This window comes from Phoca vitulina, unplaced genomic scaffold (genome assembly GCF_004348235.1).
Source record: "Phoca vitulina isolate PV1807 unplaced genomic scaffold, GSC_HSeal_1.0 scaffold24, whole genome shotgun sequence".
Taxonomy (NCBI): domain Eukaryota; kingdom Metazoa; phylum Chordata; class Mammalia; order Carnivora; family Phocidae; genus Phoca; species Phoca vitulina.
Window position 1 is genome coordinate 18648352 of NW_022589727.1, and position 143159 is coordinate 18791510.

Below are 143159 nucleotides of genomic sequence, written 5' to 3' on the forward strand. Positions count from 1 at the left end.
CCTCAGTGTTCCTTCTTTTAAAATAATAGTTTTCATTAACTTTTTGTTTGGTGTCTTTTGCAAAAGTAATACAGACTCAATGTGGAATATGGGGAAAATTCAGTAAAGCAACATTTTGGTCCATCCTTTAGAGACAGCGATGGACAGTTTTCTTTAAACGGTAATGGAGTGTCGTGAACTGTTTTGTAAACTGCAATTTTTCCTCGTCTACCATTTTCGACCTTTTTACAGCGACTACTGTCCGCCCTTTCTCCACAGGTGGTCGCAGCCCCTGCAGGGCGATCTAATTGCTCCCCCGACCTTCCCCCGCAGCCGGAAGCCGCTTGCCCGCAGGGCAGCTGCGGAACCAGCGCAGGCCCGGTTCCTTTAAGAGGCAGGCGCGGGGGCGGGGGGGGGGGCGCCTCGCCGATTGGCCGAGCTTGGAGCCACGTGGCTGTCCTGGCAGCAGAGGCGGTGGCCCGGCTCCCGGAGGCTGTCGCGGAGCTCCCCCAGGGTCCCCGGGAAGGGGCGAGGGCTCACCGATGTGCGTGAGGAAGTGCCTGGTGGGCCTCACCTTTTGTACCTGCTACCTGGCTTCTTACCTCACGAACAAGGTGAGGGGGGCGGGCGCGGGGCGGCGATGATTGCACGTGGGAGATCTGGGTCCCCAAATCGTCCGTGGAACAGATGCAGCCTCCAGCTGTTTATCTGATTTTTCCTGATGGTGGTGGAGACGAAGCTGACTGTGTAGGGAACCCTTATTTAGGAATAGGATTCGTGGAATTATTTTTGAAAATAAAATATAAAGTTAATTTTATTTAAAGTAATGTCGTGAAACCCTTTTTGTGAAACGGCAGAAAAGCAATTGTACCATGTTTTTTATTTTGTTGGGAGGGGGAAACTGGCCTTGGATTTGGTACCATGCAGGGAAATGTTGGACCGCTGTGAGCTAGATTGGGGCATCCCCTCCTGTCCTGGACATTGGGCTGGAAACCAAGACAAAGTGGTGATGCCAGGCCCCGGACCACTTTCTCCTACGCTGGGGTCTCCACTGCCCCCCCAAAACACCAAACCCCTCTTGCTCTCTGGAAAAAAAACTATTAACAAATAGCATTTCCCTATACCTTCTCTCTTAATGTGAGTGGCTGTCTTCAGTATGCTCAGAGGATGCGCCAGAACCCTCCTTCTCCCTGTCCAGTTGATTTTTAGTTCTGGTGATGGGCCTTTAAAAATCCATACATAGGACCTTCCTGGTAGGGGTGGGGGGGTAGTCCTTCACAGTGGGACTCTGGTAGGGACTTTGTAACTCTTAAATTATGCCACTGTTTCAACCAGGACAGTTATGCTTCCTTTTGGTCTCCAGACCAGGTTGGCTTGCTTAAAGAGAGACAAAGAAGGGGGATTGGATTTTAGGTAAATTAGTAGATAAGGTGGATACCCTGAGAAAAGAGACTTAAGTCCAGTTTTCAACAGTTGCTGCAGTTCCGGGGTCTGGAAAGAGGCTGAGTGGTTGGACTTCCACAGCATCAGACCCAGCTGCTGTGCATCCCAATTTGCTGATGATCCCAGTTCCATTCCCCGACCGACAGGTGGTCATGCTTCTGACAATACTGGGGAAAAATAGACCCGCTCTTTTTAGTATGACTTGGAAGGTCTTTCTTTTTAAAAATTTTTGCCCAATGTGTGATTTTTGGGGGGAAGGATAAAAGCCTTTTTGAAACTTGAGTGTATTTATGTTTCTTCAGTAGGGATTTCTTTGATTATACAATCAATTCTCGATAATTTGAAAATGTCCACTAATCTGGTATTTGTTTTTTAGTATGTCCTGTCTGTCTTGAAATTTACCTACCCTACGTTATTCCAAGGGTGAGTATCTTTTATGCTCTTTATACACATTTGTCCAACCAGCATCATTAGCTGTTCTTTAAAATATTTTTGGGGTGCCTGGGTGGCTCAGTAGGTTAAGCTTCTGACTCTTGATTTCTGGTCAGGTCATGATCTCAGGATCGTGAGATCGAGCCCCACTTTGGGCTCTGCATTCAGCAGGGAGTCTGCTTGAGATTCTTTCTCTCCCACTCCCTCTTCCCCCCCCCCCCCCCGCTCAAGTGCTTTCTCTCTCTCTCAAATAAATAAATCTTTAAAAAAAATAAAATATTTTTAATGACTACATAGATTTTTTTATGAAATAGACATACGGTAACTCATTTAGCCATTCTATTAATGGGCGTTTAAATTGTGTCCCATTTTGGGGGCATAAAAACAACGATGTTATCAGACATTTGTTATATTCAAATCTGTCAAATTTCTAGCTATTTCTTTGGGATAGATTCCTATGTAAGAAATTTTGGTTAAAGAATATGAACTTCTTTAGTATTCCTCCTGAATATTAAATTCTTTTTCAGAAATGTATTACCAATTTACATTGTGACAAAGTTTCTATAATATTGTACTTAAACCATGACTGTTTTTCTCCTCTCTCTGATGCATGAGCCCCAAATGGTATCACATTGTTTTGTCTTACATTTTTCATGAAGCTGGACCGTTTTCTTATGTGTGTTACCCATTTGTATTGCTTTTATCAGTGAATTGTCTACTTGTGCCTTTTCCCTTTTATTTTTACTGGGGTTTTAGTATCTTTCTTATTAATTTAATGACTTCTTCATATTTTAAGAACGCCAACCACTTGTCCATCATGTTTATTAGAAATTTATTTTTTTGCAGTTTGTCCTTTGCCTTTTCATTTTGTTCATACTTATTTTGATTATTTAAATATATTTTTAAGTGACATCACAGAGAATTTATTGCTAAGATGTAAGACGGAAGCAACAGAAAGAACTACAGATAAATCTAGCATGTGGTCTTATGATTGAAGAATGCCATTCTTAGAAAAAAGAGATGAGGAAAAAGGGGTGTGGAGCTAGGTCATAGTGGAGATGTCGTAGAAGCAGCACAGAGTGCTATGGCACTCACATTTCCCTTCCTCACCTCATCCCCACTCAAGCTTTTTATTTAATTAATTAATTTAGTTAAGATTTATTTATTTTAGAGAGAGAAAGAAAGCGTGAGCGTGGGAGAGAGGAACAGAGGAAGAAGGAGAGAGAAACTCAAGCCGACTCTGTGCTGAGTGCGGAGCCTCACGCAGGGCTCGATTTCACGATCCCAAGATCACGACCTGAGCTGAAACCAAGAGTTGGATGCTTAACTGACTGCACCACCTAGGTGCCTCTCTGCTCAAGCTTTTTAAAAAAAGTCGTTTTAGGGTGCCTGGGTGGCTCGGTCGGTTGGGTGTCTACCTTTGGCTCAGGTCATGAGCTCAGGGTCCTGGGATCCAGCCCTGCATCAGGCCCCCTGCTCAGTGGGGAGCCTGCTTCTCCCTCTCCCTCTGCCCCTCCCCCTGCTTATGCTTGCTCTCTCCCTCTGTCTCTCTCCCATATAAATACATAAAATCTTTAAAAAATTGTTTTATTTTTAGAGTGGACAAATATTGATGATTGTGATTGGTACCATTGCTTTAATGTTTATTCTTCTCCATCACAAGCTCATGTAGATATTTACCTACATTTCATTAAAGCTTTATTCAATTTTTAATCATTGTCCATTTATTTAAATGTGTAATGTGAGGAAATCATCCCTCCCCTAGTTTCATTTATACTAGCCCTATGTTTTTTTAAAAAAGGTTTATTTATTTATTTGAGAGAGAGAGAAAGAGAGCATGAGTGGGAGGAGCAGAGGGTGAGGGAGAGAGAATCTCAAGCAGACTCCATGCTGAGCATGGAGCCCAATGCAGGGCTCGAACTCACAACACCAAGATCAAGAGTTGCATGCTCCACTGACTGAGCCTCATATACTAGCCCTATATTTTCTATTTTATTGTATAATATTTCCTTTTGCCTTTGGGTTGTTAATATCATATATAAAGTTATTTTTCTAGGGTCTATTTTTGAGTATTTGTCAATTTTTATGAAAAGGGGCTACTGCTAAATTGTTTTAATTATTATAGCATTTAAATATGTCATAGAGCAGGACATCCCTCATTCTTTTTTTCTTTTTTTTTTTTAATATTATACAAATGCAAACAAAAGAGCAGGGGTCATGATCTTTGCCAGACAAGGTCCAGGACAAAAAGGACTAAACATATGAAGAAAGATGTGTTATGATGCTAAATAAAGCATGCAGTTCAAAATGAAAAGATACGTTATAAATGTTATGAAAAGACATGTTGGAGTGTGCCGTTCAAAATGAAAATAAAATAGTGATGAATATCTACCAGCCAGACAATGGGGCAGAAATATCAGGAATACATAGAAACATACAATTAATAGGAGACAAATTTGCCACTATTTTTCCATGACATTCAGTGGACAAACAAAAAGCTAGTGTCCATGTATGTGTATGTGTGTATGTATATGTATAAGCTAAATAATACAATTAATAGGTAAATATCAAACCCTGCATCTTTAAAATAGAAACTATACCCTCTTCTCAAATGCCCAGGGAATATTCACTATGAATAAAACAAGCAATAATTTGCCCAAAGTAACAATTATACAATCTTACTGCCCTAAAGCTAGATTTTATTTTATTTTTTTAAATTTTATTTAATTATTTGAGAGAGAGAGTGAGCGAGAGAGAGAGAGTGGTGCGGAGGGGCAGAGGGAGAGGAGGAGGCAGACTCCTCGCTAAGCAGGGAACCCGAGGTAGGACTCAATCCCAGGACCCCTAGGTCATGACCTGAGTCAAAGGTAGATGCTTAACTGACTGAGCCACCCAGGTGCCCCTAAAGCTAGAATTTAATATCAAAACCAAAAATCTCTATTTACAAATAATTCTTCATTCATAAGAAAAATATAATTAAAATCAATATTGAAAAATCCTATTTTGCCTATAAGATGTGCAAAATAAAATTTCAAAATTTGATAACACAACGTTGGTGAAGATGTAGAAAACAGGTGCTCTCCTACATGGATCTGGGATGGCAAATTGGTACAGTATCTGTGAGTGACACTTTGGCAATATGTAACACTATCGCAACAGTTTGAATCCTTCACTTCTGCAATTCCACTTCCAGGGATTTATTTGAGAGGTTTACTTGCACTTTTGTAAATGAAATATGTACGAAGACATACGTGGGAAACATTGCAGCTCTGTGATAGCAAGCATTTTTAAACAACCTGATTTTCATCTCTACAGAACCCATTAAATAAATTATATTATAGCCTTAATGGAATATTATTCAAATGACAAAAAATAATAAGGACACTCTCAGGTATTGAAATGAAAAGGTTTTCAAAGTGCATTTAATGGGGGACAAAAGCAAGTCTGTAACAGGGTGGTACAATACCGTCGTGTAAAAATGTGTGTGTATGTTTTCCATATTTAAAAAAAGGTGAAGGGGCGCCTGGGTGGCTCGGTCGGTTAAGCGTCCACCTTCGGCTCAGGTCATGATCCCAGGGTCCTGGGATCAAGCCCCACATCGGGCTCCCTGCTCAGCGGGGAGCCCGCTTCTCCATCTGCCTGCCGCTCCCCCTGCTTGTGCTCTCTCTCTCTGACAAATAAATAAATAAAATCTTTAAAAAATTAATAAATAAAAATAAAAAAAGGTGAAGAAACTACCAAGAGTGGTTACCCTTAGAAAGGTGGAAGCTGCACAGAGAGTGGACAGGCAAGGGAAGAAGACTTCAAAGCACTTCCTTTTTTATACTTTTGGATTTTTGTTCTTTATAGTATCACCAGTATATTACTTCAGGTAAAATTCAGAATGACCTTGTCAAGTTTCTCCCTAATATTTCATAGCAAAACTTAAAAAAAATATTGTTTATGATTACATATACAGTAGTCCCCCCCTTATCCACAGTTTCGCTCTCTGCGGTTTCGGTCACCCGCGGTCAGTTCTCTCTGGAAATAGATGATTCTCCCCTGACTTGTCAGAGGTGAATGGTAGCCTACGGGCATGTCAGAATGCCTACCTCATTCACCTCACTTCACCTCACCATGTGGGCATTTATCATCTTGCAGCATTGCGAGAAGAAGGGTGAGTACAGAGATTTTGAGAGAGAAACCACATTCATATAACTTTTATCACAGCATATTGTTACAATTGTTCTGTTTTATTATTGGTTATTGTTGTTAATCTCCTACGGGGCCTAATTTATAAATTCAACTTTATCATAGGTATGTACGTGTAGGAAAAAACATAACATATATTTGGTTCGGCACTCTGCAGTTTCAGGCATCCCCAAGGGTCTTAAAATGATCCCCCACAAGTAAGGGGGGAAACCACTGTATTTCCGTCAATAAAGCTGGGATGTTGTTTTCTCTTTTAGTGAATAGGAATCATTTTCTGGTCCTGACTGTCTTGCAGTTCTCTCCAGGTAGAGAGCCTTAGGGAACTTAGGTGGGAAAGGAGGATCTCTACATCTGGATTGCCTTTTTCCCTGTGTATCTGTGGATGGGTCAGACTGAATGTCCCTCCTCCAACAGACTGTAAGGTCTACAAATGGAAGAATTTTTTTTTTTAATCTCTTTTGTCACTGGAGTATCTATCCCCAGTGCTTAGAACAATGCCTGGAACGTAGGAGGTACACAGTTGGGCGGAGTAACTCATTCTACAAATCCTTATTGGATGCATACTGTGTGCCAGGCACTGTTTTAGACATGAGAGGTACATCAGTGGAGAAAGCAAAGATCCCTGCCCTCGTACAGCTTTCTTTTCTCTCCTGCCTGTCCCTTAAATTTACTTGCAGTGAATGGTACCTTCCATCCAGTTGCCCGACTGAAGAACTCCCAGAAACGTGGGAGTTGATTCCCTTGTCTCCTTCATCCCCGACATCTTTTTTTTTTAATGTGTTTTTTTTTTATTTATTTATTCATGAGAGTCAGACAGAGAGAGAGAGAGAGAGGCAGAGGCAGAGGGAGAAGCAGGCTCCCTGCCGAGCAGGGAGCCCGATGCGGGACTCGATCCCAGGACCCCGGGATCACAACCCGAGCCGAAGGCAGATGCTCAACCATCTGAGCCACCCAGGTGCCCCTTCATCCCCGACATCTACTTAACCACCAGGACCTCCTAAACATCCTCAGAATCTGTCCACCTTCTTCATCCAAATTGTCCCTTCACGGGCCACTGTCATCTCTCAAATTACTATTGACATTTTGAGCTGGGTAACCCTTTGTTATGGGGCTGTCCTGCACGTGGTAGGATATTTGGCAGCATCCCTGGCTACGACTCACCAGATGCCAGTTGCCACCCTCCCTTCCCCTACCTCCAGTTATGACAACCAAAAATGTCTCTAGGTACTGCCAAATGTCCCCTGGGGGGGGGACATACGGTTGAGTGCCACTGCTCTAGATTACGCTGTTGGAGGGCATGACCCGTATCTGTCTGCTCTGCTTGGCCGGGTTAGAGAAGGTTTCACAAAGGAGGCGTAAAAACTGGATCTTAAAGGATGAGCAGGTGTTCGCCAACACACAAGGAGATGGGAGAATATGAGGGGTCAAGAGGACAGCACATGGAAACTCTTAAAAGTATGGGATGACCTGGCACATTCCCGAGGCTGTGGGAGGTTCAGTATGGCTGGAATGTCGCTGCCCGTGGCAGATGGACAGGAGCTGGTCTTGGAAAGGGGAGACTGCAAGTCTGGGAAGGCTTGTGTGTCACACGCAAGTGACTTTATCCTGGAGGCCAGCAGTTCTCCATTGTTATGTCACAACCCACGGGTGTGTTGTAATCACTTTCGGGGTGAGGTGTCTCCAGTCATAAAATAAGGTTTTGAAGTCTATGAATGGCTCACCTAAAATAAAGCAATTAGAGTGGAACAAGGGGAAGTCATGCCTGTGGTAGCCTCTCACTCATTTTGAACTTTGCTGTGCTTTGTGCCATGGGAGGGGCCGGGGTGCGTAATTCACAGCCTGGTCCCCCCTGTGCTCTGCATGCTGTGGAAGTGCGTCTCACGTGAGCTATGTGGCCCCCGGTGTGTCATGGCAGAAAAGAGATTGGGAGTTGCTGCTGGCCACCTGGGAAGAATCAACCGTTTTTAAAATGAGCGAGTGGCAAAATTAAGTTTGCATTCTAGAACAAGCCCTGTGGCTGCAAGGTAGAGAATGGATGTTGTGGGACCATCCTGGGGATAGGGACACCAGTTAGGGGACTGATGCTCGGTTCAGGTGTGCCACGAGGGGAGTCTCATTAGGCAGAGGCAGAAGGTATGGGAAAGAGAAGGCATGGCACTTGAGAACTGTTAGGGGATTACGTGCAATAGGATTTTGTGAACAGATGAGGGAGGTGACTGAGGAGGAAGAGCTAGGATGACATCTGGGCTCTGGTTTGGTTGGTTAGGGATGGGGCAGTAGATCAGAATGGGGAAGGGAAGTTCAAGGTAATGTTTTAGGCAAGTTATCATTGGGAGCTTGTAGGGTATCAAGGTGGCAGTATCCAGGTGAGCACAGGGATTTGGGAATCATCAGTGCAGGGTAATGGGAGAAGTGGGGACTGTGGGTGAGATTGTTCGGGGAAAAGTCTAGAATAAGAAGAGAAGAATATCAGTGTGAGCACTGAACAGTACAGCTACACTCGAGAATAGTACAGGTTGAGAAGGAGGGGTCTGGGAACTGGGATACCAGTTAGGAGAGAATGGGAGAAAAGAGATGTAGGAAGGCTTAGGTGTGTATATTTACGTCAGCCAGTGGGTCTGCTGGGGCTGGATGGTGTTGGAGACCATAGCACTCTCTCAAATTCACATTGGCTTGTATTCTTTTCAGGTGGCAGACATTAATTGGTGGACTTTTGCTTCATGTGTCATGGAAACTGGGCTGGGCCGAGATCAACAGCAGTTTAAGGTAAAACAGCCTCTTCTTGCTTGATTCATGATTCATACCCTGCATTCTTTTCACATTATTTAACTTCTGGTGTTACTTTGGGAAATATGGATGTTTATTTGAGTTGCTTCATCTCTTAGTTCCCTTCTAACCTTGAGATTTTAGTGCTTTTATAATCATATAGAACTCAAGGAGTGTTTTCCTGGTTAGTTACTAAAATGATATTAAGATTAATCAAGATACATAATTTATAACACTGTATTAATTGGGCTTTGTTATAGATCATGGGAGCACGGTGAATGAATTTCTAAATCAACTTAAATTTTTTTGGTAAATTTTTAATTTTGAAATTATTTACTACTTTATAGAACAGTTAGAAATAGTACAAAGAACTTCCATACCTTTTACTCATGTTCCTCAATTATTATTTTACCACGCCTCTCCCACCATTTGCTCTTGAGATATATATATATATATATTTTTTTTCCTGAACTATGTGAGAGTAAGTTGCAGATTTGAGAGTAAAATGCCTCTTTTCTTTACTTCTAAATTCTTTAGTTTGTATTTTCTTTTTTTTTTTAAGATTTACTTATTTCCTTGAGAGAGCACGCAAGTACAAAAGAGGGAGTGGCAGAGGGAGAGGGAGAATCTCAAGCAGACTCCGTGCTGAGCACAAAGCCCAATGTGGGGCTCGATCTCATGACCCTGAGATCACGACCTGAACCAAAACCAGGAGTTGATCGCCCAATCAACTGTGCCCCCAGGTGCCCCTTTCATGTGTATTTCCTAAGAGCAAGGACATTTTCTTCTTTTTTTTTTTTTTTTAATATTTTATTTACTTATTTGATACAGATTAAGCACAGGCAGGTGGAATAGCAGGCAGTGGGAGAGGGAGAAGCAGACTCCTGCTGAGCAAGGAGCCCAAAGTGGGGCTCGATCCCAGGACCCCGGGATCATGACCTGAGCTGAAGGCAGTCGCTTAACCAACCGAGCCACCCAGGTGCCCCGCAAGGACATTTTCTTACATGACTACAGCTCAGTAATCAAAATCAGGAAATTAATATCGATGCAATACTCTTATCTCATCTCCAGACTAAATTCATATTTTTCCAGTTTTCTCTATAATATCCTTTATTACGTTCCTCCCTGTCTGATTCTGATCCAGGGTCCATTTCACATCACACATTAAATTAGTTGTTATGAATCTATTAAGACAACTTGTTGAATAGATTTAAAAGAAATCTCAAAGACCGTGACATTTTTCAGCCAAAATTATAACCTGAATTGGCTATCCACTCCTGCCTCACCTAGATAAACTCTCACGATTCTTCCAGAACATCATGCCTCACCTGGCATGATGCACAAAATGACAAGCAAATGAAGTCAGCTTTATATAGACAAGACAAACAGCCCTAGTGAATGATCAAGTCATTGACCTTCACCTGTATAACATCCTCACCTTCATAAAATAAAGATACTTTTGGGATTTTATATGTGATATTAAGCAGAGGGCTTACTTTATACTCCATTGTTTCGGTGGATGGTTCAGTGAGAGCTGGGTCTTCATTTAAACAAATAGTGCCCTGAATCCACAAGGCCTGTGATAGTTCTAATATTTAGTTACATAATGAAGCATCCTGATTCCACACGGTTCAGTTTATTCCTTCACAGAGGCAAGAGACTGGACTAGAATGAAGGAACTATCAGATTGGGGACTGGGGTCCACTCATGCTCATGAACATGGGTCCTCCACTCTGTTTACAGCGTTCCTGATAATTATCTTATAATTTCTGATGTGAATTATTTACTTCATAATAGTCTTTTAAATAATACAAATGTACTGATCCAAAGGGGCACCTGTACCCCATTGTTTATAGCAGCAATGTCCACAATAGCAAAACTATGGAAAGAACCCAGATGTCCATCAACAGATGAATGGATAAAGAAGATGTGGCATATATATTCAATGGAATACTCCTCAGCCATCAAAAAAATGAAATCTTGCCATTTGCAACAACGTGGATGGAACAGAGGGTATTATGTTAAGTGAAATAAGTCAATCAGGGAAAGACAATTATCATATGATTTCACTCATATGTGGAATTTAAGAAACAAAACAGAGGATCATAGGGGAAGGGAGGGAAAAAATAAAACAAAATCACAGAGGGAGACAAACCATAAGAGACTCTTAAATCGTAGGAAACAAACTGAGGGTTGCTGGAAAGGATGGAAGTGGGGGGATAGGGTAACTGGGTGATGGACATTAAGGAGGGCATGTGATGTAATGAGCGCTGGGTATTATATAAGACTGATGAATCACTGAACTCTACCTCTGAAACTAATAATACTCTCTCTAAAAAAAACGAAAAACGAAAAACCCCAAAACATTACTTTAGCCATGTTTCCTTAAAAGCTATGCTATTGGTCATACTTAAAAAAATTTCTGTGGAAAAATATACGTAATATAAAATTTACCATTTCTAAACAATTTTTAAGTGTACAATTCAGTGGCATTAAGTGCATTCCCAATGTTGTGCAACCATCACCACCATCCATTTGCAGAACTTTTCCATCATCCCAAACAGAAATTCCATAACAAACAGTAACTCTCCATCCTGCCTTCCCTCCCTCCAGCCCCCGGTAACCACTGTTCTACTTTTCATCTCTATGAATTTGCCTACTCTAGGTAACTCACTTAAGTGGAAGCATACAGTATTTGCCCTTTTGTGACTTGTTATTTCACTTAACATAACGTCTTCAGAATTGTCGCAAGTGTTAGGATCTCCTTCCTCTTTAAGGCTGAATAATATTCCATTTTATGTTTGTTTATGCATCCATCCATTGACAGAATTATTTTTCTGCCTTTTGGGGGAGGGGAAGGAGGAATGACTCATAGAACTGGGTAAAGTCAAAAATTCTCAGGTTCTTTCCCTGGAAGAAGTGATCCTCCAACGGTAGAAATTTGAGGCCCACTAGACACTGCTGTCCCTTGAACTTGCGTGATGCTAGGTTCTCCCCATTGCAGACCTGTGGTCATGTCCCCTTTCAGTCCCCCTGCTAATTCTCAGAGACCTTCTCACTTTTACCTCCTGGACCTTCTTAGGTGGATTCACAGCCTTACACACAATGTCAGCTCAGTTAAGCTCCTGTCAAAGATCGTAGCATCTTATTTTGTAGTGGATCTTGTGGTTAATAACTGCGGGTACAGCCCAGGATTTCCAGTTGCCACAGGCCCTTGGCAAAGGGGAGTTCCCAGATGGCTAGCAGCAAGGACCCGGCGCTGGTGTTCCTTAGTGTGTGCCTGTGGGCTAGGTTTGTGTTTGCCATGGTTGCTGTTTCCTACTGGGCTTGGCTTTCTGATCGTGTCAGTAGAGAAGCAAAGCCCAGCTTTGCTGTGTGACTGTGCACTTGGGTGGAGCTAGGAGAGGCTGGACTCTACTAAAAATGGAAACAGCAGCAGGCAGACAGCTTGGAGTCCCCGAGGTCATTGTGGAGTGGGGATTGTACCAGTGGGGCTGGTGGGTGGTCTCCAAATTGGTACTTAATAACATATGCCAGGAGAGCTCATTTAGCGCCCTGATAGCCTGGAGCACAGCAGAATCCCAGATTCCCTCTTAAAACAGGTCACAGATGGGGCGCCTGGGTGGCTCAGTCATTAAGCGTCTGCCTTCGGCTCAGGTCATGATCCCAGGGTCCTGGGATCGAGCCCCGCATTGGGCTCCCTGCTCCGCGGGAAGCCTGCTTCTCCCTCTCCCACTCCCCCTGCTTGTGTTCCTGCTCTCGCTATCTCTCTTTCTGTGAAATAAATAAATAAAATCTTTAAAAAACAAAACAAAACAAAAAACCAGGTCACAGATCCCGGCACCACATTTCCTACTCTGCAGAGAGGCCATATCTGCTGTGTTGGTCAGTCATGGCCATGTCATGTATTGACTCCATTGAGTGACCCGATGGGATCAATCTTCTCCAGGAGTTTTACTCAGCAACCAGTTATCACCAAGGGTTGGGCGATGCCCTGAGGCCTTCTGTCTCGGGGAAGAGAGCCCTGGTTTTTAGGCACCGGTTTGTCCTTATATGGCAGCTACTGCCATGGCCAAACCATTGCCGAACGTCGATGTGATTTTTTAGCAGATGTTGAAGTCCTGTGCTATAGGCTCTTTGTTTCCAGAATGTCATCCAGAACACTGTGACCGGACATCTGGCAGAGAGACCACGGCATTCTTTACTAGATTCTTGAACCATTGCTTATAGAATCAGGTGTGATTTCATTGGAGACTTTACACACCATCCTCTGGTTCCTTTATTACCAGACTACATGTTTAAATAAAGACATCTGGAGAGTACTTTTTAATGTACTTACTACTTTTTGTTCACTATACCTAAGACAGCAAATTTTTAACTCCCAAGTTTTCTTTTTTTTTTTTTAAAGATTTTATTTATTTATTTGAGAGAGAGAGAATGAGAGAGAGCACATGAGAGGGGGGAGGGTCAGAGGGAGAAGCAGACTCCCTGCCGAGCAGGGAGCCCGATGCGGGACTCGATCCAGGGACTCCAGGATCATGACCTGAGCCGAAGGCAGTCGCTTAACCAACTGAGCCACCCAGGCGCCCTAACTCCCAAGTTTTCAAGTATGAGAAGTTCTAAGTTAATAATTCTGTGTCATGATACCTTTGTGACTATGGTTTCTTTTTTTTTAAGATTATATTTATTTATTTGAGAGAGAGAGAGAGAGCAAGCATGAATGGGGGGCAGAGGGAGAGGGAGAAGCAGGCTCCCCGCTGAGCAAGGAGCCCAACATGGGCCTCGATCCCAGGACCCTGGGATCATGACCTGAGCCGATGGCAGATGCTTAACCATCTGAACCATCCAGGTGCCCCATGACTAGAGGTTTCTAACAGATGAAGAAGAAAGCCCCACTCCTAAATTTTCCATTGAGAATCTTCGCTGGAGAACCATAAACAATTTCTTTGATAAAACCTCCAAATTAACTCAGCCCTGTCCCTAAAGAACAGTGAGCAAATCAATTAGAATAGTTCTTTTTATGATTGATTATTTGTTTTTAAGTGAGATAGCTCACCTTCATCAAAGCTACTGGTGTTTGGAATTTCTCAAATATGTTTTAATGTGTTGGCATTTCATTTTGAGTGACTCTTATAGTTTGACGAACAGTTACCTTTGCCCACTGAGGAAAGTTAACACTCAAATTCTTGTGTTTTTGATATTTTTCCTGTTTTTTTTTTTTTTTTTTCTCCAGAGGAATGCTTTATGTAGATATGTAGGAATGACTTTTTGGGAGTAATAAAACTAGCTTTCAAAGCATTTTCAGGAAACATGGAGAACCACTGAAGGGACATAATATTGAATAAAATCTGATTGGTGTTGGTGTGGTGATTATGGTAGTTCTCAGGAGAAGAGTCCATGAGGCCAGGGATGATAGAAGGACAGGAATTTTTTTTTCAGCTTTATTGAGGTATAATTATCAAATTAAATTGTAAGAGGTTTAAAGCATACATTATGGTATTTGGCCCGTGGGCTATAGTTTGCTGACTCTTGTTCTAAGTTATGCTTTGTGAAAAACAGTATCATCACGGGGTTCTTGAGTTCAAGTAATACTAGGGCTGAATTTTGTCAAGGGAGTTGACCCTCTGTGAGTCAGAGGAAGAATAAAGAATGAAGGAGGAAAGGTCTAAGAATAGTAGGAAAGAGGGAGAATAGTGAGTAAGATTCTTGGAGGACCATATCTACCAATAATGGACCCCAACAAATGAAATCTAGGCCTCTGCTGTAAGTAGGGAGTTAATATATGTAGAAGTCAAAAGAAGAAGAGGAAGAAGAAGGAGGAGGAGGGGGGAAGAAGAAGGGGAGGAAGAAGAAAGAGAAGAAGAAGGAGGAGGAGGAGGAGAAATGCCCAAGTCCTTGTAAACTATAAAGCAAATTTGACTGTGCAGTTGCGAGGTGTTACTGTTTTAGGCAATTCCAATAGTCTTCATGAACGCCAGAATCTTGGTGGCTTGGTATTTTTATGTTTGGAAACTGTTTTTAGTTCCACTAGGTGTCAGCATAATGCAGAGAATTTTCAAGAACTTGGCTCAAGGAGCCCTTCAGGCACCCATGAACAGATAAACTTCTGACTGTTTTGAGGGAGCAGATGTTCCTTCCATAATGCATGCTCTATTTGAAAAACAAGTGATTTAATTTAATTAGCCTTCATCTTGATAACAACAGTTTTATAATTCATGGCAACAGACTATTGTTAGCTGCTTGTAAAATGCTTTATTCATCAGGGTTCTTAGAGACAGGAGAGCGTGCACAAGCAAAAAAACAAACAAGCCCACGACTCAAACAAGATGCAATACTTGTGCTTACAAATCATGTAAGAAAAACTATGTTATCACCACAGTTTTCAAACCAGACCCCGTGGCAAATAGTCCTTTCCCCCGAGGAGTTGCTGTGAGATCCCTCCCTATGCACACAGATACACACACTCACTGGCTCAGCAGCTCCTCAGAGGTCCTCGTACCACAGAGACCCGAGATTCTTCCAGGACCACCTCAGGATTTAATTCCAGCTTGCCTCCTTTGTTGGCACATAGGACAAGGAAAGAATAAACGAGCATGGGGGGCCCAGATGGTGCCACCTTATAAATTATAGTTGGAGAAAATGTGCCTGGTTTGTTCCTAATGTGCAGGTATTTGGCTATTGTAGAATCTTAGAGTTGCAGTGGAAGGGTATATATATTATATAAAAATAAGTATGTATTTATAAATATATAAATATATATTATATAAATATTATATATTTAATATGTATTATATGTAATATATTTATATAAATAATATTTATTTATATATGAATATATAATATGTATTTATTTATATAATATCTATTTAAGAAATATATATAATAAATATATATCTATTTATATAAGTATATCTATATATTATAAAATTATATGTAATAAATATATAAATAAAATATATAACCTATATGTATAGATTATTTATATATAGATATATAAATTTTATATATATTTAAAAAATATAAAAATATAAATAATCTAAGCTCAGGCTGCTATAACAAAAATACCAGAGATTGGGTGGCTTAAACAGCAAACACTGATTTCTCATGGTTCTGGAGGTTGGGAGGTCCGAGATCAGGGTGCCAGCGTGGTTAGGTTCTGGTGAGGACCTCTTCTTGTCTGTCTTCTTGTATCCTTCACTGTGGAGAGGGAGAGGGAGGGAGGGAGAGAGAGGGAGAGAGGGAGAGAGAGAGGGAGAGAGGGAGAGAGAGAGAGAGAGAAAGCAAGGTCTGTCTCTTTTAAAGGGCGCTAATCCCATCATGAGGGCTCCACCCTCATGACCTTATTACCTCCCAGAGGCCCCACCTCCAAATACATCACGCTGGGGTTTGGATGTCAACGTCTGAATTTTGGGGGAATACAAGCATGTAGCCCATAGCAGAGGGTAGAGTCAGGGTAAGTTCTCTGGAAGGCGATTTCATAACCAGTTCTGCACTTTGATGCATGGATCTTTGAGCAGCAATTCCACTGCAAAAACATGAATATGAAAAGGGCGTGTATTCAAGGATAACTCTTACAGCATTAGAATAGTAAAAAGAGGATTCATTTCTATGTCCAGCAATAGGCTATTACTCAATTAGTGATAAATCGGTGATGATTTTTCGACACAGAAAGATGTTAAGCAGATTATGGAACAACGCGTTCGGTAGGATCCCATTTTCACTGTGTGTTCATATACGTGCATATGGGCACTATTTGGAGGGTAGACTTAGTAAGGTAGTAACAGTGATTATCTTTGGGTAGTGGGATGGTCATTGTAATGTTTTTCTTGATTACCTGTATTTTGAAAATTTTCTAGCATGGATAGGTATGACTTTTTAATAAGAAAACGAGATAAATTATTATAGAAAACAAAATGACTGCCTCCATGCCAAGTTTCTGAGTTCATGTCTTTTGAAGAAAACATGTTTGTTTGTTTTTCACTGCAGTTAGTTTTCCATTGTCCCAGTTAGAGGTTACAACTTGATTATTAGAAATGTTTATTGTTTATTGTTAGAATTCCCATTAGGGCCATTTCAAAGAGGCAAATGGCAGGATGCAGGTATTTTTTACTTTCATCCCTGCCCTTAAAAATCTAGTAGCTCTAAGCACCAGCAATTCTGTTCAGAGCAAAGTCTCTGAAGGGCTTCAGAAAAGCATAGGAAGAAATGTGAATTAGGGTCATGCCTTGAGTTTTCTGGTGTGTTTTGTGGCTGTTGTTTTTCTCCTTGTATCCATCTAGAGAAAGAAGGGAAAATCTTTTTTTTAAGTTACAAAGTAATACATGATGATTGCTTCAGCAAATATTTGAGTGTCTAGCAGATATACCAGACATTGTTCTTGGTGTGTGTGGGGGGGTGCACAGTGAACAAAACAGACAAAAATCCTTGCCCTCATAGAGCATACCTTCTCGTTGAGATAGATGGACAAGAAACAAAGGAAAATGGAAGTATATGATGTGTCAGATGGCAGTAAGTGTAGAGAAAAATGAAGCCAGGTAGGGGAGTAGGCATGTCTGTGTGTGTGCCTGAGTGGGTTCTAGTGGGTGGGGGTCGGGGGGTTGTTCCTTGACTCATGGATAAGATGACTTTTGAGCAGAGGTCTGAATATGTGAGAGAGTGAGCCATGCAGGGGTCTGGAGGGAGAAGGTTCCGGGCGGGGAGGCAATAGTAAACCGTGAGGTGCTTGGCATACCTGATGACCAATGGCAAGGCCAGAATGCAGTTTTATTTTCCTTGCAAATGAAAACGTCATTGTGGATAACTTTAACTACCTTTAACTATTGTATAGAGTATGCGTATTTTGAAAGCTTTTGATAAGTATAGCCAAGTAGTGTGTATGTGTATATATATGTATAACTTTTCATATGTTTATTGGCTATTGTATTTCTTATGCGTGCTGTGTGAGAGAAAGAAACACATACGCACTGACACACACAAATACTTGGTTTTGCCCACTGACTATTTTTCTTTTGTGGAGCTGATTTTTTTTTCTTATTGAATTGTAAACATTCATTATACATTAAGAATATGAAATTCCAGCCTGTTTTATATGTTGCGTGTAGTTTTTCCTAGGTCATTAATCATCTCTTGATTTTTTTTTTTTTAAGATTTTATTTATTTGATAGAGAGAGAGACAGCGAGAGAGGGAACACAAGCAGGGGGAGTGGGAGAGGGAGAAGCAGGCTTCCCGCGGAGCAGGGAGCCCGATGCGGGGCTCGATCCCAGGACCTGGAATCATGACCTAAGCCGAAGGCAGACACTTAACAACTGAGCCACCCAGGCGCCCTAGCTCTTGATTTTCTTTATGGTGTTTTTTGGCCAGTGCATTTTATGTAGGTGGATCTATCAATCTTCCATAGTGCCTTCTGTCTTTGGAGTTATGTGTAGAAAAACCCAGAACATTTATTGAGTGTTGTTGTGCCATGCACTGCTCTGGACTTGTGCATCCTTCCTCTGCCGCCATGCCTAGTGACCTAGGTGACCCCTGGATACCTCCAGCCCTAGATGGAAAGGGCACAGTCCAGGGAAATGTGTGAAGTTTGTCCATCTCTTAGAGCTCTTGGCTAAAGTTAGTCAGCTAACTGCTGGAACATTCCTTGGCAGTGAAGAGAGCTGATTATAATTCCCAAGGATTTGGGTAACCATGTGCGTGTTATAAGGTTATACTCTTCAGTGCCCAAAACCAGGTATGATTTCCATCACTTATTGCTGTATCTCCCTGGAAAATAATCCTCCATTTTAGCAGAATTAACTCGGATTTTAAAATTATAGTTTCATTTTGTCTTGAAGAAATATTTTTTAAAAAAGTATTTTAAGGGGCCCCTGGGTGGCTCAGTCGGTTGAGCGACTGACTCCTTGTTCCAGCTCAGGTCATGATCTCAGGGTCCTGGGATTGAGCCCCACATCAGGCTCCACTGGGAGTCTGCTTGGGATTCTCTCTCCCTCTCCCTCTGCCCTTCCCCCCCCGCTTGTGCTTGTGTGCACGCTCTCTCTCAAATAAATAAATCTTCAAAAAAACAAATATTTCAAGAGATGGCAAAAGCACAAAAAAGCACTACTCTTGTAGTCCCTGTTCCCACCTTGTCTCCATACAACCTGGAGAAGCATGGAAAACTCAGTTGTCATGCATTTTATTTGCCCCAGGTAACCATTGAAAGGTCTGACCTGTCCATGTTAAGATAGCACAGGAACTGATAGTCGAGGAAAACCCTGTAAGCCAGAGAGCCCAAGTCTGATTCCTGAAGCAGCAAGTATAAACAGTTCTTCAAATGCTGTTCACCTGTCATCGGACTAGACTCCTTGGGGCAGGTTCTCTCTGGGAGGGAGACACAGTGTGCTCTCCTGTGACTGCCAGTCTGTTTGCTGGGTTCTCCTGCTGATGTATAAATTAAGTGAGATCAGTGTTGCAAAGACTTTGGGAATGAAGAGATAGGGAAGAACAAACTTGTGACAGAGTCTTACTGAACCTTAAGAGACTTTTATTGCTTTGAGTAATGGACCAAGGAGGGGGGGACTGTTGGGTCCCTTCTGCTTCCCTATCCCACCCCCTGTACCCACTTTAACTTTGAGTTTTATCCCAAATGTCACTTATTAGAGGAAGGTTTCCCTATCCTCACTGACTAGATCAGATGCCCTTAGGGTGCATCTTAGTCCTTTAGTTTCCTTAAAACCTTCATCCGTGTAATATTGACATTTATTTATATGAGCAAAACACGCATGGCTCCCACCTTTGTGAAACTTACAGTTTATTTGAGAAGTGGGAGACACATTAATAATATATATATTATATATTATCTGACTCAGATCATTAATGGGTTAATTGAAAGATAAATCATTTTTGGATGAAACAATCTATTTTGACTTAAGATGTATAAATGTGCATTCATTTGCAAATCTCATGGGAAGGCTTTTTCTTGGCATACGGATTGTCTACTGGGTTCCCTTGAGTGTTTTCTTGCATAAACTACATCTAACGAATACCCTGTGATTTTCAGTGGAATGAGAACTTTGATACTTTGGAACAATATGAATGCAAAATTCTCTTGATTTTTAATTATCCCCACCCCCCCATCCTTTCACACTGATTTTGCCCGTATCTGTTTTGGCAGCACTGTCCCCAGTGATTCATATTTATTCTTCTCAATAGCAGCTACACTTTTTTGTTGGTGTGTGGAGGAGGGAGGCAGCTGTCTCTGAGAAGAGCTCCTGAGGGCCAAGCCAAGACAGGGTTGGGCAACCAGCTGCTCCTGCAGGTGTCGAAATTTCCGCCATCAGTGCATGGTGCTTTGGCTCTGTCCACCTAGGAGGTGGGCCCTGAGTCACATGATTGTGGAGCACACAAGCCCCCGCGCCTGGGTCACAGCGCCATGCTTGGATCCAAATGCTCACACAGCTGCTCTATAACATTTCCCAGCAGTCTCTTTGGTCCAACTAAATCTGTGTTTATTTTTTATAGTGAAAATCATTTCTTTTTTCTTTTTTTAAAAAAGATTTATTTATTTGTGAGAGAGCGAGTGAGAGGGAGAGTACAAGTCGGTGGAGGGGAGCAGCAGAGGGAAAGGGAGAAGCAAGCTGAGCAGGGAGCCCAATGCTTGGAGCTCGATCCCAGGGCCCTGGGATCATGACCTGAGCCGAAGCCAGACGCTTAACCGACTGAGCCACCCAGGCGCCCCAGTTAAAGTCATTTCTTTGTGTTTAGGGTAGAGGGTAAAGATACAAGGTGTCCCCTAGCCATGTTTTCTTTTTCACATCCATGGTCACTCAGATGCCCCGATGTCTCTTGGAGCATACGACTGGGCAGGCGTTTTCTTTGTTTAAGAGGGAACAGAGCACGAATGCCTGGGGCCTCGCTGAGCTCCTGTCCCAGAGTACTGGGCCTGCGGTAGCTGGGCACACTGCTATGTCATGCACTGCCCTCCTTCCCTCCTCCCCTGTGCTCCCTGCGGGTGGGCTCTGGGCTGCCTTCTGGTGTTCAGCGGGCTAGGGGCCTGGATCCTGTCTCCCTTGACCCTTGTGAGCTTAATGTCTAATAGGAAAGCCCTTTCCTAGAAGAATAGCAATTGCTTTAATGTTCTGCTTGACCCATTAGGATGGAGAATGGCATCTTCCTTTCTCTGGTCACTTTTTGGGTGCAAGGGCAGACATCTATGATTGCAGCAGGACCAGGAAGAACAGAGAATATTCCTCAGGTAATTAGCCTCTTGGTCTGCTACCAGAGCAAAATCATGCTGTGTTTGCAGCTTATTTATTTATAGGTCAATGTCTCCCATTACATTCTGAGGTCCTTGAAGGCAAAGTATGAAAGGGTGGCTTAATGCTAGCGCTTTAAAAGTCAGATGACCTGAATTCAAATTCTGCCTTTGCCATTACCAGCTCTTCTGACCACAGGCACGTTATTTAAACTCTTTATGCCTCAGTTTTCTCATTTGCACGATGGGGATAATAATAATATTTTTTTCATAAGGTCATTGTACAGATTTTATTTATTTATTTATTTTAAGCAAGCTCCATGCCCAGTGTGGAGCCCAGCATGGGGCTTGAACTCACGACCCCGAGATCAAGACCTGAGCTGAGATCTAGAGTCACACACTTACCAGCTGAGCCACCCAGGCGCCCCATGTTGTGCAGATTTTTTAAAGACACAGCATAGAAAACATTTAGCATAGTGCCTCGTTTGTAGCAAGTGCTCAATAAATGTTAACTATGATGCTGCTGTTAATAATCATTCTGGTGCTGTCAGCACCTTGCAAATTGCTGTAAATATTTGCTGAATGAATATTCAGGAAGTAGGGTTTGGAAGCCTCACTAGAGACTAGAGACATTTTAACACCAGGTTCACTAGGGAGCTTACAAAAGCAGGTCTGATCACAGATGGAGCGCCTGCCCGTGCTAATAAAGTTAACAAAGAACATTTCTTGAGCAGGCACCATCCCAGGAGAGCAGTTCATTGAGTTAGCTGGGATTATTATGTTAAATTCTGCTGGAATGCTCTCATTTATTTCTATCTATTATTAGAATAACTCTAGGGAACTGACGTTAGTGGACCAAATGCGTTGGTGACGGATGGGGGCAGCAAGTAATTGGTGCTCTATGTAAAAACTGGGATTTTGCTTTTCTTGAAGAGAGCAAGATTCTAAATCGTATTGAGAAAAAGCAGTTTTGGGTGTGGCCACAAATGAATCAAAGAAATGCACCCTTCAGAAGTCCTTAGAGATTCCAGGTTAACGGTGGGAAACGTCAGCACATGGCCACCCAGCTTGACTTCTGGCATTCTTTTTAAAATTCTGTCCTTTGACACTTTCTTCCTTTTGTTGTGGTTCCATGGAGCCATTTGATATATTGCCTAGGTAAATAGTCTTTACATTTTTTATAATTCAGCGTGAGTTCAAAGCCTCTGGCTTCTTAAAATCCAAAGAATAATGTTCACTGCCCCTTAAAAAAAAAAATCAGATCTGTTCTCTCTCCCAAACTGCAGGAAGCCGTCTTCCATCTCCAGCTTGTCTTGCCCTGTTGTGGGCTGGGGAATGGGCGGGGTGGCTGGATGGTTCTGTCAGCCTCCCTCACTCTTAGTGGACACAGACACATCACACTTCACGGGTCGCTCAGAGATGTTCGACAAGCACTGTCGTCGTATTTGGTGCATCCAAAGGGTCATGCCTCCCAACTAGGTCTTTCAGACAGGAAGTGACAGAAATGTGATGGCCTCTTTCCCTCTTCCCAGATCTGATGTTTCAACGTGGCTTCCTGCTTCGGTGCTGTTTGTGGGTATAATCTATGCTGGTTCCAGAGCATTATCCAAACTGGTAAGTGTTAGAGACTTTTTAGAGAGACAGTTTCTCTTTCCTCCTCTCGTTTGCTTTTTAACTTACTGCACCTTGGATCAGTAGGGGACACGACATCAGCTTTCATAATGGTACAGCTAGATTGGAGAACAACGTGGGGCCTTTTACCCCTCTCCCTGAATTGAGGATAACCAGATAACAGGGTCGGGCCAACTTGTTTTACAAGATGAAGAGGCATAGGTGGAGACGCAGGGAGAGAGAGAGGTGATCTTTATGGAGGCTGACCCAGACAGGGCCAGTCCACTCTGCCTGAATGCAGGCTGTCCTCGGGAGCAGCCTACTCCTTGCTTCTGAGGAACTGTAACCCTGCCCATTGGTGATGTGGACCGGGGGGTGCTGGGCTCAGTAGCAATGTACCTGCCTGGCACAGCTTGGTACCCAGTCTGTGGGGACACTAATAAAACAAGTGTCCCCCTGTTCTTCCACTCCAGCTGCCTGTTTGAGCTCCTCAAAGGAGGGAACTGTAAAGAATAAACTTCTTCCAGTTACATTATATGAAAATATAAAAATTTAGTTATTTTTTTCATCAAAAGAGAATCCATTGATACGGCCATTGACCAGAGACTCAGAACAAGGTTTAAAAGTCAGTAATGCCTCTTTCTGTCTTGTCCCCTGACTGCTTGTACTGTCTTTATCTATCATAAAATGATTGTGTTGTGACCTTTGGAAAAGTGCAAAATTTGTGGAACTGTTCAGTCTTTTTATGCAAAGTCTGTTGTTATGTTGGTCCCCTAGGTCTCAGATATGAAAACATTAAAACAAACACAAAATCTGCCTACCCGCACAACAGTATTATTGTTAGGACAACCCTGAAGTTTGCAAAATAGCAGTTGAGAGTTACTAGCGGTGATTAAATCATCATTTTTCTTTCATGATTCATAAGCTTGAGTCATTGGGATGTTGTGTCCAATGGGGGAGAAACGTCCTGGGTGGGCCCAAGAAATGACCCACAGCACATATTGGTGCTCAGCCCAGAACCTGAGACCCGCACTGGCTTCCCGCTGCCCCTTCATGCTGTCGGCTTCCGTGTCTGCTGCCTCGCTTTACACCTGCTGGCCTGCAGAGGGCGCTCCCCGTTGTATAGCAGAATACAGGTGTTGATTAAAACAATGCATTCTTTTAAGTTTTAATTTAAATTCCAGTTAGTTAACATACAGTGTAATATTAGTTTCAGGTGTAGGATGTAGCGATTCAACACTTCATACAACACCCGGTGCTCATCACAACAGGTGCCCTACTTAATGTCCATCACCAATAGAACCCATCCCCCCATCCCCCTTCCCTCTGGTAACCAGCAGTGTGTTCTCTACAGTTAAGAGTCTGTTTCTTGGTTTGCCTCTCTTCTTTTCATCCCCTATGTTCGTTCATTTGAAAAACAATGTATTCTTGTTCAAAGGCTTTGAAAATTTCCTATAGGATCTGGATAGTTATAGACGCCAGAATTTTGAAGTTTGAATAACTATTGTTGTGCTAATAATAACATTTTTTGTTTGTACAGTGCTTTTTTGTATGTTTCCATAGTGATTTCCTCTGTATCTTTTTATGTGATTCTCAGTCACCTGACAGGCGGCGGATGAAGCAGATGTTAATCACCTGACAGAGGAAGGCACTCAGGTGTGGAAAGTCTTGGTAACCTGCCTCTAGCCTCAGCTCGTGGCAGCTCCTCTGACTCCAGACCTTTTGCGTTTTCAGATTTGTCTCTTTAGGGCCAGCGTACGTGGATTTTAGAATAGCTCAGGGTAGAGTAGTCAGGCGTAACTTTAGACTCTTTTAGTTACAAGTTACAGAAAGCTCATAAACTATTCTAAGCAAAAAGGAAATGAACTGGTTCACAGAATTGAAAAGCTGTAGATCAGGCAAGGCTTGATCCAGAGGTTCCAATGACATTCTCAGAACCCAGTTTCTGTCTCTCTGTCTTTAGTTCTGCTCTTGTCTTTGCTCCATTTCACAGCCAGGCTCTCCCCTCCTGGGTGTTGTTGACTCTAGGCTCACATCCTTACAACATGAAGTGTAATGGAAAGAGACTCTTCCTCGTAGCTCCTGCAGGAACCTCAGGATTCACTCTGAATACACCAGTAGGGCCACTGCCCTTCCCAGGTCTGAAAGCTCACCAGGAAGATGGAATTATGCTGATTGGTCGGCCCTGGGTACGGGTGTTCCTGGACCATTCACTGTGGCTGCAGAGACTCAGAGCACTGTTTGGCCAGCCCTGCTCAGACAAGATCCCTGTCTGGATCCCATAGACTGAGAGAGGGGGTGGCAGATCCTTGATATTGGGATGCTTCACCAAAAGAAGGGCTAAGGATACTAGATGGCCTAAAATCCCTCAGAAGTCCATTGTAAAGGTCAGTCCAGTACATTCTCAGGCAGACGGGGAGTTCTGTAACCAAGAACACCGCTTCTCAGAGGGTGATCCACACGTGGTGGTGTCAGTCTGTGAGCTCTGTTAGTTGTCCGTAAGGAGATTGTGCCAGAATGTACATCAACTTTGGCACTAAACACACTGTTTAGTTGAGCTGACATTTTTTTTTTTTTCATAGCAAGACTTTTTGAAGAAGGAAGCAGTGCCCTGATTTACCTTCTGGCTCGAGTTCCTTATTTTGGGGGAGAACTGGTACTATCAGTGGCCCTGGCCTAGGGCACAGCCTTCTTTAAAGGGTAAGAAGAAGCTGCTGCAATTCAAACTCGTTGAGCAAAGGAAAACAACCCAAACCCAAATATACCCAATTAGAGTGGGAGGAGTACAGAAAAGAGACACTCATTATTGTTTCTGAGTGAAATAACAACCCAGCATCTTTTCTTTGTTTTCTGAGTTTTTTGTTTTTACATAGTTGCTTACAAATTTATAGGGTGGGTTAAACACAAGGCACTCATACAGCTTGTGTTAGATAGAAAACAGGCATCAATATGCTGGTGCCAAGCTGTCAGTTTAATGAATCCACAAGGAATTGGGGGAAAGTGCTCTGTTAAAAGCCGTGGGTGTATTGTTATGCAGAACACTTTCCAGGGAGTTCTGCTCCATAAAGCCCTCCTTTATCTGACAAGATTTCGAAGCTCTCTTCTGATGTGCAACTCCTAAGAGGAAGCAGGTTTAACTCTGTAAAGGCGTAGCAGGGAAAATTCTTTACTGATTTTTCCACCTCACAACCAAATGATGTACAGAGTTAAGGGAAGGGGGTTATTCTTGGGGCTATCCATTCAGCAGATATTTATCAGGGATCTACTATGTGCTAGGTGCTTAAAGACAAATAAGAGATGGTTCCTGACCTTGAGGTGTTAGTATGTGCCGGGCACTTTCCATCGCCCCTCTTCATGACATATAAAGTCAGACTTAATTACTCCCACTTACAGATGAGAAAACTGAGATCCAAATATTTGGCCAAGGTCAACAATGCATAAATGTTAACGTGGAGGTGCAAACCCAAGCCTGTCCAACCACAACAGTTCACCTCCAAAAGTTACCCTCTTTCCTCCCTAAATCACATCAACCAGGGGAAATCAGCCCATGAGGACTGGGCTGGAGGGAGTGGAGAGGAACCGTGTATTTGCTGTCCCTTCTACTTGGGCTAATTTGGGTCAGCTTCTCCAGCTATCCTATGCTGAATAAGGTCAGTGATGACGGTTCTGATGGCGTGAGTGTCAGTCTTTGGAGGGTCAGTACAACCTCGACCGGTCATTAATACTCTTGTTGTAATGTCCCAGCCGAAGCCTGGTCAGCTAGACAGGATTGCCTCAAAGCCTGTGCTGGTGAGTGTTTAGAACAGATGTGCAAAGTCAGACATTAGTGAGCTTGCCAGTGAGAGGCCATCCTGGTTTTGGTGATCTGGCCACTCAAACTGCGTCATTTTCTTGCTTCGGGGAAGCCAGGGTCCGTTGTTGCAGGACTCTGCAAATCCAAGTTAAGGCATCTTGACAGGACTGCTCTTGGTTTCTCACCCAGCTCTTTGATCTTGGTCCTTCCCTATCTGCTTGTCAGGGTTTATCTTCCACGGGCACGACATTCACTCCGCACGTTGCGATGGAGATTGGATGGGCTGTTGGTGAGGAAACGCACATGGATAATTAGACCCAGATGGAGCAAATTAGTTAGGCAAACTGGAGCCCATGAGTCCCCTCCCCATTTGTTTGGCTCGAATATTACATAAAGGAACTTGGATCTGCAAAGGAAAAGAATGTCATTGTTGATGTAAAATGGAGACTCTTCCTCTTATGTTCGCTGTTACTGCTCATTTGAGGCAGCTCTCCTCTTTCATGTTGTTTTCTTACCAGAGCTCACCAGAGTCCGTTTGCAAGGATTGCTTTTTAAGGTGTAGGCTCAGTGGCAAAAGAGTAAATCCTCCCTCAGGATTTTAGTTATCTTCTTGCTCCATCTAAAGATGACATTCTCAGGGTGCCTGGGTGGTTTAGTCAGTTAAGCATCTGACTCTTGATTTCGGCTCAGGTCATGATCTCAGGGTCGTGAGACTGAGGCTCTGCACTCAGTGGAGAGTCTGCTTGCGATTCTGTCCCTCAGCACCACCACCCCCACTCTCTCTCTTTCTCTAAAATAATAAGTAAATAAATAAATTTTTAAAGATGACGTTCTCCATAACCCTTATAAAATGACTTACTAAAACAGGGCTCTGAGGGGAAAACTTTACGACATTAGATTTGGCAATGATTTCTTGGATACAACACCAAAGACACAGGCAACAAAAGAGAAAAATAGATAAATTGGACTTCATCAAAATGAAAAACTTTGGTGCATCAAAGGCCACTATCAACAGAGTAAAAAGGCAACCCACTGAATGGGAGAAAGTATTTGCAAATCATTTATCTGATAAGGGATGTGGAAATAAAATTTTAGGCCCAAGATGGAGCTCCTCCTTTCTGGGATGCTACATCAGGAAAGCAAACTTTAGCATTCCTGGAAATGCCCCGCTTGACCAGAAACACAGTACATCCAGACAACCAATCCCAAAACGCCAAGGCAACTCTGGGTTCTGTACTTACTTCCTTGTTCCTTGATCGTCCTAAAGAAGGCCAGCTATGCCATCCCAGCCAATCAAAGCTTTTCCCCATTGCCACTTCTCATGCTTCATAAAACTCAGTCTTGTCCAGCACCCCTTGGGAGGAGGGCTCCACTGCTTCTGGGGTGCCATACTCCCCCAACGCAAGAGTTGTTTTCCCTTGAATAAAGGGCATCAAACTTGTTACTAAATTGTTTTAGTTTTGTCATTCAGTGGGGATTAACATCCAGAATATAGAGATAAGTCCTCAACTCAACAACGAAAACCAACCCAATTCAAAAATGGCCAACAGACTTGAATAGACACTTCTCCAAAGAAGATGTGCAGATGGCTGATAAGCCCAGGAAAAGATGCTCAGCATCATTAATCATTAGGGAAATGCAAATCAAAACCATAAGGAGATACTACTTCACACCCATTAGGATGGCTGTCCTCAAAAAACCAGAAAATAACCAGTGTTGGGAAGGATGTGGAGAAATTGGAACCCTTGGGCACCATAGTTGGGGATCTAAACTGGTGCAGCTGCTCTGGAAAACACTAGGATTGTTCCTCAAAAAATTAAAAATAGACTTACTGTATGATCCAGCAATTTCACTTCTGGGTTTATACCCCCCAAAAATTGAAAGTACGGATATTTGTACCCCTGTGTTCATGGCAGCATTATTTACAATAGCCAAAAGTTGGAAGCAACCCAAGTGTCCATGGATCAGGGACTGGATAAACAAAATGTGGCAAATGCATGCCATGGAATATTATTTAACCTTAAGAAGGAAGGAAATTCTGACACATGTGAGACCGTGGATGAACTCTGAGGACATCATGTTAAGTGAAATGAGCCAGTCACGAAAGGACAAATACTGTCTGATTCCACGTCTGTGAGGTGCTTAGAGTAGTCAAAATCCTAGAGGCAGAAAGCAGAATGGTGCTTGCCAGGGACTGGAGGGAGAAGAGAATGAGGAGTTAGTATTTAATGGGGACAGTGTTTGAATTTTGCAAGATGAAAGAGTTCTGGAGCTAGAAGGTGGTGATGGTTGCACAACACTGTGGAATGTACTTAATACCACTGAACTGTATACCTAAAAGTGGTTAAAATGGTAAATTTTATGTGTATATTTTACCTCAATTTAGAAGTATTTATTAAAAAAACAAACAAACCAACCCTGGACTCTGATAGAGGTTTTCTTGAGGATTATATGAAGAGGAGGGGATGATAACAGGTTCTCATTTGCTTTGCTCAGAATTCTTTTGGGCACCGTAGGATATGCACATTTGGTTTAACTCATTCATTTCTATGCACTTGCATAAAAAGTATGAGAAAAAGAGCAATTCACTGAGAGTAGGCCAGTTTGCCCTCTGTTCTGGCCTGTACATTTATGCCCCAAAGTGAATGAGCTAGAACAAGCTGCCATCCCCTGAACCTTTTCTTATGCCCAGGCATCTCACCAAGGTGGAAGAACTCCTGGTATTTTAAAATGTCACAATAAGGTCCATAAGACACAGGCCAGCTACTTTGGTGATGAACAAATGAACAACAGAGATGGCCTCCAAACTCATTCTGGAGATTACACTGTTAAGAGGGGAGTCTGGTCCTCTGCACTCAAGGGCTTTGCCATATAAAGACAGAATCGTAAGATTAATGTAAATGAACACTTAAATTTAACTCACGCAAGTCAGCTTATGAATGTATTCATGGATATGTACATATACTTATTCAAATACCTCACCATCTTCCACAAAGGATGGGTGGTGGCTTAAAATAATAATTAAAATAAGATAGACATTTTTTTAAGTAGGCTCCACACCCAGCATGGAGCCCAACACGGGGCCTGAACTCACAACCCTGAGATCAAGACCTGACCTGAGATCAAGGGGCAGATGCTTGACTGACTGAGCCACCCAGGTGCCCCAAAACAGACATTTTTTATGAACAGAATTTTAAAAGAAATCTAGGTACAGAATAATAGAAGAACTAGATGAGGCCACGGAGAGACTTAGCACATAGAAATTTATGCTGTAATATCCTACAAAATAATGCAGTTGGGGCCTGAATTCAATTTTCAGCGTTCTGTAGCCAAATAAAAAAGTTACAAGACTCAGGGAGACTCTGCTTCTCCCTCTGTCCCTCCCCCTGTTCATGCGCATTCTCTCTCTCAAATAAATAAATAAAATCTTTTTAAAAATAAGAAAGAAGTTATGGGACTCTCATGCTTGTAAGATGAGAGCAGAGGTCATTTCTACACCTGTTAGGCAGAGTGTAACATATAGCAGTGTTGACTCAGTATGTTGTACACCCCAAACTAATGTAACATTGTGTGTCAGTGATCTTCAGATTTAAAAAGTTGCAAGAGAAACAAGAGTGAGGTCAGAGCTGAAGAAGAGCAAAGCTTCCTTGCTTTCAGGTTCTGAGTCCTCAAAAAAGGTAGGCTGGGCCACTTAGTGAGGCAGGGTCTTTAATAACACCCTTATAACGAACGCCATGACAACCTGGTTTCTAGGGTTCTTAGAGCATTTTTGGATGCATGATGAAATAGAAGAGTTCAGTAGGAGCAGTTGTCTGGGCCTCAAACCTCTACTCTGCGTATCTGGCTCCCTTCACAGGCTGCCCTCAGGCAACCCTCCAGAAATATTGTTTCCCACGTGCATGCTTTTGATAAAAATTGGGTAGCCAACAGGTCAGGCCTGGAGTGCAGTTATTCTCTCTTGTAGATTAAACCCACACCTACATATTTAAAAATCACCCAAAGAGAAGATAGGATTGACATTCTTTTACAAAAATTAAGAAGCTGACCCAGGACTGCTTGGAAAAGGGAGGTGTCCGTGTCTGCAGAAGGCCCCAAGGCCGTGCCTGTGTGCAGGGCCGGGATTTTCCATAGAAAACTGTTCTCACTCAGGCCCAACACATGAACAAATAACAGTCAAAGCCTCAAAATTTCCATTCTGGAAAGCATGGGAATAATGAAAAATTTTAAGTACTAGATACCAATTTCTCTTCACAACCAGAGAAAAATGTCCAGTAGTCCATGGTAAGATGTTGAATTTTAAGCTAATGTAGTCTAAGAAAAATTAGTTGCAAACTGTGCCCCTAAGTAACTAAATGGATTGGCCTGCAGTGTAGTTGAATTTGATTAATTACATTTTGTGTTAAAAATGATGATATGGGCTTTATAGTAGTTGATCTTGACCATTTTTCCTGATGAAAGATGGTAGGACCTCAACCAAGTGGTTGAGGCCATTCCTAGAGTCCTGACAACGTGGAAGAACATACTTATGTTTCTGTTCTCTTTAGCAGCAAGCAAGTATATAGATTTTCTAAAAGTGGTTTTCACATTATCAAGAGGCAGGTTAAAAGAGAGAACCAAAATATATTCCTTCATTTTCTCATCTGCATAATGGGGATGTTAATAGTATCTACTTCATAGAGTTATTATGACAATGAGGTATGCAAAAGCAGTTAGAATAGCAGCTAGCACATAATAAGCATTCAATATATCTTAGTTATTATTATGGCTATTAGAATTTCTCAGAACTTTTGTCTGATTTGACATAAGTCCTGCTGAGCCTCACTCCATAAGATAACAAAGGGCCGGTTTTCTTTCTTTGTTTTCTTTAAAAGGCAGGTTTTCTAAAAGAATCAGTCACTCGAGGGTCTCCTGAATGGATAGCACAGTTCACAGACTGGGACTTGTACAGAGTTAGAGGCCAAGGAAAATCAGTAATTAAAGTTTGCGAACTGCGTTAATAGTTGTTTTTCATAGACCTCTACGGAGGCTGAGATCGTCAATTGTAGAATTACTGTTTCTGCAGCCTACTAGCTTCTCAGTGGAAAAATGGCTTGAGAAATCCAGATTTAAATTTGTTAAAGTAGAAATGGAAACTGTCCTTTAAAACATGTCACAGAGTTTACTCTGAATTCATGTAGTTTAGATCATACCAGTGTTCTTCTTGGAGGAAGCAGACTGGTGGGATTTGGAACACACCAGTCCTACTGGACTTTGTGGACAGTTATAGGGCCAGGAAGGTTACCCTGGGGGACTTGCTGTAATTTGGGGTATCATGGTATTGAGGTTAGGAGCATGGACTCTGCAGTTGGAGAAGCCTGGATGGGAGCCACAGCTCTTGGCCCTGAGCCAGCCGTGAGCACTCAGCAAGTTGCCTCATCTTCTAAGCATTAGGCTCCTTTCTATAAATCAAGGTAATAGCGCCCACTAATTGAGTTGTTGGAAGGAGATTTAAATAAGAGAACGCAATTAAAATAATTAGCACTGTGTCCAACACATTGTTGGTAGCTCTCATTAGTGTACTTGAAAACCAATTCTATGTGTATCGATAGATCCTTTTCCAGAATGTGATCAGAGCAGGGCCTAGGGAGGTTGAAAAACCTAGTCACAGTTTATTAAAATTGAGAAAATTAGCCTCTTTGAGGTCTGGAGTTAGGGTCTAGAGTTGCTAAATCTGGTCTCCTTACTGGCTTTATAGTCAAGGAGGCAAAAGCATTTTTAAAAAGGTCTTAATTTTAAATAAATAACATCCAAGTCACCCTTTTGTATTCATTTTCATGTACACATAATTAACCTGTCCAAGATTTCCTTTGCTATCGTAAGCCAAGAACTGGAAGGCCAGCCCCTAAGGTTGCCAAACATAGGCCTAATGGATAAAGCCAGTGAAAAAAAATCTCTTTAACGATCTTAAAACACATAAAAATTAATTCAAAATATAAAAATTTAAGAGGAATAAAAAGCACAAAAGATAAATGAAAAATTGGGAAATAATAAAAATAAAGTATGATTTTTTTAACTTCACTTTTTTTTTTTTTAATTTTAATTCCAGTGTGGTCAACATACCATGTTGTATTAGTTTCAGGTGGACACTGTAGTGATTCAGCAATCCCATACATCAGCTGGTGCTCATCACAGGTGCACGCCTTAATCTCCATCATCTATTTCCCTCATCCCCCACCCCCACCTCCGCTTTGGTAACCATTAGTTTGTTCTTTGTAGTTAAGAGTCTGTTTCTAGGTTTGTCTCTCTCTTTTTTCCCCCTTTGTTTGTTTTATTTCTTAAATTCCACATGTGAGTGAAATCATGTGGTATTTGTCTCTCTGACTGACTTATCTCCCTTAGCATTATACTCTCTAGCTCCATCCTTGTTGTTGCAAATGACAAGATTTCATTCTTTTTGATGGCTGAATAATATTCCATTGTGTATATATACACACCACCTCTTCTTTATCTAGTCATCTATCGATGGGCACTTAGGCTGCTTCCATAATTTAGCTATTGTAAATAATGCTGCTATAAACATTGGGGTGCATGTGTCTCTTTGAATTAGTGTTTTTGTATTTTTGGGTAAATACCCAGTAGTGTGATGGCTGGATCATAGAGTAATTCTATTTTTAACTTTTTGAGGCACCTCCATACTGTTTTCCAGAGTGGCTGCACCAGTTTGCATTCCCAACAACAGTGCACGAGGTTTCCTTTTTCTCCACATCCTCGCCAACACCTGTTGTTTCTTGTCTTCTTGAGTTTAGCCATTCTGACAGGTGTGAGGTGGTATCTCATTGTAGTTTTGATTTGCATTTCCCTGATGATGAATGATGTTGAGCATCTTTCATGTGTCTGTTGGCCATCTGTAGGTCTTCTTTAGAGAAATGTCTGTTCATGTCTTCTGCCCATTTTTAATTGGATTGTTTAATTGTTAAAGTATGGTTTATTATTTATTTATTTTTATAAAGTATAATTTTAAAAGGAAAAAAAACAGTTTGAGTTGCACTTTTAATGAAAGATAAATTAAGAGTAGAAAACGGTTACAAAGGCAGGAAAATAGAATGCAAGAACTCCAAAAGAAATAAAACAGCGCAAGTTAGAACAAAATACTAAAATAGGGCAGAGCTACAAAGTTATAAGAATTTTAAAAACAAGGTAAAAATATATGCTCCAAAAAGATAAAGAATAGATCCATCTGGAAGTAGGCGAGCGGCATGATCTTAAGTGGGTCCTCCAAACTGGAACAATTTCCCTGCTCGGGGTCCTCTGTCAAGGCTGCTGAGGGCGGGCTACATGTTAAAACTGACCATCTTTCACGCAGAGCTCCCGAACCACTCATCTAGGTCCTTTACCTACGTCTGTCATTCCTCCCAGGTGCTCTGGGTCGTAGGTATTGTTATCCCCATACAGAGGAGCAAACTAAGGTTTGCCTCTGCTCGGTTTCACCTATGCTCGGTCTTTTTCTGTCTTTCAGGAAATATTGCCATCATCATCAACAACAGAAACCATAACAAAATCCCATACCCTTTAATCCTTCCTGCTCATCGGGTCAAGATTAGCCACCAAATTAGGAGAGACAGCCATTCTTAGCGAATAGCCTAGTGATCGTAAATGTACCTTAATAACCCTCTGGAGTATTAGGGGTTTTTAAATATCTTTTTCCCCTCCCCCCCTTTTTTTTTGTTTTGTTTTGTTCCAAAGTTGATCCTGGTTATTCAAATATTTACCTCGGTTCAGTCTCCTAAATATTTCCTTACTGTGGACACTCTCCATTTTCATTGCCACTACCAAGTTCAGGCTGCAGTCTTGCCATTCCTTGTATTAGCTTCCCATGGCCCCTGTACCAAATGACCGCACATCAGGTGGCTTAGAGCAGCAGAAACTTATTCTCTTCAGTTGTGGAGACCAGAAGTCCGAAATCGTGTTATTGTGCCCAAATCAAGTGTGGGAGCAGGGCTACAGTGCACTCCGGGGGCTCGGGGGGAGAATCCAAGTCCTTGGCTCCTGCAGCTTCTGGCAGCTGCTAGCATTTCTTGGCTTGCGGCCGCATCACTGCAGTCCCTGGCTCTGTGGTCACGTCACCTCCCCCTCTGCGTGTGTCAAATCTCTGTCTTTCTCTTACAAATACATGTGTTTGCATTTAGGGCCTACCCAGATAACCCAGGGCAAACTCCCCACCTCAAGTTCTGCGCTTAATCACAATTGCAAAGACCCCTTTTTGCCATGTTGGGTGACATTCACAGGTCCTGGGGATTAGAGTGTGACTGTCCTGCGGGGGCCCATTTTTCAGTCTGCCACACCCCTAGACTTTCCCAACCGTCTCTGCCTTCTGTCCTCTACTGGGAGCCCAAGTTCCTTTAAACATGCAGATCAAATCATGTCACTGCCTTGAAACTCTTCAACGGCTCCTTGGCTCTTGGCACTGTCCTGACTCTGATACGGCCTGATGACCTCCCGGCGTTCCTCTGCCCAGCTTCTCCCTTCACGGTCCGCTGCTCAGCCCCACCCCCATCCCCACCCCCGTTCCCGGAGGAGCGGGTTCACTCTCACCTGGACTGCAGCACCCTCTGCCTCCTCTGGTTTGGCTCACTCCAGTTTGTCATTCCGTTCTCATTTAGCCTCTGGACTTCGCTTCCTCTGCCCACGTGGGGTAGGTGCGCCTTTTTGTGTATCCCACGAGAGCTCTTACCTCGATAGGGACAGTCTCCCTATCACATATCCACCCTGGGCACGGGATGTGTTTCCTGCATCTGGTGCGGTGCCTGACACGCAGTAGGTGCTTAATAAATATGTGTTGAGCCCCTACGTCCACCTTGCCAAGAATAATACTACAACAGAGAGCGCTAATCCATGCAGAAGAGTTTTAGCTGGAGAGGCTTGTAAATGTGGATGCCAAAAGTTCCCACGGATCGTTATTTTTAAGCAAAAATCAAGTATTATGTAATTATGGGATCAAAGAAAACATTTTCATGCTTATTACATTGTGTTTTCTTTCAGGCCATTCCTGTGTTTCTCACTTTGCATAATGTAGCTGAAGTTATCCTCTGTGGGCACCAGAAGTGTTTTCGGAAAGAGGTAAATGGTAATGCAAAATGCTAGTTTCGCTTCCCTTGCTTTAAATTTCAAAGATGCACCTTTTCTTATGGCCCAAATTAGTGTCTACCTTGTCTTGCCATCTGTTTCCTGACAGTGGTCACGACTGCCTGGCAGTCGTCCCTCATTTCAAGGATCATGTTTTCGACATCCCTTCGGTTCATCAGATGTACGTGGGAATGCTCGTGGATCTGTGCGGCGCTCAGCTGCAGCTCAGGGCAGAGCGAGCACCTTGGGATACAAGGAGGAGTTTACTGTGGGCCGAGGAGGGGTGGGGGGGGCAGCCTTCCCGCCCGCAGCTCATCCCAGGGCCGCCGGGAAACCTATGGCAGGGCCTCGCATAGGGTGCTGGGAGCATCAGCCCACCCTGGGCGAGTCCCCCTTGCTTCCCAAGCCCAGCTCCGCGTCACACCAGTTGGAGCAAGAGTCTTCACCTTCTGTGCCTCCCCCTGGGAAAGGGGGATAGTGATGACACCCAGCTCCTACGGTTGTTGGGAGGACAGAGCGAGGCACCCGTGTGAAGTGCGTCCAGCGGTTTCTGGCGCAGAGTAGTTGCTCTGTACATGTTTGCTGTATTTATTAACGCTATTAGTGGTGGTTTTAATTTGGTTCCTCTCTTGGGAGTTCTTCCTTTCTAACGAAATCTGCCCTTTCGAAATGGTTTCGAAATCTGGAACTTTTCAACTAGAGAGGCTAGTTGGTCATTCAGGCAGCTCACTCCTTACAGGCATGCAGGAGAGAGAGGTATGGCCGAGGCCCCTCCGCACACCCATGCACCCTGTCATCCCATGGACCGACTGCCTCTTCTGTCCTGGAGAGCTAACCTCTCTCCCTCTCTGCTGCCTTTCTTCCCTCAGCCCACAGACACTCTCCATGTTCTCAGGCCCCAAAGGATGGAGCAGGCCCTGGGAGACCCGCTCACCCTACCCCAGCTCTGGAAGGCTGTTTCCAAAACCACGCCAGCAGGCTCCCTCGCCTGTGCACCCCTCCACCCCCGCCCCACCGCATCCTTGCCCTCCCCCAGCACAGCACCTGAGGGAGGGTTGGCTTCGGAGCTGTCCCCGGCCTTGTGGCCCTCTCGCCTGCAGCCTGCTCCTGCCCCCACCATTATCCTGAACTTGCTCTGGCTGAAGCCACTGGGGCCTGCATTGATGCGACTCTGTTGGCCTTTTACACCATTCATCACCAGGTTCGCCGCCGCCTTCCCTTGAGTCTCTCGGCCCCCGTGACCTGCTGATTCTCTTCCCCAGTCTCCGGCTCCTCCTCCTTCCTCCATCTGCCCTACAGGGTCTCCCAGGGCTCTGTGTCAGGTGCCCTTTGTTCCCACGCACACACTTTCTGGACAGTCTCATCCATGCCCATGGCAGCATCCCCCTCAGTGCCCCGGGAACTCCTGGGCCCCATGTCCAGCCCAGACCTCCCCCTTGAGCTCAGACCCCTGTGGTTGCTGCCTCTGGCTCTCCCCGAAGCTGTCTCCCGGGCATATGAAATGCAAAGGGATCAAACTGGGACTGCTCTGTTTTCACAACCTGCTTCTTACATGGTGATCCTGATCCTGGTCATCACCACCCAAGTCAGAAACATAGGGGTCCCCTTAGAGTCCTGCTCTGGTCTTCCTTCCCCCCCACACCCTATTTCTGAATCTGTCCCCTCCTCTCTGTTCTCACTCTGCTGCCACCTTGGTTCAGGTCCTCACTCTTTTTTCAGGGCTACCTGGTTAGGGGCCAAATGAGATCTTGTTCCCCTGAACCCTTGGGCAGCCAAGTAGGGCCTGGGGTGAGCAGTCCTGGCTTAGATGGTTATCGTGTTCTGTGCGCGCCATCACCTGCCTTCGCCTGCCCGATGTGCCGTGTGCCTGGCTGGTTTCCCTGCCTCTCCCGACGCTGCCCTTCCTCCACACTGCACCCAAGTGACCTTCTGAAACAGATCTGATCATGTTCCCCCACGGACATGGGGGCTGCCCATGACCTGCATGGAGGCCTGCAAAGGTGCCATACCCCTCTCGGGTTTTAGAAAATCCAGCCACAACCAAACTTCTCTTTTTTCCTAGACCATGTCGTGATGTGTTCTTTTCTCTGATCTGTCAGAGAACCTCTTCAAGCATCCACTCATTCATTCTGAATACTTTCACGTACATGTGTACCCACCCACCATGCCAGGCTCTGTGTCTACAGTAGGGAGGAAGGGGCATGGTCCCGCTGCTCTGGGCTACTCCTACGGAGCATCAGCTGAGCAAATCATGACACCCACCTGCTGGACTGTACGGACAGAGAAGCCACTATGGGGAGGTGACATTTAACCACAGACAAAGGCTGAGCAGGAGTTCACCAGGTGGGGCCAGGAAGGGGAAGCAGCAGATGCAAAGAACCAGATGTAGAAAGGCACTAGGCAGGAGTCACTTTGGGCCAGTGTGGCTGGGTGCTTGATAAGAAAGAGAGGAGGGCTTAGGATGAGGCTGGAGACTTAGGACGAGCCTTTGAGGCTGACCTGGGCGTTTGGCGTGTATGCTGAGTGCAGTGGGAGGCCAGGGTTGGGTGTGAAAGCCCAGACGGACTGATCAGATTTACAGTGTTGACAGTTCATGCAGCTGTCTGTGGAGGAGACAGGACTGCAGGAGGTGAGAGAGGGCGTGGTGGCGACTCTCGAGGTCTCACGAGGGAGGCCCTTGGTATTTGAGGCTGGCCTGCGTGCAGTTGGAACTTGACACCTCTGACACGGCAAGGAGTATGAGACCGCTCCCGGACGTCACTTAGCACACCACCTTGCCATTTCCGGATTTCAATTCTAACACGTGCTGCTTTTTCTCACGTTAAAAAAAAATATTCACTGTCTGCAGTCAGGATGCTTCTATAATCAATGATGTGCCCTGGTCAAACACTTCCTTTCTTAGGAATATATAAAGAATGGGGGATTTTATACTCGGTGGCATCAGAGGTTCAATTAAATGCGGTAGGAGTTTCCCTGGGTCTCTGTCTGCTTCCTCTGAGCCCCCTCTTGGCAGGGACCACGTGGTTATCTTCGTAGCCCCCAAATCCAGTCCCAGAACCACTGCCAAGGTGAATATTCACTAACTAGTCACTGAAGTTCAGCCACTCCCCAAGAGCTGCTCAGCTTCTGGGAGATGGACTCATGCTTCTTATCTACACAGTGGATGCTTTTGTTGTGAATTGAAAATGAAGATTTACCTGGTCTGGGGAAGAGATCCAGGCATCTCTACAGGGTATTGCTTCCTGATGGACCAGTCGGATCACATAGGTGAGGTTGAGTATAGGAAACAGGTTAGAGTGTCTTCGGGGCTATTTCCATCAGGCAGAGACCAGGGGCCAGACTTCCAGGCTGAGAGGACTTGTCCTTGGAAGAAATTGGATAAACACCAAAATATTTTGAATCTTCATCTCCATTTCGTCCCTAACACTAAACAACATCGTTTCCTTTTTTTAATTTTAATTCCAGTACAGTTAACATACAGTGTTATATTAGTTTCAGGTGTACTATATAGTGATTCAGCAATTCTATACATTACTCACTGCTCGTCATGATAAGTGTACTCTTAATCCCCATCACCTATTTCCCCCATCCCCTCACCACCTCCCCTCAGTTTGTTCTCTATAGTTAAAAGTCTGTTTTTTGCTTTATCTTTTTTTCTGTTTGTTTTTTTGTTTCTTAAATTATACATATGGTATTTGTCTTTCTCTGACTTATTTCATTTAGCATTACATTCTCTAGCTCCATCCATGTTGTCACAAACGGCAAGATTTCATTCTTTTCTTTGGCTGAGTAGTAGTCCATTGTATCTATATATACCACTTCTTTATCTGTTCATCTATCGATGGGTATTTGGGCTGCTTTCATAATTTGGCTATTGTAAATAATGCTGCAATAAGCATGGGGGTGCATGTATCTTTTCGAGTTGGTGTTTTCATATTCTTTGGGTAAATACTCAGTAGTAGAATTACTGGATCATAGAGTAATTCTATTTTTAATTTTTTTGAGGAACCTCCATAACGTTTTCCACAGTGGCTGCACCAGTCTGCATTCCTACCAGAGAAGCACGAGGGCTCCTTTTTCTCCACATCCTTGCCAACACTTGTTGTTTCTTGTGTTGTTGATTTTAGCCTTTCTGACAAGTGTGAGGTGATATCTCATTGTGGTTTTGATTTGCATTTCCCTGATGATGAGTGACGTTGAGCATCTTTTCATGTGTCTGTATGGCCATCTATATGTCTTCTTTGAGAAATATCTGTCCATGACTTCTGCCCATTCTTAATCAGATTATTTGTTCTTTTGGGTGTTGAGTTGTATAATATTGTTGAGTTTATATATTTTGGATACTAACCTTTTATCAGATACATCATTTGTAAATATTTTCTCCCAGGCGTAGGTTGTCTTTTAGTTTCATTGATTATTTCTTTTGTAAACAATATCCTTTCTTGTCAGGCAAATTAGGAAACAGTGGCATGAATTACATACTTAGTCATTTTAAAAAACCTTCTTTCCTTTATGAGTGTAATAAACAATAGTAAGTTGTAGAATATGCAGAGGAAGAAAGTCCCAGAAATCAACTGTGATCCTACTTCGCACAGGATATTACTCTATTCTGTCAGGCTTTTTTTCAATGCACATATATAGACATTCTTACACAGATAATATAATATATCCTATTTTCCATTGATCAGTTTGTCAGGAATCTCTATTCCTGTCCTCATTCCACTCCACATGGAATATGATGTGTTGGCCAATCCCTGTTTCTAGACTTATAGGTGGTATCTAGTAGGTTGGCATTAAAATCTTCTCTGTGATAAAGATTAAAGATTGGCTGTGATCTGTTCCTGCATGATTCACTTTCCTGATCATTTCGCCTGGAGCCTCGACAGAGTGACCAGATATTACCAGGAGCACAGCTATATGACACCTCTTAGACTTTACCTGTGACTCACAGTGAGACCTCTTTTGTCCAGTATGTGTCGGTTTCACCAGACTCCACTCTGGAGAGGAAGGTTGACCTCCTCGTGACCTTGTTCCCAGGTTATAAGGGTAAACTCTATCTGGAGCTGTGGTTCATCGTCACCTCCCACGGTACTTTGTGGGTGCATGCGCAAACACACGCACACGTAATTTGACTCTAAGGTAACGTGTGGCTTGTGGAATTAGTCTCGCTACCTTGCAGATAGACTTGTCACAGTTGAACATTAGAATGCTGCTCTTCATTCTTTTGTTTGTTTGTTCAGCATTTCTTAAGGCTACACTGTGTATCAAACATCTGGCTAGGCCTGCAGCCCTGGAGCTAAACTGGACACGCTGATCACCCTCCCAGAGCTCAGCTGAATGGAGGAGCCAACACATAAACTCCGGGATGCCCACAGAGTGTTATATGGGCTGGAACAGGGGTGTGGGTGGACCGGGGGTGACCACTGGTAAGTCTGCTTGGAAGGGCCAAGGGCAAGATTTGAACCCAGTCCTGCGGATAATAGGAATTTTCAAAGTGCAGGGAGAAAGGGCGCTCCGGGCAGGCAGAGGAAGCAGCAGATGAAGGTAGTCATCTGAAAGGGCTGGCGGGGTGTCCTGCAGGGCTGGTGGGGTGTCCTGCAGGGCTGGCGGGCTGGTTGCGGCAGAATAGCACCATAAAAGGTCCGGCTCCAGAGCTAGATCGCCTGAGCCCAGACCCTGGGAGCCGGGGCAACTTAGCTAATGTCTCCGTGCCTTGGTTTCCACATCTGTAGCGTATAACCTGAGACTTAATTAACCCATAATGAAATAAGTCAATACATGTAGAGGGGTTAGAACAACACCGGCACAGAGTAAGTGGTCCTCCGAGTAAGTTAGCTGACCCCCTGTAATGTTAACTATTTATTGTTATTTTTGGAGATATGACTTTTGAGAAGTTATACTGACCCACTCAGAACACTGAGATATCACTAGGACTTATGCCTGGGTGACTTTCGGACTGAGGAGCCTCAAAAGGTGAACGTCTGACATTAACTCCTGAGTTGTTTTTGGAGCCCTGGGAAGCAGAGCTCACTAATGCATTTATTGCTTGTTCTAATCCCCATATCTCAGGTTCTGACTCCTCTAGCCAGAGGCATTTAAAATAAAAAGCAGCCTCTCCTCTGTGGAATGGGTGAACTGTTTCGAGCACTGTGTGGATTTGCTGCCCTGTGACGGGAGCCCCCAGACAGTTGCTGGATGCACCTGTTACTACTCATGGAACAGCTGGGACATACTCTTTATCTCTGCCCTGTCTGTTCCTATTTTTCCGCCAAACTGTTGAGATGTTGATTACCCTGAGCCCAGAATCTTTCAGTGACACATTTTCCCATGATGGGGGCACTTCTCCAGGTGCCCTGAGCCAGGTCACCTTTTGGGGTCATCCTTTCTGTACTGAAGGGATTTGTCCCCACCAGGTGGCAGTGGAGTCAAGGTTGGTGTGGCCAGCTGAGGCAGGTTCCACGGAGATGAGAGGAAAGGCTCTAGAAAACCACTACTTTGCCTGCAAACAGGATCTATTTATTAAAACAATGCAAACTGGATTATTTAGTAATGCATGAAAATTGAAGATAGTCTTCATAACAAACCATGTTACCTTGTCAGTCTTCACATTTTTAAAAAAATTGAGATATGATTGACATATATTCATTTCAGGTGTCCAACATAATGGCTTGATATTTATATATCTTGCAAATGATCACCATAAGTCTAGCTAGCATCCATCACCATATGTAGTTATACAGATTTTTTTCTTGTGATGAGTACTTTCAAGATCTACTCTCTTAGCAACTTTTAAATCTACAGTATGGTATTAGTAACTCTAGTCACCATGCTATGCTGAACATGACATCCCCAAGACTTACTTTTATAACTGGAAGTTTGTACCTTTTGAGTGCTTCATTTTTAAACAATATATTCATACTTCACTTTCAAGAACTAGAGTCAAAAAGCTGTAGTTTGTCCCCAACTAGCAAAGTAATCCTTTTGAAATGTCCAGAATTAATCTGTTATTTCCTCTATCAAATATAGAAACTTCTGTGCTTCTTCCTGCTAGAACTTTATACCTGAGTGCAAAGGACTAACTCCCTTAAAATGACCAATAAAAACAATGGGCCGCCTGAGCGGCTCAGTTGATTGAGCATCCAACTCTTGGTTTTGGCTCAGGTCATGATCTCAGAGTTGTGAGGTGGAGGCCCCTCTGGGCTAGGCACAGAGTCGGCTTGAGATTCTCTCTCTCCCTCTCCCTCTGCCACCCCACCCCCCAGCTCCTGCTCTCACTCTCTAAATAAATTAATAAATAAAATCTTTAAAATAAAAAAAATGACTAATAAAAAGGAGAGGATAAAGGTAGGACCTGCATTAGAATTTCTTCATTTCAGGGAGTTTAGATTTCAGCCAAGTTTAGGTTTCCCCAGTCTGCCCTTTCTCTCTCTCTAGGGGTGGAGTCAACTGTCCCTTCTCCTTTTTCCTGTTTCTTCATTTATACATCATCCCAGAGAACTTACAGCCCTGCTCAGAGTCAGAGCTGGATCAGTGAAAGGCAAACATAAGGAAGCAGACTGGAATAGAAGTTGAATGAGAGCTTGATTTCTCTTCTTCCACAGGTCTCATCAATTCTTCTCTCTCTCCCTTTCTTGGCGTGTAAGATATTTGAAGGCTTGGCCCTGGCATCATTTTGGGGTTTTGTGGGTAAACCAAGTTCCAGGGGTGAGGGTAGTAAAACCGCACACCCAGAGTGCTTTGCCCAAGTGACTCAGCTTTGGACCTCTGAGTCATCCTTCGTGTGGTCCAAGCAGAAAAGGCCTCCAGAAATACCGAGGTGCAGCCAGCTCTTAAGCCCCCAATAAGCTTATTCAACCTTTATTTGCCTCTTGATCTAAATATTTTCTTTTAAGGGGAAAAAGAGGACTTACAAAGACTAACCATAAAAAAAAAAAAAAAAAGACTAACCATAAGTCTTTTTTATTTTCATACAGAAAACTCCTCCTGCAAAGACCTGTAGGTAAGTTTAGGGGCGCCTGGGTGGCTCAGTCATTAAACGTCTGCCTTCGACTCAGGTCATGATCCCGGGGTCCTGGGATCGAGCCCCACATCGGGCTCCCTGCTCAGCGGGAAGCCTGCTTCTCCCTCTCCCACTCACCCTGCTTGTGTTCCCTCTCTTGTGTTCTCTCTGTCAAATAAATAAAATAAAATCTTAAAAAAAAAAACCAGCAACCCACAGCCCTCTAAAATAGAAGATTTAACCTGATTTTAAATGATGATAAGCTGTTGGAGATTCCTATTTGAGAGTTGACAGAATTTATTATAAACAGTTATATACCCCTATTTTGTGTCTTTTTCTAAATTTTACTATCTCTTTCGCTCTCATTTTTTTTTTCCCCTGAAATATTCTGTTCCTAAGGGGAAAATAACCCGTGCTAGATTTCAGTCACTGAAGCCCAAAACTTCACTAAGAGTTGTGCAATACTGATGGGAGAAAGAAAATGGAAAACACGGAAAAGGACTTAAAATGTTTAAAATCGTGTTTGCAGTTGATTGGGTTTTTTTGATTCCCATGGTGGAACAAACACTGGCTGCAAGATGAGGCATCTGAGTCATGGTCTTGGGCCACAGCAAGGTGATGAAGGGCAGGCTTCCTAGCCCTTCCTGCCTCGTTCCCTCGGCTGAAACACGAGCCGGGCTGGACTCTTGGGCCGATCCCTGGGCCCCCCTGTGTGCTAACCTGTAACCCTGTTCTCTGGCTGCTTCTGGCCTCCTCAGCCATAGCTCTGAAGCTCAGTCCTGATGATAGAAAACCAACAGAAATGCTTTGACGCACGGATTTAGGACTTTTTGTTTCAAATATTTCTGGGCTTTCATCCAATCTCTTTTTTTGCCTTGATTACAGGCTGCTACTTGGAAAAAAAAAACAAAACACAACACTGTTAGAACTCATCCTCTTGTTTAAAAGATTAGCAGGTATTAAAGAGAGGCATTAAAACTCACTAATACCTGATATAATCAGGTATTGCTCAAGGCCAAGTTTGGTGGGAAACCAAGCGCTGTCTCCCACCTGGCTGTCCCCCAACTCCTCTCAGCCCCGAGGGGCTCTTTGTTTGAGAGGACCAGTAACATTCATTGCCTGTGGATGGGGAAGCGTCCTATATCCTAGAAAGCCTTCTACTGTAGGTAGACCAAACCTATTAGGGTTCTCCTCTCCTCCCACCTAAAACCTGCCTGAGCCTGTGCAGTCCCAGAAACCCTTCCACGCGCCTACCTCCACTCACCCCACCCTTTGCCTCTGAGTCCCTTGACAATCTGGTGCCTTGGAGTCTTCTTGAGGCCGTTTGTGTATGTGCCTTCAAAGTTGGTGAGGCTGTAGAAGGAGGGCGGGCTGGAGCGGAGGACCTTCCTGTGCCCCAGGATGACCCGTGTCGTGCTGACCATCCCAGGGCTGTGGGGTCCCAGCTCTGAGGATTCCCCCATACTGGTTCCACTGGCCACGCTAGGTGGGTTATGCATATTTGGCAGGAATGCCACGTGAGTGATGTGCCCTTCTTAGTACATCGTATCAGGAGGCATAGGACATACACCTGTCCCCTCATTGGAGATGTTAAGCTTGATCATTTGGTGAAGGTGAAGCGCAGAAGATTTTAACATGCTTTCCATGGTGTTTTCTTTTTCCTAAGTGGTAGAACTGCAGTCTGATTACCCAGTTTTCCACTAGTGTATTTTTGGGGATCTGCAGTTTAAAAAATTTCTTATAACCTGTTTCACGGGCATCCTGTTTTTCTCGAGTGAGCCAGCCATGGTTTTGCAAATGTCCTGCAAGTGCCCATATCTGGGAACAAGGCCAGCCGAGCCCCAGGGAGGGAACTGTCTCGTCCCCGGTGGAGCACCCAGTTGAAAACTGCATAGGTAGTGGGGTTCTTGAGGAGGAACAGGGGCATGGGGCAGGGTCTTGCAGGGTCTTGGCCCCATGCTCGCTCCACTTGATGTGTTTCAACCCCCACACTCTCCGGGCAACCCTTTGATGTTGAAAAGTGAAGCTGCCTGTTTTATCTCTTTGCACAGTGCCCTCTTCCTCCTGGCTGCTGCAGGATGCCTTCCCTTCAACGACCCCCAGGTAAGTTCAAGGGCACTCATTTTGCCTTCCAAGTGTCTTTTACTCTCCGAAGCCTGCGTGTATGAGCAGAACTTCCTAGTCCTTCCTTCAGGAATCAGAAGAACCCTAGCCTGTGCAAAGGCATTTAAAAGCTTCCAGGCGGGGCGCCTGGGTCGCTCAGTTGTTAAGCGTCTGCCTTCAGTTCAGGTCACGATCCCAGGGTCCTGGGATTGAGCCCCACATCGGGCTCCCTGCTCCACGGGAGGCTGCTTCTCCCTCTCCCACTCCCCCTGCTTGTGTTCCCTCTCTCGCTGTGTCTCTCTTTGTCAAATAAATAAAATCTAAAAAAAAAAAAAAAAAGCTTCCAGGCTGGGTGCCTCGTGGCCGGGTCAGCACGTCTTCTGCAGGCTTCGCCTTCTCCCCAGGGCTGCAGCAGCCTGGGCGGGCTCTGGCCTCTGGGCACCGTGGTGGCTGCCGTTGGCCCTCTGTATGCGCTTAGAGGACCCACGAGCCCCAGCCCGAGTTGCTCTAGCCTCGTGCATTGAGGCGACGTAGATTTTCCCTCTCATCCCGAGGGCCTCATCTGCAGAGTGATTTTCACTTGGTTATCCTGAGTTTTTCCTTATTAGGCCCCGAGGACCCACCCCCTTACCCCCCCAGTAGCCGTCTCGTTGTGGGTCTGTTTTCTCTCTCTTCTCCCCTAGCAGTTATTAAATCCCCATCAAGTGCCAGGCACCGAGCCAGGCTCTGGGGACACAAAGAAGAATTGTCCTCATCCAGGCAGAAGTCAGAGTCTAGGCAGAGCAAAGGAGAGGAGGACAGATGAGAAACAGATAATTATAACATGGGGAGGCTGGGGCTCTGTCGTGGGGAGATAGGGGACGCCATGTGGCACCTATGAAGACTCGGGGACCGGGGAAATAGGAAGAGCTAACAATTATAGGGAGCTAGCTATGTGCCAGGCTCTGGGCCAGTGCTTCATGTGCCTTATTTTATGTAAAATCTCACAGTTTCACAAGGAGAGGGACTCTTATTGTCTCCATTGCATAGCTAAAGAATAACGAGGCCCCAAAGGTCACCAGCTAATGAATAAGTGGGGGTTTCAGAATTTACACCAGATCTTTCTGATGCTAGAGCCAGACTCTGCTCTCTGGACCTAAATCTTGGAGGGAGAGGACCAGATGGCCAGGAGAAGAAAGCAGGTGTGGGCACAGTCGTGGAGGTGTCCTGCCTTTCTGGGATTCAGCTTTAGTGAGCACTTACTCACTTTTGCCCCTGTGCAAATTCCTGCCCTCTTGGAATTTACAGGCTAGTGAATGGTGGAGAAAGAGACAGGTGATACATGAAATAGAGTGTGGCAGATGACATAAACTTCCACGGAGAAAAATAAGGAAGGGAAGAAGAGAGGGAGTGCCCCTCGGCCGAGTTGGTGGGGGGAAGCATCCAGGCTTGGGGAAGTGCAAGTTCTTTCTCTGGTGGGGGTGTTGTAGATGGGACTGATGGGCTTGACAGGGGCTTGTCCTAGAGATCGTTGGGTGTCATGAGTTTGGATTTTATCGTGAAAGTCACTGGGGGACTGTTGAATGATTTTAAGCAATAGGTGACACCATCCAATTAGTCTTTTAGAGACACAGTGTGAGGGTAGTGTGGAGAACAGGAAAAGGGGTGCTGGAGGCAGAGAGCCCTATTAGGAAGATGTCATAGGCATCAGGGTGAGAAATGAGGATAGACTGGCCAAAGGTCCCAGAGTCCTGTTGTGGCCCTTGGTTGGCACCGTGCATCGACATTTAGGGTTTCTGATTGCCATGCTGGATCCCATTTGTCTCTACTTATAGCCGTTTTATTATTATTTTTTTCAAATCCTGTGTTACAGTTTGATCCTGGTGGATATTTCTGGGCTGTAATTCACTTACTCTGCGTAGGTAAGTTTTAAAAGAATGCTTACTTAATAATTGAAGCTTATTATTTAGACCTCATTATATATCCACTTTTCAGTGACCCTGAACAATAGGAAGATTACAGCCAAGGTGTCAAGGTTAAACTTAAATGGGCGTTTTCTGATCTGATTTTCCTGTTTTGGAGTTTTCCTCAAATGTTCCCATTTCTGATACAGTCTCCTCTTTTTCTTGACAAACATTAGTTAACTCACCACGGCTCTGGCCCTGCTTGCTTAAGTCTACTTGAGAAACGCTGGTGGATCTTCTCTAAAAATGGTGAGAAGAGATCCAGACGTTTGTGTTTAACAAAACAGTGTCCTTCAGCAGCATACCCAAAGAAATGGACGCAGCGGAAATAAAAGGGCCATCTGACTTCATTTCCAATCATTCGTTCAGTGTTTTCCCGTCTGTAGTCTTAGGGGGAGAGCAGGGCCCTGACTTGGTTACGCACGGTTCAGAAATGCAGCGTGTTCCTTTCTCCCGCACGCTGCAAAGGAAGCCGAAAGCTTCCTGTGCGTTGTATCCTTCTGCTGATCACGAGCCCTCCCGGCCCAGCACTCTCTGTACTGACCGGTCATCGCAGGGGATTCCTGCCCTTGCATCCTGGACTCCCTCCAGAGTGTCGTTGTCGCTCCCTGTCGGCCGGGGGTGCCCCTCGTGGGAGGAGCGGTGCTTGCCTGTGCTGATTCACGCGGAACGTCCTGTGCCAGTAACATACGCGGCTTCGTTTTCAGGGGCTTATAAGATATTACAGAAGGCCCGGAAACCCAACGTGCTAAGGTAAACTTTTCAAGTGGGGTGGGTTGTTGTTTGGTTCAAGCCAAGGGGTGAGACCCACGGTGTCGTGAGTGCGCCTGGGGCCCCCAGAGCCTTCTCTCCTGCTGTTGGGCCCTTGCAGGCAGGATCCACCAGCACCCGATCCTACCCGCCGTCAGCAGTGGGCGAAGGAGCCTCTGCCCTCTTCCTTCGGGGACAGCTTTTTAGAGAACATTTTTATAAAAATGTGACCCGAGGCTTTGGGGCCCCAGTTTATTTCTTGCAGCTCAGAGGCCAACTCTTTTTTCTTGTTTCCTCAGCTCCTTCCTAACTTGACTTTGTTTAGACCCAGAAGTTCCCAGTCACGAGCTCTGTGCTGGGGTAAAATGAGGCCCCTGTTGTGCAGTCAAGGGACCAGCCTTAGCAAATGTCAGTGAAAGAGACAGGAGTCCCGGCATGGGTTGGCCTGCAGCTGGGAGGTCAGAGGCCCTGGACTGGTCCCCTGGCCTCTGGGTTTTGGGGGCCGCCAGAAGGACCCCTGGGAGAAGATTATACACTCGGAGACTGTGACTTTAGGTCCTTTAGAACACCTTTTGTTCTTTTAATGAAGTGTGTCCGCAGCTAGAAGCCAGTGGAGTTGCCAGATAAAATACAGGGTGCCCAGTTAAATTTGAATTTCAGGTAAGTAATGAATCCTTTTTTTAGTGTAACTATGGCCCATGCAATATTTGGAATATACTTGAACATGATTCTTTATCTGAGATTCAGATTTATTTGGGTGTCCTGTATTTTTATCTGTCAAATATGGTGGCCCTAGGATCCAGTCCAATGGCCTGAGAGAGTTGACTCTCCTTTCCTGGTGACAAATGTACACGCAGAGATCATCCGTCACAGGTGAAAATGTGTGTGATACTATTAACTAGGAAGTGTTTTCTTAAAAATGAGCCAGGAACAAGTTTTGAATATAAAGTACCCTTCATACCATTTATTGACAATTTTTAAATGTAGAAACTTAACCATAGATATAATTTATTAGAATATAATGACTCTTTTGTTGATGTAAAACACTTCTAATTATTTCACGTTTTATCTTTTTTTTTTTTTTTTCTCATTCCTTAGCGACATTGACCAGCAGTACTTAAACTATATGTTCAGGTAAAATATAACTTATATTTTCAAAGAACAACTCATATATTTCTAGAGCTAATGGATTTTTATTTCCCAATAATATTTTGATTAGAGAGTTCTGAGCCGATGTGCCTACCAGAAAGGCAAGCTAAATAATTTGTGAGACGACTAGAAGTTGAGAAAACCAAATAGTGGTTCTGTCCGTAGACCAGGCAAAAAGGACCTCTTTCTGGCTCCACACTTCAGAAGGCCATGCCTCTCCCCATGGGTTGTGGAGTCTGTAAGGCTAAGGGGACATTTCTTCCCAGGGCCCACACCCTCCCTTCTAGCCTGGGACCTAGAATTCCCTGCTCAGGTGTTCCTGAGCTCGACTTCCCAACTCATTCCTAGACCCAAGGAGTGTCCAAAGACAGACTGGTAGTGGGGGAGGACTTGCAGGAGAGTGGACCTGCAGGCTGATGTGTCCACATACAAGTGTATGAGGCTTCAGTGTGCAGGATGGAGCCTGGGGTAGAGAGAGAAGGGGGCTCACTGGGAGCCAGGAGCCAGAGGTTGGATCTGTCCATGCCGCCACATTCTGACATGAAGCTCCAGGGACTCCAAGAATTCTAAATTCTAATCTAGACTTCCAGGTTTTTTGAAGGTATATTTACTGAGGTAGGATGAAGTTTGAGACTTGATTTATAACATTTAAATATGGTATATGGACTGCCATTCATACCCTTGCCCCCAGCCAAGCAAAGAATAGGGCTCTGTCTGCTAAATAGAATAGCTGGGAGTGTTCTTGGAGTTCCGTGGTCTCTGATTGTGCACCGCGGGACCTAGCTGAGAGGGAAGAAGGGTGAGATCTGCCGCTGGGAGCCCAAGTTTGCCCTAATGCAGCAATGCTTGCAAAGATGACCGAGGCTGGGGATGTGCCACTCAGCACTTGGCCATGCTGATTTCTGCAGGAAGTTCATCTTAAAACATTCCACATGAGCTGTATTCTCCATCTGCAGATAAAGCTCATAAATATCTTAGTTTATTAAAATGCCTTTTCGAAAGGATCCACCACAGGCATGGCTGTAGGCCTCTTTTGTACTCCGCCGAAAACAATCATTAGTTCCACTCTGCCCGGACACACCAGCTGCCTTTTCAAGAGATGTTTCTGAAAATGCAGAAGGCTCTGGATGTTTAACATGTTCCCGTGACATCAGAACACTGGGGGCAGTTCTTTTTCTCCATAGAACTTAGAGTCCACTCGAGCAGGAAAGGAATAAGGGGATGGAAAAGTGAGCGTCTGTGACTCCCGACTCATCCTCCTGCCAGCCCCGCTCCCCCCGCCCCAGGCTGAGCCCGGTGCTCAAGTCTTCCTGGCTGGGCCTCTACAGACTGGCTAAAGCCATGATCCTGTTCCCGAGTCTTCTTTCAGTCCCTGTGATGAAGATGTGTGAGTCAGAGTGAGGGCCGCTGCTCGATTTCCCAAGGCCCGGGACACTGAGGGGTCCGTTGGATCAGTGCAGCAGCTGCCAGGGCCTAGAACTGGTTTGATCCCGCTTTATTTTGAGGGAAGCCGGTAGTTGAGCGGGTCTCTACTTTGGCACATACTCCTATTTTCTTGAGGGTGTATTTGCTCCCTGACCCTGACTTCCGGTGTTTCTCATATAAACAGAGGTCTAAGGCCCGAGGCAGACCGGAAAGGATGAAGGAAGGAATAAAGGAGGGGTTGGATCTGGAGCTGAAAATAAATGGAATGTCTAACAATGATACGGCCTTTACCAGCATTTTAAAAAATTTAGGTAATTTATAAGGAATGAATATTATGGGATACATGCCCAACACCATTTCTTTTTTTTTTAAAGATTTTTTTTTATTTATTTATTTGACAGAGAGAGACATAGTGAGAGCAGGAACACAAGCAGGGGGAGTGGGAGAGGGAGAAGCAGGCTTCCCGCGGAGCAGGGAGCCCGATGTGGGACTCGATCCCAGGACCCTGGGATCATGACCTGAGCCGAAGGCAGACGCTTAACGACTGAGCCACCCAGGCGCCCAACACCATTTCTTTTTAACACAAGCAGACATTATTAAATATTAAATAGAAAATTATCATCTGTTCCCTGCTGCTACTCCACCCCCCATTTTGCAGGTGAAACACACTGTGTGTGTGTGTGTGTCAAAGGGAAATAGACATGCGATCTGTCTGGGGTATGATTTTGTTGGACTTCAGCCTGTGGAGAACATATTTTTCTCCTATTTCCCCATTATATTTCCTATATAGGAAATAGAGGAAGGTTTTCTGTTTTGTTCATTGCCATATCCCCAAATTAGAACAGTATCCGGCACTGACCAGACATTCAATAAACAGCTGTTGAATGCATTTTAAAAGTCTGCTGTCGATCTGTTATCATATGCCTTTTATAGGAGTATAAGTTCTTCTATAGAGTTTACATATCACATATAGTCTTAGAAATATAGGGGACTTCAAGGTATACTTCTCTTCTGCCCCCCACAAATAGGTATACCTCTTTATACTGCCCACCACAGATACTCCTAGAGGCGATTAATTACAATTTCAAACACACTCGCGCCTGCTGTATGTCTGGCCCTGCTAGACACTTGGGATCCAGAAGGAATAAAATATGGTTCTTGCCCAGTAGGAGGTCACAGCATAGGCATTAGGAGTGGTATGCCGCTGTATTTGTAAAACTCAAACAGGGATTAGAGGATCAACTCTTCCATTTAATTATTTCTTCTTATTTTTATCCCCTAATATTTTATTTCGGGGACACCCTTTGGGATGATGCCAATGATGGGATTTGGGGTACCATGGCAAGCTCTGGGAGATATTTTGGGATGGAAAGAGGCCTCTTCTATCCTGCCATAGGAGTTATAACCAAAAGGGGATCCAGTGAGATAACATAATGGAGTATTGTACAGGGTCTTTGTTTGCCAAAGAAAGAAGAGATGGCAAGCAAAGGACAGAACGTCTCCAGGTTTGTTTGTAGTGTGCGTATTTTTTGTAGCTACCTGTAAGGCCTGTCTTACAAACCTACGACTTCTGAATGACCCAACACGTGGCTCTTCTTCATTGCCTCTCTCCTGACCCTCCTCACCTCCTGCCTCTTTGCATGACACCGCTCCTCTGAGCCATCGGAGAACCAGTACTCGAGGGGCAGAGCAAAGGAAGAGATTGAGAAAAACAGAAATGGTGCAAGGAGTTAACCCCAGAGCAGGGAGGGGTCAGGGCTGTCAAGCTAACAGTGGCTTCCCTGTTCAAACTGTCCCCCACACCGCCTATAATGTCACCGACTAGAGACTTTGGTGGTTCTCCATCCCGGTGCCCTTTAGAGCACCCGGGGGCTGTAACAAAGGAAAACAACTGAAGCCTCGATCTTGCCCTTAGAGATTCTAGCCAGGGTGTTGGCCATTCTGGTGTCCAGCCAGCATTAAGAACCAGAGTAGGCTGTCTAGCATTAAAAATAAAAAAATCCCTTCCTCTCCTTGGATAAAAAGTTGTATTCCTAACCTCTAACCAGATAGCTGCCTGCATGGCGTGGAGTCGTGATGGAAGAGGTGTAGAAGGTGGGCCAGGGCAGTGTGAAGGCGTGGTGGGCGGGTACTGGGAGATGGCAGAAGCTTCCGGAGAGCACGATGGGAGAATACCAAGGACCAATATGGCCAGCATCAGAGGAGCACTCCTCTTCCTCTTCATCCTTTTCGGCTTCTATTGCAAATCAGTCCAGGTAGTTTCCAGGCACGTGGTGGATGGGATGGATCATTTTGTGGGCTGTCTTCTTGGAAATTTAGCTTACCTTCTACAGAGTTAATTTTATGGCAGACAGATTTAGCTCACACTCAACAGCTAGCTTTTCAGTTGCAGCTGATCTGTAATTCCCAGTTGGCTTTGTTTAGCTTACACATACTCTTGGCCGATTAGGTGTGGTGATAATGGCCACAGAGCTGGCCTGGGAGTGGGGCATGGGTCCTTGGCCCATCATGGGATTCGGTCAACCCTCTTGCCAAAACCTGAGGCATCTCAGGAGATCTTACCCTCTCACTGATGAGTGAGACCATTTGGTGCAGCTAATCTGCTCTTAGGCAAATTTCACTGTTTCTGAGCAGAATGGACAGAAATGTATGTTGCTGTTTTCTCAGTGCTGGGAAGGCTTCCTCACTGCTCTGCTGTTTCATTTTCAGTGTGGTGCTCCTGGCACTTGCGTCTCATCCCACAGGTAAGTCATTTTGCTTTTTTTATGTTTCCCATTCAGCCCAGTGCTCTGACCCAGTTGCATCTCTGAGGGACATTTTGTAAGAGAGTGTGATTTGCCTTCCAGGATGGAGGCGCCGGGGTTAGGCATTGCCCATGTACTTGAAACTGGTCTCAATGACCCATTGTGGATTTATCGCCCATGTATTCTTACCCCTTCTTAGATTTTGTCGTCTGTGTTTTCATCTGGTGCAGCCTCAGCTGTCCAGACAGGCTTGTTATCTGCTGGATAAACTAGTGCTCGCCTTCTCCTCTCCTAAAGTTCCTTCTTCAAACATCCAGAATTGCTTCAATCCTAGTGTGAAAGGATTTGGTGAAAAAGTTCAGATTCCCCCTACTGCTGACTGACATCCTTGCACACATTTTTATCATATGTGATCATGCAATATTCATAATTGCAGATTAAGGAAGTAGAGTTTTAAAGCTTACCTTTGCCCTGTTGGCTGCCTTGGTTACTCTAGAGTTGTTTTTCGGATTCAGGAATTGCCCACGATACTCTGTTCCATTGTGTTTTTTTTGCTCTGAAAGGTTTTGAAGTTGATGCCAAATATAACAAAATAGTATCTGCATGCGGTATGGCTGGAAATACACATTTTATTGGTCAGGCTCCTTCAACTCATGTTTGTTGGCCATTTGCTGGGCATAAGGCATTTCCCAAGCCCTCGGAGTCTCAGTTAAAATGAGAAAGGTGAACTGAGTTATTTCTAAAGCCCTTTCTAGCTCCTGTTGTGCCCAAAACAATGACCGCTTTCTGTTGGTGCCTTTAGCTGCTTCGGATTATTTGAACTAGTCTCCTGAGGAAACTGTCGATAGTGACGGAGTGTTTCTGGATTGTGCATGACCCATCCGACCCCGTGTCTCATGAGGATAATTTGAATTACTTTTTTCTCAGAGCATTATTCTACGCTTGCCCACACTGATGCACATCTGCTATTTTCTGCCCATTCCCACAGCCCGGGGTTATCTTCCGACTGTAAGGTTTGCTGCTGAGTGTCCTCTGCACTCTCGTGTTGAAAACCTATCCTTTGTAAAATAAAAATCATATGAAGCCCATGGTGTGAACCCTACCTGTTTCTGCTCACCCGTGCCGCTGCTTGTCTGCCTTTGAGTGTGCCTCTTGTCATTTTTTTCATGCAGTCAGGTGGTTGCCACCCAAGAGATATTCACGAGCCCCCGAAGCACCCTCCCCCTTGCAACTGTGTTTTGTTCAAAGCCTTTGGAAAGGCTTTGATTTGCATGCTCCTTTGCTCCCTGACTGATTAGTGGTGGATTTGGGTGACTAATTCTTACCTAAATAAACCACTCTGCCTTTCAACTAAGAGGTGATGCTTGTTCGTTTGTTACTCATGATTCTCAGAGCTGGAAGGAATCTTAGTGATTATCCAAGTTGCCACCACCTTTTACAAATGAGGAAATTGAAGCCCATAGCAGTTAAGGGATGTGGCCAAGATGGTGTAGGGGAGGTGCGTAGCAGAGACACCAGAGTTTAGGTCCTGACCCTTCTCCCAGGTTTTTCTTTTTAAATGCTTCTTTTTTAGGGATCCTACAGTTTATTATAAAGTCTTCTGAGTGAGTGAATACTTTTATACGATTTTATTAAATTTCTCTTTGGAGCTTCTCTTGGTTTTTGTTTTTACTTTGTTTTGTTTTTGAGAGAGAGAACATGCGTGCATGCACGCATGCAAGGGGGAAGGGGAGGGGCAGAGGGGGAGAGAGAGAGAGAGAATCTTAAGCAGGCTCCATGCTCAGCTCAGAGTGCGATGCGGGGCTTGAGCTCACAATCCTGAGATCATGACCTGAGCCGAGATCAAGAATCAGATGCTTAACTGACTGAGCCATCCAGGCTCCCCTGGAGCTTCTCTTGGTTTGAGGGGCATTTTTCTACCAGTTTCTGAGCACAGGGATGCTGGTAATAGTTTATATAGTTTGGCCAGCATTCCCACATTTCACCCTGACTTATTGCTAAACTTTAAGGCCAATGCAAGAATATCTTGGGCACTTACTTACTCTCTGGGCACACAAAGTGGTCAACAGTCTATGGTTATAGAATGGCCTGGGCAGAAGAGTAATTTAAGATAGGCCCCAGATTCTTTTTGAGGTGATGAAATGTTCTGGAAATTGGTAATGGTGATGGTTGTACAACTCTTAATATGCTAAAAACCACTGAATTTTTAAAAATGTGTAGGGGGTAGGGGGCATCTGGGTGGCTCAGTCGGTTAGGCATCTGCCTCCTGATTTTGGCTCAGGTCATGATCTCAGGGTGGTGAGATCGAGCCTCACATTGGGCTCTGTGCTGAGCATGGAGCCTGCTTAAGATTCTCTTTCCCTCTCTCTCTACCCTTACCCCCACTCTCTCTCTCTCTCAAAAAAATGTATAGGGGATAAAAAAAAAATCATTCTTATTTGAGAACTTGTTTGGAACTCAGTTATACCAGAAAGAGATATTTACAAAGATTAATTTTCCTTCAGGGGCACCTGGGTGGCTCAGTTGGTTAAGCGACTGCCTTCGGCTCAGGTCATGATCCTGGAGTCCCGGGATCGAGTCCCACATCGGGCTCCCTGCTCAGCGGGGGGTCTACTTCTCCCTCTGACCCTCTTCCCTCTCGTGCTCTCTGTCTCTCATTCTCTCTCTCTCAAATAAATAAATAAAATCTTAAAAAAAAAAAGATTAATTTTCCTTCAGATTATATTAAAAAAAAAAAAAGAATGGACATCAGATGCTTAGTCCCATTCCTTCTGCAGGCTTTGATTGCTTGGTATGGTGAACGATTGATATGTCTGTGGTGGGCAGCTCAGGGAGTTGTAAAGCCTGCGGGGTTCATCAGAGAGGGACTGGGTACACTTCCACGGAAGGACTCCTGGATGCAGGTTTGGTGTGTTGCAGTTTTCAGGTAGCTGAGATGATTGTCTTTGAAGAAGCCAGGTAAACAAAGACGGGCTCCTGAGAAGGATTTTGCTGGCCTGTGAGACGGGCTGTGACTCTGGTGGCAATAGCTGAGGTAGCCTTGGCCTCCCTTGTCGTAGGTGGCTGAGGCTCCCAGCTCCCCAAAGCTGTAGGGTTCAGGAGCCCTTCAGGCCTCAGTAGCCATCATAGTAGACTCCAGCAAAGGCCCTGGTGAAGGTGGGTGTGGGGCTGTGTACAAACTGGTGGCAACCTTCCAGAAGAAGCCGAAGATTTTCATCTATACCAGCACCAAGTCCAGCTTCTAACCCACGAGCATCCCAGGGAAACACTGTAAAATCACACCTACTTCTGTGTGTATGAAGGTGTTCTGCATGTGGTCACTGTGATCCTGTTTGTCGCTTTCTTAGAACTTTTACAAATTGTGTGCCAAGGGGCCTTAAAGACGTATATGGGTGTTTTTCTTTTCACCTCTGCTCGGTGAAGTGCCATTGACTTGAAACCTTACTTGTCAATAGGCTGGTCCTTAAGGGCCTGTTTGGGTCAGGAATGTTGAGTAGCAAAACAATCCTGACTAGAATAGGGAAGCTGCTTGTGAAATCCACATGAAAAGAGACTGTCTAGATTTTGATCAACTTTAACTTTTAGAAACTCTCAGGGCTGCCACATTACAGTCGTGATCTAGCTAAACTGTGCTCTACTTCGAAGTTGTGCAACTGTAAGCACTGGCTGAGCAACTGTAAGCACTGGCTTTTTGCTTCAAAGAGCACTCAGGAACAGTAAAGATGAGATTCCTGAGATGATGGAAGCTCAGAATCTACAAGAGTACTGGGGGATCAGTTTTTCTCAGCTTTATAAACCTAAGTCAATTACCCTCAACTCTTTGATGGGTCCTGATGATGTTTTCTCATAGCAGAATACAATTGATTACAAAGTTTAAGCAAATAAAACGCTGGAGGAAAATCTCTCTCCTCCAGAAGTATTTGAGGACCGCTGTGATGGGACACCTCCTTCCAATTTGTTAGCTTTCTCATTGGACCCATGGGTAGTCTAGCCTGTTTTTAAGTTAGAACAATCCTTTATTCTTTCCCACTTGCTTATTACACTTCCATCTAGAATGTCCACGGCAGGGCCTGAGTATCAGGGAGAGCATGTTCCTGATTCCCCACACCTGCACCAGTTAAGACACAGTAAGTCCTCAGGACTCATGGGTGCAGCATTTTTATGAAGGATCTGTTAATAATTGGTAGCATTTTATTTTTTTTAATTTCTTAAAGTTTTATTTAAGTAATCTCTACACCCAATGTGGGATTCAGACTCACAACCCCGAGATCAGGAGTCACATGCTCTACCCGCTGAGCCAGCCAGGTGCCCCACAATTGCTGACATTTTAAAGCAGGGCTTTATTCCTAGCAGTTTCTTTTCACCTCTTCTTTTTTTCACTTGTCTCTTAATTATTTAGTAGTACTTTAATTTTTATTTATTTATTTATTTTACATTATTTATTTATTTATTTATTATGTTATGTTAATCACCATACCTTACATCATTAGTTTTTTATGTAGTATTCCATGATTCATTGTTTGCGTATAACACCCAGTGCTCCATGCAGTACGTGCCCTCTTTAATACCCATCACCAGGCTAACACATCCCCTCACCCCCCTCCCCTCTAGAACCCTCAGTTTGTTTCTCAGAGTCCATAGTCTCTCATGGTTCATCTCCCCCTCCAATTCCCCCCCTTTCATTTTTCCCTTCCTGCTATCTTCTTCTTCTTCTTCTTTTTTTTTTTTTTAACATATAATGTATTATTTGTTTCAGAGGTACAGGTCTGTGATTCAACAGTCTTACACAATTCACAGTGCTCACCATAGCACATACCCTCCCCAATGTCTATCAGCCAGCCACCCCATCCCTCCCACCCCCCACCACTCCAGCAACCCTCAGTTTGTTTCCTGAGATTAAGAATTCCTCATATCAGTGAGGTCATATGATACATGTCTTTCTCTGATTGACTTATTTTGCTCAGCATAATACCCTCCAGTTCCATCCATGTCGTTGCAAATGGCAAGATCTCATTCCTTTTGATGGCTGCATAATATTCCATTGTATATATATACCACATCTTCTTTATCCATTCATCTGTCGATGGACATCTTGGCTCTTTCCACAGTTTGGCTATTGTGGACATTGCTGCTATAAACATCGGGGTGCACGTACCACTTTGGATGCCTACATTTGTATCTTTGGGGTAAATACCCATTAGTGCAATTTGCTGGGTCATAGGGTAGCTCTATTTTCAACTTTTTGAGGAACCTCCACACTGTTTTCCAGAGTGGCTGCACCAGCTTGCATTCCCACGAACCATGTAGGAGGGTTCCCCTTTCTCCACATCCCCGCCAATATCTGTCGTTTCCTGACTTGTTAATTTTAGCCATTTTGACTGGTGTGAGGTGGTATCTCACTGAGGTTTTGATTTGGATTTCCCTGATGCCGAGCGATGTTGAGCACTTTTTCATGTGTCTGTTGGCCATTTGGATGTCTTCTTTGGAAAAATGTCTATTTATGTCTTCTGCCCATTTCTTGATTGGATATTGTTCTTTGGGTGTTGAGTTTAATAAGTTCTTTATAGATTTTGGGTACTAGCCCTTTATCTGATATGTCATTTGCAAATATCTTCTCCCATTCTGTTGGTTGTCTTTTGGTTTTGTTGACTGTTTCTTTTGCTGTGCAAAGCTTTTTATCTTGATGAAGTCCCAATAGTTCATTTTTGCCCTTGTTTCCCTTGCCTTTGGCGATGTTTCTAGGAAAAAGTTGCTGCGGCTGAGGTCGAAGAGGTTGCTGCCTGTATTCTCCTTTTAGGGTTTTGATGGACTCCTGTCTCACATTGAGGTCTTTCACCCATTTTGAGTCTATTTTTCTGTGTGGTGTAAGGAAATGGTCCTGTTTCATTTTTCTGCATGTGGCTGTCCAATTTTCCCAACACCATTTGTTGAAGAGACTGTCTTTTTTCCATTGGACATTCTTTCCTGCTTTGTCGAAGATTAGTTGACCTTAGAGTTAAGGGTCCATTTCTGGGTTTTCTATTCTGTTCCATTGATCTATGTGTCTGTTTTTGTGCCAGTACCATACTATCTTGATGATGACAGCTTTGTAATAGAGCTTGAAGACCGGGAATGTGATGCCACCAGCTTTGCTTTTCTTTTTCAACATTCCTCTGCCTATTCGGGGTCTTTTCTGGTTCCATACAAATTTTAGGATTATTTGTTCCATTTCTTTGAAAAAAGTGGATGGTATTTTGATAGGGATTGTATTGAATGTGTAGATTGCTCTAGGTAGCATTGACATCCTCACAATATTTGTTCTTCCAATCCATGAGCATGGAACGTTTTTCCATTTCTTTGTGTCTTCCTCAGTTTCTTTCATGAGTATTTTATAGTTTTCTGAGTACAGATTCTTTCCCTCTTTGGTTAGATTTATTCCTAGGTATCTTATGGTTTGGGTGCAATTGTAAATGGGATCGACTCCTTAATTTCTCTTTCTTCTGTCTTGTTGTTGTATAGGAATGCCACTGATTTCTGTGCATTGATTTTATATCCTGCCCCTTTACTGAATTCCTGTATGAGTTCTAGCAGTTTTGGGGTGGAGTCTTTTGGGTTTTCCACATAAAGTATCATATCATCTGCAAACAGTGAGAGTTTGACTTCTTCTTTGCCAATTCGGATGCCTTTTATTTATTTTGTTGTCTGATTGCTGTGGCTAGGACTTCTAGTATTATGTTGAATAGCAGTGGTGATAGTGGACATCCCTGCCGTGTTCCTGACCTTAGAGGGAAAGCTCTCAGTTTTTCCCCATTGAGAATGATATTTGCTGTGGGTTTTTCATAGATGGCTTTTATGATATTGAGGTATGTGCCCTCTTTCCCTATACTCTGAAGAGTTTTAATCAAGAAAGGATGCTGTACTTTGTCAAATGCTTTTTCTGCATCTATTGAGAGGATCATATGGTTCTTGTTCTTTCCTTTATTAATGTATTGTATCACATTGATTGATTTGTGGATGTTGAACCAACCTTGCAGCCCAGGAATAAATCCCACTTGGTCATGGTGAATAACCTTTTAATGTACTGTTGGGATACTATTGGCTAGTATTTTGGTGAGAATTTTTGCATCCATGTTCATCAGGGATCTTGGTCTGTAATTCTCCTTTTTGATGGGGTCTTTGTCTGATTTTGGGATCAAGGTAATGCTGGCCTCATAAAACGAGTTTGGAAGTTTTCCTTCCATTTCTATTTTTTGGAGCAGTTTCAGAAGAATAGGTATTAATTCTTCTTTAAATGTTTGGTAGAATTCCCCTGGGAAGCCATCTGCCCCTGGGCTCTTGTTTGTTGGGAGATTTTTGATTACTGCTTCAGTTTCCTTCCTGGTTATGGGTCTATTCAGTTTTGGTAGTTTATACATCTCTAGGAATGCATCTATTTCTTCCAGATTATCTAATTTGCTGGCATATATTTGCTCATAATATGTTCTTATAATTGTTTGTATTTCTTTGGTGTTGGTTGTGATCTCTCCTCTTTCATTCATGATTTTATTTATTTGGGTCATTTCTCTTTCCCTTTTGATAAGTCTGGCCAGGGGTTTATCAATCTTGTTAATTCTTTCAAAGAACCAGCTCTTAGTTTCGTTGATCTGTTCTACTGTTCTTTTGGTTTCTATTTCATTGATTTCTGATCTGATCATTATTATTTCTCTTCTCCTGCTGGGTTTCGGCTTTATTTGCTGTTCTTTCTCCAGCTCCTTTAGGTGTAGGGTTAGGTTGTGTACTTGAGACCTTTCTTGTTTCTTGAGAAAGGCTTGTATTGCTATATACTTTCTTCTTAGGACTGCCTTTGCTGCATCCCAAAGATTCTGAACAGTTGTGTTTTCATTTTCATTTGTTTCCATGAATTTTTTAAATTCTTCTTTAATTTCCTGGTTGACCCATTCATTCTTTAGTAGGATGCTCTTCAGCCTCCATGGATTTGAGTTCTTTCCGACTTTCCTCTTGTGATTGAGTTCTAGTTTCAAAGCACTGTGGTCCGAAAATATGCAGGGAATGATCTCAGTCTTTTGGTACCGGTTGAGAACTGATTTGTGACCTAGGATGTGATCTCTTCTGGAGAATGTTCCATGGGCACTAGAGAAGAATGTGTATTCCGTTGCTTTGGGATGGAATGTTCTGAATATATCTGTGAAGTCCATTTGTTCCCGTGTGTCATTTAAAGTCTTTATTTCCTTGTTGATCTTTTGCTTAGATGATCTGTCCATTTCAGTGAGGGGGGTGTTAAAGTCCCCCACTATTATTGTATTGTTGTCAATGTGTTTCTTTGCTTTTGTTATTAATTGGCGTATATAATTGGCTGCGCCCAGGTTAGGGGCATAGATATTTACAATTGTTAGATCTTCTTGTTGGATAGACCCTTTAAGTAGGATATAGTATCCTTCCTCATCTCTTATTACAGTCTTTGTTTTAAAATCCAATTTGTCTGATATAAGGATTGCCACCCCAGCTTTCTTTTGGTGTAAATGGTTTTCCACCCCCTCACTTTCAATCTGGGGGTTTCTTTGGGTCTAAAATGAGTCTCTTGCAGACAGCATATTGATGGGTCTTGTTTTTTAATCCAATCTGATAGCCTGTGTCTTTTGATTGCGGCATTTAGCCCATTTACATTCAGGGTAACTATTGAAAGATATGAATTTAGTGCCATTGTATTGCCTGTAAGGTGACTGTTACTGTATTGTCTGTGTTCCTTTCTGGTCGATGTTACTTTTAGGCTCTCTCTTTGCTTAAAGGACCCCTTTCAATAGCCCTGTACTTTTAAAACATTAAAAAATTGAGGTATAGGGGCGCCTGGGTGGCTCAGTTGGTTAAGTGTCCAACTCTTTTTTTTTTTTTTTTAAAGATTTTATTTATTTGTGAGAGAGAGAGAGAGAGAGAGGGAGAGAGCACAGCAGGGGGAACGGTAGGCAGATGGAGAAGCAGGCCCCCGCTGAGCAGGGAGCCCGATGCGGGACTTGATCTCAGGACCCTGGGATCATGACCTGAGCCTAAGGCAGATGCTTAACTGACTGAGCCACCCAGGTGCCCCAAGTGTCCAACTCTTGATTTCAGCTCAGGTCATGATCTCAGGGTCGTGAGATCGAGCTCCATGTCAGGCTCCACGCTGAGCATGGAGTCAGCTTAAGATTCTCTTCCTACCTCTTGCTCTGCCCCTTCTCCCCGCCCCCCCCGCTTGCATGTGCACACTCTCTCTCAGAAAAAAATATTGAGGTATAATTTATGTATATGAAATGCACCTATCTTATGTGTACGGCTTGATCAATTTTGACAAAGGTATACACCTGTGTAGCTTACACTCCCTTGAAGATATAGACCATTTCTGTCACTATAGAAAGTTTCCTCATGCCCCTTTCTCATTATTCGCTTCTCATCCACCACCAAAGCCACCACAGATCTGATTTCTGTTACCATAGATAAATTCTGTTTATCCTGGAGCCTCGTATAAATGGAAACACACAGGAAGTGTTCCTTTGTGTCTGGCTCTTCATTCCGTGTAGTGTTCCAAGATTCATCCAGGTTGTTGTCTGTTTCACTAATTGATTCCCTTGTATTACTGAGTAGGGTGCTAGTGTATCAACATACCACCTTTTGTTTATCCGTTCACCTGCTGATGTTCACTTGCACCATTTCCAATTTTTAGCTGTTACGAATAAAGCTTCCATGAACATTCTTTTTTTAATTTCTTTTTAAAGATTTTATTTTTACGTAATCTATAACACCCAACATGGGGCTCGAACCTATAACCCCGAGATCAAGAGTCACACACTTTACCAACTGAGCCAGCCAGGTGCCTCCCCGCCACGAACATTCTTATACAAGAATTTTTTGTGAACTTAGGTTTTCATGTCTCATGGATAAATACCCTAGGAATAGAATTTCTGTGTCTTAGAATAGATGTACATTTAACTTTTAAGAAAGTGCCATTTTTCTAAAGTGTTTATACCATTTTGCATTCCTACTCAGCAATGTCTGAGAGTTCCAGTTCCTCCACATTGTCACTAACATTTGGTGTTCAGTCTTATTTTAGCTAGTCTGCATGGTCTCTTGATAGTGCTCTTGACTGAGCTGCCCTTCTCACTATTCCTGAGTGACTAGAAAGATAAGTGTTTCTGTAGAGGCAGATATGGCCCTTTGGGTCCCAGGCTTGGGAGTGCTTTGGGAGACGGTGGTAGGGATCAGGTAGATAGTTCTCTTTATCTTGAGTGCAAACCCTGCCACTTTTCCCCCTTCGAGCACTGCGTTTGCTCCTTGGTGGTTGGAATCTACCTCCCCCTCTTGTCGTTCAACCTCATGATTCACACAGAGGCTTCAAGAACCTTGGAACCGTGCTTCCCCTTGGACCATTTTAAGCACTAGTAGAGGGCGCCTGGGTGGCTCAGACGGTCAAGCGTCTGCCTTCGGCTCAGGTCATGATCCCAGGGTGCTGGGATCGAGTCCCGCATCGGGCTCCCTGCTAGGCAGGGAGCCTGCTTCTCCCTCTGCCTCTGCCTCTCTCTCTCTCTCTCTGACTTTCATGAATAAATAAATAAAAAAACATTAAAAAAAAAAAATAAGCACTAGTAGAGAAGAGAAATTCTTCCTCTGTTTTCAAGTTTGCATTTCATCTTTGTATCAGGCCCCCTCTGTCGTGTGTTCAAGAGGGAGCATTTCAAGGACCCATCGAGCAGAGAGACCCACAGGAACTGGACCCAGAAATGACCTTGTTACCTGGGGTGTGCTCATGTGTCAGACAAAGCAAGTAGCGCTGATTACTTCTTGGAACTGACCTTCCATTTTCCTGCCGGTTCCCAGGGCTAGAATCTGGTGAGAGGAAGTTTTCTTAATGTTCAGATATCAGTTAGTCTTGAATGTGGTAAGATTGGGCCACACTCTTCACCGTGGCAATTTCATGCTCTGATCTTCAGAGAAATTGGATTCACTCCCTCACTCAGAAAGTCAGCAGAAAGCGTCATGCTGTGACGAGCACCGGGTGATATCTGGAAGTGTCCAATCACCATCCACCCGAAACGAATATGACACTGTATCTTAACTAAGTGGAATTTAAGTAAAAACCGAAGAGAAAAGCGAAGGCCTGACTAGGACTGTTGCAGAAGGCTGCGTGTTGCTGCCACAAAACACGTTCACGACTGTTCGGCTACGTAATTTGTGCTGAAATTGTGCATTCCCCAATAGCTGGTGCAGGAGCGCTGTCTTTTGAGCACCTTTACCACTTTTTCAGGTTCCCGGACTGCGTTCTCAGGGGTTTGGGCCAGCCAGCCACATGCTGCCTCATCATCGGGGCCATCGGCAGCGCCGTCATTAACCTCTGCCGGGTAGAGGTTGGCGTGCACCCTCCTTATTGAAGAACTGGGGGAAGAGAGGAACCAGGCTGCCGGCATCAGAGGGGCAGCATTTGGGGCACATTTGAAATGAAGGACCAGCAGAGCCAGCTGGAAAGGGGAACGTTCTCTGCAGGGGAAGCAAGAGGAGTTAGGTGCTTTCAGGTACTGCTGCTTTAGTAGCGCTTAGCCTATGCCGGGGGTGATCCCAACGCCCTGGATATGAGATGAGTGAGGCAGAGTCCCTCCACGCAGGGACTTGGTGGTTACACAAGGAGAGACAGGCATGGCGTCAACTAAGTACTGTGTGGGAAATGTGTAGGCTTAGAAATGGCTCAAAGATAAAGAGTGAGCCGTTCTCTCTGTCAGGAATTTATAGGCTCCGTTTTCAAGGTTTCAGTGAAGGTTATCACGTAACCAGTAAATTCCCTAGGACCGTGATGTTTTTCCTTTGTCTTCCTGCCTCCCAGCCCGCCTCGGACCACCCCACGGCTCATCAGAGCCCCCCACCGCAGCCCACGCTGGGCTGGGAAGGCTGCCAGTGCCCCGCGAACCCCGTTCTGATGAGAGCCTGGGTGCAGAGAGGAGCAGCGCCCGAGGAATCTCGAGGTCCTGCACTTAGCTCATCTCCTCTCTGTCCTTCCTCCTCACCACACGGACCGCACGGCCGGTGCCCTCGCACTGAGAGGGACACTGGAAGGGGGCCAAGAACCACCGCGGCCAGAGAGAGCGAAACCCTGCATGGACTGTCACTTCACCTGCCTGCACAGGGCAGGGGGGGGGTTGCTCTGGCCGCCCTCTGGGGCTGGGGTGCCCCCTGGTTACCTCGCTGTCACTTCTGTGTGGAAAGGGCCCCCTGCAGAAATCGTGCTCTTCTTGCACTGAGCCTGATGTTGTTTGCAAAACCCCTCCACCAGCGCCGGCCCGCGTAGATGGTAGAAGTGGTCAGGGGAGTCGTGGCAGGAAGAAAGCGAGAGCTCTGAACCTCTGGTTGGGCTGCACGAAAACCAGATCCCAAGAGACCCTCTCCCTTTGTAGTTAAGAGCACGCACATATGCACAAACAAAACAAAACAATAGTCGTGATAAAAAAAAAAAACCCTCTAAGGAGATGGAATTCAGGCCTTTCCTTCCCAAGAGGTGGTTGAATTAATTGAAATCGGTTCGGTCACTGAGGAAGGGTAGCAGCCCGTTGTGTCTTGTTCTGACACTCTTGATTATAAGTGCAGCGATGAAGGAATTACCGACTGTATGTTGCACGCGCAGCTAGCACACTGAGTCCCTAACTTAGGGAGATCAGCCGTTCTTGCTCCGGTCCATCCGGATCTGGGAAACAGACTGGGGCCCGGGGTCTGGAAGGTCTGGCTCCTCCCGAGTCTCAGAAACTCCAGATTTGGGAGGATTAGGCTATCTGCTGGGGAAATGCTTAATTCCTTTTCTCTGGACATTTTTGGAAGGCTTTCTGCTTTTTTAATCTCCTGACTTCTTGTTTGTGACCAAGTTCAAATTCCAGAGAGGGAAGCGGCCAATATGTGTGATTATTTCCTCTTGCACCAAGTGGAACTAAAAGAATGAACTTACTTCACTAGAAATAAATGTGCCCTTTGGACCTTAAACCCAAATGAGTAAGCTCGGTCGGTCTGGCCCCTGTGCTGTTCGTGCAGTAATTAAACACCAAATGAAAAAAAGATGGCACGCATTCACAATCTTTTTTTAGACATAAGGCAGAAAAGAATAGAATAATGTTAAAAAAAAAACAGATTCTTTTTGTCCTACACTCCGCCTTGGGCAGGGATGGCTGCCGGGTGATGAGGAAAGATTGTAGGGTTTGGAGTGACTCGGGGGTGTACATTCCGGCTTCCCAGTTCAAGAGGTGTGCAATCCTAGACACATCCCTTAACTTCTCTGAGCACCAGTTAAATGGGGATACTGGAACACCAGAGAGTTATTACAAGGACTGAAAGATGTCGTACATAGAGCTTTTAGCGTAGGGCCCTGTGCAGGGCAGACTCTCGCTAACTGGGCATTATGGATCATCACACTATTATTTTAAGACGATGCCGCTAAGACAGAAACCCTGGGGATGGCAGAGGGAATTCAGTGCCGGGCAGCTCAGTGCTCAGATGGCTGTGCTGAAGACCCTCGCCTGTGTTTCCCGGGGCCGCTGGGGACGGGGCCTGTGGGGACCCATTGTCTCACCGTTGCTGTGCCTCTCAGGTGATCTCGTCAGCGTCCCGGACTTTCCATTCCTGTATTTCTACAGATTCCATGGCAGCTGCTGTGCCAGGTAAGCTTAACCCATAAACCCCTGGCCCTATTAATTTGTCTTCATCAAGTCCAGGGTCACTGCCTGTTGGTTATCCAGATGAGGGCAGAAGAGAGTGGTGGCCGGGCCAGGAAGCTGCTCCCTTGGCCATCCGCGGGTTGTCATCCACATCCTTAGGTGCTCAGGGCTGGCCTGGGGCCTGGGGGACCTGTGTCCTACAGAAGTTTCTTGGCCCGGGCAGAAGAGCCAAGAACGTTGCACTGTTTTTCTCTCCACAAGCCATTCCTAAACAGAACTTCATTGTATAAAATGATGCATTGGATTCAGTTCAAGGGAAGATTTGGGTCCAGAATTGCACCCGTTCAGCTTCCTCCTTGGCCCCTGCTTTGTCCCTAAAGGGCGCCCTCCCAAAAACCTTGACTGAATCCTAAGACCCTGAGAAACAGGTTTTGGAAACCAGTGACTAGGCGACATCTAGACAACAAAGTGACCTTTACTACGCGGCCTTGGGAGGTACTAAGACCAATGAGATGGGTACATATAGATGAAGTTCAGACCCACCCTCTACCCCTTCCTAGCCATGATTCCCACGTTGCTTGACTTTCTCGTGCTGAGAAATGGAAAGGCTTCTGTAGATAGTCTTGAGGTGTGTGTTCTGATAGGGTGGGAAGCCCAGTCTTGGGTGAATGCCGGCCTTGCTGCTTGCTAATGTGTTTGTTCTTTGGGCAAGTTGTCCTAGTTCTCCCAAGCTTTAGTCGAGTTTTCTCATCTGTAAAGTGAAAAGATAATACCACTCCTGGGTGATCGTGTATGCTAAATAAGGTGTGTAAGCTCTAAGCATTTCGCCTGGCCTAGTAAATGATGGCCATTACTATTATCTGCTCAGCTTGATTATAATTAACTAAAATGTCCACAGACCATGAGCAATTGCTAAGCCAGACCACTTCTTCCCGCACATAAAAGGTTGTACCTTGTGGGGCAGTGATTCTTTACAGAGTCAAAAAGCTGGTGTGTGGCTACATACTGTTTCTGATAGGGGTGTGTTAGGACAAAAAACAAATCAATATTGTACAGTTTGCTTTTGCATTTGAGCCTCAGAATTGCACTTATCATCCTCAGCTAACTCTCAGGAGGATACTGTCAGAATTCAGCTTCCCAGTTCCTGTCAGTTTGGTCAGGCCTTGTGGGCTGCCCGTTAGCTAGGCTCGGGTGGCAGGAGCGTTACTGCCCCTCTGGTGTCCATGGACTTGTTTCCCTCTGGGTCAGGTGTTTTGGCAGCACCAGCACAGTGCGGAGGGGAGTGCAGTCGTTGTTCAGTTCTTTGGAACAGAGAACACGGTTCGTAGCCCGTTGATGATGGTTTGGTGGGGCGGTAGTCTAGCTCCATTTCTGCCCCTTTTAATCTGCAAATTTCTTACAACCCAGCATGAAAAATCAGGGCTTTATACTTTAAAGATTTGGAAATCGTTGCTTGAATTGCTAGGAATCTATTACGTTCTACCCACCGCCAACCCCCGGCTGCAGTATGAAGCTTAAACTCTTTTAAGAATGTATCCATTTTCCCCACGTCATCTCATGATTCCTCCACGGCCATAGCTCAGACTAAGCGTTGTCACCTTCAGAGGCCCTGGAGGAACTCAGAAGGAGTCATGGAGGCCTGAGAGGATGGTGGTAGCCATGACCCAGACACACATTAACGGGGAACCCAGGCTCTTTTACTTCTGCGATCCTCCCATTGCTTTTAAGGTCTGCCTCCATGGTGAGGGGTAGAAGAGCTGAATGTGGAAGGAGAAAGAGAGGGACCCGTGAGTAATTTGGAAATGATTCAAAGACATACCAGTCAAGGGATGGGAAGGAGTCATGGATGCTTTCCCAAGCGTGTTGGGCACAGACTGGGAGTGGCTCTGTTCTAGCAGAGTCTGTGCTGAGGGGAAAGGGGACATGGAATTATGCCCTTCCTCTGGCTGGAGGTGGGGGAGGGGGTATCAGAGGGGAGGGGCTATGGGAGGCAGCACAGGCCCCTGCGAAGTTGTTACCTCCCTGGAGGCAGGGGTGGAGGCCACCAGCAGGAGCCCTGGAGCGCCGGCCGCCTTACTTTCCACTCCCAACCTCGCAGTGGCCGCGGGCACCTGCAGCATCACACTCTGTCTTTGTTGGGTCAACAAGGTATCTTCACTGTGGAGAACCTTTGAAAGAACCAGGACACCTGGATTCTGATTGTGCCTCCTCCTCAGTTTGCTTGTTAATAAAGTGAGATTTGGGGCTAGGGAGGCTTTCTGTTCTGAAAGTCTCTAATTTCCATAAGATAGGATGAGAACCACTATGCATATTCCTGCTTTAACAACACAGAACCTGAGGCAAGAAAAAAAGGGACAAAGGGGGATGAGTCAAGGTCATGAGGGTCAGTGGGCACAACCCAAGTCACTCAATTTCCAGCCTGCTGCTTACCCCCTGGACCTCCTTGCCTTTCGGGTGTGAATGACTGACTGTCTTCATCCATAGCCGCCCAGCCTCCCATGACTACAGATGTAAATCTGAACAAACTTTGCAGGTCATCAGGGTCCAACAGGCTGAAATATACGCAAGGGAACCCTCATCCCTGTCCTTGGTCCTGCCCCAAGAATGTGGCTATGAACTAACCTAATCTAATGAAGTGAAGGCACACATTTCTGTGAAATTTGGCCTTACAGCTGTTTAACTCAATCCAACCTGCTTCTAAGTAAACTTGTCAAACATTTATGTCATACCTACCGTGACCAAGGCACCATGTTTGGCTCCGTGGGGGAAAACACAGAGAAGCCAAGATTGGGCCCTGCCCTCTCAGAGCGCATGATCTGAGTTGGGGCCCCACAGCAGTGCCTGTAATAAAGGTGAGATGACAGGGTGGCACTTGAGACCCTGGAGGTACAAATGAGCTACAGCTCACAGGACCTGCCTCTGTGGTTTGGGGTACAACTGCAGTCATATCTCCTGCTTTTCAATTTCTCTTAAGTCACACTCAAGCCCCCGCTTGACAAGAAGTCAACTTCTATCATGGATTCTCTCTGCTACACTCTCTTCCCCAATTGCCCAGCCTCCAAATGCAAGGAGGAGTGACCATTCTGTTGGAGTGCCCTTCGCTTTGTCCTTGACCACACAGTGATGCTTTCAGAAATGGTTGCAGCATAGAGCACTACTTCCCCGTCCACCGCTATGTCAGTGCGTTGCTGCTCCAGATCTCTAGAACTCCCCATGGGGCGTGGTCTCTCAGGTCACACACGTGGGCTTAGGCGTCATTCCCAAAGCATAATATATGTGTAGCTGAGCCTGGTTTGGGGGACATCTGCTACTGGAGCCAGCCCTCCCCTTCAGATTCTTACCTTGAACCCAGGAGTCAGTCCAGACCCTCTGTCCCCATATGGTGAGTTTTGCTTTGGAAGTCTTTTTCTGGCAGTTTGTTCTGCTTGAAAAAAGTTGAAGTTCTACCTTGGCAAGCACCAAGCTCCAGAAATAATATGGGAGGGAGCAGGAGGTATTGTCCTCCACACTTTTTTCTTTCATGATTTAGCCAGAGACTTCCCAAGTTCCTATACTCCCTCCCCCATGGCCCGCTACCCAGTGGAACTCTCTTATCATAGCTCCTTAGAAAATTAGAGCTTCCTGGGTTTTTAAATCCAGAGATCCCTAGAAAACCCAGATGAGATACAGGTTCTGTAATAATTAGAAACTGACTGGTAAAATCTAAGAGAAAATAGCTATTGCTTAAAAGGAAGACAAGCCTCACTAACAAAAGAATATTTTCTCCTTCCAGTGGATTGTTAGGATTCTTCCTCATGCTCAGCACAGTGAAGCTGAAAAGTCTTATGGCCCCAGGGCAGTGTGCAGCCTGGATTTTCTTTGCTAAGGTAAGAAAGAGGGAAGGAGCGGGGAAAAATCAATCTCAGGAGCCTTCATGTCCAGTGTTTTTGGAGCATGTCAGGTCTGATCTTCATGAAATCATTTCCAGTCATCGGCCCTGAGCCTGATCCTTCAGTGATGACAATTTCTGAGGTCCTCTGCCTATTTTATCAGCATGACATAATCTTTATCACACTCCTGGAAGGGATAATCCCCTTAACTTGCCTGGAGCCTTAATTTCCCCATCTGAACAGGAGAGGTTTGGCCTCCAGAAAATCTCTAAGTCTTCTCCAGTTCCATGACACTGGATTCCTGGATATGTGGGGCAGGTCTTCTCTTCCTTCCTCGGGGCTGTGAGGGTGCCCAGAGCCCAAGTGACTTGCCCGACAGGTCTCGGTCTGTCAGGGGTGGTGGAGAAAGGAGAATAGACAAATGGCCAGGTAGGAGGACTTTGATGAAGCCTTCAGACAACAGACTATTATAAGGATGCCTGTTGCATATCTGATGATCATGGTTGAGGCATAAGATAGAGAGGTGGGAAAATAAGGAGCAGAAAAAGCAGCTGTGGGATGCTCAATCGTGACTGAAATGCTTTGGGACTAACTTTTTCTAGCGGAGCCTTTCATTTCTCTCGTGCCTGTGAAACAGTTGAGTTGCAAGGCCCTACGTGCTGCTTCTGAGAAATGAGATTTCTTCTTCTTCTTCTTCTTTTTTTTTTAAGATTTTATTTATTTATTTGTCAGAAAGAGAGAGAGAGCACCAAGCAGGGGGAGCGGCAGGCAGAGGGAGAGAGAGAAGCAGGTTCCCTGCTGGGACTCGACCCCAGGACCCTGGGATCATGACCTGAGCTGAAGGCAGATGCTTAACTGACTGAGCCACCCAGGCGTCCCAAGAAATGAGTTTCTTAATTTAACCTAATGAAATAATCATTTAAGATCGTACCTTGAGTCATCTCTGTGTTTGTTGGTTGATTTTTTTTCCCAGAAAACAAAACCAAACATTTTTCTTCGAAAACAACATTTCACAGTAATATTTTCACCTCCATAGGTCTGCTTTTTAACAGCATTATTAATTCTAATTACAGTAAAATGTAAAGAGTGGCTGAGATACTGACTTCCAGCATGATGGAATGAGGAGGTTGACAAATCCTCCTCCCAGAAAGTAACTGGAAAGCTGGAAAAAGATTGTCAAAAATATCCATTTCAGCTCTCTAAAAATTGACCAAAGGCATACAACAAACTGAGAAAGCAAGCACTTGTTCATGAAAACTGCAGAACTCTGGGTAGGAGCAACGCGAGACTGTGGCGGTCTTCCCTAAGGTCGCTCTCATTCCCTCCTCTTCGGCTCTGTCGTTGTGATATCTCAACCAGAGCAGGGCAGGCTGTGAAACCCAGCAGCCTTGCTGCCACTTCCAGAATACTCTATTTGGAGTATTTTTAGTTAAAACGGCCATGTCAGTGGTAAATCGGTAAGAAGAGCCAATAACTCCACTATCTTGAGTTTCCAGTCCTCTTTGGGGCAAGCAATGGACCAGTGGTCTAGCTGAGCACTTAATAGGTAGTTCGGGGAGGTGAGACAGCAAGCAGGGGCTTGATAGCTCTCCATGTGTCCCAGATTGACCGTAGTCTGTGTGCACGAGCGGCAGAGATGGCGTGTGCCCAAAACACCCACATGTCCCTGGCCAGCAGAGCCTGCATGCACACACAGGAGATGGGAGAGAGCCAGCAAAAGCTGGGGCAGGCATGAAAAACTTCAGCCTGAAGTTTGAGTGTGCTCCCCAGCCCACACACAGAAGCAGAGAGAAGAAGCCTTTCTGGCTGAAGGTGTTTGAACAAAACCTCTGACTAGGCTTTGCTAGAACACCAAGCTATGCAGAGATGGGGATGACTTCTAGAGAGCCAGAAAAAGCTTAAAAATAAAAAGTAGAAAAAAAAACCTGAGTAAAGGACATCAGCAACTGTACCTTATATGGGAGACTAATTTCATAGACTTAGTCCAGGCAAATTACTAAACAAGCAAAACAGCAATACCAACAACAGTGCTCTGGGAAAAGTCAGAATCCAAAGTTGCTATGCTATATTATCTAAAATGTCCAATATTCAACAACAAAAAAGGTAGGGGCATCCAAAGAATCCAGAAAGCATGATCCATACACAGGAAAAAAGCAGTTAATAGGAGCTATGTCTGAGTGTCCTCCAATGTAGGACTTAGTGGAAGAAGACTGCAAAGCAGCTATTTAAATACGCTTAGAGATCTAAAGGAAACCAGGTTTAAAGAATTAAAAACTCAATGAATACAGAATCTCAATAAAGAGATAGAGATGATTAAAAAAAAAGAGACCCAAGTGGAAATTCTGTAATTGGAAAATACAATGACCGAAATGAAATGAAATGAAAAATTCCCTAGAAGTACTCAACAACAGATTTAAATGGCAGAAGGAAAAATAAGTGAACTGGAAGGTGGAACAAAAGCAAGTATTCAATCTAAAGAGCAAAGATTTTTTAATAACTGAAGAATTATGAACAGAGGCTGAGACCTGTGAGACAACATCAGGCATATCAACATATGTGTTATGAGAGTTCCAGAGGAAGAGGAAAGTGGTGTAGAAAAAAAAAACAATCAATGGATGACTTATCAAAAACAATGGAAACCAGAAGGCAATAGGATAACATATCCAACATGCTGAAAGAAAAATCTGTCAACCAGGAAGTCTACATACAGCAAAACTGTCTTTCAAATGTGAAGGAGAAATAAAGACATTCCCAGATAAAGACTAAGAGATTTATTGCAAGCCTCTATATCAATCATTATATTACATGTGAATAGACTAAATATCCCACTCAAAAAGCAAAGATTGTCAGACTGGATAAAAAAGCAAGATGCACCTATATGCTGTCTACAAAGGACACACCTTAGATACAAAGACATAAATAGGATGAACGTAAAAGGATGGAAAAATGTCACCATGCAAACAGTAGCTTATTAGCAAGCTAGCTAGAGTGACTATATTAAAATCAGACAGGGGCGCCTGGATGGCTCAGACAGTTAAGTGTCTGCCTTCAGCTCAGGTCATGATCCCAGGGTCCTGGGATCAAGCCCCACTTTGGGCTCCCTGCTGAGCAGGGAGCCTGCTTCTCCCTCTCCCTCTGCCTGCCACTCCCCCTGCTTGTACTCTCTCTCTCTCTCTCCCTCTCTGTCAAATAAATAAAATCTTAAAAAAATAAAATCAGACAAAATAGACTTTATGACAGGAAATATTACTAGGGAAAAACAAAGACATTTGTTAATGATAAAAGGATTGATACACTAGAAAGATATGACAGTTATAAATGTATATGCACCTAACAACAGTACCCCAAAATGTATGAAGCAAAAAGTGACAGAATAGAAAGGAGAAATAAATTATTCAACAATAATAGAGATGCCAATCCTACACTCTCAAAGTTGATAGAACAACTAGGTGGAAAAACAAGGATATAAAAGGTATAGATGACTTGAACAATACTATCAACCAACTTATCATAACGGACATATGATACTCCACCCACTGACTGCAGAAAACACATTCTTCTCAAATACACATGAAACATTCTTCAGGATAGATGTTGTGCTGGGTCACAAAACAAGTCTCAGTAAATTTAAAAAGATTGAAATCATGTAAACTATGTTCTTTGGTCACAGAATTATATTAGAAATCTACAACAGAAAAAAAGTCTAGAAAAAAAACCCATTTATTTGGAAATTAAATAACATACCTCTAAATAGTGCATGGGGCAAAGAAGACATCACAAGGGAAAATAAAAGTATTTTGAACCAAATGAAAACAAAACCACACAATATGTCTGAATTTATGGGATGCAGTTAAAGTAGTGCTCAGAGGGAAATTTATAGCTATAAACACCCATATCAGAAAAAAGAAAGGTCTCAAATCATAATCTGAGCTTCTACCTTAAACTAGAGAAAGAGCAAATTAAATCCATAGTAAGCAGAAGGAAGGATATGATAAACTTTAAAGTGGAAATTAATGAAATTCAAAACAAAAATAATAAGGAAAATCATTGTTGGTTCCCTGAAAACACCAACAAAATTGACAAACCTCTAGCCAGAATGACTAAGAAAATAAGAAAGAAGACACAGCTTATCAAAATTAGAAATGAAATGAAGGACATCACTATTGATTCTATAGAAACTAAGAGGATTATATATTATGAATAACTTTCTTCATTTATATTATGCCAGCAAATTAGACAATTTAGAGGAAGTGGACAAAGTCCCAGAAAGGTACAAATTAGGAAAATTGAAGAATAAATAGAAAATCTGAATAAACTTCTCTAACAAGTAAATAAATATAAGTAGTAATTAAAAATCTTTTCACAAAGAAAAACTCAGGCTCAATGGGCTTTACTGATGAATTCTGTCAAATACTTTTATTTTTATTTTATTTTATTTTTTAATTTTTATCTGTTTTTTTTTTTTTTTTTAATATTTTATTTATTTGTTTGCCAGAGAGAGAGGGAGAGCAAGAGAGAGCACAAGTGGGGGAATGACAGGCAGAGGGAGAAGCAGACTCCCTGTTGATCAGGGAGACCCATGTGGGACTCAGTCCCTGGACCCTGGGATCGTGACCTGAGCCGAAGGCAGACACTTAACCAACTGAGCCACCCAGGAGTCCCTCTATCAAATATTTTTAAATGAAATATTTTTTCTTTACAAATCTTTTAGAAAGCAGAGGAAAGGGAATAACACCCAATTTATTCTATAAGGTGAGTTACCTGGATACTAAAGCCAGACAAAAGAAAATCATAAGAAACCTACAGATCAATATTTTTCATGAACACAGATCTTTAGCAAAATAGTAGCAAACCAAATATGGCAGCATATAAAAAGAATTTTATAGCATGATCAAGTGATATTTATCAGGAATACAAAGTTGGTTTAACAAATGAAAATTAATATAATACATTATATTTATAGAATAAAGAGCAAAAAATGCAGCCATGTCAATAGGTGCAGAAAAATCATTTGATTAAATCCAATGTCCATTCATGATAAAAATTCTCAACACACTAGTAATAGAAGGGAATCTTCTTAACCTGATACAAGGCATATGTGAAAAACCTATAGTTAACATTATGCCAAATGGTGAAAGACTTTCCCTCTAAGATTGGGAACAACATAAGAATGTTTGTGCTCACCACTTCTATTGGGCGGTGTAGTATGGCCAAAAAAAAAAAAAAAAAAGCATCCAGATCAGAAAGAAAGAAATTAAATTGTCTGGGTGCCTGGGTGGCTCAGTTGGTTAAGCAACTGCCTTCGGCTCAGGTCATGAACCCGGAGTCCTGGGATCGAGTCCCACATCGGGCTCCCGGCTCAGTGGGGAGCCTGCTTCTCCCTCTGACCCTCTCCCCTCTCATGCTGTTTCTCTGTCTCTCTCTTTCTCTCAAATAAATAAATAAATAAAATCTTTATTAAAAAAAGAAATTAAATTGTCTGTATTCACAGATGACATTCTCCTATATGTAGAAAATCCTAAGAAATCTATAAAAACATTAATTGAACTAATAAACAATTTATCAAGGTCTCACGATACAAAATCAATGTACAAAAATCAATTGTAGTTTTATGTATTAGTAACAGTCATGTTCATAAAAATGAAATTAGGAAAACCAGTCCATTCATAATAGCATTACAAAAAATACGTAGGAACTTAACAAAGAGGTTCAGACTGAAAACTGTAAAATCTCTCTAAGAGAAATTTAAGAAGATCTCAATAAATGGAGAGACTCAATGTTGTTAAGATGGAAATTCTTCCTAAGTCGATCCATAGGTTCAACATAATCCCTGTCAGAATCCCAGCAAACGCTTTTGTACGAATTCACAAACTGATCCGAAAGTGTATTTGGAAATTCAATAGCCAAAACAGTTTTGAAAAAGAAGTTGGGGTTGAAAACTCACTATAAAGCTAGAATCATCCAGACATTATGGTGTTGGCATAAGGAGAGGCATTTATGGTCTGTTGACTTTCAAGATAGGTGCCAAGGCAATTGAACAGGGAAAGGATTTTCTTTACAACACATGGTGCTGGAACAATCAAATATCTATAAGCCAAAAAAAAAAGGCTTAGCCCCTCATCTCACATCACCAACTCAATATGGATTGTGAACCTAAATGTAGGCACTAAAACTAGAAGACTCTTAGAAGAAAACATGAGAAGAAATCTGACTGACCTTGGTTTAAGCAAAGAGTTCTTAGATATGACACCAAAAGCATAAGCCATAAAGTAATTGATAAATTAGACTTCATTTAAATTAAAATATTTTGCAATTCAAATTAATGGTCAAAAGACACTGTTAAGAAAGTGAAAAGCCACAGCCTAGGAGAAAAGATTTGCAGATTATATATCTGATTAAGGACTTGTTTCTAAAATGTCTTAAGAATTCTTACACTTTAATGAGACTACATACAACCCAATTAAAAAATGGTCAGGGACACCTGGGTGGCGCATTTGGTTAGGCATCCGACTCTTGGTTTCAGCTCAGGTTGTGATCTCAGGGTCATGAGATCAAGCCCCTCATCAGACGCCCTGCTCATCTTGGAGTCTGCTTAAGACTCTGTCCCCCTGCACATACCCTACCTTCCTGGCATCTGGCCCAATAAACATTAGTGGCTAAAAAAAACCCAAAAACTCTGTCCCCCTCTCCCTCTGCCCCTCTTCCCTGCACTCTCTCTCTCTCTCAAATAAATAAATAAATCTTTTTTAAAAAATAAAAAACAAAAAATGGTCAGAAGATGTGTATACATATATATGTATATAATGGAATATTACTCAGCCATAGAAAAGAATGATGCCACTTGCAACAACGTGGATGGAGCTAGAGAGTATAATAAAAAGAGGAAGACAGAGACAATATGATTTCACACATATATGAAATGTAAGAAAGAAAACAAATGAGGAAAGGGGAAAATAGAGAGGCAAACCAAGAAACAGACTCTTAACTATAGAGAACAAACTGATGGTTACTAGGGGTGAGCTGAGAGGGGGATGTGTGAACTAGGTGATGGGGATTAAGGAGGGCACTTGTGATGAGCACCAGATGATTTATGCAAGTGTTGAATCATTATATTGTACACCTGAAACTAATATTACACTGTACGGTAGGTAACTAATTGGAATCTAAATAAAAGCTTAAATTTTAAAAAAGGAAAAAAGATGTGAATAGACATTTTCACCAAAGGAGATATATGAATGGTTCATAAAGTCCATTAAAAGGAACTCAATGTCATTAGTCATTAGGAAAATGCAGATTAAAACCATGATGAGATACCACTACACACTCACTAGGATGGCTATAATAAAAAAATACAGATGATATCAAGTGCTGATGAGGATGTGGGGAAACTGGGACCCTCACAAATTACTGGTAGGAATGTAAAATGGTTTAGCCACTTTAGAAAACTGTCTTGATAGTTTCTTACAATGTTAAACATAAACTGACTATACAACCCAGCAATTCTGTTCCTAGAAATCTACCCAAGAGAAATGAAAACAAAAAGACTTTAACATGAACACTCAGAGTAGCATTCTTCATAGTGGCCCCAAACTGCACACAATCTAAATGTCTATCAGCTGGTGAACGTGTAAATGAGATGTGCCGTGCCCATACAATGGGATACTATTTGGTAATAAAGAGGGATGGGCTACTAATACATTGCTATGCCACGGATGAATCTCAAAAACATCATGCTTGGTGAAATAAGCCGGTTGCAAAATAATACATATAGTATGATGCCATTTCTGTGAAATTTCCAAAAAAGGCAAATTTAGAGAGACAGAAAGCGTAGTGATGGTTTCTTGGAGCAGAGACTGATTAAAATAGGCTCAAGGAAGTTTTTTTTAGGTAATGGAAATGTTCTAAAACTGGGTCGTAGTGATGGTTGCCCCATCATTTAAATTAATTTCTTAAATGTGTTCATTAAAAATCATTGAATTTTACATTTACAGTGGGTGAATTTTATGGCATGTGAACCATCCCTCAAAGCTACAAAGTGCTCAAAGAATAGTGTTTAAATCTTGTCTTTCAGGACTAGGGAGGATATTTTTCCTATGTGTATGGCTTTGCCTGTTTGGCCACTACTTTCATGAGCCTCCTTTTTATTTATTTTATTTTTTCTTTTCCTCTTAAACTCGGAGGGAGGTTTATAATTTCCTTCTCTGTAGTTGATTCAAAAGTGGAAGGATTTTTAATTGGCTGCTGTGGTTTAATGCTAATCCTCCTTAAATGTGGAAGATTGGATTAGATGAGCCACTAAGGTCTTTTCCAGCCTCAATACATGAAATAGTCTTTCTCTTTTTCTCCCTCCCCTCTTCTCCTTTTTCTTTTCTGTTTGAAAATAAGCTCTGTTATCCTCAGTGGCAGAACATTTACCCATTCTTTGGGCCACCTACACATCAAAATGTGCTGACATTTGAAATACAACATAATTGTACTTAGCAATACAACATTTCCCCATGACGTCATTGTGACTCTACTGAGTGCCAGCATATTCGGAAAATGACTCAGAAGGATGTTCCATTGGCCCCAGAGGAGAATTGGATTCTGTGGAAAAACTCAAAGATACTCAGAAAGGGACGTCATTCAGAAGGGGCTAAGGGTACCTTCTTCCTTGCTCCAGATGGATCCATTCTCTGGTATTTTCCTGGGAGTTGTCACATGAACTTCATCACTTCCAAGGCATCCATGCTTCTCTCCAGTCCTTATCTTAGTATCTTCTTTAGGTCTGAGAAAGCTCAGCGTGGGAAAAAAGTGCCTCTGAGTCACTTTATATTGTTACCACTGTTGTTATTGTTTTTTTTTTTTTAATCTGTGAATTTAAGAAACATTCTAAAAAGCTAAAAATAACAGAATATTTAGCAACTTTTTATATTCCTCCCTTCAGTTTGATAAATTCGGGTGTGTGAAATCTAACTTCATCTTCATAAAATCTTGGAATCCCTTCCCACTTGTGAAGCATTGGTACAAGAAAAAGTGAATGAATTTAAGAGGAAAGCATTGAAATGTGTACACATATAAGGAAGATGTGGTATGCTAATGGGTTTTTCTAGCAGATTTAAGTTCTCGTGTGAGAATTTTTTCTTGATCAAATAGTGCCTTGTCTCATCCTTGTTAACTTCAAACTGACTGGTGTTGTCAGCATCCATCGGGAAGAAGCAGTTGAGGCCAGTGTGAGTTTATGTTGAGGATGAGCCAGGAGAGGACAGGCATTCCCAGACAGCAGCTCTGGCCCTCTAGGGTCCTTAGAATCAGTGTTTGCTCCCCATTTCAAAGCTGCCTCCATAAGAATGCTTATTTTCCTTTAAGCTAATGCCATAGTTGCTGCCGCCATCTTGTCCTGAGTCAGTGGTAGACCAGCAAGCCAAGTCTTACTTAGTCTGTTCTCCTTATGGCCCTGGGAAAGATTTTTCTATAGCTTACCTAGGATGTGTCTCTTGATTTGGTTTAGTTTTTTTTTTTTTTTTTTAAAGATTTTATTTATTTATTTGAGACAGAGAGAATGAGAGAGAGAGAGAGAGAGCACATGAGAGGGGTGAGGGTCATAGGGAGAAGCAGGCTCCCTGCCGAGCAGGGAGCCCGATGCGGGACTCGATCCAGGGACTCCAGGATCATGACCTGAGCCGAAGGCAGTCGCTTAACCAACTGAGCCACCCAGGCGCCCGATTTGGTTTAGTTTTTTGATTGATAGAGTCTCAGCTTTCATGTGCATGGGCTGGGATGAGGGCAGCCCTCACTCTGAGGGCCATGCAGAGTGGGGTCAGCACCAGAGAATAACATGCGCCTCCTTACCTGTTGCATCCTAGGTGCCTTGCTTGCCTCCCCCGGTCCCGTTCCCTGACACTGTCATGATTTACTGCCTGCCTGAAACAGCTATTAATTCCATGGGATTTTAAGTTACACTAGATTCTTAGAGTTTGGGTGGTATTGTTTTTTAAGATTTTATTTTTAAGCAGTCTCTACACCTAACATGGGGCTCGAACCCACAACCCTGAGATTAAGAGTCACATGCTCCACCAACGGAGCCAGCCAGGTGCTCCTAAATGGAAAACTTTTTTTTTTTTTTTTTTAAAGTAATCTCCACACCCAACGTCAGACTCGAACTCAGAGAACCCTGAGATCAGATCAAGAATTGCATTCTCTACTGACTGAGCCAGCCACGTGCCCCCCTGGGCGGTATGAAGAGTGCCTTATATCAAAGTGCATGGTCTCTCTTTGAATGGCCTTCTCAGAAATGTCAGTCAGTCAACATTGATTAGGGAAACTTTTGGAGTCTGGGGTGGTAGAAGTGCATTAGTGTATGTGTAGTGCTTGCCAAAGGCATCTTATAATCCAGAGGAGGAGGTAAGAGTGACAAGGGTGAGACTATTAGAGGACATTGCTGAGCAGGGTGGTATGACTTCAGGAGCTGGGAAAAGGGAACCTGTGAGTGGGCTGATGCAGTGGAGAGACCGAACTGGCCCCTGCAAGCCCGTCTTGCCTGGGAGAAGGGAAGATGGAAGGATGGCCTTCCAGGTTAAGTGGCAGGGGCTCTGAGGTGGGATGTGCAGTTGGGGAACCGTGAGGAAATAAATTTGACCAGAGGAGGAGAAGAGTGTGAAGGTGTGAGGGGGAAATTCTGGGCCCAGAAGAGACAGATGAGGAAGCCCTAAAAGCCATGCCCCCAGAGACCACTGTGAACTTCTGAATGAGACCGGCTAATGGCAAATCGCGTTGGAAATGAGTTCCAAGCATTTAGAAGGGAGGCGAATCAAGGTAGTGAATGATGGCAGTAAGGGTGAAAGGTCAACTTGACTGATCGTCTGAAGCAAAATAAATTGTAATTATTTAATCTATCATATAAGTGTTGTGTGATGTGTAATTAGTTAGATAACAAAGGAATTAGATACCAAATTAGATAACAAAGACTCAGATCTGTTAAAGCATTAAGGTATGTGTGACAATTGTCTGGGTCTAGGGAAGATCACAAATGGCTCCAAGGTTTGTGGCTCGGGACATGAGAAATCCATGGCATCACAGACAGAAATGGGGGGGCGGGTTATGAAAGAACAATGTTGGGGAGGAAAGCTGGTGAAATATGTTTTAGATGTGTACGGTGAGAAAATATCTAAATGGAGCTGTTTCGTGTTGGAAACATGGGGTGAAACGCAGGGGAGAACTCAGGGCTTCACGTGTCTGTTTGGGCTTCACTTAGAGCAGTGGAGTTGGCATCAAGAGCATAAAGAAGTAGATGAGCTCACTGAGGGAGTGAGAGGGTTTGGGCGGAGCAGAGCGAAGGGCTAGGGCTTCACTTGGGAGACACTTAGATGCCAGAGATCAATAATGTGCAGGAGAGAGAAGTGATAGCTGAGGGGAGCCCCAAAAGCTCCGTGTGGGGAAGTCTAAGGAAGAGTTGAAAGGAGTAAAACAAAATGCTACCAAGAGGTCAGAAAGATCCAGATTGAGAAAAGACTAGAGCAAGGACTTCGCTAGCCTTGGGGGAAACAGCTTTAGTAGAAGGGCAAGGTGGGAGGGGGTGGAAGATGGATCATAAATATCCAAGAATACACAAGACACAGGAAGGAGATTGTGACTGGTGGTGGGCAGGGGGATAGCCAGATCTAGTGAAAATAACTTCTTTTCTGGGGAAAGAAGGAATTGGGCATGCTTGAAACTAGAAAAGAAGACACCATATACAGAGATTCGGAGATGCTGAAAAATGAGGGAAGTTGGGAGAACAGGCTTTAGTGGGAGATGGAAGGGGTATGGAGGCTAGCTTTAGAGAAAACAGCCTTTTTCCTGAGCCTCAGTAGAAGGGGGGGTGATAGATGGGAATGATGTTTTCCCAGGAGACGTGTGTAGGGGACTGGGATTTCAGGGGAACAAGGAAAGAGCACTCACTGTTTGGCTTTGATCAGATAGCTCAGAAATATTATGACTCAAGTGAGTTCTGACAGTGTTGATGTATCTAATATTTAAAACTAAATGCTGATGACATGTACACTCAACTGTAGGATTATATATAATGATGATGTGCTAGGAGCCAGATCATTGATTATCAGTGCCTACTTAATTAAGCATTTACCGGATTTTAAAAGTCCTTAATAGAACCCATTCAAAATAAAGTAGGAAACCACTCAGCAATCGGATCTTCCATCCCTATCACCAAAGTCTGCCTTCTCTCATGGAAGATTATGTGTAAATGCTACTGGTGGTTAATTGGAATGTTTGTCCCTGTTTTTATTTAGAGTTTGGATAGTCAAAATCCATGCTTATACAATGGGGTTTCCTTTCCCATTGCTGCTTAGGAAGATGCTTCTCTCACAGTCCGGGTAGAGGATGGGGAAACCTTCCTAGACATGGTCCTATGTGAGTCTTCAAACCTGGAGTGTGTGGTGGGCGCAGAAGTGGGGCAGGCAGACAAAAGATCAAGGAAGAATAGATTGCAAAATTAGAAAATTCTAAAACTGGACTCAGTGTTTCAAGATAAAAGCAGAATATATGAGATAATGTATGTGAAGGTAGCTGGAGGGTGACAATGTGCTAGGCAAACACAGAGCATTATTACGTAGAGTTATATCAACCTGGACCAAGACTTCATTTTGACCTAGCTTTGAGTCCCAGGTCTGCCACTTTCTAGATGTGTGCTTCATTTTCTCATCTGTAAACAAATATAATAATAATGTATGCTATACTGAGAGGAGCGAATAATATTGACACAGCCCTAGAAGAGTGAAGGCCGGCCGTGGGCAGGTCCTCCCTGGCCCTGTCAACTACTAGTTTAATTCTCTCACCAAATTAACCAGGGATTTCTGGAGTCTGAAGTTGTCGTTCATATTCTGTAGTTCTAGGTAAGTGAATTTAGCTGTGGGCAGCCTACTCTAGACACTACTGGACATTCAGCATGCATGAGAACAAGGCCTCTCACACATATTAAATCAGATATTGTCTAACAAGAGAAGCAGTTGATGCACCATTCACAATGTTTTTAAACCTATATAAAGAGTCATTGATTCAGAACAATTGCTAGGCCTGTGAAAATGTGTGTTTGTTGGTTTCCATGGAGCCCACCCTGCTGGCTGTTGGGTGATGGTGCCTTAATTACACGCTGGGATTGCCAGGGAGCCTTCACAGTTCTCTCTATGACAACACCTCCTTGTGTAGTAACTCGACCACCATCCTCAACTGTGTTTCCCACGTAGGAGTCACTCTTAAAAGAGGGGAGAAGATTCTGCTGGTAAGTTTCAGCCTCCCATTGATTTATCCTTATGAAGATCTCTTAAGTGGATAAGAAGTTTTCTGAGTTTTGACTGCCTATCTTTCGGGCTGTTTTGCCAGATCTTGGGAGTGTGGCCTAATGTCTTTCTTTTTTCAATGACATGTTGACATTTCTCTTGATTAAGATAAAGGAGTCTTGGCTATGTCAGTTTACTAGGTAAAATTAAGCCTGTTTTACGGTGAACTTGTAAACTTGTAAAAAGCATTGTCAACAGATGCTGTTAGGGTTCGATGTTCGCAATTTTACTTATTTATTTGTCTATTTATTTTTTAAAGATTTTATTTATTTATTTGACAGAGACACAGAGAAAGAAAGAACACAAGCAGGGGGAGTGGGAGAGGGAGAAGAAGGCTTCCCGCAGAGCAGGGAGCCCAATGCGGGGCTCGATGAGGGGCTCGATGTGGGGCTCAATCCCCTGGGATCATGACATGAGCTGAAGGCAGAGGCTTAACGACTGAGTCACTCAGGTGCCCCTGATGTTCGGAATTTTAAAATGTCTCCAAGACCATTGATAAACCTCTTGCTGTTTCTGGTAGAATTTTTTTTTTTTTTTTTTTTTTAAAAGAAGGAAGAGCTTAGTGTCTTTTAAAATGAAATCATACAAATTTTATGTCTTCTAAATAACATAATTTTTTACTCTTCACTTAAATTTTTTAGATGTATTTGTACAGAAGTTTCAAGGCTTGCTTCGAATCATATCTTGAACTTCTGAGGAGGTGACAAGTAAATACATCTTTCAGGTTCAGGAATCAGACTTCTTAGGTTCAGTGTCTGGCATGCACATGTGTACACACACACACACACACACACACACACAGAACAGACTATGGGAAAATCCTGGGAGTAGAGTTACGATGTCCATCACGTTTTGCTCTCACTAGGTCGCCTGTGCTGAACAGAGTGTTAATTCTCTTCCTCCTTCTCCATCCTACCCTGTTGCTACTATTACTCCTCCCCCACTCCAGTTTTATTGAGATATAATTGACATATAACATTGTATTAGCTTAAGGTGCACCACAAAATGATTTGATATTTGTATATATTGTGAAACGATCACTGTAATAAGTTCAGTTAACATCCATCACCTCGAATAGTTACAGCAAAGTAGGGAGGCCTTCATGAATTTGCATGTCATCCTTGGGGGGGCATGCTAATTGTCTCAGTATTGTTCTAATTTTAGTATATATGCTGCCAAAGTGGGCACAATTACTTCCTTGTCTTTATTATCCTCATCATTCTTGTCATCCTCACTGTCTGTTGGGCGTGGAGAGCCCATCACTGTCTTCCCACACTTCCTGCATGGGGAAAGGGAATCAGGAAAGAGGAGCCTCCCCCATGCCCCCTCGGTTCACCATTTGAATTTCTTCCCTCTTCTCAGCCTAAGACTCCACTCCCTCTTCCCATAACCTTGGAAAGTTCACTGGGAGGGATCACTTTCTGTGTAGCTGTTAGTATTCCTTGTGTCCTCCTTCGGTGGTTATTCAGCACCGTAACACATCAGGAATGGTCTGATGAAAATAAATGATTAAACCCAATGGAGCTCTGCTGTAAAGTGACTTTTATGTTGAAAGAGTGTGCTCAAAAATCTAATTACAGCTATGACCTAATTAAATCCTTTTTCTTTTTCACAGTTTAAGCAGCTATGGCAATGAGAATAACTTTTCATGGAAAATTAAAACCTAAAGGCAGTGCCTGATTTCCTTTACAGTGTCTAGCTGGGCAACAAAAACAGCTTGTGGATGTCTTTCCAGGACATCACTGTCGAAGCAACAGGAACTTGAAGTGGCACGTTCGGGAGCTGCCTTGTTATTGTTGAGCTGTATGGAAACAGTCAGCAAAGAAGTTAGTTATCTGGGAATTCTTCGTTTATGAATAAGGTTTTCCCAGAGGGCACATGGGAGGGGAAATACAGTTGTGGATTAAAGAAAAAAAAATTAAATTCCATTTCCCATTGTCAAAACAATTCATAGGGAAGGGAGTGATGCTAGAGGACATTTTGCTATTTTGGATAAGTTTGTTGTTTTCTTGTTTCCAATTATGCACTCCTAATTCTTTTCTGGGCTATTTTTAGTGCCATTGACCATCACAATGTTCTCTGCTGCAAAAGTATGATAACAATTCTGGCTTTCACAACTTCTGCCTGAATGAATTTGCAGCAGTTCATTTACTAAGGAAATACCCCGAATTTCTATAAATTTCCTGGCTCCAAGGCTTATATGTCATTTAAAATAACTAAAAGTGATTTTTGCAACACAAAGGCCAGTTAACTAGGGACGGTTACAAGGCGCCTGTCCAGGATACACTGATGTGTACTTAGTTTGCTCTGGGATAGTACTGCATAAATGAGTGCTGAGCGAATGCTGATCTTGTACACAGCTTTGCAGGTTTGTGCACTCACATCAGATATAGAGAAAGGTGGAATTCTGCAGGTATCTCCTGAGGTACCTCCCACTGCCCCCAATAACGCTCTTGTGATGCATGTACGTCTTTATTGTTTCCTTCTAGAGACCCTCTCTCTGCATCGCTAAAACTAGGTTTCCTAAGGGGTGGCCGAGCCCAGAGTCATCCGCAAAGAGCTTTTCAGACCCTGTCCGTGCCCAAAGCAGAGGGCAGGCTGGGGGCAGAAGTGAGTTGCCTGTGCCACGAGACAATGAGCGGCCATAGTCAGAGCTAATGAAATGAAACCGTTCTTGGGAAGTCCAAAGGAGCGGACGTTCGTTATGGGAAAGCTGAGTTTTGACGCGTGATAGAAAGGAATGACCTGTGGATGTGAAAGACTTTTAGTGATGTTGCTTTTGTTTATATGTGTTTGTCCCACTGTAAGGCCAGGCAGTTAAGTACAAGCAGGTTGTGCCTGTTTGTATGACTCCAGAATAGCCCCCAGCCAGTGAAATATGCAGCAAGGAAGGTTTTTTTTCAGTCAACAACGAATTGCCTGGTACCATATAAACACGACTAGTGTTAGACTGTGTGTGTTAATTGTATTGTTTCTGTGCACTCCTGGGGGGTGTTGGTGGAGGGAGGTTGTGAGGGGAACAGGATCTCCCTGGCGACACCTCCACATCTGTCCTCCTGTCGTGTGACTTCTGGGGGCTGGGGGGCATGCTCCCTGTGCAGCCCCCGAGCCACATCTGTCTCCAAGGAAAGTTCTATCTTGTTTCTTTCCTGCCTCACCTCACGCCGTTCATTATTCCCTAGTTGGGGCTTTGTGTGTTTCCTGCACAATTTTGCAGGTGCACCCCATGTTTGGCCCAGAATGTGGTAGGTGATTAGTCAAGAGTTGATAAATAAAATACCCACCACTTTGCCTCACGTCCATGTCAGGAGAAGAAAAATAAGGGCAAGGATCAGGCTAATTAGAAAAATCATAATAATCCGGTCACTCCGCCCCAGCCAGCCACCTGGGTGTTTAGCGCAGGTGAGCACAAGGGAGGCAGGGCGTATCCTACTCAAGGTTATATCCCCAACACCTGCTGGAGTGCCCTGCTCTCCATAAATATGCCTAAATAATGCGTAAAGGGTCGGTGTGTTCCCAGATGCAAAATTTGAACTGCAAAGAATTTGGTGACTGTGTAAGTGCCTCTTACCTTTTTTAGTGAAAATGGAATTAGGGGCCACTGTTTTCAAGTCTCTGGTTTGTCTTGTACAGTGACTACCCCACCCCCCCAAAAAAGAAACAAGATTTTACTTTTTTTTCACACTGCATTCAATTTATCTTCTTGGAATTAGAACACTTTGGTTTCAAGGATCCAGTCCCCTGTTATTATCTCTGCACTGCCCTCTCTCCCCCCAAAAGGATTTTCACCTGGGAAAACAAAAATTTTTTTTTTTTCAGGTGAGAGTAAGAGGCATTCTCATGACTTTGGGCCCTGCATCTTTACAAATCCTTACCTTACTAATTGTACTGTGAGCATCGTCGACACTACTATCCCAAATTGCTAAATGTTTGTGACGTTTGGCTATGCTGTTCAGAGTTCTTCCCTCTGTGTGCCCTTAAAATGTTAGGATTTGGGAGTTCAGCACGTTGGCAAGAAGGGGTTTGGCGGTTATTTGGTGTCACCTTTCATTGGAGTATACTTTATCAGTTTTGTCTTTTTTTTAAAGATTTTATTTCTTAGAGAGCACGAGCACAGGGGAGGGGGAGGGGCAGAGGGAGAGGGAGAAGCCGACTCCCCACTGAGCAGGGAACCAGACCCAGGGCTCGATCCCAGGACCCTGAGATCATGACCTGAGCTGAAGGCAGACGCTTAACTGACTGAGCCACCCAGGCGCCCCTCAGTTTTGTCTTTCATGGATGGCTAGAACTCTCAAGAAATTAGAAAAGGAGTTCACTCCTTTCTGAGGGAGTGTGTGTCGTCTCGTATCCCCCACAGCTGAGGCCATAGTCCGTGATCAGGAGATACTTCTTCATGAAAGTATTCCCCACCCATCCTGGTATTGGAGTTGAGCTACAGCTTCATGAACCACTCAGATCTCATTAAGTCCTGATGTATCTTCTGTGAAGTCAGTAATGGTTATTCCTCTTTTCCTCAACTTATACTCAGGCTGTTGACTGTTTACAGATTATGTAAGGCCTACCTGGGTTTCCGTACTCACGCTTCTTATGAGGTTTCTCTTTTCCCTGAAAATTTTTTTTCAAGTTGTTCTGTTGGAACATGTTACATTCAGCAAATTTATTCAGCAGAGATTTATAGAGTGATGAGACAGTAGAGAGGAGTGACAGATAGCCCCGCTCTTGGGAGACAGAAAGGCCTGGATCAGAATTGCACTCTAGCGATGTAACCTTGGAAAGATTACATAGCCTCCGTATGTATCAGTTTTCTCATCTGTAAAATGGGCATCATTGTATGACGTCATGGAAATGTTGCAGGGATTGTGTCCAATAATGTGTGTTGAGCATTTTACATCAGCTAGTAGAGTATTGCTTGAAAAGAATGAGCCTTTCTTTCACAGATGGAGAAACGTTTGAAGTGCTGTTTGCATTTTGGGTTCAGCTGCAATTTCAGAGCTGCCGATCTGGGTTGATAGCCTTCGCTTCTGCTTTGCCCCATTTTGCCATTCTAGTATCAAGAGAAATCTAAAATGACCAGATCCAAGTGACACCATAGGTTTCAAAGTGCTTTTTTCAATTTTTCAAAGAACTCAGAGAACCTGAGTTATCATTTTGGAAGTTCTACACAGGTGTTTATTTAAAAAAACGAAGAAGAAAGAAAGAAGTATTGGCCCTAAGGATTGTTGGCTGGGTGTTCAGGAGGGAAATGGCGGCTTTCCGCCTGGACCAGGTTAGCTGCAAGAGAATGGGGCATCGGGACAGAAGTGGCCTCAAATCTGATGTGGAACCCCACGCCCACCAGAACGGCCAAAACTGTAGAGACTGACAACACCGAGTGTGGGCGAGGACGCAGAATAGCATTTCCGGCTTAGAAAACGCTGCAGCTAGACGAGGTGCCGTGCGGGACGGAGCGGTCCCACCGCGGCATGTACGCCAGAGACACGGAGGCCCACGCACACGGGGACGCTTCCTCTCTCTCAGCCACTTGTAATCCATGTATTTTGTCTGTAACCACTGTCTTTTTAAGCTTCTTGAAAATTCTCACTGGAACAAGTCAGGGAATGAATAAGATCCCCCACCCCCTTTACAAAATTTAAGTGAGAGCCTAGAATTTAATCCCCGAGAAATACTTTATAGATGATGTCTTCGTTTCTCATGGAGGGGAGCGCTCAGATGCAGAGAGGGGACCTGGCCTGCCTGAGGTCCCTCGGTGAGTCCGTGACGCCCAGGACTCCCAGGACACCGCTGGCCCGGCCGCCCCACAGACGCGGGCACGAAAGCAGACGCTCACGAGCGCGGCGCGGGCTCGTGCCAAGTCCCAGCAGGCTTACCTCCGGCGTGCTGGGCACACGACGCGCCCGGTCGTCCTTAAGGGATAGGGTTCCCCATGGGATGTTTTTCGGGACCGTGCTAGGAAAAAGGGGTTGCCAGCTATTGTTTTGTTTTTCTCTCGGCTTTCACGGTGGTCACGCCTCACCTCACACTTCGTGCTCCGGTGGCTTTGGGCTCCACCCAGTGGCTTCGAGTTGGCTGACTTGTTGCTACTGTTCCTTCTATGTGGAAAGCCCTTCCCCAGCGTCCTCACTGGCTAATTCTTATCATCTCCATGTGGGGCTTGTTCCCACAATATCCAGAGTATAGCCGTAATCTCGGCACTTAACACGTCCCACTGAAACGATCTGCTTCGTGGCCTCCAGAAGCAGCGAGGCCGCGCCGGGTGCTGGCCGGTCGGGCCGAGGGAGGGGCTCGGGGCGCGCCATTCGGCCTCTGCTTCATTCCGGCAGGAACTCAAAGCCCTTTTTCCTTTTTCACTTCTAATTCGGTAAAAGCTTCTTCTGAAACAGTTAGTCATTGTTTTTTTAACTTTCACATTTTTAAACCCTCCAAAAGAGCAAGGAATAATGTCTTAGCTCGTGCTGCCATTACCAAATACCACAGACTGGGCGGCTGGAGCCACAGATATTTATTCCTCGCGGTTCTGGAGGCTGCACGTCCGGGAGGAAGGTGCCGGCAGGGCTGGTGTCTGGAGGGAGCTCTCCCCTTGGGTTGCAGATGGCTGCCTTCTAGCTGTGTCTTCACATGACAAAGAGAGAGAGAGTAAGCTCTCTGGTCTCTTCTTACAGGGTCACCAAGCCCATCGTGAGGAACCCTTCCCCCCACCATGAGCCCATCTAACCCCAGTTGCCTTCCAAAGGTCCCATCTCCATATACCATCACATTGGACATTAGGGCTTCAACATATGAGTTGGGGGGTGGGGGTGGGGCACAGTTCAGGCCATAGCAGAAGAGCTCACTGACATTTTGCAGAGTGCGCCAAGCTGTAGAGCAAGAGCTGAAAGCCTTCGTGGTTTGTGTAAATCCCTCAAGTGGAGTTGAGCTGTTGGGGTGAATCTTGCACAAGCTTTGTACATTCCTCAGAAGTTCTCACGCTCAGATCTTGCAAAACTGTCGGTGACCAGACCTGGAGAAGGCACAGCCCGTGACGTCATGGCCTCACTTCTCCCAACTGATATTCCTCCAGGAATTGTTGGGATTAAGGAAGGAGGCAGGTGGGGCACCTGGGTGGCTCAGTTGGTTGGGCGACTGCCTTCGGCTCAGGTCATGATCCTGGATCGAGCCCTGCATGTGGCTCAGCAGGGAGTCTGCTTCTCCCTCTGACCCTCCCCCATCTCATGCTCTCTCTCTCTCATTCTCTCAAATAAATAAATAAAATATTAAAAAAAAAAAAAGGAGGCAGGTTTAAAGCAGCAAAAAGGTTTTCATCAAATGGGCACTACATTTCCTTAAACACTGCAAGGAGGTCTGGATGTGTATCTTTTGGCAAATCTATTCCTCCATTATTACTCAGGATAACAATGGCATGAATTGAACTTATATCAAAAGGAGATGAAAAAAATCCTCAGGCCTTGGAGTAAATATAATTATGGTGCTTTTATTTAAAGCTCCTTTGAGCTGCAATTTATTTCATTTCTAAAAATAAACTGCAGAGATTAGATCTCTCCTTTGAGTGAATCAAAACAACTAGAAAATTAAACACCTTAGCCACATGCCCTTCCTTCCCAGAAGCACAGAGCATTGTTTAGCTTGGGAGACTGATAAAACTTTTCAATCAGCAGGACAAAATTTTAAAAATCACTTTGACAGAAACCAATCATTTTAAAAGTAAGTCTGTCAGTAGATGAGTACATTTACTGAATAAAATGAAACAGAAAGTTGAGAAAAAGTACCAGAATAAAGAATCTATTGACTCCCCACCAGGCTGTCTCTGAATTGAGTTTGAAAGTTAGGGTCATCTCAGATTCTCTGTTTGTCTAACAATTGGATGTTCTAAGTATGACAACATTATTTTGCTCTTTATACAGCTTGGCAAAGAAGCAGTCCTTGGCATATTTATAGACTCTTTACTTAAAAAAACATAGTATATGATAGAAAATCAGACAAGTCAGGTATTTTAGGATGAGCTGAAGTGGAATGCCCACAGAGAGAGAGAAAAGGAAGAAGCCCTCCAGAGGTACCAGGAAATACCACATCAGTGTCCATATAATATGGCCACTTGAGAAATGTGAGTCCTGAAGAGAAAAGTCTGCCACCCAGCCTGGGAAAGAGCTGACACCTCTGCACAACTGTGCCAGGAAGCTACAAATCCAAGGGAAAAAATGTCCAAAGGGCCACAGATTTTTGAAGTTACAGCAAAGGACCAGTGTTAGATGGAATGACCAGACACACAGGTCTTTTCAGTACATAGCCTGTGTTGGAAAGTTCACAGTTTTGATACTTAAACTCTACTACCCACTCCTCTTCCCTTCTTGCGTGTAGACAAAGAGAATACATGCACAAGGAATAGTAGGCAAGTAGGTAGTCAAACAAAGTTGAGCTGAAAATGTCAAGAGAGTTGAAATGTTGTTTAGAGACTTAAGGCTTTCTGCTCCCTCTAGGAGGCATGGCTTCCTCCCCATCCTCCATTCCCCTCCCCAACAGATGGAGACAGAGACTCCAGGGAATTTTACTGCCTGGATTCAAGAGAAGAGAGAAACCATTTAGAGTCTGGATTTTGTGTGTAAAGCACTAGAATCCCCCTAACTCGTGTAATGAGCTTCAGTGAACGTACAAGATGAGTAAGTCTTCCCATCTGAGTGAACTTGGATGAGAGTGAAAGGCCAGGAGGCAGAAGAGTTTCCTCCCCCATGGGCAGAGAGAATCATGAGGAAGGACCTAAATGTTGCTTTCACCACCAGCTGCCTTATTAATCCCCATCAGTTGCATCATACTTGAAACTGTCTGAGAGAAAGAGAAAGAGAGTGTGCCTTTGAGAAAGTCCTGTTGCCCCAGGCTGGTGTGTATGTGTGTGTGTGTATATATATATATATATATATATATATATATATATATATATATAATCCTAGACTATGGATCCATATATGATATATATGATCCTAGACTATGATAAAAGAACAAAGGTAATTAAAATTGTAATGATGAGTTAATAAGATTGTCACTAATCAGGAAGATGTTCAGAACAAATCAAATAAAGCCTCCCCACCTCGACTTACCATGACATCCAAGGAGGCTCTAGAAAAACAGTGGTTAGCCAAGCCTGGTTTGAAAACCAGTAGCTTACCATTTCTCTGGGTCTCAGTTTTCTTATCTATATAATAAATGGAAACCTTTTACTTCAGAGTAGAGTGTTGTACATTGTGACAGACCAACATTCAACTGAAACAACTAGGGAGAAAAGCAAATAAATTGCAAAAATAAAATTTTTAAAGAAATCAGAGAGGCACCTGGGTGGCTCAGTCAGTTAAGTGTCTGACTCTTGATCTCAGCTCAGGTCTTGATCTCAGGGTCATGAGTTCAAGCCCTTCATTGGGCTCCACACCAGGTGTGGAGCCTACTTAAAAAAAAGAAAAACAGAGCGGCCGCGGCGACCACAGCGGTAGAAGCAGCAAATTATCTGCGTGCAGCTCCAAACTGGGAAGAAGATGCTAATTAAAGTGAAGACCCTGACCGGAAAGGAGATTGAGATTGACATTGAACCCACAGACAAGGTGGAGCGAATCAAGGAGCGTGTGGAGGAGAAAGAGGGCATCCCCCCACAGCAGCAGCGGCTCATCTACAGTGGAAAACAGATGAATGATGAGAAGACAGCAGCTGATTACAAGATCCTAGGTGGTTCAGTCCTCCACCTCGTGTTGGCTCTGAGAGGAGGAGGTGGTCTTAGGCAGTGATGGATCCTCCCTCCATTTTACCTCCTTACCCTGTCGCTCGTAATGAGGCATCATATATCCTCTCACTCTGTGGGACACCAGAGCCACTGCCCCTTCTCCTGGATGCCAAGTCTTGTTTGGTGGGAGACCGTGAGGATGCCAGGATGCAGGGTTCCTGGCCCAAAGGGCCCTTGCTGCCTGTTGGGTTTTAGTTTGCAGTCCTGTGTGCTTCCCTCTCTTATGGCCACGTCCCTAGTTGTCAATAAAATATTTCCTGACCTCCTGGAAAAAAAAAAAAAAAAAGAAAAACAAATCAGAGACCAGTGAAAGCAATGAGAACAACATAAATAAATTTCCAGAGAAGGAAGGACCCTTCCTAGGTATACTGAGTAACACAAGGTCTTTTCTTCAAGGCGGTTGAGGGGGAGGGGAAGAACTTGCTGATTTTGGGTGGGGACTAAGGATCTGGCTTGGTCCAAGAAGAGCAGACTGGACACAGTTTGCAGGATTAGTGAGACATAAAGGGGAAAAAAGAATGGAGAGAACAGAAGAAAGTGTGAGAGACACAGGGGAAATTGTAAAAAAAATCCAATGTATGTGTAACTGCAGTTCTAAAAGAGAGAGATTGGGCAGACACAGTATTTGAAGGGATAATGCCTGAAAAGTTTCCATAACTGCCGAAAGATATCAATTGCAGCTCAAAGAAGCTCACCAAACCCCAAACAAAAAATACAAAGAAAACCATACTTAGGCATATCCTAGTCAAACTGTTGAAAACCAGAGATGAAGGGAAAATCTTATAATAACCAGAGAAAAAAGACATTACCTTAAAATAAGCAAGTAACTGACATTTCCCCTGTTACTAGGAATGCCAACAGACAATGGAATAACATCTTTGAAGTGCTGAAATTTAGGGGAGAGACGAGGGAATCTCAACAGTCTTATTCCTCTATTCCTGTTAAAGAACTGATCACCAACCTGTTCAAAATTACTATGAGTATATTTGGGGATTTACTGTGTGGAGTTTTTTAGACCCTTACTAAATGTATGTGCTTATTTGATCTCCAGATCTTTCCTAAAATCGCATGTATGTATGTATTTTTAAGTAATGTCTATGCCCAGCGTGGGGCTGCACTCACAACCCTGAGATCAAGAGCCACATGCTTGGGGTGCCTGGGTGACTCAGTTAAGCGTCTGCCTTCTGCTCAGGTCGTGATCTCAGGGTCCTGGGATTGAGCCCCGAGTCATGGTCTCTGCTTAGCAGGGAGTCTGCTTCTCCCTCCCCCCAAATAAATAAATAAATAAATCAATAAAATCTTTAAAAAAAAAAAGTTGCGTGCTTTACCAACTGAGCCAGCCAGGCGCCCCATAAAATCACATTTAAAACTCACTGTAAATCAAGGAAAGTAGTACATAATTTGGATAGATAGACCATGTTCTAAAGTAAAATATAAATATTTGAAGGTAGAATAAATAAAAGATTCTATAAAAAGGAAACCACAATAAAATGGTCTGATACATGTTTAGTGTCAGTTAAGGTGCTGGAAGGAATAGCGATTTAGAATTCCCTGCTACTTGAAATGTGGCCTTGACACCAAAAGCACAAGCCACAAAAGAAAAAACTGATAAACGGGACTTCATCAGAATTACAAACTTTGTTGCAAAGTACGCCATCAAGAAAATGAAAAGACAACCCACAGCAAATTATATATCTGATAAGGGACTTGTATCTAGAATATAGAAAGAACTCTTATCAGTCAATAGTAAAGAGAGATAACTCAATTTAAAAGGGGACAAAGGATCCGAATAGACAGTTCTTTAGAGAAGACACACAAATGGCCAATAGCCCCATGAAAAGATACCCAAGATCAGTAGCCACCAGGGAAATGCAAACCAAAATCACAATGAGATACCACTTCACACCCACTAGGATGGCTGTAAAAAAAAGACAAGGTCAAGCATGTGAAGAAATTGGAATCCCCACACTCTGCTGGTGGTAATGTAAAATGGTGCAATAAATGATAGTTACAGAGATGATGGTGATAATGGTGATGGGGATGATGATGTCTTACCAGGTTCTGGCCTATTCATCGATGTTACAAAGTGGTTCTATGAATTTTGGCAGTTTTGTGGACACTTTTACTCAACCTAATGATACGTCAATAACCAGGGATTCAACGATACCTTCCTATGAAAATTACTAGGGAATTCTTTTTTTTTTTTTTAAGATTTTATTATTTGAGAGAGAGAAAGAGAGAGGATGAGCGGTGGGGGGTGGGAGGGGCGAGGGGCAGAGGGAGAAGCAGGCTCCCCGCTGAACAGTTAGCCCAGACGGATGGACGTGGGGCTTGATCCCAGAACCCCCAGACCATCACCTGAGCCGAAGGCAGACGCTTAACCGACTGAGCCACCAGGCGCCCAATGTGACTGATATTGGACAGGACTTTAGTTTTTGTCTTTTGGGTGTTTTGAGAGGAGACTGATGTGCGGCCAGGGTTGAGAGCAGCTGAGTCAGGTCGACGTGCCCAGGGTTCAGCAGGACTACCGCTGAGGGCTAGCTACCCCTGAGGTGGAACGGGAGGATCGGCACAGGAGTCAGACCTGGGTAGTTAGTCCCAGCTCGTCCCTCGTGGTGACTCTGTGCTTTGAGCAACCTCACCTCTAGGAGCTTCAGTTTCTTCACCTGTAAAATGGGGCTAAGCACCCTCCTGTGCAGGGATGTTGGGAGGAGCACATGAGCTCATACATGTAACACTACAGAGCGGACGTCTGGCACATTTTTGGTCCTCTTTAAATTGTGGTCACGTTCTTCCCTTACCTTCTCTGAACGAGATAGTCATGTCATGTCTTTCCTAACTCAGCTCTTCTTCTATAAAATGTAGGAGTTTGTTAACAGTCACCCAGGGGTTTTCTAGGTTTAAAATTTATCCTTCCTTCCCATACCCTTCATCTCCTTTTATCCCTCATCTATGTTCTTGATCCCATTGTGCTTATGGGAAACATTGTTCTTCTGATACCTGACAGAGTGAAGACTCATTGTACACTTGAATGAGGTGATACCAAACCATGAATAGCCACGCCCAGTTTAGCTTGAGTTGTCTATCATTAATAATTACACTGATCATTATAATAAATCAGAGGATTGATAATAAGGGTTAAATTGAATGTTTTTAAATTGCCAAATAGAGTTCTCAGCCTTAGCTGTGGTTGGTGTCTGGTGGATTTGGAATAGTTCCTTGGGTCTTGGGTGAAAAAGAGATAATCTGCTCTTGGTTTATAAATTTTTATGGTTTTACTCTTTACCCTAAAAAGGCCTATTAGTAACATTCATAGGTGAGTCTACAACACAGATGGACTCCAGGACAATCTGACATATACCTCCTGCTCCGTGGCCTGGAAAGGAGTTACAGCCTCCCCTTCCTTGGAAATGTGGCCACGCCAAGCCGTCCATACCAGCTGGACAGAGTAGTTCTTGAGACGGTGCTGGAGTTGGAAGGTGTAGAGCAGAACTCCTCACGTTTGAATATGAAAGCGCATCACCTGGCTGTCTGTTCAAACGTAGATGTTGTTCAGTAGGTCTGGGGTGGGGCCTGATACTCTGCATTTCCTACAGGCTCCCACGTGGTGTTAATGGCAAGGACATGCAAGACATCTCTTCTTCTGTCTGTGCAGCACTTTCCCTCCTTCCTCCAGGGAAATGTGCCTTCCTTCATTCCAACCATGAAGTTCAAGGTTGAACTTCCACATTTTTATATTACTCTACCCCCCCACCCCCCCACCCCCCCACCCCCACCCCGGGCATGGTCAGTTGGTCCAGGAGACAATCAGAATCTTTCCTGACATGTTTGGACTTGAATCCAGAGTGAGCCAGTCGCGAATCCTCCCTGCGGAGCTCTTTCTAGCCTCCTGGAGGTAATTGGGGAAAGAAGCAGAGATAAGCAGAGTGTTTCTGTTGTTCTCCAGTCTGGCTTCCAACTGCCCCTCATGTATGAAAAGGGATTTAAAAATAAACAAGACTGTGACTTGCCAACTCCAATGAAGTGCATCGGCCACTTACTGTGTGTGGGTCTCTGTTGAACATACAGAGAGGAACATAACACGCCCTGGTGGGGGAGACCACACATTTCCATAGTTTGGCGCGTGCAGGGCCAAGGGGTATGGAAGCCACTGGAAGAGGTGCCTGATCCACCCAGATGTGTGGATGGGGTGGGGGGGATCAGGTTCATAAAAGTTTTTTAGGGGCACCTGGGTGGCTCAGTGGTTAAGCATCTAACTCTTGGTTTTGGCTAAGGTCATGATCTCAGGGTCCTGGAATCGAGCCCCTTGTCAGCTCTGTGCTCAGCGGGTAGTCTGCTTGAGGATTCTCTCTCCCTCTCTCTCCCCCCCCCCATGCTCTTGTGCTCTCTCCCTCTCTCTAAAATAAATAAATCTTTTATTTTTTTTTAAAGCTGTAAAAGTTTTCTAGGACTGGATTTTCAAAAAGTGAGCAGGAATTGTGTGGGGAGGCCAATTATGTGAAGTTGTTCCAGGCAGAGGGTCTTTGCTGAGCAAACATGAAGGTATGAAACCGTGTTAGAAACACTACAGTGAGTTTAAGTGGGAGGTACGGGCGGTCCCTGAGGCAGTGACAGTGCAAGGCCTTTTCTCTGTGCTACATTCGGTCCCTTTCTTCTTAAGTCGCATGTGTTTAAACACTAACAAAGCAATCACAAACAACAAGCCGGACTCTCTGATCCCCGCTAAATGCATGATTGTCTGGCAGGTTCCCACCAACCACCACTCCCCTTTCTCTTTGGACAAACAGAAAATTTGTCTTAGGATCGGAATGCATGTTTAAAAAACAAGCCTGATCTGCTTTAAATACCAAAATCTGCTTCAATAACAGAGGTTGTGACATCCGCTGACAAAGCCAGGAAGTTCAAAGGCCCATTGGCCGGCACGATGTATTGAGCTCTGCTGTTGTTGGCATCCCTCAGCCCGCGGCTGGTCCTGGTGTTTGTTGCTCAGATCTGTGTGTGCGACCGAGACATTCCTCAGACCACAGGACTCTTTCTTCTGGGGGGGAAAATTTGTATTTTTAAACATGCTTTCTGAAAGCAAGAACAACAGTTGCTAGTAAGGGCTGCTACTGAAGTCTCTTGAATGGCAAGTTCTAGGAGTAACTCAAAGTCTATTTCTTGAGCACATTTTAGCCATTTTAAAGGCTTGAAAAAAAAAGTTTACACGTTTACTAACATTCATCACCAGAACTTTTTCATCATCCAAAGCTGAAACTCTGTCCCCATTCACACTAACTCCCCACGCCCAATTCCCCCCAAGCCCTGGTAACTTCCATTCTACTTTCTGTCTCTACAAATGTGATGACTCTAGGTACCTAATATAAGTGGAATCCTACAACACTTGTCTTTCTGTATCTGGCTTATTTCACCTAGTATCATGTCTTTCAGGTTCATCCATGCTGTAGCATGGGTCTGAATTGCCTTCCTCTTAAAGGCTGAATAATTATGTATGTACCACATTTTGCTGATCCATTCATCCACTGATGCATACTTGGGTTGCTTCCAAATCTGGGCTATTGTAAATAATACTGCTACGAACACGGGTGTGCAAATATCTGTTTGAGTCCCTGCTTTCAGTGGATTCTTTTTTTCCAAAAAAGCCATATGGAGGGGCACCTGGCTGGCTCAGTCGGTAGAGCATGCGACTCTTGGTCTCAGGGTTGTGAGTTCGAGCCCCATGTTGGGTGTAGAGATTACTTAAAAAATAAAATCTTAAAAAAAAAAAAAGCTCGGGCGCCTGGGTGGCTCAGTTGGTTAAGCGACTGCCTTCGGCTCAGGTCATGATCCTGGAGTCCCAGGATCAAGTCCCGCATCGGGCTCCCTGCTCGGCAGGGAGTCTGCTTCTCCCTCTGACCCTCCTCCCTCTCATGCTCTCTGTCTCTCATTCTCTCTCTCTCTCAAATAAATAAATAAAATCTTTAAAAAAAAAAAAAAAAAAAGCTGTATGGAGCTGGTGTGGGCCCTTTCTTGAGTTTCTGGCTGTGAGAGGAGGCTGACCTGTTGTGAGGGTCCCAGGCCCCTGGAGCCTCCATCTCTCGCTCACAGTTCCCCCACCTGTGATCTCGGGGAGCCCCTTCCCCCCTCTCAGGTCCTGCCCTAGGTGACCACTCGTAGGACACTCTGCACCCAGCCATGCACCCTCAGCTACTCCTGGCTTCTGTGTATTCCTCAGTGGAACTGTAAGTGGACTGGACCCTTAGCATGAGCAGGTGTATCATTCCCACTTTTGAGTGTTCTTGAGCAGCCCATGGTGTATAGAAATTTTCCACTTCGCTGAGGGATGAATTTGAACCTCACACATGGTGAGGTTGATGTGTGGGTGCAAGTCACTTAGTGGGCAAGTCAGGCTGGCCGACTGCCCAGGGTCTGCCTCTTAGTGAGGCGTCGTTGGCCGCTCCTCTTCCCATCTTCAGCAGTGACTTTTGTGAAGTGTTAGAACTTTGATGAGTGTGTGTGTGTGTGTGAGAGAGAGAAAATGCCTCCAGTGCTGACTGCTAGGGCTGGCAATGGAAGCAAAAGGAAGTAGAGAAGCCTCAGAAACTCATGGTTCTTACTGAAGAGATCACGGGGTGGTCTGTTGAGCTTCACAGTGGTTCCGCAGTGTAGACAGCCTCACCATACATTCATTACAGAAATAAGACACACCTCTTTGTGACATTTTAGTGAGTGTCTCAGCCAGCCAAAAAGGTGCTCATTGAGAGATAAACCTTTAGAGAAGTCTGAAAAAGTGCCCTGGGAGAAAGGCAGGAGACTGTACAAACATTTCCAGGAAGCAGCACATGGCCGAGGCTCCAGTGTGGCTACTCAACCAATGTGAGTTTAAGTAAGGGCTGGTTTGGAAGTTTTAAGATGTGTTTTTCTTGGCAAAAGTTGCGGTTAATAGGAATAAACAGGCTGGTTGTCTGTCTCACGGCAGATGGGACTCCTCCTGAGCTAGAGAGGTGCTCGGAGGAAGGGAGGCACGCGTCCCAGGCTGTGAGGACTGCAGGCCATGTGGGAGGTGGCAGCCTCCCATGCTAGATGGAAAGCCGTGTGAGAGACGCAATCAGAGAATAAGGGACGAAGCCCATCAGAGAAGGCCGTGAAGAGCTGGTGGAAAGGGGCAGAGGGCCTGAAGACAATGGTGAAGAATGAGGAAAGGCCACTTGGGCCCTTCATAAATGTAGGGAGATGTTCTGTTAATGCCAAGCTGCCAACATCACGGCCATCCATCAGTACAACAGAGCCTGTTTCAGCGGTTCTAAGAAATCCCCATTGGCTCCATCCCAGGAAATACCCAAGAAGTGGCAAAAATAAAGAGAGATTAACAAGCTAAGTTTTGGTTAAGACTAAGGAAGGAAAAAAAAAAAGAAAGAGAAAATGACAGTAAAAGTAAGAATAAAAGGGAAGGTAATAAAAGTGGGCACAAATGAGAAAAAAACAGTATTTTTTTTTCCAAATAGCAAAATGTTAATGAGTTGGAAAACCTAGACGAAACACATTTTTGGAAAAAGGGAAAATGACAAACTTGAATCGGGGAGAAAGAGAAGATTTGATTAGGACGGTGGCCGTTAAAGGCCAGTCCCAACTAGAAGGCCAAGGACCAAAGACGTTCAAGTCAGAGTTAACGTCCTCAGTAAAGATCACCTTCATCCTTTATAGGAAGGTAAGCAGGGAAGCCGAAGCACTAACTTATGTGGTCAGTATAACCTTGTTTCCAAAACCAGACCGTTGCGTGGCAAGCTAATAAAATTTTGGGCCCCCTCCAGTTATGACCATAGACGCAAAGTCCTAAGTATAATGTTAAGTGAAACAAGGGGAGGGTAGGAGATCCGCTGCCATTCGTCCTGCCCCCCTCCCCCAGCACTGACAAACCTCTCTCCCCTTGGTCTTCGGGTTCTGCTTTACAGCTGTCTCGCTGACCTGGTTGCCACCTCATTTTTGTTTCTGAAGACAACACAGTTCTGTTTTGTTGTCAGGGTTTTTGCTGGAAATCCATAAAAGAAGCAGAGAGGGACCTCAAGTGGGTAAATTACACAGGTTCTGAAACCTCGCAGAGTTTCTGTACTGAACGTTCCTGGTTTATATTTCCAAACTTCTTTTTGAGATGGTAAGTGAATGAGGATGAGATTCATGTAACCATTCTCCTTCCTTCTGGCCACCTGCTTGCTGCCTGGTTCCCAGTTTGGAGACCTGAAGAGGCCTCCAGGACGGCATGATGGCTTTTCACATTTCCCAGGGTGTCCAGACTGAGCGACCCATCCCACGACAGCCTGCTTCTGCTTCCCATTGCAAGAAAGCAAGTCCGTAGGCTCACCTTCCCAATGGAAGCTGTCTTGGATTTTAGAATACAGAATTCTGGGAAAAAACATCTTTTCCTGAGCAGGCATTCCAACTGGTAACAAAGTTGGGTCTTTGGTTCACCCACACTCTCTGTGCTCCCTCTTTAGTGATCCTGTAGGAGTGTGAGTCCCATTACTGCCATTCCTAAGAGACTTTTCTGTCATTTCTAGCTTTGAGAGATGTGGGGTTAACCTCTTCCCTCTCTTTTGGCCTCTAGGTATTTGCAAATATTTTTTTTAAGTTTATTTTTTTAGTAATCTCTGCACCCAACATGGGGCTCCAACTCTACCCTGAGATCAAGAGTCACACCCCCCGCCAACTGAGCCAGCCAGATGCCCCTGCAAATAATTAATGATTTAATTGTTCCCTCCCCCAGGAAACACCTGGTTTCTTAAAACTTGTATCATGGGCCAGAAAGACGGGGCATTAGGACAGGGCGAGAGATGGTGCTGTGGGCAAAGGCAGGGTGACATCCTCTTATCTGGAGGCTGTGGGAACAGATAAATGAGCACAACTGGCCTTGGGGATTATTTCTGCACATTGAGACAAGATGGAAATGCATATTCTCACTAGCTCCCTGCCCTGGAGAGAGTTGGGTGAGATGTTGGCTATGTGCCTCCTCTTCTGGAGAGTTGGGAAGTTAAATGTTTCTTTGAAGATTCTCACCTCCCAAATAGACTAGGACTTAGCATTTTTTCCACCAAACACTTACCTCAGAGGGAGCACTAAATACAGTGGCCTAGCAAGTGTGTGAGGGAAAGGACGTAAAATAGAAACGGGTGATGTCTGGGATCTGAACTAACATGAACTCAGCTTGTAAACAAGGACTCTGGAGAAGGTTACCCAAGTCCTGCTGGTCTGATGGCCTTTTGTTGAAATTATTTCTGTAGGTCATCACGGCTGGCTCGTCAGTATTGCTGTTTGATATGACCCTGACCAGTGCAACGGTGGGATGGTAAGTCTTTTGCACAGAGAGAGGAAAAACAAATTCATTGTTTGGGTTTCATCAGGATACTAATTTTTTTCTCTCAAATGTTGAAGAAAGGGTGTTTGGGGTCTATATTTTATTGACCTGTAAATATACATTCCGAGGAGTACATATATCATGAATATGCAATTTTATGAATTTTCACGAACTGATTATCCCGAACCTACTATAGCCAGCACTCAGATCAAGACACAGAACATCACCCGCCACCTGTCAGCCGCTCGTCCACAGAAGCGTAAGCACTACTGGTGAACCACTAGTTTTATATAGTTATTTTTCCAAGATTTTATAGCTACTATGTTTGGACGAGGATTCAAAAGCAGACCTGTGTGTGTCTAAAGTCCCATAACCTTCATGTACCTCCTTAGGACTGACTAGGCAAGCACCAAGGATTTACCAGCAGTGGAGGTATAAGAGAAATTGGCCTATATGTTCCTCTTCTCACCAGTATGACCATCTATAAAGAACTTCTAGATAATTCGACAGCAACACAGAAGGAGCGTTACCCAGGACAAGACAGCTCTATTTCTTGTTCAAGGGCTGACATGGCGAACTAAGAATGTTCAGTGAAATGATGATAGGAAAAAGATCTCATTGTCTTAGGTTTTTTAATACTATATAATTCTATCAGTTAGCTAAAAATATTTATTGAGTGACTACTGCATGCAAAATAAGACATCATTCAGCCCTCAAGGAGGGGAAGAGGCAGGGAAATCATAAAGATAATTTATGGGATAAGATAGCCATGGTCTGAATGCACAGCGAATGTGAGGGCCGAAGGAAGGAGAGAGGACGGGCCATCAGGAGGGCTATCGAACTGGCTTGACCCGGACCTTACGCAGAACAGAGAGGCTTAGTGAGGCTGTGGGTGGAAGAGGATTTGGGCCCTCTGGCCCCGGGAAGACAGGGAAGGCTGGAGAGGCAGGAGGTGCCCATGGTGAGAGTCAGTGATTTGGAACCAGAGCTGGGGCTGTGGGGCAGGGAGCTAATCCTATGCTCCCTCCTTCTTCCCCTGCACCTGTCCTTCCAGGAAGGCCTGACACCCACAGCGGGCAGGTGATGTCCAGACAGCCAACTGCCAAGATATCCTGCTACATTCTTGACACTCTTCCCCAAATGTCTGTATCCTCACCTTCATGGTGGTAGTCTAGATTCTTGATGGTGGTTTTCTTTCTCACAGATGAACCTCCAACAACTCTGTTTTGTACAGAATTTCAGAATGAACTTTAAGAACCCAGGTGTGAAAGTGAGTGTGAGAACTAGCGGAGTCAGATGGCTCTCCGGCAGGGGGGAAATGCTAAGCCCGAGTATCTCAGCAGCAGTCTGTAAGAGGCCAAGCCTCCAGGCTCTTTCACATCCTGTGAGCTTTATGGTATGCCCTGCACAAAATGGAAAGAAAGGCTGTGTGTACTCAAATCAAGGAAACAGCATGTGTGATTATTGCAAAAGGAACCTTGACTTTGGAATTTCCTGATTTTTGAGAACTCTTGAGTTTAAGGATGGTGTGTTTTCAGCCTCAAAGAATTTTCCAACCACAGAGTGAGCCACCAGAAGAGGAGTGTCAGACCGTATTTCAGATTTCCTGTCTTTTGCACAGAGCTAGTCTGCACTGGCCATGTAGTGGTGTGCTCAGGCCGAGACTGGGTGACCAGCTCCCGGAGCCGGGGCCCGGGCAGGGCTGCCCGCTGGCTTGTGGGAGCTTAGACTGATCAGAAGTCACAAAGGGCAGGCACCGCAGAACTGTTTTGTTGGGACCTACCATGTTTGCCTGTATCATCGTTTCTTGTTTTTTGGGTCGCAAATTTTAAATTAGTTAACTGTGAGAAATCAGGTGATTTCCCCATAAGGGTCCAGATTTCCAGATTCTTTTGAAAATGGGGACCAACAGCTACATTGGGCCTGTACTTCCCCATGGCACCGGTTGCTGGAATAGGTAGAGGTGGCCCCCTTATGTGGGCATGGACTATCGAAGTCAGCACGGCCTCCCCCACGCCAGGCTGGCTGAGACTGGAGGACCCTGTATCAGCTACATCCCAACCTCCATTTGCTCGTATTTCATTTCACAAAAAAGTGTTGGGTGGGCTGCGAGGCTACCGACGCGGTCTGTGGCCCCAGCGAGGTCACCATCCAGGAAATGAGTGCACGATGCGTCGTTACCTACCTTCTGTGGGGCAGGGCAGCAGCAACTTTAGCTGCACAAAACAGCTCATCATCTAAAGTAGGGTTTTTCGGGGTGCCTGGGTGGCTCAATTGGTTAATCCTCTGCCTTCAGCTCAGGTCATGATTCCAGGGGCCTGGGATGGGGCCCCGCATCGGGCTCCCTGCCCATACGGCAGCCTGCTTCTCCCTCTGCTCCTCACCCTGCTCATGTTCAATCTCTCTCTCTCTCTCTCAAATAAATAAAAATCTTTAAAATAAAATAAAATAAAGTAGGGTTTTTCACCTCAGCACTGTTGACATTTGGGACCAGATAATTCATTGTAGGGAGTTGTCCTATGCTTTGTAGGGTTTTAGCTGCAAACTTGAGCCCCACCCCACTGGATGCCAATAGCACCTCCTTAGATGTCTCCAGATATTCCCAGTGTCCCCTTGGGAGCAAAATTGACCCAGTTGGGAATCATGGATCTAAAGGTTTGTGGTGGTTAGTGGACAAAATGCCATTCAGAATTTCAGCAAGATCTTAGAAACCTGCTTATCTCCTACATTGGAGGTTTGGTCAGCTTGCTCACGTGTCAGGTCCTCGGCAGCCCCTCCCACCCTCTCTGCGCACAGCCCCATCAGCTCGCACCACGCTGAGTGACAGGTGGGTGTGCACACCCCATCTACCCGCTGCTGTGAGCTCCTCCAGGAGGGGAACCATAGTCCTGCCCCTGTGCGTCTTTCCACCTAGCCCTAAGGGCTGAATAAATGCGTGGCCAGCCTTCTAACTCCTGTATGCAAGAAAAATTATAAACCTAAGTATGGATGTTCGTCAACTTTTAAAGTCTTTTTTTTTTTAAGATTTTATTTATTTATTTTGACAGAGAGAGAGAGAGAGAGAGGGAACACAAGCAGGGGGAGTGGGAGAGGGAGAAGCAGGCTTCCCGCTGAGCAGGGAGCCCGATGTGGGGCTCAATCCCAGGACGCTGGGATGAAGACCTGAGCTGAAGGCAGACACTTAACGACTGAGCCACCCAGGCGCCCCTTAAAGTCTTTTCTTAAAAGCAACTGCTCTTGTCCAGCAAATTATCTTGTTTTTAATTACAAAAACAATCTACTGCAAGCCCCAAATTTAAATATCCAGATTAATATTTAATTATTCCCTTTTAATTAACAGAGTTTTATGGTATATATCGATATGAATTCCCTCTAAACCAAAATTTCAACAAAGGGGATCCAACACATACAAAAGAAAAAATTCTGAACTGTGAGCAGTGTCCCTGTTGAGTAGAATTAGTTGTGGGTGCCCCTTCTTTGAATCCTTTTTAGACCAGGAGAGACTCTCTTCTCTTTGCAATAGTTTAGGTACAAGAAGAGAAAACAAATAACCAAAACACAACCTCTTTGTTCTGAGGATTCTGTGATCACTTATCGCCTTTGCCAATCATTCACGGAGCCTGCCATTGATCATGGGTTACCATCATGCTCGATCTTAGCACAAACCTCACTAACACCAGCAGTCTTTAGAAAGTGGTCTCATACCATCTTTGAGTAACGATGTCTTATGCCTTTAAGTTTAGGACACTGCGTGGAGACTGCCCAAACCCCTTTATCGGAAGAGTGAATTTAGGGGTGAAGGAAGTACTCCCCCCAGGTGCACCCCAGAGTGCAGCTAGGATCACAGTGACTGAAATTTTCAGTTTTCCACTTGAGTTAAAAACTCTAAAATGCCAAGAAGGGCTTTCGAAATAACTATCACTCATTACCTCTCAACACAGAGTAATTTATCAGAATATGAACTGTCCCTCAGCAAGTCTCCAAGGGAATGGTACATTAGGCAGATATCTTTTGGTGAGGAAAAGAGAAAAAGCCAAAATCGTTTGGAATATAGATGGGAGGAGGGGGAGCAAGGATAAGAATTTGTCGTCATTCATTGAGAAAATATGTATTGGGTGCTACGTGAAGTACTGGGCCTCCAGCCGGAAAAGGGTACAGTGTCTGCCCCCCATCTCATGGTGTCAGTAGGTGCTTGAATAAGCATGGTAGTGAATGTAAAATTGAGTTGGGGCCTCTTCCGATGGGAGGACAGAGAAGGATTGGAGGGGTGCTGAGAATAACCTCCCCCTCCCCGGAAGTGAAGCTAGTGCTGAATCTTTCTGGCTGGGTGTGCTCTCCACCCTGGTGTGTATGCCTTAGTTGCTTGAAGTGTGTTCACTTCAGGAATGATGGGGATTACAAGATTTGCAAACAGTTCAGTGAGGCTCTGACTTAAATAGTTGTAATGCTATTAAGATTCCTGCACCCTGTGTCAGCTTCTCCTGCTGTTTAGAAAACAACATCAAAGCTCACCTCCCTGGCTCTCTTACCAGTAAACTGAACCAAGGTTTGTTTCCTTTCTGAGCCTTCACTAAGCTGCTTTGGTGTTTCATGCAATAGCTAAGCCCAACGGATGAGATGCAAGGTTATTACACTTGGGCATTGTTCTAAGGCTGTCGGGGGAGAAGGGGCAACGAGCCAGCCCATGGCCTGTTCTTCTCCCTGGTGACTAAGGAGGATTACTGGAAGCTGTAGAAATGACTGAGCCCCCGGTTATGTTGCAGAAATAAGCCCCTCCCCAGCCCAAGGGCCTGTGCAGCCTTTGCGCCAGGTCACCATGACTCCGCACTTGCCCCGGGGGGTTTAAGAAGATGGGTGTGTGTGTGGGTGTGTGTGTGTGTGTTCCTTAAGGGATGTTGAAAGGAACAGTAGATCTGCATAAAAGGAGAAGACGCGCTGAGCCTCTGTACCGGAAGAATGGCTTCCCCTTCACAGTGACTTCTTCATCCAAAGAGAAGAGGTGATAGGGCCCTCCCACGTCCCGGAACTAGACCAGGGCCCAGCACAAATGGGTCGTGTTTCCAAATATGGTCTTTTGGAACTTGGACCCCAGTTTCTCACGGAAACAATCCTGTAAACGATGATAATAGATCTAGGAAGGTCCTCAGACATTTGCTTCGCTTATAACGTAGATACTAACTTCAGTTACATTATTATGAGTTAAATGTGCGTTCAAGATAATTTATCGGCTTCTTGTCACTATTTCTAATATTTCTGTACAAAGAAGAAAGTACATTCCAACTTGGAGCTTCAGATATCAGGCACACATCCCCCTCACGCCCCTCGCCTTTCCATCCCAGCTATTCCCCTGGGGGGTGGGACACCCTCCTGGTCCCCGCCCCCCCCCAGTGACTGGCTGCTTGGCGAGTGCCTCTGCTCTCCCCCGGAGCCTTCCGTCACAGGGACAGGAGAGGATGGGAGTTTGGGGCTTTTCACCGCTCTCTAGGGTTGACGGGGGTAAGGGCGTAGATCTGGTCTCTGGCGCTCTAGAAAGCAGAACTTGGACTGACAGGTGAGGTTGTAAGAAGCAGCTGCTGGGTCAGTCTGAGGAAGGACTTCCCCCTGGAGGGAGAAACCATTTGCCCAGGGTCTTCCATGAGTAAGACGCCCATCGAGGCTGGCTTGAACCCCGTGGCTGGCGGCTCAACAGCGGGCCGTGCCCCTCATGTGAAGTCTTCGAGCAGAGTCGGGAGGCCAGCTCTCAGGGTGGGCGGCGGTCAGCTAGTCAACAGGATAGTATTTTATCGCTTGTCCACTATAGGCCAAGTGCGGGGGCTGGTGGCTTCATGTATATCCCTTCAGCCTCACAGAGACTGCTGGATGTGACCACCTCCCGTGGCCCGACGAGGCGAGAGCTGAAAAGCATGCACGGGATCACGTGGCTCCTCAGTGCCTGCGCCACAGTGTGAACCCAGCGTGTTGTTTCAGTTCATTCCTGCGCCCAACAGGGCAGACGGTACAAGCTAGCTTTATGTCGGAGTCACCACATAGGTGACATTTCTCACCGGGAATGTAGTGTGCACAGCCCCCGTGAGTTTCACAGAGTCGGTACCCCGGGCGTACGTCAGAAACGTAAGGACGCCCTGGGCTAAATGTGAGTGTGCGGCCTGTGGGTACGTGGGGGAGGTGGGGGAAGACGGGTCACACACGTAGAACTGACAGGCTGTTGGCACCTCTGACCGAGGGCATTCCATCCCCTCCATGACCTCCTGTCGTAATCCTGCAGGGATGGCCCAGCCCAGTGCCCAGAAGGCTTTGTGGGGAGAAGCTGGGGATTCAGACAGATAGCAGATTGTCTACGGAGAAGTTTAAAACAGAAAATGTACAGACCTTTGGATGTACTCAATTTGAGGCATGTTAAAATATTCTACTCCTCCTTCTCCCCATCTGCAGTTTTCCCACTACCTTTTCATGTTCGAATCGCTGACCATATTTCTTTCTGCTCTGATGGGAAATTCATGATTCACCTTTAGTATTTTCATCTCTAAATGTTCTGTTAGTCTCAGTGAAGTAACAGGGTTCGGAGACTGTCACCTCAATAATGATAAGGTTATGGAAACCTGCGTGGTGTCCTGTCATCAACCCTGACCAGCAGAAAGCCCCCGGTGGCTACATGGGGTGCCCTCTCCCCTCTCTGTCTGCGGCAGAACATTTGCTGGAGCACAGTCACCTCCACTGGGTCAGGATGAGCGAGACACACCACCTTCTGCCCAGGGGGAAAGGATCAAACCCTACCTTGCAGCCCACTCCCCATCCTGGCTCACCGCTGACGTTTACTTGGGACGACCGGGCAGATGCAGGGCCAGACCCAGCAGCAGGGCAGGCGCAGGGGATGGTGGGGGGGGGGGGTGGAGAGAGAGTCCCCGCCACAGAATGAGGGGTCCCTTGCCCTGCTGCAGGTGGGCGCCGGGCAGCTCGGTGGGTCCACAGCCTCCAGGCTCAAGGGACGGGAAAGCTGACCTCTTGCTGTTTTTTGCAGCCTCCTGCTCGGTGGACTTGGAGAGGCCTTGCTGGTTTTCTCAGAGCAGAAGGGCTCCTAAGGGCAGGAAGAGTCGACTCACAGGTGCCAGCTGGGGTGCACAGCCCCTGGACGTCGGACCTCCCTGTCGAGTGTGTTAGAGGGAAGAAAGCAGGGACGGTGAGGCCACCGCTTCTCACGGCATCAAGGAGAACTCCCTCCGTGGGTCTCTGGGCTGCTGCAGAGAATGGGCTGTGCTGTGTCTTCCTGCTCCGAGAGGCTCCCTCAGGTCCTGCGGACCGCGCCGTGCCCAGTGGTGCAGACCCAGCTACGGGAGTCCCCCCCGTACAGGGATGGCTCTGCTCACCTGGATTGATACGCAGGCCTCCTTGTTAAGCACCTGTCACCAAACACTGCTTTGACTACTTGATGGTGGTGGGCTAAAGGCATTTCGTGGCACTTTGTTTTGTTTTGTGTTTTTACATCTTTAGAGACTCTTCTGGGGACGTCCTTCCCTTGCTCTCATGGGCTTGCCTGGAGCCTACCCTCACCGGCTTACGAGCACAGACAGAATTCCCCAGGAGGGCTTCCACTGGGGGACAGGGGCAGAGGTGAGGGTTGAGCCAGAGTTCTGAGCCAAGTAAGACACCAGCAAGGACATTGTTACTCCGGATTGAGTGCTGAAGCCTTTTGGTGACCGTGTGTTGTGTTGAATTCTGTACACACTTTCTTTGCCCACTATTAGGTTCCCTTGCTCCTCAGTGATCACCAAAGGGAATAGGGATTATAATTCTTGATGCTCCCTGGACAGTGAAACAAACATAGAACATATGTATACACATAAGCACACACATTTATTTTCATATTCCTTAAAGCTTTTAATCCATTTAATTCCCTGATGGCTCAGAGGAGATTTCAAATCATTGAACACTGCGGGCGCCTGGGTGGCTCAGTTGGTTAAGCGACTGCCTTCGGCTCAGGTCATGATCCTGGAGTCCCTGGATCGAGTCCCGCATCAGGCTCCCTGCTCGGCGGAGAGCCTGCTCCTCCCTCTGACCCTCCCCCCTCTCATGTGCTCTCTCTCTCTCTCATTCTCTCTGTCTCAAATAAATAAATAAAATCTTTAAAAAAAAAAAAATCATTGAACACTGAAGTATATATTTCAGGCTGGATTAAAAATTGGATTAAAACTCTAAACCTTGCTTCTGGGGGAGTCAAAATGAATGAATATGCATGAAATGGTAACTTGATTCTGAACCCACAATGAAGGTTTAAGAGAATAGTGTCTAACTCCCAGTATTTCTGCTCATGACAGGTTCTGAATACCCTAACTATTCTGCTGGATGTTGGTTTTGGTCATTTGGAGATGTAGAAGGTAGTGAAGTCATGGTGAGTCTTCCCCAGGCAGGAAGCCAGGCTTGCGGTGTTGGACATGCGCGTCATCGATGGAGAACCATCTTTAGCCTCTGGGAAATGAGCCTCTCCATTCTCGGCTCTGTGAAGAATAAGGTTAGCTCAGGCAGGGGGCATTCTTCCTGCATGTTCTCTCCAGCTTGTTGAAAAAACAAACAGAAAATGACACAGATGGGAATGGATTCGTATATTTGGAACTTTGGGTACCTTAAACCCATTTCCTTGTCTTTTCGTGGTCTCTGCGTGTCATTTAAGGTAAAGATGTTCAGAGTGACCTGGACACAGATGCTGTTTCAGTTTGCTTTTTGTTCTTCATCTGGGGTGTTAAACTGTATAGAGGCCGAGGATCAAGTAGAAAACTGAGTTTAGAATTGCCCTTGTTCTTTTGCCCCCACAAAAGTCTCTCTGTACAACTGAGTTCTTCTTTTATGGAAAGTGGCATCTGACCAAATGTCATCATAAGCCTGTCTTTCCAAGTGCCATTAGGGCAAGTGGAGATTCCTAAGTCTGGAAAGAATCATGCACAGTTAATGGGCCCATCTCTGGTTTCCAGGAGACCTGTTCTTTTTTTTTTTTTTTAAGATTTTATTTATTTATTTGAGAGAGAAAGTGAGAGAGCATGAGAGGGGGAAGCGGCAGAGGGAGAAGCAGACTCCCGCTGAGCAGGGAGCCCAACTCAGGACTTGATCCCAGGATCCTGGGATCATGACCTGAGCTGAAGGCAGACACTTAACCCATTGAGCCACCCAGGTGCCCCAAGGAGACCTCTTCTTCAAAGAATCTCTACTGAGGATTTTTTAATTTTTGTTCATTTGATTTTTTTTAATTGGCATTCCAGAGTCCCATTGTTTTTATTTTTTTATTTTAATTTTTTAATTTGAGTAGAGTTGACACACACGCTATATTGATTTCAGGTGTACAACTTAGTGATTTGACAAGTTTATACATTATGCTGTGCTCACCACAAGTGTACCATCTGTCCCCATACATCGTTATTATAATATTGACTGTATTCCTTTTGCTGTGCTTTTTATTCCTGTGCCTTACTCATTCCATAACTCATTCCCTCCCCCCCTTCACCTGTTTTGCCCAACCTTGTACCCCCAACCTCTCTGGCAATTATCAGTTTGTTCTCTGTACTTATAGTTTTGATTCTGCTTTTTGTTTATTCATTTTTTTTAGATTCTGTTTATAAGTGGAGTCATAGAGTATTTGTCTCTCTCTGACTGACATTTCACTTAGCATAATACCCTCTAGGTCTGTCTACGTTATCTCACATGGCATGATCTCATCTCTTTTTTATGGCTGTTTAATATTCCAGTCAGTGTGTGTGTGTGTGTGTGTGTGTGTGTGTGTGTGTGTGTGTGTACACATTTTCTTTACCCATAAGGCTATTGTAAATAATGCTGCAATAAACATACGGGTGCATATGTCTTTTCAAGTTAGTGTTTTCATTTTCTCTGGGTAAATACCCAATGGTGGAATTACTGGATCATAGGGTAGCTCTATGTTTAACTTTTTGAGGAACCTCCACTGTTCTCCACAGTGGCTGCAGCAGTTTGCATTCCCACCAACAGTGCACGAGGGTTCCTCTTTCCCCACATCCTCACCAACACTTGTTGTTTCTTGTCTTGAGTTTAGCCATTCTGACAGGTGTGAGGTGGTATCTCTTAGTGGTTTTGACTTGCATTTCCCTGAGGATGAGTGATGTTGAGCACCGTCTGTTGGCCATCTGTAGGTCTTCTTTGGAGAAATGTCTGTTCAGGTCCTCTGCCCATTGTTTAATCAGATCGTTTGCTTTTTTTGGTGTTGAGTTGTATAAATTCTTTATAAATTTTGGACACTAACCCCTATTGAATATATCATTTGCAAATATCTTCTCCCATTCAGTAGGTTGTCTTTTTGTTTTGTTGATGGTTGCTGTGCAGGGCTTTTTATTTTGATGTAGTCCCACTAGTTTATTTCTGTGTTTTGTTCCCTTGCCTCAGGAGACAGAACTAGAACAATGTTGCTACAGCTAATGTCAGGATGATGACCGCCTGTGCTGTCTTCTAGGATCTGTATGGTTTCAGGTCTCACATTTAGGTCTTTAATCTGTGTTGAGTTTATTTTTGTGTATGGTGTAAGAAAGTGGTCCAGTTTCATTGTTTTAAAAACTCAGGTCTTTTCTTACTTTGGCACTAGCAGGAGGCAGAGGATAAGGTGTTTCTTCAATAGACCGTTCTGTTTCCTTCAGCTTCCATCTTTTCTAGGGCTTTTTTTTCTCCCCAAGCCTTAACTTCTATGTTTTATGCCCAAGTTCACATGCTCAGCTCTGAATGCAGGTGAGCCCAGAGCTCTGTAGATCTGGGGCCTGGCCCAGATTACTGCAGCCTCCTTAGCTCTCATTATCTGTGGCTCTCTGGGCCCCTCTGTGGGTGGGAATCCCCAGGTAACACCAGCACTCCCTTCTGTCGAAAATGATCCGTTTCGCCACGTCCTGTCTGGGTCCTGATGATCCCTGACCTTGCTGGCCCGAAGTCAAAGCCAAAGTGCTTGGTTTTTTCATTTGTACGAATAAAGAGTATGCTTTCCATCCAGAGAGGCAAGGTTCTGTGTGATTGTGTATTGTTACTAATTTGCTATGGATAGAAAAAAAAAAAGTTTGTTTTCATGGTAATTTGCCTTTCTCTTCAAACTCGGCTGGAGAGTATTGCAAAAACAGTTGTTATCCTTGGGAGTGAGGGTTGGGGGCAGAGTTCTTGCATCTTAAACACAGGCCCAGACTTCTACCAACATCCAGGCTACTTAGCTCTGAACAGGGAGGGTGACCCTGCTCCTTCTACTGGGCCGCTGCTGTCCAGCAGGGTGACTTGACATAGCCATGTGTGACCATTGAGCACCGAAATGGTAAGCATCCAAATTCAGACGTGCCGTAAATAATGTAAGTATACGCTGATTTGAAAGATTTAGTATAAAAAAAGGATGTAAAATATTTTGTAATAATTTTTGTACTGGTTATGGATTGAAATGATATGTTGATATGTTAGATTAAATAAAACATTATCAAAAAGAATGTCTCATTTCTTTTTACCTTTTTTAATGGGCCTGCTAGAAAACTGCCATCTATAGATTTGGCTCGCATGATGTGTCTGTTGGTCAGTGCTCATCTGGAGCGGTTCGTCTACGCTGAGCCAGGGAAGTGGGGAAGGAGACGGGTGTTAGCAGCAGCTGCTGGAGATCCCGACCCCATAACCGTATCTAAGACACCGAGTTATGAATGCTTATCAAAGGCCGCCGTGTTCTGGGCACTTCCTACGTGTCACATCATTTCGTTTTACCAGTGGTGGGGCAGGCAGCATTCTCCCCTGTTTTACCAGGGAGATTCAGAGAGGTTCAGTAAGTTTTCCAGGGTCACCCGGCGAGAGCTCGAAGCCAGGTCTCTCTGATGAAGCCTGCCCACCTGCAGCTGAGAGAGTTCCGTGGTGAAGGAGAAAGGAAGCGGCTCCCATCTCACAGGGAGTTGTCCATCCTGCACTTAAGTGCTTCCATATGGATGCCTGACGTCGGTGCGGTCCCTCGTGGCTTTCTCCCTGGAGGCCACGGCTTTGCCAAAGGGTGGGGTCTACGGTCCGCGGCCCAGCTGCCTGCCCTGTGTTCTCGTTGCTCCCACCAGCCTCCTCCCTTGGGTTGTGTCTGAGATCCTCCCTGCATGGGGTTGGAGTGACCAGCAGCCCTTTGGGAATCATGCTGCCCCCACCTGAACTATAGCTCTTACTGTTTCCAGAACGAGCAGCCACCGCTGAATGCTCAGGCTCGGTTTCTCAGGGACGGGCATGTTCTGGTGGCTGCGGAGTCTGAAGGTTGAAGGAGCCTGGGTGGCAGTGCACTTGGCCTGCAGGCCCACCAAAGGGGGTACAGTTACAGGTCTGGCTGAAAACGTAAGCACATACGAAGGCAGTGGCTGGTTAGGCACGCTTAGAACATGGTATCTTTCTTGAGTGGCTGGCTTGGGCAAAGTACTGAAATAGAATATGGAATCATTTGGAAGCTCAAGGGGTTGGGACTCTTTGGGAGTCTGTGGTCCTTTGATTCTTGTTCCGGGGAAGGCCAGTAAGGAGTGAGGCTCTTGAGCTTCTGGCCCTGCCCTGGCTTCAGGTTCTGTAGCCTCTGCCCCACCCAGAGGGAGGCTGTGCTGGCCTGTTCCCAAGATGCCCACACCCCCACTCTGAGGGTATTCACTCCCCTGTGTGGTTTCTGGCCCTTTCTCTTGAACCTTGGCTAGCTCTGTGACTTGCTTCCGCCAGTAGGACATGGTGGAAGTGATGCTACATGACTTCCAAGGCCAAGTCAAGAGCAGCTTTGCAGCATCTGCCTTAATCTTCTAGAACAAGCTCTGGGAGCCCTGGGCTGACGTGCGGAAGTCTGGCCACACTGAGGGTTCTGTGCTGCAGAGAGCAGGTGCGGGTTCTCCAGTAGACAGGTCCTGCTGAGCACCCCTTCTAGACACCGCACCAGCCACCAGACTGTGAGGGAAGCTGTCCTGGACACCCTGGACCAGCCCATCCTCCAGCTGACTGCCATCAGGTGACCTCAGTGGATGCCACGTGGAGCAGAAGAGTCACCCAGCCCCACCGCACCTGCATGAATTCCTGACCACAAAATTATGAGAAATTGTTTCAAGCCACTAGGTTTCAGGGAAAGTCTGTCACACAGCAACAGATAATAGAGCGGAGGTCCTGGAACGCTGGTCCTCCTACGTGGCTCTGATCTGAGCTCTCTGAGCTCCTCCCCAGAAGAGACTGTTGCTCCAGGAGAAGGAGTCGCTGCTCCAGCTGACCTCTCGCCCCGGGCAGCAGGGCCCCAGCTGACGGTCCCAGGCTTGCCCAGAGCCCATTACAGGGCAGATCTGTACTCTGGGCTAAAGTACCTCCTTCACTCATTCGTTCATTCAGAACGTATCGAGAGTCCACTACGTGTCAGGCTGTTGGGCCTTCCTGAAGCTTGCTTTCTGGTAGTGATGGAGACAGACGGCAAACGAGTAAATAATGGAATTTCAGAGATTTAAGGGCCTTTAAGAAAATAAAGCCGAGAAGGGAAACTCAGACTCTTCCGAGCGCCTCCTGAAAAGTACGGGATTTCTCGTCCACGATGTGCGGGATCTCAGGCACCCTGGAGCGCGCGGCTGGCGGGCTGGCGGGCTGCGCGGCCCCGCGCTGAGGCCGACCCTGCGCGGAGCGGAGCTGCTCAAAGTGCTCCGCTCGTGAGGCATCTCCGTGTGTCCTCACCAGGAGCCTCTGGTGGAGGGCTTGCGGTGGCTTCGTTTTGCAGAGGAGAAGGTAACTCCCCTGAGGCCCTGGGGCTAGTTAGAGCGGGTGTGAGGACTTGAAGGAGGCCGCCTGAGCTCGTGGCCCCGCTTGCGGGCCCTCCCCATGCAGGGGACGGGGGGCCCGACCTGCGAGAGCAGACGGAGCAGAGGCGGAGGCGGGCAAGTCCGACCATGTGCAGGGAGTGGCGGCTGAGGGCCAAGGCCAAAGCCTGAGGGAGGCCGGGGAGGGAGGTTGGGTGCTGGGCTGGGAGAGCTTAGGCTTCGGAGTGCCCAGGACGCTCCTTACAGGGTGCAGGTGCTCCAGATACGTTCATCACCGACTGTTTACAGCCCTGAAGGGCCGACCTCTAATGAGGCCTCAGAGGCTCTGACAGGACAGGAAACCTCCCCAAGCTCCCTGCTCCTCAGCCCAGACTCCAGAATGTTTTCACTACCGTCTCCCTGGCCCCTCCCCATGCTCTGGCTTGTCCATGGGCATTGCCCACCCCCTGAGCCCCCTCCCCAGATGGCTGGGTTCTGAGCAAACCAGAGGAGCGAGCCCCGCGCTGGCGGCCCTCCCGCAGGCTGGGTGCTGCTCACCGCCCGGCCCCCCGCGCCGGCCACCTGCCGGGCAGCCCCTGGGTCCTCTGAACAGGGGCGGCGAACGGCCTGGGAGGCCGAGCCCATTCCGGAGCCTGCACAAGGCTCCCTCTGTTCTGGAAGCTTTCAGAAGGCAGCAGACACCCCGAGCTCCTGGTGAAATGAGGAGTTCTTTGCTCCTGCAGGGAGCTGATTTTCGGTGGCCTGCCCTTCGTAAAACAAACAGTGGTGTATAAAGCTTTGTGTGGCTCCATCCAGGATCTGCTGGGGAGGGGTCTGAAGGAGCCGCGCCCCCGTCACCCCCTCAGCTCCCCGCCCTTGGCAGCTGAGAGTGGAATCCCATTTCAACACGTGCCTGAGCCAAAAGGAACATTTGGGTCATTTATTTCCGGCCTGCGGTGTGAAAGGGCCCGCGGGGCTGGCGAGGCCGGGCCTTCGCACCCATTTGTCTTCACACCGTCATTCCGAGTGAGCCTCAGGGCGAGCAGGGGAGCCTTGGGAGGCCGGGGATTAATCCAGGCCCTGGTTCCCAGCACCAGGGGGTGTGCTGGGGCCCTGGGAAGTTACGGGGAGCTGGGGGAAGAGGGCGCTAAGTCAGAGGTAGAATCCCAGGGCCTGTCCAGGCTCTCTCTGTGCCCTGGCAAGTGATGTCCATCGTTCCTTCATTTTCTCCTCGCTCCTTCATTCTTTTTTTTTTTTTTTAAAGATTTTATTTATTTATTTGAGAGAGAGAGAGAGAGAGAGCACATGAGAGGGGGGAGGGTCAGAGGGAGAAGCAGATTCCCTGCTGAGCAGGGAGCCCGATGCGGGACTTGATCCGGGGACTCCAGGATCATGACCTGAGCCGAAGGCAGTCACTCAGCCAACTGAGCCACCCAGGCGCCCCCTCGCTCCTTCATTCTTCACACACGCGCTGAATGCCCGGGGGCTGGTCTTGGTTGCAGGTGCTTCCGTGCACTCCATTGCTGAAGGTGGGCCTGGTTCCTCACGTAGGTGAGGCCGTGGGCATATCCTGCCGCCCACGGGGACGCTCGAGGTTGTCCCCGAGGCCCAATCTCCCTCATTCTGGCAGGAGCAGCTGTGAGGGACTTTCTATGTGATTGGAGACGGAAAGCAAATACAGTTGACCCTGGTACAATGCAGGGGAGAAGGGTGCTGACCCCCCACACAGTCGAAAATCCATATAGAACCTCTAACTCCCCAAAAACTTAATTAGTAATAGCCTACTCTTGACCAGAAGCCTTACTGATAACATCAACAGTTGACGACATGTGTTTTGTATGTTATATGTATTCTATACTATATTCTTATAATAATTTAAGCTAGAGAAAAGAAAATGCTATTAAGATTGTAAGGAAGAGAAAATGCATGGATAGTACTTTAGGTATATTTTTTGGAAAAAAATCCATGTATAAGTGGACCTGATCAGTTCAAACCCATGTCATTCAAGGGTCACTGTATCCATTCCCTGTCCTCACAGAGGCCCTGAGCCTTTAAGAAGAGCGGCAGACAGAGCTGTGCTTAAAAAATGCAGCTTTACCGCGATGTAATTCACATGCCCTACAATGTATCCCTTTAAAGTGTACGATTGGGTGGGTTTTAGTATGTTCACATGATTCTGCAACCATCACCACTATCTAATTTGAGAACATTTTCATCACCCCAGAAAGAAACCCTGCACTCATGGTCATTCCTCCCTCCCCTGCTCCTGCTGACTGGGCAAATCGCTTTCTACATCTACAGGTTTGTCTGTTCTGGAGATTTCGTGTGAATGGGGATCATGAAATACGGGGCCTTTTGTGTTAGACTTAGGTTTTTAAGTAGTTCATATACTTCTCTCCAAGGCTGCTTTCCATAGCAGCCACATCTCTGCCCGGGGTGGGAGAACACGGGCCGTGGAAAAACTGAGGGGTGGGGTTAGGAATAAGGGACCCCCAGCACCTGGAGGCAGGTGAGGGAGCTCAGGAGAGAGGCAGCAGGAGGGGGCGTGGGCAACACTCTTCCAGAGCCCTGGGGGCTCCGGTCTCAGTTTATTTTTCAGCGATGCCCCATTTGATCCTCAGGCCTTTGGTCAAGTCTTATTGCAAGACATGCTGGTGTTGGATGCACTTTGGGGAACAAAGGGTCTGGGTCTCCTGCGTGTGGTGAAGTTGGACAGGGGAGAGGAGGACTGGTCACCACTCTCAGGTCGGATGGCAGCACTTGAAGCTTTCAGCTCCCAGCTGCTGTTCCCCCTGAGGGTCTTGAAGGTACAACTGAGTCAAACGTGTGCTTTCTGTTTGTGTTTTTATCTACTGCTTATCATGTCTCCTCTAAGTCAAGCACTCTGTCCTGGGCAAAAGGGAAAAACAAACATGGCCGTTGGGGGAGCTTGCACTCCGACATAACCGATTCATGGGCACATGACATGAGGACATGGATCAGGAGGCAGAGAATGGAGAGCATCATGGGGAGCTGCCCTCTCAAGTTTCCCGGCCACAGCCTTGGTGGAGGCCCAGTAGAGGCCTGTTTGTAACCTCAGCGTGGGTGAGGGGAACAGACCTGATGGACAGAGGGGCTGTCGGCCTGGGCTGGGGATGGTTCCCTCCTCTGCGGCCCCCACGTCCCCATCCCTGTCTGTCACCCCTGCTCAGGGTCCCCACGGTCTGCCTCCCTCAGTGGAGTGTTGGAGCTCTGAGGCACAGCTCCGGGATGCTGGTGTGGAACGGGCTAATTGCTTACCCAGTGTACATCTCTTCTTCTTCCTTAGCGTATTTGTTTGCTAGGCCTGCAGTAACGAACGAAGTACCGCAGACCGAGGGGCTTAAACTACCACGTATTGCCTCACAGTGCTGGACGCTGGAAGTCAGAGACGGGGTTTTGGCGGGCTTGGTTCTGAGGGCTGAGAGGGAGCGGTCCGTTCCAGGCCTCTTGTCCCTGTGTCTCTTCGCATGGTCTCCCCTCTATGCATGTCTTTGTGTCCAAATTCCCTCTTTTTATAAGAACACCAGACATTCTGGTTTAGGACCCAGCCTAACGACCTCATTGTAACTTGATTACCTCTGTAGAGACCTCATTTCCAAATAAGATCACATTCTGAGGTACTGGGGGTGAGGACTCCAACATACCTTTATGTGGGGGCCACAATTCAACCCGTGACACTTGGTAATAGCAGTCATAGCAATCAGTTTTAGTTGAGAGGCTGTGTACACAGCTAATAGATGCACCCCCCCCCCACACACACGCACACCTCCTGTGTAGCCCATGCAGCTTATTTGACTGGGTTCAGGCCAAGGAGATGTAAGCAGAATTTGGTGGGTGACACTTGGGGACAGTTCCTTCAGAGAGCTCAGATAGGTAGACCTCCTGCCTTCTTCCAGCTTCTTTCTTAGGTTGAGGTCATGATAGCTGGAGTTCTAGCATATATCTTGGGCCCTTCCAACCTTCAAGTTGGAAACTGTGTTCTAAGGACAGTGGGGCAGAAGCTGGAAGGAGCCTGGGCTTCTGACAAGACAGTGGAGCCACCTCCAACCGTTTTAAGTGGGAGAAAATAATTGAGTTCTCCTTTCTTACTTCCAGTCTCTGTTACTAGCTGCCAAAGGCAACCCTAATGTAAAGAGCCTCCAAGGAGCTGTACGGTGCAGTGGGAAAGGCAGGTAGGAAAACGGGGGCGCAAGACATACCTGAGGGAATGCCTCTCCTCTGATCTCTCTATACACACAGTTGCCTCACAACATAAAAATGACTTCCCAGCTATCTGCCCTGCCCCTGACGTTGTAAGCTCCTTGAAGACCGGTCCACGTCTGTTCATCACTGGTTCTTCCTCGGTGCCTTACACAGAGTCTGCCCACAGGTGTTCTGGGTGTGTTGGCCTGAATGCACTTTAAATCCTCTACACTTGGGGCGCCTGGGTGGCTCAGTCGTTAAGCGTCTGCCTTCGGCTCAGGTCATGATCCCAGGGTTCTGGGATCGAGCCCCGCATCGGACTCCCTGCTCCGAGGGAAGCCAGCTTCTCCCTCTCCCACTCCCCCTGCTTGTGTTCCCTCTTTCGCTGTGTCTCTCTCTGTCAAATAAATAAATAAATAATCTTAAAAAAATAAAAATAAATAAATCCTCTACACTTGCCAATTCTGTGGTCTTGGACTCTGAGTCTTAATTTGTGTAATGATAAAAATGGAGGGTATAATACCAGGGCTGTTTTAAAAACGAAGCACAATTAAATGTATAGCATTTCGCACAATGCCTAGCACACGTTGGATACCCAAGGAAGGGTGGCCATTATTAATATTACGATTTTCTATAAAAGAAATCTTGTTCTAGTCCCCATGTGAGGCTCCACTTACCTTCTGACAACCAGAGTTTACTTTTCCCTAAGACCAAGTCTCTGATTTACACACATTGTGTTCATGAGGTTCCCATCTTATTCTCTTGGCCCTCTTTTGATCTTGAGAACCTCATTAGTACATGAGTCCCTGGGTTGCCTCGGTTCCAATTCTGGCACCTTCCAGTCTGTCCCCTCCAGTGCAGGTAAGCCTTCCATGCTCAGCCAGCTTACCAGGCAAGTCAGAATATAGGAAGCATTGGGGGCTATACATTCTGCCCAAAGGTCTTGGTGAGTGAAGAGGGTCTTCCCGTGAAAAGAGTAAGGAATCCGCTGCAAAGATGGCGCCAGTGTTCACCCTTCCTCGTGCCCCTGCCGTTTGCAACTCGATGGAGCCATTTCACCACTGCTTGCATTTGAGCCAGCCTTGGGACTTGTTTGGCTTATAAAGGCAGTGGAAGTGACAGTACCAGTTTTGAACTAAGGCCTTAAGAAGCCTTGTACTCTTCCACTTGCTCTCTCGGACTCTTCTCAGAGCCCTCCTCCCCACCAGGCCTTTTCCTTGGCTGCCGAGTTCAGCTCAGCAAGATTCCTGCCCAGCCAGTTTAGCAAACATCCCTCCCCTCTCCCCCATACCTAACCGAGTTCCTGGTATTTTTCCATCCACTGACTCTCCCACCCTGCCCACTGGCTATATGTCCCCAGCTCTCTGTTGGATTCGGAGTTGAGTGCAGTCTCTCTCTGCCCCTGTTACAATGGTCTTGACCTCTCTTGCAAGAGTCTTGAGTAGATTTCCTTGCCTGTTTAACTCTGTCCAGGGTGTGTTTCTTTGACAGCTTCCACCATGAGAACAAGCCCGGACTTGCCTGCTGGAAGCTAAGAGACCACGTGGAGCAGGGCTAAGTCCTCCCTGCCAAGGCCATCCCAGACCAGCCTGCCCTTAGCCGGCTGTGGACGCCTAAATGAGCCCGGCGGAGACCAGCTGAGCTCGGCTTCGGTAAGCAGAACTGTCCAACCGACCCCGGGCGGCACGAGAAATCAGGAATGTTTGTTAGCTTACCCTGCTGCCACTGGGGGTGGCCTGATTTGTGGCAATATTGTAGTCAATATAAGTGACGACGGGTACAGCGGAGAAGGAAAAGGTAAGAGAGGCAGAGCAGAAGGACGTTTGGAAAGAACCGCTGCCCTGAGCTCCTTGGGGCCTGCAGAGCTCATATCGTGTGGTTCCCCCGGCATTAGCGAGGGACAGCTCTATCTCTTCGGCTACTGCACCCCGGAAGGAGGAGGCAGGGATGGGGCTGCAGCTGAATGTGTGCATCCTGCAGTCACAGGGCAACAACCTGAGGCCGAGGAAGACGGAGCCTCGGGGCAGGGAGGGGCTGGCGGGCGCTGGGGTGGCCTCCGCGGTCTATGCCGGCTGGGGAACGATGGAGAACAACTGAGTCCTATGTTCCACATCACTTCGAGTGAACGCAGGGGGACCGAGCTATGAGTAGCAGGCTGAAGAACTCTGAAATATCAGCACTGAACACACTGCACGCTGGAGTCCCCTTCTGGAATATTCTCCTGCCCGGTCTGGGCCCCACCCTGCTCTGGGCCTGTTCTGCTCCCACACAGCGTCTCTTGCCTCCTCAGCCATTTCTTTATTTTTGTATCTTTAAAAATTGTGGTAAAATACGTCTAACATAAAATGTACTACTTTGACCATTTTCAGTGTCTGTTTCCGTGGCATTAAGTACATTCACAGTGTTGTACCACTATCACCGCCATTTCTGGAACTTTTCATCACCCCAGATGGAAATTCAGTACCCAATAGACAGTAACTCCCGATCCCTTCTTTCCCCCAGCCCCTGGGAACCTCGAGTCTACTTCCTGTGTGCCTGAATTTGCCGAAGCTAGGTACCTCATGGAAGTGGAGTCATAAATTTGTTCTTTTGCAGCTCTCAGCTCTTTATTCTCAAAACCACAAGTTCTGTTTTTAGACATCTGAAAAGCAGCCCACCAGGGATCAACACTTTCCTTAATACCCATCCCCCCTCCTGTGGCCCCTGCAAGAGCTGGGCTGCATGACCATGACCTTGGGGTGGGCGTGTCCCTGTCCTCATCAAATCTCCCCACAAAACAAAACAAGTCATACCTCCTGACCAAGCTCCTGACAGGGGCCATGAGGACACCCCGCCCTGCATTTTCCTTTCCGCTTTGTGAGTCCAGCCGGTCTCCCTCTGCACTCTGAGCCACCAGCTTGTCCCCGCTCCAGTGCGACAGGGAAGCCGTGGTCTGCTGAGGGCACTAAAGGCCTCAGGTTTATCTCACCAACCCCCAGAGGGCAAGGTCCATATTCCTGGAGTGGCCCCAAGGTGCCCCACCCAGTTTGAGGCCAAAAGCTTAACAAATAAGTATCGCTTTAACAGCAGAGGCCCTTGGCTTAAGGTAAATTGGAATCAGGCCAGTCCTATGGGGCCGGAGCAATCTGGTGGAGCCTGAAGTCTGCAGGCAGCCTGTGTGCACAAGTGGGTGAGGTAAAGAGGATGATGAGGGAAATGCGGAATATTGCTACGTTTCCACCCACTGTTGCCCCACCCCCACCGTACACATGCTCACACACACACACACACACACACACACACACACACACACACCTGCCTCAAGGACTCATGTTTTTCAGGCCTGAGATGGGAAGGCTGCTCCAGACATAAGTCCAAGGAAGTATTTCCAGAAGACCCTGGGGGCCATGAGCAGTGGGGTCAAAGGTGAAACTGAGAGGGAGGGGGGTCTTTTTCTCTCCCTTTTTTGAGAACTTAGCACTGCCCTGGCCCTTTGGCAAGTTAAGGACAGCATGGAACATTACTGGGGGCCAGTAGGCGGGACAGTGGTGGCGCTTGAGGTGGGGAAGCTGCCTTGGGAGACTGTGGGCACCCAAGGGGGCAGAGGAAGTGGGGAGGGAGAAGGGGAAGGATGGTCAGCTTGTTACCATGTGTGATTCCCCCTGTGGGCTCTCAGGTTGCCTTTGATCAACTTTGCCCACAGAGGGGGCACCAGACAGAAAATTCCACCCTGTCCTAGGCATGGAATTTATTTTTATCCTGTGGCAAAGCAGATTCTCCATTATCAAGAATCCCCTCCCTCCCTCCCCAGGTCCCTTGGTCAGGCAGGTCTACTGCTGCCTGTATCGAGGTCTGCAGAGCCTGGGGACATGGTCCTGGGCAGGAGGTGAGGAACACCCCCTCCCCGCCCCCGAGCCCCTGTCCTCCTGTCTTTAACATGGACAAGAACCCCTTCATAGGTTTGTTGAAATAAATGGGAAAAAGGTACATATATATATGTAAATGATATGTGTGCGTATATATTCACCGTATATTTATGTACATACATCTGGGTACATACACCAGATATATGTATGTACGTACACATGGTGCTTAGCACGGTACGGAGCACATGATAAGCAGTAAATGTTACTATCAATAACTTTATCCTCATCCATGATGGCTTTCCACAGTAGTTGTTGGCTTTAGGTGGCAGGAGACTTGGAATAAATGGAATGTGGCAATAAAGTAAAGTGACTTTTACATCTATTAGCACTTACATATCCAGGTGAGCGTGGAACATGCAGGCGCCCCAGAAGTCCCCATTAGGGGTCACAGAACAGGGCACATTACATTCTCCAGACGCCCATAAACACCAGTCTCAAATGGCACTCTGTACTCAAGCAACCGGTCCTTTCTCAGGCTGGTTCACTTTCCCAGATCTCCGTGACCGTTCCCAACGCTTTCACTCTCTCCAAGCCCCATTCCCCTTGTTTGCCCTCCCCTCTCCCGGGTAGCTGGGCCTCAGCTCCTCCTGAAGGGAAAATAGAAGCTGCCAGATGAGAACTTCACCTCCCCATCACATCCACACAAACCAGCTCGCATCGGCACCCCTCTCCCTTCCTTTTACGGCTGAGGGGTGCCTCCTCTCCAGCTTAGCACCAATCCCTCCTTCTCTGCTCATTTGGATTCTAGCTCCTCCTGCCACCTCGGGAACCTGACCACATCTCCCTCTTGGTTATTTGACCCCTCTTTTTCAACTGGTTTTAAACACCCTCAAGTCTTTCTTAACAACAACTAAACAGAAACCAAAAAAAACCCAAAACCGCCAAACTTGACTTCTTTCTTCATCCCGTTGTCAGAAGCCAGCTCCCCACGTACCAACATGGCCGCTGATAAGACGGAGCCACTGGTCTTGCTGCGGCAGGCAGGCCGTCGGGAAGCGAGCGCAGCGTGGTTTTCAGAGCGGGGAACACAAGCTCAGGATGCGTCAAGAATTGGAAGTTTGCTTTGAGGTGAGTGTTCCAATGTGGGGATCTAGGACTGGGTCACAAGCACCACACCACAGCCGAGGGTTGGTGGGGACAGCAGGGGAAGGACTCAAAGCATCTTCAGGCTCAAGAGTTGAAGGGTCTTTGGGGACGTTTCTGTAGTAAACGATCGCACTATTTGCTTGGAGGACAGTCCCCAAAGAGTAAAGAAATGCTAATGAAGACAGTAGAATGGCCACCTCGGCTAACTGGGCGTCAGGGGTGGTTTCACTTTTCTGTGTCCAGGCTTAGTGTGGGCTAGACGGTTTTGGTTCTCAGCTTTGAGCTTCAGCCCTAGCTCCTTCCTCCCACTACTCAACTCATCAAGAATTTTCTCCGCTTGCTGATGCCATCTTCTCACCTCCTTCTCACTCCTCCGCCCTCCAGCCTGACCTCAAGCCCCTTCTACAACAGTGCTCATCCTCAGCGACCATCCGTCTTTCAATCCGGTTGATACTTTGCAAGCCTCGTCACACACGGCCTCTCAGGGCCTGGGTCTCCTGCTCCCTGGTGCCCGTGAGCCTACGCGCCCCGGGAGTCCTGCTACCTCTCTCCCACCATTCTTTCTCTGCAGACTCATTCTAGTCTATCCAGGTTTTAAACATGATCGTCCCCCCAGGCCTGGGCCTGGGGCTTCCCTCCTCCCTGTAGGCTTGCTCCCGTGGCAATGCCATGTCTTCGTGTAGCCCCAGCTACCATCTATGCACACATTGAGAAACGTCCGTCTCCAGCCCGACCTGCCTTTGGAGCTCGATGTCTCCATGACATCTCCTCTGACTGTCTCCAAGCCTTTGCAGGCCAAAATCTCTGTAGAAGTGAAGTTAGCACCGTGATAGACCAACCCCCGAATTTCAGGGGCTTAGCATAGTAAAAGCTTACGCCTCTCCAGTACACCAGCCCAGAGCGGAGTTCCTGCTCCGCTGGTTGCTTCTCTCACACAGTGCATCAAAGGTCCCGGTTCCTCCCACCGGCTGGCTCCGCCACCTGCTCTATCCTGAGTCCTCTGCATTTATCCAGCGGGTAGTGAGGGAGGAACGAAATGCTTTCCCTCTGCCCTCCTACATTTAATAGCTGGGTCTATGAAACAAACTGACAACAGGCAGATTAATAGGAGAAAACTATACAAATGCATTCGTTTTTACTATTACATGCCTGTGGGCATCACAGGAAAAAACAAAGTGAATACTGCCCCCCCCCAACAAAGTGGTGAGAATTGAGAGCTTATATGCTGTCTTATAGAGGAAGGCGGGGGAGGTAAAGACAATCCAGGAAAGAGGAAATGATTTTTAGGAAGGACGAGGGGGGACAGTGTGTGACAAAGCTTGTCTGGCTGTGGCGCTGGCTTCCAGTCTCCCCTCCTGCAGTGAGAGTCAGTCTTCCCCGTTGATGAAACTCCCCAGGAGGGGAATCTATGACAAACCGAGCTCCTTTCGGAAGATCCGACTTTAGGCAGGTAGGGAGAGTGCATTTGTTGTTTTTCTAGTGCCTTCAGCTCAAAGTAACCAGTATGCCAAAGGGGCACATATTGGGGTGACATGTCCTGAACTCCTTCGGGAGGGAAAAGGGGAGTGTAAAAGCCACACCTGAGATTTAAAAGCTTTGGCCTGGGAAATGATATTGCTTCGACTCATGTTCCACTGACAGACAAAATCAGTCATGTGATATTATGGGTTGGATTGTTGCCTACCATCCCCCCAAAAAGATATGTTCAAATCCTAAGGACAAGTACCTATGCATGTGACCTTATTTGGAAATAGAGTCTTTGTAGATATAATCCAGTTACGATGAGATCACATTGACTTAGGGTGGGTCCTAATCACGTGACTGGTGCCCTTACAAGATGTTAGAAAGTTGAGCATGCAGATATTCATGGAGAGCAGGTGACCATGTGAAGATGCTGAGACACAGGAGAGAATGCTTTGTGAAGACAGGGGCAGAGATTGGAGTGATCCCTCTGCAAACCAAGGGACACCAAGAATTGCCAGCCACCATCAGAAGCTGAGAGAGAACTATGGAACGGATTTTCTCTCAGAACCTCTAGAAAGAACTGACCCAGGCACCACCTCCATTTTGGACTTCCAGGCTCCAGAACTATGAGAGAATAAATGTATGTCAAGTCATTCAGTTTGTGGTACTTTGTTACTGCAGCCAAAGAAAACCAATACACTTGGCCACACCTGGATACGAGAGGAAACGTAGTCCCACATTTCGGTGAAAACTCCATCCTACTGAAGGGCTTCTGTCACAAGATGGAAGACTGAACTCACCCTCTTCCCTCCCACTCCTGGACCTCTTTGGGTGCTTCTTACCTTAGTGTGGGCACCGCCCTCCTTGTAGTTGTCCAGGCTAGAAACTTGGGTTCAACCATGACCTCTCCTTCTTCCTCTCCTCCCATATCCATTACCAAGTCCTAAATATCTCTGGGGTCTATCACCACCCACTCCCCAAGCTGACACCCCATGTCCTGATCACTAAAGAAGACTCCTGACTGGTTGGCCTTTGGCCGTGCTTATTTCTTGCTGAGCTTCCCCTGAGACTCCTGCCTGAATTTAGTTTCCAAATCTCAAATCTGCTTATGTCATGATCCTATTTAAATGCGTTAAAGTTGTTATATTGTCCAGAGGATAAAGATAAATTCCTCATGGTCAATAAGGCCCTTCATAGTCCAATTGTGACGGTTCATTTGATGTGTCCACTTGACTGGGCCATAAAGTGCCCAGACATTTGGCCAAACATTATTCTAGGTGTGTCTGTGAGGGTGTTTCTGGATGAGATCAATATTTGAATTGGTAGACTAAGGCAGGTTGCCCTTTCTAATATTGCTGGGTCTCATCCAATCAATTGAAGACCTGAATAGAACAAAAAGGCTGAGTAAGAGGGAAATCCTCCTGCCCGATAGTCTGAGCTGGGACACTGATCTTTCTGCCTTCAGACTCAAATGGAAAGATCCACTCTTCTTGGGTCTTGAGCCTGGTAGCTTTCAGACTAGAGCTTACACCTTTGGCTCTCCTGGTGTCCAGCTTTCTGACTGCATATCTGGGGACTTCTCAGCCTCCACAGGCATATAAGCCAGCCTATCTATCTATCTATCTATCTATCTATGTATCTATCTACCTATCTACCTATCTATCTACCTACCCCCCTCTCCATCCTTCCTCTTGGTTCTGTTCCTCTGGAGAACCCTGACTAATCCATTGAACCTATCTATCTCTCCAGTCTGGTCCAGAACCACACCCCACACTGCCTCCTGATGCTGGGGCTTTGCACGTGCTCTCCCTCCTAGAAAATCTCTTCCTTCTTGTCTTGTCCATTTTACTGCTATTCGTTTTTCCTATCTTGGGTCAAGAATCACTTCTTCCCTAATTTCCTTGACCAGGTCAGAGCTCTCAACTAGATGCTCATTAACACACCATGAGCCCCTCCACTGTAGGACTTGTCAAAGTTATGCAGCCATTTGACCGTCTGTCTTTCCTATAGCCTGTAAGCTTCAGCAAGAGAGTCACCGTGTCTGTAGTAACTACCCCTCACTACCGTGCCCCAGCACCTAGCACAGTGCCTGGCCAGAAGAAAGTGTGGATTGAGTTTTGCCACCATTTTGGGGGAATATCTACTTGGAACACATGCCAGGCATGATCCAGAGCCGTGATAGACAGTTATCCCTGTCCTGGGTTGGGAAAGGGGGAAGAGACAGGTGAAGAATAGAGGGCTTCCATGCAGGGGTTTCTCTATGGGGACCTGTCACCTCCACCACAAGGGCAGCCAGTCAGAATGGAGGCAGAAGGGAAGCTGGGGGCAAGTCAAGACAGATGCCACACAATTGCTCCCAGGACACTGGCATCCCTCAGAGCATCACTGGAACAAATCTTCTGGAATTAACCATTTTCTCTGAGGCTTGTTATGGACTGGATTGTTGTGTCCCCGCAAAGTTCATATATTGAAACCCAAACCCCAGTGCAATGGTATTTAGAGATGGAGCCTTTGAGGGTAATTGGGTCATGAAGGTGGAGCCCCCATGAGGGGACTTATAAGAAGAAACAAAAGAGAGGCGCCTGGGTGGCTCAGTCAGTTAAGCCTCCAACTCTTGATTTCAGCTCAGGGTCGTGAGCTGGGGCCGTACGTCGGGCTCCGTGCTGAACGCTGAGGGTGGAGCCTGCTTGAGATTCTCCCTCTCCCTTTGCCCCTCCCCACCTTCCCCTCACCTGCACACTCTCTCTTTCAAAAAAACAAAAACAAACAAACAACCCCACAAGAGAACTTGCGCCTCTCTTTGGTCTCTGCCACGTGAAGATACAATAAGAAGATGAGGGCCTCACCAGCCGCCACCTCGGCAGGTGCCTTGATCTTGGACTTCCCCGCCCCCAGACCTGAGAAAGAAACGTTTGTGGTTCAAGCCGCCCAGGCTGTGGCATTTTTGTTATAGCAGACAAAGCAGACTAAGACAAAGCTGGATTTTATTTCTTGAAAATGCCAGAAGTCGTTTGGTGCCCAAAGTGACTGGAATAGGTGATGGCTCAGTAAATGATAGTATTTCAGGTCAAAATGGAGGGGAAGGGGTGTCTTACGGAGACTGATTTCTTTCTTTTTTTTTTTTTTTTAACATTTTATGTATTTATTTGACAGAGAGAGACAGTGAGAGAGGGAACACAAGCAGGGGGAGTGGGAGAGGGAGGAGCAGGCTTCCCACAGAGCAGGGAGCCCGATGCGGGACTGGATCCCAGGAGACCTGGACCACGACCCGAGCCGAGGCAGACGCTTACGATTGAGCCACCCAGGCGTCCAAAGAGACTGATTTCTTATCCCACTTACAAACTGGGCCCCAAGGCCAGACCTGGACGAGGCATCCCCCACGTGCTTTCTCCCAGGACCTACTGCTACGAGGCGAGGCGTGAGAGCAGCTGTGTCAGGGGCCACCTATATACTTCATATTCATTATCTGCTGTGCCCCTCACCACTTCCTGAGAGAAAAAGCCGGAGTCAACCCCATTTTACAGCTAAAGTCCGAAGCTCGGGAAGGTTCCCGCCCTGGCCCGGCTCACTCGCTGGTGACCGGCCAAGAGCACCTGTTACGAGAACTTGACCCTCTGACATCAGAGCCTTTCTTTGAACCACTCTTGTGCACTGCGAACCAAGTGACTGCTTGAGAGGGCAGTGGTTTGTTTAAATAAGGTTTAGAATCATTATTAAAACAATAGCCTCATTATATTTCACTAGGGGAGATAAAGCACGTGAAAGTGCTATGCTGTTAATTACTGTAATATATACACGCGCGTGCACACACAGAGACAATGCAAGGGAAACATGCTTTCCAGATCCGTGCTACTAAAAATACTAAAAATGTGACTTGCGGCCCAGCAACACTGTCCCTAGAATCTCGAGTGCCCTCCTCGACCTAACGACTCGGCATTTGCTTTTTATTTATTTTTTTAAGATTTTATTTATTTGAGAGAGAGAGAGCACAAGAAGGGGGAGCGGGAGAAGCAGACTCCCTGTTGAGCAGGGAGCCGGATGCGGGACTCGATCCAGGGACTCCAGAATCATGACCTGAGCCGAAGGCAGTCGCTTAACCAACTGAGCCACCCAGGCGCCCTCAGCATTTGCTTTTTAACAAGCTCACATGCGTATTGAAGCTTGAGAAGCCCTGCCAGGGTCAGCCTGGCCTTCCATCTGTTACTTGCGGCGACCCCTCACACTAACAGCTATGACTCTCAAACTTCTGAATGTAGAAGAACCACTGGGGAACTTGCTGCAAATACGGATTCCGGCATCTCGCTCCCAGAGATTCTAGAATTCCCAGGCTTTTTCATTTCTAAAAGGCATGCCAGGTGATTCTGATGCATCTGGTCATACTAGGACACCATCCTTTGACAAGCACTCATCAGATCTTTAGTTTCCCAGCAGAAAATGTGTCCTTAATAGTAACTGGGCTCTGGAAACTTCTTTTGGCAACAACAGAAGCCCAGATCTTAATTGGAATTGAGAGAACTGTTTCAGTTTGGGAAAGTCTGGATAATAAATACCTAATTCTCCTCCTCCTCTGCCTCTCCATTCATGTCTGATTCCTATTCAGTTCTCAGCAGTTGGGACTCATGCTTTGATTTAGAACTGGGGTAGAGACTTTTTGAGAGTCATTTTAATCATTCTGCAAAAATAAAAAGCTTGCACTGGCTCTTTCAGGATGGTTGAGTTGGCACACCTTTTTAGATCACTTGGGGAGACCAAGTTGCTGTGGCACGTGAGCTCTGGGAATCCTGCAGAGCAAATAAGCTTTCTCAAAAGTGAGACCTCGGGGACTCCAATGACCAGACAGCTCCAGAAAATCCCCATCGCCAAAAGGTGATTGGGAATTAAAGGGACTTCCCAAACTTGGGATGGCCAGAGGTTTCGGCGAAATTGACACTGTGGGACATTCGGTGTGCTTAGAGAGGTTATCTGTGTTCAGTGGCTGTGAGGTGGGGGTGTGTACTAAGATGCTGAGGAAGCCTGGAGAGGGAGAGGGGGGCTGTGTGACAGGTCTGGAAGCAGGAGGCCCCTTGCTGGGCCAGAAGGACAGATGGCAGCCAAGGATCAGAGGGAGCTTTGAGGCTCGGGTGGGGCAGGAGATCCCAGATGTGAAGCAGAGGTGCAGCTAGACAGGAAGGAGGAAAAGCAGGCTATGGGTTGACTGCAGGGTGTGGGAGAGTCTGGAGAGCTTGTGACAAAGGCAACTGGGGGATGAGCCAGTGAGGAAAGTGACTGCATTGCAAAGACTGGGAAGCAAAGGAGTGTCCTGGTAGGGAAGAGGAAAGCAACTCACTCCTTCCTTCCTTCCATCTTTCCTTCCTCCCTCCCTCCTCCTTTCCTTCCCTCCCCTCGCCTTCCCTTCTTTTAGTATATGTGCTGCCTGGAAAGCAAACCCTTTCTGAGAGCAGAAGACTAGGGGCTGGAAGTGGGCTGGGGTAGAAAGAACACAGAACAATCTAGGACCTCAGGAGACCCACCTGGGAGCTGACAGCAGGGCTGGGTGAAGGGCAGGAAGCATCCCATCCAAAGAGCCTGTTTGCACTTTGGAGCTGACACGTGTAGAAGCTGAGTGGACGTGTGAATGGCCTTGGCTTGGTGGCATGTCATGTCCACTCTGAGCGTTCTGGGCTGGACTGTGTGCCCCCTAAAGTCCTGTGTGGAAGCCCTAACCCCCAGAGGTCAGAAGGTCACCCTGTTTGGTAGACGGGGCCTTTAAAGAAGCAGGGAAGGGTCAATGAGGCCCATCCGGGAGAGAGCTCATCCAGTCTGCTGTCCTTATAAGAAGAGGGAATCCACACCTCCAAAGAGAAGCCAGGGATGCGCAGGTGCAAAGAAAAGGAAGACGAGGCAGCAGGAGAGACCCCAGAGGAAGCCAGCCCTGCCGACACCTCCCTCTTGGGCTTCCAGCCTCCAGAACGGTGAGCAACCGGCTGTCTGTTGTTGCGGGGCTGGGGGGCTGGGGCTGCATGGAATGCACCTGCGACATTCCGTGTGTCCTGGGGCGGTCTGCTGGGCAGCGGGAGGGCGGAGAGGGAGGAGTGGGGGACGGCAGTGAAGGCTGAGAAGGCAGCCCCTCTTCCCGCGGGGGGTGTTGTGATGAGCACTGGCTGCGGAGCCGTTCACTAGGGGGGGCCCGGGGTCTTCAGGTGAGCGTTGGCACCTGGGCTCTGTGCAGACGCAGCTGCGGGGCTGAGGGGCAGGAGGTCCCCATGCTCTAGGCCGTTTGTCACAACGCCCTTCCCCAGACTGGGGGGTGGGGGGTGCCCAGACTAGCTGCTCGAAGCTTCCTGGTCCTGCACATGGGAAGCCTCTGGAAGGGAGCGGACGAGGGGGAGAGAAGCCACCAGGCAGCCCCACCTGGCAGGGGGACCCCTACAAGGACAGCGGTGCAGGTGAGTTCGGCCGGAGCCGTGGAACTCCCACTTTGTGGTGGGGGCTGCAGCGGGGGAAGCAGACAGGCGGGCCCCCTGGTCTCCCCGGGATCCTGCAATCAGGACTTGGGGGTCCTTTGGGCTAAAGGCAGCGGCAAGGGCCCGCAGGTGTGGGAGCTGCCTCCTCGCCGTCCGCCGGCTCTCGGGTCCCTGACGGGCGGCCGGGACCTCTGCGCACCCAGCCGCGGGGACAGGACAGAGGGGCGCCTCCAGGGGTGCGAGTCACGGGCGGGGGGTACGTGAGTGAAATACCACAGCCTCCGCCTGGAAAGGTGGAATTCTCAGGGCCAGCTCGGGCTGACAGCAGGTGACCGGGGCCGGGCAGACAGGATCGCAGAGTCGGTGCCCCCCTGCCCTGTCCCCCACTGCGCTGGCACCTGCCTCACGTGACCGTGTGCCAGTGGATGGTTTCTGGGTCCTGAGAAAATGACGGCAAATGCTGTGTGTGTGTGTGTGTGTGTGTGTGTGTAAGCACGTCTGTGTGTCTGAGTGTAAGCACGTCTGTGTGTCTGAGTGCGTAGAGGCAGGAGGGGCCTCTGGTCCCGGTGGGGGCCCGTCTGGCCTGGCCGACAGGAGGAGTGGGCTCAGCTGCTGGCCTCGGGTGGGCGAGCAGGTGTCCAGGCCGCCCCTGCAGGGCCGTGCTCTGTGTGTCTCCTCCGGAGTGAGATGGCGGAGGTGCCCACTCGGCCAGGAGAGCAGTGTGGGGGGCTCTGCCTCATCGACAACCATGCAGCTCCCCGCTGCTCCTCACCCCAGCTGTCCTAGGGCTCGGGGCCATAGGCTGCTCACCAACAGTTATTTCTGTTCTCTTTATACCTTTACACAACGGCCTGGCCCCTTGGGCCTCCTGGAGTTGGACTCTTAAAAACCTAGGATGTCCTGTCTGGGCTGGAATCCCTCGTGGCCCGAGCAGCATCAGTGTCCCATCAGGCCCGAGGGGTACATTTGGGAACACCGACGCAGTGCCCCCCCACCTCACCCCACTGCACCCCAACAGGACTAGGGCTGGGCTGGTGGGTGGCGTCTGGAACGCAGGGTTTTTACAAAAATGATTTGAAGTGAGTGCTTCTGACAGAAGATGCCATCAGCCTCCCCACTGGACCCCCCTGGATTTTTTTCTCTTTTTGGTCAACTTTTAGGATTGATCAAAGCCCCTCAGAGGGCAACGACCAAGAACTTTAGGGTTCCAAAGGAATGTCCATTTGGTGGGGAGGGGGCCTGGATACCACCAGCACCTTGAGGAAGGCTGTTTTTATGGTCGGATTCACTGTAGCCAAACTGCCTTTTTTTTTTTTTTTTTTTTTTTTTAACAGCCTGTGATCTTCTTGACTGTTCTCACTCCTTCTTGATGGTTTTGTGGGACAATTTCCACTGTTTGTTTCCAGAATGATTTGGAAATCTAGAATGCTTGTTTTTCCGATTGCTCATGCTGATGAAACACTGTGTTCTGGTCCGCCAGCTGGGTGTGCCAGGTGGGGTGGGCCCTTGCAAAGCAGGGTGGCGATTAAAGTGAGTTCAGTGAAGAAGCGACTTATGGAGGTGTGGACAGGTTAGGGGACCAAGGAGGCCGAGAGACCTCAGGACTAGCAGGGTCCCTTGGGTGGGTTGGGGTTGGGCTGTGGGACCACAGAGCTGGACCTCCTCCTCCTGCCGAAGCGGCAGCTGGAGGGCAAGGGAGCTTGGGTGGCGTGGTCCGTGGGGTCCGAGCTGAGCAAGACCAGAGCAGAAACCTGATTGATCATTCACCCGACGGGGTGATTGTTTTGCGATGATGGCTCATTAGACTTGACTAACATTTATTTGGTGAGTTCTGTGCACCACGCATGGTGCTGAGTGCTTGCGGATATGGTGGTGGATACAGTTCCTGTCCTCCTGAGCTCTGTGGTCGAGAGTAACAGTTAATGACCGTGGAAGTGTCTCTCTGCCCATCTGACGAGGCCTGTGTTCTGCAAGGGACATTTGGGGGCTGAGGCGTGACGTCTCAAGCAGCTCATAATCCCTAAGCCGTTCTCTGGACTCCACTGTGCTATGGCCTTTCCTGCCAACGGACTGCCTGCCGGATGTGTACTTGGCCGCGTCGCAGAGAAGAACGAGTGTGCATTTGCTGGTCACGTACTGATGGAGGACTAGCAGCCAGGAAACGTGCAGTCATGGAGCAAAGGGAGTTTGTGATCTCTAGAACACAGTGGAAAACCCATACGTCGATGATGAGAACCTGATGGGACGAATGTTGGCGGCCACCAACACTGGCGTGTTTCACGTGTGATCTTCCACTTCGTTCCAAAAGCCCCTTAGCTCACTTGCGGCAGAAGCATGTTTTCCAAAAAGCCCATGTTCTCCCAGGGCCCAGAAGTGTGTCCCACATCTGTTGTGAAGGCTGCTCGTATCCCAGAGGTCGAAGCTGTGGACTTCGCAGCTCCAGATCCCTTCCTCCTCCTGCACAGAAAGGGCCGGTGGCTGCATGTGGGTGGAGACAGGGCCCCAGCTAACCCGAGGGGCCATCTGCACAGCAGGTCAAGGGGGACAGCTGAGGTCAGCCTGGCTCCGGCCTTCCACAGTCTTAGCTTCTCTGGGGTGACCCACAACTTGAGGCAGGAGGGCTGGTTGGGCTTTGGAATCAGACCTGGATTTGAATCCTACCTTTCCTACTTTATAACTGTGAGCTCTTAGGAAAGTGTTTTTCAGAGCCTGTGTCTTTGGCTGTCAGGTGGGAGCGGGATCCGTAACTTTCCGGTTTCGGAGATACGTAAGAACCTGTGCGCGGAGGGCCTGTAGTCTGGGATCTGCTCGGTGAGGATGCCGTCCTCCCCGCTCTGCCGGCGATGTCCAAGGGCTTCTCTGCCTATCACAGTTCGTGTTTCTGGCTTCTCACAGAGCCGTCCGGGTGCCTTGGTAAGGCGTCCTGATTTCAACCTGCCAATCTCTTCGGTATTTACTCCCAGGGCCGAACGATGGCTCTAACTTGGCCTGCCTCGCCATCGCGTGCCAGGCTGACTCCTGAATAGCAGTTACCAGCCTGCCGCCTTGGACACCTCCACTCCAGGCCCATCTGGAGAATCTGGCCTGCCCTGCGCTTCCCTTTCGAGGTTCTGCATTCAGAGTTCCCTCTGGAGATTAGTTATCATGGCACCTGGGAAAGATGCCTTCTACCCCAGCCCCCCAGTGGTCCCTCCTCAACATCTGGAAGCCCTTCAGGGACAGGCCCTTGGGGTTCCTGTTGTCACCCACAGAACCTAACGTAAGACCTATTTAAAAATGGTAGGTGGACCCCAACGAAAAAGCAAAATGGGAGGGCTGCTCATTCGTGAGGTCTCCAACATCATGAGTGTGCAGCCCTCAGCAGCCCTGGTCCCCCACCGACTACAACTCTCCACCCTGGGCCCGACACCTGGGACACAGGCCGCATCTGAACAGCGACCCCAGTCAACCCCGGATGAGGCCGTCTGCTGGGCACCAGCTCGGATTTGCAATACGTGAGCTGTAGCTCAGTCCAGTTTAAACCTTTCTGGCCAGGTGCATCCAGCTAGTGTTAGAGGCGGGGCTGTATAATCTGACGTCAGAATACCTCAGTGAGAGACTGGTGCGATTTTTTTTTTTTTTTTTTAAACCATTTAGTGTTTCTGCATTTCTATTTTAGACAACTTTTTTTTTTCACAACTTTATTTCTTGTGCTTATTCAGAGGAACAGTGCCTCTAAGATTTTAATGTATCCAAGTCTTCATGAAATCTTAAGATGCAGAATGTGCATTGGTAACAAGCCCCCAGGTGCCACACTCGGAGTGGCGCGACGGCGGCAGGTGACGGCAGAGGCCAGCGCCATACTCGCCAGGCGTGTTTTCAGGCCGTGCCCAGCCATGTTTGCAGACTTCCTGGAATATCTGTTTAGAAGTCTGAATGGTCCTGTATGAGTGGGGGCCCTGAGCTAGCCCCCTCCCATGCTGCAGTGAGTGCCTTTGGCAGTAAGACCACCCCTCTCATGGGTTATTTTCTTTTATAGCTTTTCCCTCAGTCGTGCCGCGCAGCTGCCCTCCTGGAAGACGCCTTTTAAGTTGGTGTTAACGGCATGTGACTCGGGATTTATAGTCGTCACGTTGCCTCCTTTCCCAGGCCGCCAGCGCTCCTACCTGGCCATGCTGTGACCTGGCCAGCGCCGTCCTTAACCAGAGGGTCCTCAGAGCCCCCCTCCCCGGAAGAGGAACTCAGGCTACCCCCCTCACAAGCCCTCTTTCTCTGAAGAACTTTCCCCAGCAATGGACCGATACTTGATTAACAGGTAACAGGACTACCCGGCTCAAATGTTCTCCAGCAGCCGGCAAGGGGGGCAAGGCGGCCTCAGGCTCTGATGAGTTATGGAGGCAGCCGGAGGGAGAGGCCCAAGGGAGAGGCCGGCCGTTCAGGCCTGAACAGGAAATGTCAGAAACAATTCGGCAGCATGGGCTGTAAAGCTTTATTTTTTGCTGTTGGGGGAATGAAGGGGACAGGACAGAGTAACGAGGAGGAGGGAAGGCTCTCCAGTGTCGCCTGCTCCCACATCAGGGCAGGGCCTGTGGAACGGAGTGGGTCATGTGCACTAGGGGACCACCCCAAAATGGGCCAGCTGGGTGAAGACCACAGAAATTGTAGCAGGGGAGTTTTTAAGTTAAAAACAAGGGGGGAAAAACACAAAGAAAACAAATAGCTTTGCATTTGGTGTGTTTCCTGTGTCCACTGAGGTTTGCCCGGGGGAAACGGACGGCAAATAATGACCTCTGCTGTCACTGGGCTGGCCCAGGCTCAGGCCCCTGGGGCAGCTACTCCAGGGGCAGGGGGAACAGACACCTCCCAGGCGGGGCCCCTGCTCAGGGACAGAGCAGCTGCGAGAGGCTGTCGGCTCGGCTGGTGTCCATCTCTGATGAAGAGGCAAGGCTGACTAGAGAGAAGCCCAGGCTGGGGCACCGAGCCAGGCCGAGCAACTAGTGCAGCCCTGTGGGGCCCGCGGCTGGGCGGGGCTCCCCCAGACCTGTGTACGCGGGGAGAGCTGGAGAGGCTTCACGGCAGCTCTGCGGACTTGGGGCTGGCAAAGCTGCCCCTTGTGGTGGAGGGTGAAAGGGCAGGGCCTCAAGGTCTTCTAGAACAGTCCGCCAAGTGGTCGCCGCCTCTCCATATAGGCACAGCCTCCCTGACTCCTTGTCAAAGGCCCAGGCTGGAGCAGTGTCTGGGACGTACGTCGCTGGGGCGGCTCTGGCGGTGGGTGACCTTCGTCCCCTACCCTCAGTCTCCTCCTCCTCTACCTTTAGAAAGCTCATGTCAAGGACAAGCAAAAGACGCCTCTTGACAAAAATCTTTCATTCTTAGACCCCTCCCCACTCCACAGGCCAAAATAGTTTAAAATGAAGTCTTTAAAAAAAAAAAAAGGACCAACTTCCTAAATTCATCTTGTAAATGCTGAAAACCAAACAGCCCCAAATTCAAGAACACTAGCCTGATTTTAAGACCCAGGAAAGACCCTGGTGTCATGTGTCACCCATCGGCCGTCCCCCTGAACGTGGCAGGACATCCGAGGCAGATGGACGGTGGGGAGCTCTGTGGGCAGTTTCTAGATGCCAGTGGCCTTGCTCCTCAGAAAGGCTTTCCTCTGCCAGGGACTCACCAGGGAGCCGAGCAGGCTGCGAAGCTGGGGCGGCTCATCAGAGAGCGGCAGATGACAGACACCAGGAGGGGAAAAGGGCATGTTCAGTTCAGGCGCTGGAGACGCTCTGAACACCTCGTGCTTCATTCCCCATTTGCCTCATCCGCAGGAGGTAGGGACCCCTTAACGGTTAGTTGATTTAGAGATTGCGTTCATCGTAGCCCCTGACAAAATCATGGTCTTACAACTGAATCCAGCCAAGGAAATTGGTTAGCACAGTATTCAGTACTAAATTCAGTTAAATCTAGGACTCGGGAGAAAGGGGAGTGTTCTGCTCTCTCCCCAGCTGTTTCACAAATTCCTCCATCCTGTGCGACTGTCAGATTCTTTCTAGCTCTGCTAAGTAAAGCTGTGCTCGGCCTCCCCGGCACCCCTTCCCTGGGGGGATGTGAGCAGCTCCACATTCGTGTGCAAGTGGGGACGGTGGCAGATGGCTCAGTAATGCAGGGAAGGGACAACCGGAGCCACACGGGTGTCTACACATACGCACACATGTATACAGAAACAAAGTATTTTAATTCTCTTTACACGGCCCCAGGCCGCCTCCTGTCAGGAGCACTCCGGCAGGCCCCCCCCTGTAGCTGCGAGGGGCTGGCTGTGGCGACGGCCCTGAGCACGGGTCGTCCGGGCCAGCTGACCTGCACGGCCCGCTGTACGGGCCGCTGAGCAGCCCCTGCCTCCGCAGCTGACCGAACCCCGCTCCACATGCGGTGTCCCAGCTGGCAGAAGCCTCCAACCAGCACTCATGCAGCTTACACCTACTCCGGGTTTTTAGAAAATATTTACACAGAGTGAGCACAATCAATGTGCTTATTATGCACTCTAACGTAGAGCACAGGAATCCACACCACGGAGCACAGCCCCCGCCGGCTCCAGAGCGGGCAAAGTGCGGAGGTCCGGCGGCGGGAAGATACGGAGCGCCGCCGGCCACGCCTTTCCACATGACCTGTCCCACACCGAGAACTCGTCCTCTTTGTCCCGTTGGTGGTAGGAGCAGTAACCGAAACTACGGCATTTTCTAAGGGCAGAGGATGTCAGACCATCTGTTACGGAGAGAGTGAGGATGACGGGACCCAGAGATTATCTAGAACTAATTGCCGAAGGTCAGGCTGGCTCAGGACCCCCAGGCAGAGGTCTGCTCTCTGGTGGCTGGGATTGGCTTTGGGGGCCGAGGACGGCTGACACGGAATCTCTCACACACACACATTCTCCCCCTCATATGCCCCGGGTTGGGGGGGGGTGCGTGGGAGTGCACTTCCAAGAGCGGACACAAAAATAGATTGGCACACTCTCTCGACACAGTGAGGGTATCTTTTAAAAGCTCCTCCCCAGCTGCTGCAAATTCTCTTCCCCACTCTGCTCTAGAACTTTGCACTCCTAAGCTGGATCAGGTCTGGAGGGGAGGCCCCGGACCACGCTTGCGAGGTCTGTATGTACCCAGGAAGAACACCAGCGTGGGCACAGCTGGGAAGTCTTGCCAGGGGAAAGCCAAAAGGCCTTCTGCCACCTTCCACACAGGTCTCCCCTTCCCCTGCTGCGTAATAAACCGCTCACGGCTCATGCCGGCTCACCAGACCAGGACTCCCTGAAAAGTTTCCGGTACTGCTTCTACTCAAAAACATGTTGAGAGGAAAAAAGGTTGGTATGTCAAGTTCTGTTTTTGCATTTCCAGTAGTAAGTGCTATTCCACAAGCTCCGAGGAAGTGGTCCGTAGCCCTCCTTCGGGCCTGTGCTAGGAGCTCTGGATTAGGCGTCTGTAATGGGGCATGACTTCATGCTCCGGCAGATGAAGAGCAAACTCCAAGGCCACTAACACTGGGAATTCAAAGGCAATCAGTTCTCGTCTATTTAGCCGGAACTTCTCTTCCAGTTTCTGCAACAGAATGAAAGGAATTAAGAGCATTTTAGCTTTGAAATCAAAATCTGAGGCTTTCTCCATGTGTACGCTCTCTATCCACCTGGCAATGACTGTTTACGGAGAAACCCCTTGGGGACAAGACTGCGGAGGAAGAAAGGGGGGCATCCTAGTGGAGAAGGAACTGAACCACCCCAAGGACGCACGGTCTGCCAGGAGCCTGACATACAGCCCATGACTTCATTTAATCTCTCAATAATCATGCAAGGTCAATGCTATATTTATGTCCACTTTACAAAGGCGAGAAAACAGGGTCAAGAGGGTAAGAAGTTTGTCTAAGGGGACACGCACAGTAAACTGCAACGCTGAACTCCAAACTCAACCGGGATTCAAACTCCACCTGTTACCGTAGATGATTCAGGTGTGGAGGGAAGACGAAAAAGATCACAAATCCTCTACAACAGCAGTAACTACGTGGTAGGTTCAGGATTGGGGCAGCTGACGATGCAGCCTGGGCCTTTCATCTCACGCGCGAGGACCCAGACCTGCTGCAATCACCCGCCTTTCAGGCCGTCGTGCAGCTGGGGCCTATGGGTGCGAAGGGCCTGAGCATGCAGCCGTGCTCAGCTCGCACCCAGGCCCTCCCCTCCCACCCAGTGGTGGGGGCTGCGGGAGCAGAAAGGAAGGGGAACGGGGGCGGGTAGGGACGGCCTTATTTTTGCCAGGGTGCATTCTGCTTTGGCTTAATAAAAACAACAAGGACCACAAAACTCACCGGCAGAGCCGTCAGTGGCCACGTTCCGATTACAACCGGAGGGGACCTTGCGTCAGCCTCACGGCTCCTGCCAATGTCAGACCACGGCCTGCAGGCTCCGCGTGGCCACTATAGACTTTCGCCGGATGGTCCATTACTCGACACCAATAAATGTGCGTAACACCACACTTGTAAACATTAGTTCAGTGAATATCTATGTAAATCTGTTGATTCTCAGCTCTGATTTGGTAACCAAAGATCCCTTCCATGTTCCTAAAAGTATATACTATACAAGTTAGACGATTATGCGCCATTTCTTAGAAGCAGTAAAGCACTGACTTAAAGAACACTCCCTTCCATCTACGGACGAATGGATAAGCAAACTGTGGCACATACATCCAGTGAGGTATTATTCAGCCTTAAAAAGGAAGGAAATTCTGACACCTGTTACAACATGGATGGA

The 143159-nt window shown here is 46.1% G+C and overlaps 3 protein-coding genes and 1 non-coding gene across 9 annotated transcripts in view; 2 read left to right on the forward strand and 2 right to left on the reverse strand.

Moving 5' to 3' along the window:
- Positions 1 to 445: 445 nt before the first annotated feature.
- Positions 446 to 111541, forward strand: TMEM241 (transmembrane protein 241). Of its 4 annotated transcripts, XM_032421194.1 has the most exons (16): positions 446 to 593; positions 1799 to 1845; positions 8734 to 8811; positions 22571 to 22652; positions 35461 to 35538; positions 43518 to 43543; positions 45595 to 45646; positions 47499 to 47547; positions 48297 to 48342; positions 49438 to 49473; positions 53623 to 53657; positions 65479 to 65617; positions 67271 to 67294; positions 71064 to 71157; positions 103485 to 103549; positions 110577 to 111541. In XM_032421194.1, exons 1-16 carry the CDS (start codon positions 522 to 524, stop codon positions 110635 to 110637), a joined length of 984 nt encoding a protein of 327 aa, XP_032277085.1. In that variant the 5' UTR covers positions 446 to 521; the 3' UTR covers positions 110638 to 111541. The 4 variants fall into 4 exon arrangements, with proteins under 4 accessions (XP_032277085.1, XP_032277087.1, XP_032277086.1 ...); XM_032421196.1 differs by lacking the exon at positions 65479 to 65617 and having other exon boundaries at positions 67225 to 67294; XM_032421195.1 differs by lacking the exon at positions 35461 to 35538.
- Positions 85558 to 85661, reverse strand: LOC116642888. Its single transcript, XR_004301418.1, has one exon. It is a non-coding gene; the product is annotated as a U6 spliceosomal RNA (small nuclear RNA).
- On the forward strand, positions 93926 to 94522 carry LOC116642715 (NEDD8). The gene has a single exon (XM_032421198.1). It carries the CDS (start codon positions 93989 to 93991, stop codon positions 94232 to 94234), a length of 246 nt encoding a protein of 81 aa, XP_032277089.1. The 5' UTR covers positions 93926 to 93988; the 3' UTR covers positions 94235 to 94522.
- A 25797-nt stretch (positions 111542 to 137338) lies between the features above and the next one.
- The window catches only part of CABLES1 (Cdk5 and Abl enzyme substrate 1), a 113479-nt gene continuing 107658 nt past the window's right edge, over positions 137339 to 143159 (reverse strand). Inside the window, exon 10 of one of the 3 annotated variants that reach the window (XM_032421377.1) lies at positions 137339 to 141960. In XM_032421377.1, the coding sequence (XP_032277268.1) occupies positions 141820 to 141960 (141 nt within the window). In that variant the 3' untranslated portion in view covers positions 137339 to 141819. The remainder of the gene's footprint in view (positions 141961 to 143159) is intronic. The other 2 variants (XM_032421379.1, XM_032421378.1) reach the window with 2 other exon arrangements.

Bases quoted from the DNA above. Each gene is read 5' to 3' on its own strand.
- LOC116642715 (XM_032421198.1), top strand. From the start codon at position 93,989: ATGCTAATTAAAGTGAAGACCCTGACCGGAAAGGAGATTGAGATTGAC.
- TMEM241 (XM_032421194.1), top strand. From the start codon at position 522: ATGTGCGTGAGGAAGTGCCTGGTGGGCCTCACCTTTTGTACCTGCTAC. The intron at 53,658-65,478 runs GTAAGTCATTTT...CCTGCCTCCCAG, and splicing joins ACTTGCGTCTCATCCCACAG to CCCGCCTCGGACCACCCCAC. The intron at 71,158-103,484 runs GTAAGAAAGAGG...TTATTTCTGTAG, and splicing joins CCTGGATTTTCTTTGCTAAG to GTCATCACGGCTGGCTCGTC.